We start from the raw sequence: 131,721 nt of genomic DNA, 5'->3' as shown, positions 1-131,721 counted from the left end.
GTCATTATCTTTTAGGAGGATGGGAGGGGAATCTGATTGAAACATATACAATTCCAACAGGGCTGACAGACTGGATGCAGGGAGGATATTTTCCCTGGCTGGGGAGTCTACAACTAGGGACATAATCTCAGCATACTGAGTAGACCATTTAGGACTGAGGTGAAGAAAGGTTCTTCACTCAAAGTACAGTAATTCAATAGCACAGAAGACTGTAGAGTCCAAAACACTGAATATATTTAGGAAAGAGATTTGTTTTTGATGTTAAAGGCATCAGGTGTTTCAGGAGAAAGTGGGAATATGGCATTGAGATAGAGAATCAACCATGATCATATTGAATGGTGCAGCAGGCTCCAGAGGCTGGATTTTAACTTGGATGCTAAGAATCACATGGTCTACTCCTGCTCCTATTTCCTTGTTTCCATGTTTACCCTATTGATAACTTTTTGTAGTTTCCTTTTGGCCTCTTCACAACTCACTTTCCCAGCATCATCAACAACCGCGCTTTCCGCTCCTTCTTGCAATTCATTTATATATATTGTAATCAGTTAAGGTTCCAGCAATAATTCCTGTGGTACACCACCCATTACATTTTGGCCAACCTGCAAATGACTGGTTTATTCACAGACCCTGCTTCCTGTTAGCCAGCCAATCTTCTATCCATGCCCAAATGCTACCTCCTACACCATGAACTTTTACTTCCCCCAGTAATCTTTTATGTGGCCTTCTGGAAATCTAAGTACCATACATTCACCAATTCCCCTTTGTCCCCAGCATCCTCAAAGAATTCCAACACATGAAATGCTCAGCATCCCCAATGGCTACAAATTCATTAAAAATCCTTTGTGTATCTGGATGAGCAATGTCATTTTGAATGTGCCCTCCTTGGTCAAGGACAGAGTATGAAGATATCAGAGAAAGGGAGGATGGCACTGTGATTCTTTGATGGGATCTGGAAATGCTGGTGGATGGGATGTCCAGAAGAGAACTGTCTGCTTTTCAGGGGTTCAACAGAAGAAGCCACACCATCAGACCCTGCAATACTTGGTCAAATATGATTTAGTGGACAGCGAAGAAGGTTACCTCAGATTACAACAGGATCTTGATCAGATGGACAATGGGCTGAGAAGTGGCAGATAGAGTTTAATTTAGAGAAATATGAGGTGCTGCATTTTGGGAAAGTAAATCTTAGCAGGACTTATACATTTAATGGTAAGGTCCAAGGGAGTGTTGATGAACAAACAGACCTTGGAGTGCAGGCTCATAGCTCCTTGAAAGTGGAGTCGCAGGTAGATAGGATAGTGAAGAAGGCGTTTGGTATGTTTCCTTTATTGGTCAGAGTATTGAGTAGAGGAGTTATTGCGGCTGTACAGGACATTGGTTAGGCCACTGTTGGAATATTGCGTGCAATTCTGGTCTCCTTCCTATCGGAAAGATGTTATGAAACTTGAAAGGGTTCAGAAAAGATTTACAAGGACGTTGCCAGGGTTGGAGAATTGAGTAGGATAGGGCTATTTTCCCTGGAGCATTGGAGGTTGAGGGGTGACTTTATAGAGGTTTACAAAATCATGAGGGGCATGGGTAGGATAAGTAGACAAAGTCTTCCCTGGGGTGGGGAAGTCCAGAACTAGAGGACATAGGTTTAGGGTGAGAAGGGAAAGATATAAAAGAAACATAAGAGGCAACTTTTTCACTCAAAGGGTGGTACGGGTATGGACTGAGCTGCCTGAGAAAATCATGGAGGCTAGTACAATTGCAACATTTAAAAGGTATCTGGATGGGTATGTGAATAGGAAGGGTTTGGACGGATATGGGCCGTGTGCTGGCAGGTGGGACTAGATTGAGTTGGGATATCTGGTTGGCATGGAGGGGTTGGACCAAAGGGTCCATTTCCGTGCTGTACATCTCTATAACTCAATGACTCTGTGATAAAACCATGTTAATTCTGTCTGCTTACCTTGAATGTATCAGTTGGCCTAATATTTCTTCTAACATTTTAAGTATGTCAGATGGTAAATTAGCTGGCCTGCAGTTTTCTACTTTATGTCTCCTTCCCTTTTTGAATAAAGGACAACATTCACGCTCTTTCAGTTTAATGATACTGATCAGGAATCAAGAGATATTTAGAAAATTGATCATCAATTATCAATTGAGTGCATTAAGTATCTCAGTAGCCATTTTTATTAAGACTCTAGGATGAAGATCATCAGGACATGGACGTTTGTCAGCCCAAAGCTTCAATTTTCTGAGTTCCTTCCCACCCTTCCATTTCTTGTCTTATCACTGTAATCTGGGATATTACTTCTCTTTTCTGTAGTGGAGACTGAATGCAAAATACTTGTTTAATCCATTTCCAATTTCCTTATTTTCCATTATTATTTCTCCAATCTCACTTGCTCTAGAAAAACATTCTATTCACTCTTTCAATAAAAGCAAAATACTGTAGATGCTGGAAATCTGAAGCAAACACAGAGAATGTTGGAGAAAATCAGCAGGTCTTGCAGCATTTGTGGAGAGGGAGAATCTGAGGTAACATTTCAAGTCTGATATGGATCTTCTTTGGAATTGACATGGAGCTGGACAGGTACTCGCATGATTTGCTACAATGTTGCAGCTCCTGAATGATGAGGGCCACTGTGTCCCTGATACCTGTTTATTGCTGTTGCTCCTCCCATGCATTTGGATGATGTTCCTGATTGTCAATACTACAGGGTCATGTCCTGTCTGGAGCTGAGCCGGTGCCTGATCTCCGTCATTCCTCCATGTGCCAGCAGCTTGGGCTGTTTCTTTGCTCCTTCACTGATGGCCATTCCTTTAGACTCTTGGCTTGACACCGACCCAGGTGGTGACCTCAAACAATGCTCTTATGGTAGACTCTCATGGTGTGGCCTCTTCTGCCAATCCTCCGGGAAACGGATCACCTCACCCACCGGGACCTCCAGGTCCCTGCCAAAGGATCATGGTACCATCCTCTGCTTCCCTGACATCTTCAGACTCTGTCCTTGACCTAGCAGGTAGCTTCAGAATAACAGTGCTCATCCAGGTACACTGCAGCCTTTTAAATATGGTGTAGCCAAAGGGGATGCTGGAATTTTGGCACATGTCTGCTGAATGGTGAATTGTTTTGGAAATGGCATGTGCTGAGATGGTATTAAAATTGGATGTAAGAGATAGCAGGGGAGGTGTATACAATTGAAGTGGAAGTTTAATAAGATAAGGCAAGAAAGCTCTCTAGCCCACATGAAAATAATCTTCCAAGAACTTTGATGGTATTCGGACTTAGCCAAAAACACATTGGATTCATTCCATAGCACTGATTGTCCGTGGGAGAGCTGTGCAAACATTTTGGAAGTTAATATTTGACAAGGATGGCAAAAGTACACAATTGAATGAAGGAACAATAGTTGCAGTGTTTTGTGGGAATATGACTTTGATATTGACTAAAGGCAACAGAGAGGGAAAGCTGGACATAGAGGGAAGAAAAGGAGAAAGACTTTCAATAAAATCTAGAACCACTTTCTTTATTTAGGGAGCACATCCCCCTGCTCCTCACTTACTCAGCCATTGTGCTCAATGCATGCATTTTACCAAGGACGTGTTGACTAAACTGTGCCATCATCTGCTATAGCACAGAATAAGAATACAGTGTGACCAGTGGCTGTCACCGTGTCCAGGCCCTAAATTTCAATGATCCCACCAAGTGGCAGCAAATTACATTAACAACATCCAACATCTTGCCTTCCATCTCTATTTCAGGGTGGTGAGAACGGTTTTGTGCATGAGAACGGTCTTCATAATCATCTCACAGGCTGGAAGACTAATCACATGGATCTCCACATTAATAGGGAGATGTTTTACGCTGCAAGAACGGGCATTGCATTGTGCTCAGTTGATGTGCAGCCATGATTAGAAGATTATGATTGGAAATTTACGCTGACAACAACCTCTCTAAATTTTGTCCTGTCTCAGATGGTCATCCCTGCTAAAGATCTCCACAAATATTCATAGATTGGATATTATGTGAGAAGGCTTATTCCAAACATGGGTCATGATTCCCGTCTGCTGCCCAGCCACACAATTTGCCTGTCGTGAAAGATACAAAGCAGAAGATGATGGTGTAGTAGTAATGTCACTTGACTAGTAATCCAAAGACCCTGACTAATTTTGTGGGAGCATGTGTCCAAATCTCACCAGAGCTGCTGGTGAAATTTAAATTCAATTAATAAATTCAGAGTATAGGGTTTGTCTTAGCAATGATGACCATAAAACTTCCATCAATTGTTGTAAAACCTCATCTGGTTTCTTAATACCCCTTAGGGAAGATACCCTCCCACAGCTTAACCTCCTCAGTCTCCTTTAAAGACGGTTTTTAACATTTATGATTGCGGACTGAAATTGATAAATGACTGCCTTAAAAGCCAAGGCTTGCTGCACTTGTTAAAAGCAAGTAACTTGATACTGCAAGTGTTGTTTGATGGTGAGCTTCCTGAATGTTGCTGGGGCTGCATTCATCCAGATAAGAACATTGCAATACACTCCTGAAATGTGCTTTGAAAATGGTATACCGGCAAAGAACAGTCAGGGAGTGAGTTACTTGCTTCAGGATTCCTAGCCTCCGATTGTCATTGCAGCTTGATTCTATTAACCTCTAAGTTTCTTTCATTGGCAATACCTGATTTTGTAACTGCGGCCATCAGATTGAGTGACAGACTGGCTGACTAGGCAGAAAATCATGCGTAACTGAAAACAGACATACAAAAGTAGAAGGTTAGCATGAGGGACTAGGGTGGGGTGGGAATTAACTCAGCACATTGTTTCCAATGGTGGATGAGGCTGAAGAGGAACTTAAGAAGGGAGAGGTGATCCTGAGCGTTTTCAATGTCACTGGATGCAATAGCCTCAGTCACAACTGCTCCACAACATAGCAAACCATCTCCTCCAGAAAGCTCAGGTAATGTGGGGAATGCCTGCTCCCTGCTGGTTCTCTAGTGCCTCTTAAAGTTATGGGCCAATCTATCATGCAAGAGAGAAGAAAAAGTATCAGTGATTATGTTGCAGTGTGTTTGGTTGATGTATCTGCTATGGCTGAATAGCTGAATGAATGCAGAAGCATCAATAGGTAGGTATGTGGGGCTGGCAGCAATCTATGAAGAGTTTAAGTGTCTGCATATCAGGCATGCATTCTGATTGCTAATGGACAAGTGATTGAGATGTGATCCTTTGACCAGCTGGTATGAGATATTGTTTGGTGATGCATCTCCCGACCCTGACCACCTCTATGAGGTCATTGAGCTTTTTCATGGAGTACAGTGAAGTCTGCAAGATCAGACTTGGAATGGAATCACTTAGCTACCTGCTCCCATTTCAATCTCAGGCTGTGCCTTGACAGCCTCCGGGATCACAGTGGAAATTTGATGTTTCTCCTCCCTTCCATCTCCAGCCCTGAGGCCTGGAGTTCTGCATCCTAACACATGTCCCTTGCCTGTTATTCCACTTTCCTTTGTCTGAAACCCTCCTGAGACTACGGCAGCACTTAACATTCGGCGTAATTCTTTACCATTGCTTGTTGTCTTGGCTATACAATTCCACATGCTACTAGCTTTTTAATTGCTGCACTGCTTTGGTTGTGTTTGTTGAGATCCTAGCCAAATGAGACTCCTAGATCTCTTGATCAAGATCTTTGATGTAGGCTCACACCCACACTACTAACCTGTCATTTATTCTTTTAGGTGTTGATCAGACTGTTGTGTTCTTCAAACAGTTTTTCTTAAGTCTTAAATTGCATGCAACTACAAATTAGAGCTAGTAATAATAGTGGATGAATTGTTAGTGTATTTGAATAACGTTGTTGCATGGTGTTAACCATTTAAGACAAACCAATTATTATCTACATAAAACTGCAGACAGGAAGGCTATGTGAACATATTAATTATTCAACTATCATTAACATCAACATTAACTTTTAGTCAATGTTGCTCTTCAGGGCCTGTCAAAAGGGTCGTTTCCATGTTCTGAAAATAGAGGTCATTACAGAGGTCATTAAGGAAAAGAACCAAAAAAACTGGTTTGTAGGAACATGTTATAGGGAGACAAATTTCATGCTCAGGTGAATGTGACGGATTGCCTGCAGTAGGTAGTTGTGATCTGTTATATATTTTATGGTACAGTGCACAACATTTACAACACATTTACAACATTTCATCATTACCTCTCAGTGGGCTCACAATGGATGGGAACAAATTTGCATTGGAGGAAGGCCTAATCTAATATTTTGGGAGGTCATTACTTTGCAGCTCAGCCTCAAATAGAGTCATAGATGTAATCAGGAAAGGGACCAACAATAAGTTTCTCTTTATATAGTGCCTTTAAATGTAATGAAACACCTCAATGTAAAATACTACAAGCGATAATCTAAAACAAAATCTGACCCCAGTCTGCATAAAGAGAAATTAATGCAACAATTTTAACAAATGTTCTTTAAGAGCATTTTAAAGGAGGAAAGAGAGCTAGAGAGATGAAGAGGTTTAAGTCAAGAGCTCTCGTGATTTGGATCGAGGCAGTTGATGGACTTACTATCAATAGTGAAACAACTCCAATCAAGTATGCTGAAAAATATAGATTAGATGACCACAGATATTTTGGGAGGTTCTGGGATCAGAGCAGATGACAGAGAGAAGAGTGGGGAAGCCCATGAATAGATTGGAAGGCAATGCTGAAAATGTTAAAATTGTCTGACTGCGGGTTGTTTTTTTTTAAAAACTTTTTTTCTTTTTTTTGTACTGTTTTGAATCGTATTGTTTTGTATTTGTTGTAATATTTAAAAATCTATGTTTTTCAATAAAAGTACATTTTTAAAAAATTGTCTAACCGGGAATCAGTGAGCACACAAGTGTTGGGAGAATGGCTCTTGGTAGGGATAAGAGCAAAGGCACACCACACCATTACACATACTGAAAAGTTTGAATGACCTCAAATTTATGGAAGCTTGAGGACTGAAGCCCTTTCATGAGTATATTGGAATAATCAAATGCAAAGGTAAAATGGGTGAAGGTAAATCTTCAGTAAAGTAACTAAGCTTCTCTTCATTCTGTCCTTCACTTCCTATTTGCTCACTTAGTTATTTGCTAGCACTGAAGCATAATAGTATGCCACATGGTATTGACCCCTGAGTATGTTATCTGAAAGGGGGTCTTGCGAGCACGCAACTTCCTTTTCATTATTACTGTGGGGATGTTATCAGTTTCAGGAGTGTCTGTGACAAAACCCTACATTAATCAGTCATTGTTTCTGAAGCCTAGTTTGGTGATTTAGATTGTCCACTTGGGAAGGATGCATCAGGTAAAATATGAAATAGACCGGGAAGAAGCAAGTAAGGATGCAGAAACTTTCTATTGAGAGGCTCAGCTTGTGGCTTTTTGCAGCTCTGCACCCCTCAGGATGTGGAATACACAGAAACTGCTTATAAAAGGCAGGACGACTTATCACAAATAATTTGAGGCAACACATAAGTCCCTACAAGATCTGATTGCAAATGATCAGCAATGTATTAGGTGGATGTACATAGAGGGACAACAAAAGTTCTTAGTCCTGCTCTTCACTGTGGTTCACAAAACAGGTCTGGGGTATCTACTCACAACCTCCAGTGAGCCAAGTACCAGGGCCAGTTGGAAAATCAATGCTTTAGCTGCTGCTATATTTCTTTAGGCTCCAATCTACGACATCCAATATCAAGAACAAAGAATGAATTTGAAAGAACTTTATTTTCACTAATAACATTGGTGACCAGATTTTCTCTCACACCACACCATTATATATACTGAAAAGTCCACAGCTATGACACCCTAGCCAGAAGTGGCTTTTCTGAGGCAACTGCCTCTAAAGGTGACAATAGGTATAAAATACATAAAACTATCACATTTAATACTAAATAAATGACAGTAGATGTGTCAGAAATCGGGTAAGACCATTCAAATATTTCATGAATGTGGCAGATGTCCATCTTATGGTATAGCAGATGTCAAGGACACCTGAATCCCACATAACATATTTACAATTTTTGCTAAGGAATGATCTCAGTACTGTCACTGATTAAGAATTTGAAGTTTATTACTTCTGGCAACATCAGAGGTTCTATAGGAACTTTGACTGATGGTAATCTGCATCCTTGATTTGAGGTTGCCTCCCTTCTCTCCTATGGATGTCTTGTTTCTGTGCTTGATGCAAGTTATCATGCCTGAAGAGGGTAATTTGTGGTCTCTGAGGAGCTGTCTTGTCATTTATCTTCACATAATGGTGACAGATGAGAAGCGTTAACTGCAAGTATTGAACTAGATAATCGCAGACTAATAGAGTCAATGGAAATCAACACTTTTTTCTCTAGTTAGAAGATTTACATGGAGGGCCCAAGACAGCTGTTTGGATCTCATCAATAATTGTTATTGAATCCAACAATGTAACAAATTAAAATATATTCACTAGTCTGCATGCTATTAATCAATTCAGGTGGGAAAATGTTAAACAAGTTTGTCCTGTTGGACAATGCTTCAGTGATTTGTTTGATCTATCTGTGCAAAAAACTTGGCTTAGACTGCAGATGGCTCCTGTGGAGACCAGAAAACACCAGGCAATATTGACCTTACATGTTACTAATAGTGCTTTCACTGTAATTGAGGATAAATGCAGGTCTGTTTGTATTAGATGGCACACCTCTACATAGCTACCTCTCAACTAAACCTTAGTCTCCAAGTACAGTTCTCCTCAAACATTCCAGGTAGCTCTGCCATTTCTGCTAAGATGAGCATGAGGTCATGAAAGATGTAAGCATGCATTTATGTTCCATCGTGACTTTCCTATCTGTTTCATCTAGCAAATCAAGAAATGGATTATACACAAATGCAATTCTTTTAAAAAATGCAAACAATTGCAAATTAACAATTTGTAAGAATCCAGGATTAAGAAATCTTTTGCCTTAGGTTCCCTACAGTGTGGAAACAGGCCCTTTGGCCCAACCAGTCCACACCGACTTTCCGAAGAGTAACCCACCCAGACCCATTTCCCCTCTGATTAATGCACCTAACACTATGGACAATTTAGCATGACCAATTCACCTGACTTGCACATCTTTGGACTGTGGGAGAAAACCAGAGCACCCAGAAGGAACCCACACAGATACGGGGAGAACATGCAAACTCCACACAGTCAGTCACTTGAATCTGGAATTGAACCTGGGACCCTGGTGCTGTGAGGCAGCAGTGCTAATCACTGAACCACTGTGCTTCCCCCAAAGCTGCCATATAGCTGTTGTTTCATTAGAAATGCTGTGATCACCTCAATGGTTAAGATCACAAATACTGCAATCTTGCACATTGGTTAACAATCTAACGAATCTTATGATTTCACAGTAACAGCAAGAATATTTAATGGACAACAGGTACCATTATACAATGGGTGCACTGCTGGAGCAAAGACCTGGTTTCATTCATATCCCAAATTCACCATCTTGCTCATCTATTTTACTTGATTAAATTCATTTTAATCAACTGGAATTTTTACACTTGTGACTTTAACAACTCATCCAATTTGTTTCATTATTAAGTATGAATTAATTAGCAAATTGTTAACCTCAGCCAAGAAACCATTAGGCACACACATCAAGTTAATGGATAATGTAGTATCTAAGAAAAGTAATGGGGTCTACATTTTATTACTGCAGATCAAGGGGACATATTTAAACACAGAAGCTAATGTTTAGAAGCTGAAAATATTAAACTTGTAGTACTCATTAAAATTTAGTTTAAGGATATGTTTTATGTGATTAATCATAATTCTGCTCAGAACAACCAGAATAAAGGGGCTACTTTAACACAAAATATCAATGCAGTAAATATGCATTTAGTGCCTTTGTGTCAGAAAATCGACCGGCTTTCCTTGAATGTAAAAAGCCTAAAGATATTTTGCTGAATTTAATCACACTGCTGTGTAGAGGACAGTTTCATGGACTTTAGCACAGCAGTGTCATTGTAAGCAGCAAGCCCAACAATCTGTGTTTTTGAAACAGCTTTTTTTTTAAGGTGCTTGCAATGAAACCACCCTGTTTTCACACATAGAATTTCATCATCAAACTACATAGGCTGGCAATAGACAATACAGAACAGAATAATGGCAAGAGTGCAACTGAAAGAGCCTAACTTGCTCAAGATTATTTTCCTTTCAGAACCTAAAAGATATAACTTGAAGATAAGGTGGGTAATACATTTGTTGCCACCCAGATACATAACTTTTAAACACTGAAACTGAACATTCTTCCTTTTAGATGAAAGTTAGTGCAACTTGAATAGCTTAATGTGTTCAACACACAAGCATTTAACATTAGAGAATAAACATAGCTTTATGCTTATGCAATATGGAAAAGGTTATATATTGAGAATTTCATTTTTTTATATATATGCATCTAAAAACACTCTAGAATTTGGAAGTGTAAATGTTCAGCAGGAAGACACTCCCCAATACAGACCTAAAATGAGTGGAGTTCACAAAAGAAGTTGCCTGACTGAAACTGCAGCTGATTAATTCCAGCTGTTGTATCGTGTCTGACAAGAGGCATCACTAAACATCAGCCCTCCAGCATATTGAATGTCCAAATAAAACATATCCTCAATATCAAAAAGTGGTTTATGTTCATTGCCATTGCTGAAACAGAAGGTCTTAATACATTTTGTCAATCAGTATTTCCCAAACTGCTTTCTGGTTAAAACATTTTGCGCAAAACACAACTGTCTTCAAATGCTTTTAATTCATCCACAGGGATGTTGATGTTGTTGATAATACCAGCATATATTGCTCACCTCCAATTACCCTTGAGAAGATAGTGATGATCTGCCTTCTTTAATATAATTGAATGCCGTTGCAGAGAGCAGTTAAGAGTCAACCACATAGCTGTGGGTCTGGAGTTATATATAGACCAGAGCAGGTGAGTGAAGCAAATGAGGTTTTAACAACAGCCTGTTAGTTTCACATTCTCTGTTACTAATAGTAGATATTCAATCCATATATATTTAATTAACTGGACTCAAATTCCCAAAATGCTATGGCAGATTTAAACTGCCTCCAGCCTGGTCCTCTTCTGGTCCTCTCCTGGACTAGTCTAGTAACCAATATGCAGTTATACCCACTTGCAAGAGACAGAAATTATAATCAATTATATGTTGCATAGGCAAATGCAAGAAATTTTGCACACAATATGATCTCCCAAATTACAATAAGAGAATGAATGAACATTTCATTAGCACTTAGTGGTCTCAGCTGAGGAAGGAATGTTGTCTCGGACACTAAGAAAATTCCTTGTTGTTTTTTCAAATGACACCATGAGATTTTAAACATTTACATGAATACTCTATAGTGAGCTTGGTATGAAGGATAGCACCTTCAAAAGTGCAGCAGTCCTTTCATTATGGTGCTGGAGAGCACTGAACCTGCAAAATGCTGATTCAGAGGTGTTAACAGCTGAGTGACGCTGACTCTTCATAAGTATTGTCTTCTCTTTCAAAAAGGGTCAGGCTGGATTTTAACACCATGCGGGTGGATGTGCTTTGAATATGTAAACATCTTGACTGCAATTCTGTAGACCAATGCACACCTCCCCCACTAAATCAGTAAAGCAGAAACAGAAAATGGTAAAGAATTATATGATTATATGGCCTTAGATGGTCGGGAGTTTTGAAAAAGGATCCAGCACTGCTAAAACTGACTGAACTAGGAAGATGGGTTCAGAAAAAGCTCCCATAATGATGAAATGTATTGCACTTTTTACCTTTGCCAATGCAGGTACTAGGTGATGCAGTAATACTGTCATCACAGAAATGTAATTTTTTTTGTTCACAGATAATAGCATTTTGCATCTTCAGAAAATAAGAAAGAATAATTAGGTGGCGCCACTTTTGCAGATGCTGACAATGAAGTGTCATTTGGATGGTGTTACAGTTCACTCAGGGAGTCCCATTTGCTGTGGCAACATATACTTTCCTATGTGTTTGTATTCTATGGATGTGTTTGAAGAAACTGAAAATATCTTTCCATCTCTTTCCAGAGATTTCTTCCAATCTCACTGCTTGTCATTAGTGTTTCTTGGAAGGATTTGCAAGTTGGTATGTAATCTGTTGTGTTATGAATGCATCTTCCTTGACCATCAAGTCCTGGAATGAGTCTTGAATCTAGAACTTCTGGACACTACCCATTTATATAGAGACAAATGTTTGATCCAATGGGATCTAGAATTAGCTTTTGGTCAGTGTGCCCTACTTATAAGAGTTTGGAGCAAGTGGCATTAGGATGAAGTATTTAAAAGAAGGTGAAGATGAGATCTGCATAAATTGAAGGAGGCTGAAGTAAAATGGAACAATTTGGAATAAGCAGCTTAAAACAAAATGGGAGTGAAGTAATACAGCGAGGGGAGTTAAGCAGAAGAAAAAGCGTTAACAAGGGAAGGGTAGGAAAATAAATTAGGGAGGGAGAGGGAAAAGAGAAATTAAGGCTGAAAATTAGAGAGCATGGAGAAACGACAGCGAGAAAGAACCAAGAAAGAGTGTCAGAGATGACAGCCAGAAACTGCAACACATCATGAGGACAGGGAGAAAGATTGAAGAGCTTATGCTGAAAACGTCCACTCTCCTGCTCCTCAGGTGCTGCGCGACTGACTGTGCTTTTCCAGCACACACTTTTTGTCTCAGGAGGACAGGGGACACCAAATTGGCGGACACAAAGCAGAGGCCAATGTGAAATTCTGCAGGTGCTGGAAATCTGAAATAAAACAGAAGGTGCTGGAGAAGCTCAGCACGTCCTGCAGCATCAGTGGAGAGAGAAACAGAGTCAACGTTCCCTGTCCAATGTGGGTTCTTGAGTTAAAGTCCGCAAAGGAGACAGATGCCGGAAGAAAAGTAAAACTTATTCCTGCTCCACAAACTTGGGGACGCAGCAACCAAACGGATCAATCAGGTGAAGGGGGCAATGAAGGAGAAAACAGGAGGAAAACAGTTTACTGGATGAAAAAATCAAACGATTTTAAAAGAAGCAGATTGGACCCTGAAACTATTAGACTCTGAAATTAAAAAGGTCGAGGAAAGAATAAGGCAGGATGGGGGGGCGGGAGGGGGCTTGCAACCAGCATAAACTCCAGAGACGAATCATTCCTCCCGGTTTACAAAAGGAAGAGGCCAACACCGCTCCCGCCTTCTGGAAATCTGAGAAGTTTGAAAGATGAAATCAGCAGTGAGTTTTTCTTCCTGCGGCTGAGTGAGTGTCTGTGTGCGCGCACAGCGCTCCCCTCGCTGAAACACCACCAAATCCGAGCAGAATATTACAGCGCCGCATCTGTTCCCGCAGCAATCAGGGAACCGAGAGTTGGCAGAGGAGGTGGAGGGGGGAAAGTCTCCTTTTTTTGGATTAACTCCCTCCCCCCCCCCCCCCGGAGCCGAGTGGACAGGACCCAGACAACCATTGCTGACATCGAACGGAGGCCCGAAGAAGCTGAAGAGGAGGGAGAGGGATATCTGTCGTTGGAAAAGAAAATATGTAAAAAGTTGCAGTTGGGTTGATTGAATGGAAAGTTCACACAGCCCCGGCTCACAGGAAATACTGACGGACTGGAGATTTGCTTTTGACATGAGCTGAGAAACAACCGCTTCGGATGCAAACATTGTGGGAAAATAAAACAAAGAAAGAAAGGAATTCGGTTGACGGAATAGCATTTTTTTTTCCTGGATTTTTTGTCAGTGACTGGATTGGAAAGTTGCCTCGAAGGTTATATTGTTCATTGCAATGCTGTATTAGTGAGTGGCCGGAGGGAGCTCATTGACTTGGGGGTCTGTCAGTGCGGACCGAGCTCCCGGGAGAGGTAGCCCTCTGAGCAGCAGCAGCAGCAGCCCGAAGCAATGCCAGCCCCTGCGGGGGAGAGCTTGGACAATCCCTCCCTGGGAGATCTGCACATTTCCACCTCGGCCCTTCACCTTCCACTTCCCGTCGCCCGCGTCTCCCGAGAGGCGATCCGGAATTTCCACCACACCAAGCGGGTTGGAAGTTACCTGATTGGGAGGAAGTTAGGCGAGGGATCTTTCGCCAAAGTTCGGGAAGGGTTACATGTCCTGACCGGGGAGAAGGTAAGTTCCCTCCGGCTCGCTTCTGGTTTTGAATTTTACCTTCACGCGTGTCAGTTGGCTGGAATACTGCAACGTTTATATTCCCCCCCCAAAATTGTGAATGTTTTTACACATAATAAGCAGGATCGCCGGTGTTTTCAGATGCATCACAATGATGGTACATTTTGATAATTCCCCCGCTCCACATTGCGTTGGGGATGCACACCAGGCATCCGGGAAGAAGGCGGTAAATTCAACCTCTGGTGTGCACCACTGCTCAAATGCTTCCTAATCCTTGATGGATACCCTTGGCCCAAAGTTATGTGATGGACACTGATCAGAGACGTGTTGCCATGTCAGAAAGAACTATTCTCAGTGGGGTTACACCTTTGGTCAGCAGTGTATTAAGCAGTGATGAGGACCCTCGGTCTGCGACCTGTAAATGGATTAGATAAACGTAACTAAAGTGAAAGGGCAGTTGACACTTTCAATAGGTTTTCTGTTGTTTTTTTTAGCAGAATCTGCACTGAATGAAACTCAAAACAATGTTTGTACTTGAGTTTGTATTCCAAGATGTGGTGATTGTCATTGCACACATCTTTTTATGAATTCTGTTTGTTTAACTTAAAACAAAGAATGCCAATGATTATATGGGGTTGCAGATAATCTCTTCACGCATCCACTTAATTCAATGCCATTCAATCTCGTCCTTTCATTTGGGATATATATAGTTCTGTATATTTTTAGTTGAAGTCTAGATGAGCTAGAGTTATAATAAGTGTTCAATTCAAAATATGCATTTTGTGCAAAATCCAAAGAATTATTCAACTTAACTAAAAACTTCAACTCAGCTAACATCATCCTGATTATCCTGGTGAACTTCACCAGATTTTTTTAGTCAGCTTGGCGCTGGAAATGGAGAAGCGCAACAGGTCAGGCAGCATCCAAGGAACAGGAGAATCGACGTTTCGGGCATCAGCCCTTCTTCAGGCTGATCCACGAAACGTCGATTCTCCTGTTCCTTGGATGCTGCCTGACCTGCTGCGCTTTTCCAGCAACACATTTTCAGCTCTGATCTCCAGCATCTGCAGTCCTCACTTTCTGCTGGAAATGGAGAATCAAACCAACGTGGGAAATGATCCCTGCAGTCTAAATACATGTCTCTGACATATCAGACAATGGGTATTCACAAGAATGCACAATCACACAACTGCAAAATGGCCTAATCTACTCTTCTGATGAACAAGGATGGCAAAGTATACAATTGATTATAGAGGAAAGAAAACAGGGACACTTTTCTATTAAAATAGAAAACATGCAGCAGCTTTTGTTACAGTTATTTTTTAAATTCATTCAGGGATGTGGACATTGCTGGATGGGTAAACACTTATTGCCCTTCTCTAATTGCCCCTGAGAGGGTGGTAGTGAACTGCCTTCTGGAACTGCTGCAGTCATTTGGTGTATGTGCTCACACAATGCTGTTAGGAAGGGAGGTCAAGGACTTTAATGTAGTAACAGTGAACGAGCAGCAGTAGATTTCCAAGTCAGGTTGCTAAGTATCTTGGAAGAGAGCTTGCAGCTGGAAAGTGCTGTTATAGGTGTTTTGGTGAATTTCTGCAGTGCATCTGGTAGATGACACACAGTGCTGCCACTAAATATTGGTGATGGGGGAGTGAATATTTCAGAGTGTGGTGCCAAATGACCAGGCTGCATTTTCCTGGATGATGTCAAGTTTCTTGAATGTTGTTAAAGCTGCACTCATCCACACAAGTGGGAAATATTCCATCACACTCCTGACCTGAGCTTTATAGGTGATGACCAGGCTTTGGGGAATTAGAAGGTGAGTTACTCATGGTGGGTTTCCTAGTCCCTGACTTGCTTTTGTATCCAGAATATTTATATAGTTAGTCAGTTCAGTTTCTAGTCAATGAATGGAGTCTGTTGAAGACTCTCCATTGTTATTCCTCTTCTCCACCTCTCTAACCTTCTGTCCTAATTCATTTGTGAAGGATGAAGCAGCAGGTGAATCCCAAACAATCTTTCTTACCTGTGGCACTGACATGTGAGTATCTGAGTTAGTGTATGGTCCTAATGAGCTCCGATACAGTGCACCCTTGAGGAAGAGTAGATGTTGCCCTCTAGCATCATCCCTTGTCACACTCTTGAAGGGCCTGTGAGAGAGTAAGGACAGGAATTAGATTGATCACAGTAAGAAGAAGCTTGTTTTAATAATATTTCCCTCTTTGCTGACATCAGGTCAACATGAGTGAGAGCTGAATGCCATGTGATTGTGTGATATTTAATTCTGTTTACATGTAGCTGAGAGACTTCATGTTCCAGCTCCAATGACTAAGCACATCACCACCTGCCAATGTCCAGGACTTTCTCTGTAGTTATCAGTTGGACGATTGACATAGGATCATCTCTGCACCTTCCTGGTGTTTTCTACACCACGGTAAGGACAGAAGGAAGAGATCAGGAAACTATAGGTCAGTTTGTTTATCTCTGTCATTTGAAAATACTGGGATCAATTATTAAGGAAGTAGTAGTTGGAAATTTCAAAAAATAATAATATAATCAACCAGAGTCAACACTGTATTATGAAAGGGAGTTCATGTTTTACCATCTTCTTTTGAGAATGTAACAAGCAGCATGGGGTACCAGTGGATGTATTGTCCAGTAGATGTAGCTTGTTCACTTAGGCAGGAATAATAGTAAAGTAGAATATTGTTTAAATGGAGAGAAACTGTAGAATGCTGGGTTTCAAAGGATTTGAATGCTCCACACATGAATTGAAACAAAATCACCATCAAATAAATCAGAAGACAAATGGAACAATGACCTTTCTTGCAAGAGGATGGAATATAACAGTAAGGACTTCGTCCTACACTGGGCAGGGAGTTGTTGAGGTTGTACTTCTTATTTAAGCAGGGAGATTCTTGTATGGGAGGCAAATCAGAGAATGTTCACCACATTGATTCCGAGGATGTCTAGTTTAATTTGTTCAGAAGAATGAGAGGTGATCTTATTAATGTATTAGATATTGAAGGGGCTTGACAGGGTAGACACTGAGAAGACATTTCCTTTCATGGGGGAAACTAGAACTAGGGAGTCGAGTATCAGAATAAACAAATTTTCATATAAGACTGAGATGAGGAAGAATTTCTCCTCTTATTAAGTCATTAATCTTTGCAATTCTGTTTCACAAGGAACTGATATGGAATCATGGAATATATTCATGCCTGAGTTAGACAGATTTTCGATCTACAAGGGAGTCAAGGGGCAGGCAGGAAAGTGGAGTTAAAGGCACAATCAGATCAGCAATGATCTTCCTGAATGGTAGAGCAAAGAGGCCAAGTGGCCTACTGCTATTCCTATTTCTCTTGTTCTTATTTCCTTATTAAATTAATGACGTGCATTATTTGAAAGACGGGAAAGCATTTGTTGAAAGTGGTTATGAGGGGGAAACATAACATTGGTTAAAGATGAGGCTGAAACTTTTTGATGGTTGGATAGGGAGGATGTGAGGAGATGATTAGAGAAGAGTGGTTGAATCTGAAGAGGGTTCTGGAGTTGGCATGAAAAACCGGAGGTGAAAGGGTTGGCATGATACACATATCAAGAAATAGCTGAATGGGCCACAGTTGTCACATTTTCTGATTAATCATTAGACGACTCTTGGCACTGAATCCAATAGTGTAGCAACACTGTTCTGCTGTTAACCAACTTTCAGCCAACACTTGGTTTCACTCACAACCATCAATCACCGATCAATCATAAGCATTTCCATAAGACGACCAGCTTGTTTGACCAAAGTGGCGTGTTCAAACGTGCAAGTTACTTAGAAGATAGAACTGTATAGCACAGGAATGGGCCCTTCAACCCACGATGCTGTGCCGAACGTTACACTTTGAAATTATCACAATACTGCACTTCTAAGGGTACTTGAGTCACTCGGATTACTGCATTTTCAAAGTCAGCAGATTCTCCTTTGAACAGTATCATTGTGTGGGGTTTCTAATGCCTGTAGTCAAGGTATAATTTGTTGCATGTTGACAACTAGGTACAGGTTACTTTTATAGCATAGATATTGTTACCAAGACTTTGAGGACATGAAATGACTCTTTTGTGATCCTAAGCTGTTCTGCTCATAGGTCTGTATGATACTATTGTAGTGGGTTGTGCTTATGGCAATCTGCAGTATTAACTCTTTCAGACATATACATTGTTCCTGTTGGTTCATCCATTATTGATATTGTAAGATAGTGTATATATTTACATTTACTACAGCCCCATCTCTCATAAGCTTTTGACTGTACAAATTCAAGTGATCTGGAGATTTGGCTGTTCTCCCAGAATGTGTACTCCACAGACTAGAAAACTGGTAGTTTTGCTACGTGAAGGACTGTTGTTTTTGATTTTCATCAGACGTCTGTAATTTCTAGCTTTTTAAGCCAACCCAGTTTAGTTACAGGTTCCCATCTTGTTACAAAATGAAATAAGTTTCTTATGTCAACATAACCAATCTGTTTTTTGATTCAGTACAATCATGAATTTAGGGACCCATCTGAAATCCTCTATCAGCTGTCTTCTGGCCAGTTGTTTCTTGACCAGTAGTTCATTAACACACATTTGAAGAAGACTGAGGTCAAGACATGACTTCTCACATGAGTGAGAGTTCCTGATCGTGACGTTGGCATACATTTTTGTATCATTTGGCATCCTCTATATTGGAGGGTTGCTTGTAACATACCTTGAACCCAATAGTTGCACTGTTTGCAATTGTAGGTAGTGTTTAACAATCGTATAATATAGTGACACATCCCCTCCCTCCCAACCTCATTTTTAATTTACAATATATCAGCTTGCCAAAATTTAAGATCTGGATCACCTGTTTCCTCCAGGAACACTTTTGTTCTTTCTTCTATCACAGACTACTCTACATCATTAACCTCTCTGTATAAGTCACTATTTTTTCTTGCTTTTCTGAAACAATGTTCCACTTATGCATGTTTTCTAAAATTAATCTATCATGTGACAGATAAAGCATTCACTTTTAATAATTAGGCACTATCTGCGCTTTTGAGTTTTCTTTGCTCCGTGTTTTAGTATCTGGTGTCTGTCTTACTTGCTGTGCTGATTTCTCATGTATGTTATGTGTGCTTTTGTGTCTTAAAAATTAAATGGACTCAACTCATCTCCTGTATTAAAATTGATAATCTTCTCATAGGACTGATCAGTGTTGTTTCTGGAGTTCTGCTTCACTTATCATCTGAATGGCTTTCTCTGGAGTCAGGTCTTCCTTTGGCTGCAATAAATCTGACAAAGCTTCATCAGCAATTCCCACATCAATTATCTCTAATGAATTCTGATTTGAAGTCACTTTTCTGTATGAATCCACATAAGTCATAATTGAACCATCTATGGTTTACCCAGATACTGAATTTATCTAGTAAATCTTCTTATTTCAAGACTTTTATTAGTCTGAGGTTTAATTGTCAAAGACGTTCAGCAACTCTTCATAGTATCTTAAGCTACTTTTACCCCTTGGAAAGCTATAACATTAGCAGCTATGTTCCCAATTGTGTGTTGAAGTATATTTGGTCACAGAGTTTTACAGCTTGAAGGGAGAATTTCTGCCCATCATATCCACACTGGTCATAAAATACCTCTCTACTCCACTGTTATTTTCCAGGTCTTGGCCCACGGTCTTGTTTGCTACAGCATTTCAAGATTTTATATAAATAGCTAAATGTTGCGATGGTTCCTGTTTCTTCCCCTTTCAGTCAGTGAGTTCCAGATAGCCCCACCCTATGGGTGAAAATAAAATTCCTCAGATTTCCTTAATGCCCCTTACCTTAAACCTATGTGCCCTGGTTATTGACTCTTTACTAGGGGGAAATTGTCCTACACTGTATATCCTATCTATGGCCCTCATAATTTTGCACACCTTGAACAGTTTCCCCCTCAGCCTTGTCCACTCTAAAGCAAATAAGCCCAACTTATCTAGTCTGTCTTCGTAGCTGAAACAGTGCATCCTAGATGTCATTCCAGTGAATTTCCTCTGCGCCATTTCTAGTGCAATCACATCCTTCTCATAGCAAGGTGACCAGAACTGTATGAAGTGCTTCAGCATGGCCTAACTAAAGTTTTATATGACTCCATCCTAACCTTCCTCTTCTTGAATCCAGTGCCTTGACTAATAAAGGCAAATATCCCAGATGCCTTTTTAGCCCCCTTATCAATCTGTCCTGCTGCCTTTAAGGATTGAAGGACATGTACACCAAGGTTCGTCTGATCACACTTCCTAGCATCCTGCAACATATTAGATATTTACTAACACTGTTAATCTTCCTAAAATGCCACACCTTACACTTCTCCAGATTAAATTCCATTTGTCATGGTTATGCCCACCTGACCAGCCATCTATATCATTCTCTAGCCTAAGGCATTCCTTTTTGCTATTTAACACACCACCATTTTCCAAGTTATTTGCAATGGTACTGATCATACCTCCACTGTTCATGTCTCAATCATTACTTTATACTCCAATCAGCAAAAGATCCAGCAATGAATCCTGTGGAACACCACTTGACACAGGCACCCATTCATAAAAACAACATTCAGCCAATTTTGGATCAATTTGCAAGTTAACCTTGGGCTCTTTCTTCTTGACCAGTCTCCCATGTGAGACCTTGTCAAATGCCTTACTGACGTTCATGTCAACTATATCAACCACACTCCCCAAAAAATTTAACCAGATTTGTTCGATACGATCTGCCCCTGCCAGAGGCATGCTAACTTATCATTCTGTAAGTGGAGTTTAATTCTTTCTGACCATTTCCCTACCACTGATGTTAGACTCATTGTCGCATTGTTTCCTGGTTTATCCCTACCTTTTCTGAACAATAGTACCACCTTTCCTGTGACCAGTGAGGACTTGAAAATTAATGTAAGAGTCTGTGTTATCTCCTCCCTTGTATCCTTACAACAGCCTGGGGATATACCTCATCTGGCCTTGGGGATTTATCCATTTTTAAGCCTCATAAAACCTTTAATACCTCATCCCTCTTGATGCTAACTTGTTCAAGTATAGCACTGCACCTTGCCCAGATTTCCGTGCCAATGTCATCCTTGTTTATTCTGGATGTAGATGCAAAGTAATGCAAAACGATTATTAGTGACTGATTCCATGATCATGAGCTTTAGTAAATTGCTGTCAGCCCTTCCACAAGTGTACAGACTTGGAATGTTGGAACACCATTCTGACAGTTTCTTCTTTTATCCTCCCATCTTCAGAATCCATCAAATGTGAATATTTTAGTAACTCTTTAAATTAAAGTTAGAATGGACTCATGCAGGTATAATCATGGCCGCATAAATAATTCATTGAAAAATAATAAAGCCGTGAAAATTCAATTCAGAACTGTTCTGAAGAAAGGTCACTGGATCCGAAACATTAACTCTGATTTCTCTCCACTGATGCTACCAGACCTGCTGAGTTTTTCCAGCAATTTATGTTAAATGTGGGACCCTTTTGGAATTGATTCTAACTTATTTTCAAATTAAGACATGATGAGATAAACCAAAGTCAACGATAGCAACACACACTCATGTATCTTCTCAGTGAGCATAGAATTATGCAAATACATGGATTTCCAGGAGGCAATTGACAAGGTCCTTCATATGAGACTGTTGGCTAAAGTTGAAATTCATGGAAATGAAGGCAAATAAATGGCTTAGTTGGGAAATTGGCTGAGTGACAGGAGGCAGAGAGTAGGGACAATAGGATGTGATGAATGATATCACGCAAGGATTTGAGTTGAAGTCATTATCATTTATTGTAATCATTTATGACTTAGATAACAGATAGAATGCTTTCTATGCAAATTTGTCAATGACTCAAAGATAGATGACATTGTAAGCAGTGTAGATGGAAGCATAAACCTACAAAGCATTTTCAATAAATGGAAGAGGAATGGGCAAAGCTATAACATTAATGCAGGCATTTACAAGGTCATCCACTTTAGACCTAAAAAGACTCAGCTTTTTAAATGGTGAAAAGTTAGAAAGTGGCCGTTCAATGTTAGTTGAAGACCCATAGATTAAAATATTATGAACTGACACAGAAAAGCATTAAAAAGCTTACGGAATGTAAGTCTTCATATGGAATAGTAGAATACATGGCGATAGAAATCATACTTGAGCTATATTGAGCCTCAGTCAGTGCACAATTTGGAATACTGTGATCAAAACAGCTCTGCAGTGATATCATAGAGCTGAGATGACTGACCTCCAACAAACACAACTACTTTTCTTTGTGCAACTAGGAGAGAGTTTTTCCCTGATTCCCATTGACTCCCATTGTATCAGTGCTCCTTAACACCACAATCAGTCTGATGTGGTCTTGATGTTAAGGGCAGTCACTCTCTTTTCACATGTGCAAGACAGCTTTTTAGTCTGTGCTTGAACCAAGGCTGTAATGAGAAGCCCTGGCATTATATATACAAATTTCTCATGACACCAAGTTAAAGCAGCATTGTCGATGGTATAGATGATAGCATAAAATTACAAAGGGATAGTGAATAGTCAAAACTGTGGCATATGGATTTCAATGAAAGCAAGTGTGAGGTTATCCATCTTGGACTGAGAAAGGATGGATCACGGTACTGTTTAGATGGTATGGTGTTAAATACAGTGGATGTCCAAAGAGACTTGGAGTTCAGGTGCATGGTTTTTGGAAATGTAACAAACTGGTGCAGAAAATAATCAAGAAAGTTAGTGGAATGCTGGCCTTTATAACTAGAGAACTGGAGTTTAAGGAAGTAGAAGTTATGCTGCAGTTACAAAATCCCAGTTAGACCTACTTGGAGTAATGTAAGCAGGTCTGGACACACTTTAAAAAAGATATATTGGCCTGGGAAGGAGTAAAACATAGATTTAAGAGTGATACCTGGACTTTAGGGATTAAGTTATAGAGGGAGATTATACAAATTAGGCCTGTATTGTCTAGAATGTAGATAGCCAAGGAGTGATCTGATTGAAGTCTTCAAGGTATTAATAGGGTAGATAAAGGTAAATCATTTCCACTGGTGATTCTGGAACTAGGAGGCATAATCTGAGAATTAGGGCTAGACTGTTCAGAAGAGATGTTAGGAAGCTCTTTGACATACAAAGGGTGGAAGAAGTTAACTCAGTAGATGTGTCTCCACATAAGTACCCTTTGCACACATTATTTTAGTTCCTGGCAGTCAGTCTCTCTGAGCGGGGAATTTGGTACTCTTCCACAAATAGTAGTTAAAGCTAGATCAGTTGTTAATTTTAAATCTGCTAAATTTTTGTTAAGCAAAGGTATTAAAGGATATTGGTAGAGCCGTCTTGTGGCGCAATGGTAGTGTTCCTATCCCTGGACTGGTAGGCCCAAGTGAACCAGTCCCACCTGCTTCAGAGGTGTGCAATAACATATTTAAACAGGTTGATTAAGAAAAATAGGTAAGAGGTATGGGTAAAAGGCAAGTATATCAAGTTAGTCATGAGTCATGATCTCATTGAATGATGAAACAGACTCAAGGAGCTGAATAGCCTACTTCTGTTTCTGTGTTCCCAACTGAGAGTCAGCGGGAAGGTTATTGCTGAGTAAGTGCTGCTTCATAGCATTGTTAATGACCCCCTTCCAGCATTTTACTGATAATTGAGTGTAGATTAGGGGCAGTAATTAGCTGGGTTGGGTTTATCCTGCTTTTTGTGTATAGCATACACCTGGGCATTTTTCCATGTTGCCAGGTAGATGTCACTATTTCAGAGAGCTGTTAATAGTCAACAACATTGCTGTGGGTCTGAGGTCATGTGTAGGCCAGCCAATTTCCTTCTTAGTGGGCATTAGTGAACCTGATACATTTTTAAGACAATTATTTGACATCATCATTAGACTTTTAATTTCATATTTTGTTAAAATTCAAATTGCACAATCTGCCGTATTGGATTCAAACCTAGATCCTCAAGTGTTTAATGTGTGTTGCTGGAGTGGTAGCCCAGTGACAATACCACTGTGCCATGGCCTCCCCTACATGGTTAATTGGGGAAAGTTACAGGAATTATAACCATCTCTAACTCCTGGCTAACCTTCTCCATAGGTAAATGTGTATTTTTTTTGTCTGCCCAGGGTCAGAAATTGGATTTCCAATTTTGATCAGAAATTCTGAGCCATTATCTTTCTAAAATAACTTAACTAGTCAGTTATCTACATAGATAGACTGCAGTGCTATCCATGTTGAACATTAATCATAGCTTCTGTAAATTGTTAGGTGGCTGTAAAAGTCATTGATAAGAAGAAAGCCAAGAAAGACTCCTACGTAACAAAGAATCTACGGCGAGAAGGTCAGATTCACCAAATGATTAGGCATCCAAATATTACACAGCTTTTGGACATATTAGAAACAGAGAACAGTTACTATTTGGTGATGGAGCTATGCACGGGAGGCAACTTGATGCACAAAATATATGACAGAAAAATACTGGAAGAAGCAGAGGTATGTCGATACATCAAGCAGCTTACTCTAGCAGTGGAACATCTACACCGGGCAGGAGTGGTCCACAGGTATGTGAATGTGTGTGCGTGTGTTGTACTCTTAACAGTTCCATAATCTTCTGTTGCTGTCAACAATTATATACAATGTTGTGAAACAGTCCATTGAGAAGTTATTATAGGGCCTAGCAACCACTACAATGCCTACCTTGAATGTAATTGGCTGAGTGGTTCTGTATTTAACATCAAAAAGACATGCCAGTACATGCAAATATGTCAGTAGACATACCTCAAAAATGCAGGTGGGATAATGGAAAAGTTTTATGTGTATTTATCTGTCAACCCAATTAAAACTGTTTCAAGAAAGTGGTGTACAAGTGCAAATGAGACAAAGTAAATGTTGAATGAGGAGCATAATGAACACAATTTCTCAAGTGGTAATTGGATTTGGAATTATACACCAATAAGGTAATGGAAGCAAAAACATTCATGCTGTTCACAATTAATGTTGATGGTGTGATGTTGATGTGTTAGGAAAATCAATCTGAGAGACTTGAGTTTCAATGGGCCTTGTCTTCTGACATATATTTTTAGATTAGATTACTTACAGTGTGGAAACAGGCCCTTCGGCCCAACAAGTCCACACCGCCCCACCAAAGCGCAACCCACCCATACCCCTACATCTACCCCTAACCTAACACTACGGGCAATTTAGTATGGCCAATTCACCTGACCTGCACATCTTTGGAGTGTGGGAGGAACCGGAGCACCCGGAGGAAACCCACGCAGACACGGGGAGAATGTGCAAACTCCACACAGAGAGTCGCCTGAGGTGGGAATTGAACCCGGATCTCTGGCGCTGTGAGGCAGCAGTGCTAACTACTGTGCCACCGTGCCGCCCACGGTAGATATTTGTTATTGATTTAGTAAATAATTATCATTTGCTTTACCTACAACAGCAATATGGTACAAAAATAACTTGTCAGATGTTGAAAGATGTATATTTACTTAAAATATCTTAAATAGTTTTGTATTTTGAATGAATAACTTGCATTTCAGAATTCTTGATTTTGTAACATTGAAATTCCAACTGTACGTTATTTTCTGATGATAGTAACTCACATTGTTCCATGTGATCATTCAATGCAATTACCAATTCCAAGAGATGTGGAGAAGTTGTTTAATGTGTTTTGAAATATGGATATTGACTTTTGCTTTCAAGAAATGAAAGTTAATTCGGCAGACGGGTCTCCACGTAAATACCTCCTGCACTCATTATTTTAGTTCCTGGCAGACAGCTTCCCTGAGTGGCGAGAAATCAACAGAAACATATGGCTAGATATCTGTTTCTTCAGGTGGCCTATGAATGAATACTTGACTGTCTTCCAAGGCTTCCTACTGGGAACAACTCAGCAGGGGTCTGTCTACACAGCCTGAAATGATATGTTAGTTTTGTTTGATGGACACCTTTATGAGGTTATAGAACATTTTTCTTTTGTCTGTTTCTCCAATATATGTTTATCTTGAACATTATGAGTAATCAAGTTGGGTAAAGCTTCTCTTATTGACATTATGAAGTACGATGTCTGATTGATGTCTGATTATAAAGTTGCAAACTGGTAGGGTATTTTTTTCCTGAGTATTTCAGGACTTGCCGTTGTTATTATTAGCTCATTGTTTCTGCAATTAGTACATATATGTGAATGAGCTTGAAGGACACAGGTGACAAGGAAAATACATAGAGATATGAAGGTACATAGAGGTCTCATGGGGCGTAGGCATATAAGGATACCTGAGTAAGAATTTTTAAACTTACAGTATGTTTTCAAATCCATATATGAATAGGTTTGCAGATGTCACAACAATAGATTGTGGGCCATCTAGTATTGAAGTGTGGAGTCTACAGAAGGATTTGGACAGTTTAGGAGAGTGGGTAAAGAAGTGATAGATGCAGTATAATGTGGGAAAGTGTGAGATTGTTTACTTTGGTAGCAAGAATAGAGACATATTCTATTTTCTCAAGGGAGAAGGACTTTAGACGTCTGAAGCACAAAGGGACTTGGGAGTGCTAGTTCAAGATTCTCTTCAGGTTAACATTTGGCAGTTGGGAAGACAAATGTAACATGAACATTAATTTCAAGAGGGTTGGAATACAAGAGCAGAGATGTACTGCTGAGGCTGTATAAGCTCTGGTCAGACCACATTTGGAATATTATGAGTGGTTTTGGGCCCTGTATCTAAGAAAGGATGTGCTGGTATTAGAGGGGTCCAGAGGAGGTGTACTAGAATGATGCTGGGGCTGAAGGGCTTATCATATGAAGAATGGTTGAGGACTCTGTGTCTGTACTCAGTGGAGTTTAGAAACATGAATGAGGATCTGATTGAAACTTACAGAATACTGAGATGCTTGGACAGAGTGACATGGAGAAACTATTTCTAATAGTAGAAGAGACGAGGTCCCAAAGGCACATTCTCAGAATGAAGGGATGGTCCTTTAGAACTGAGATGAGGAGAAATTTCTTCAACTAGAGAGTGGTGAATCTGTGGGGCTCATTGCCTCAGAAGGCTGTGGAAGCCAAGTCATTGAGTGTACTTAAGTCAGCAATAGATAATTTCTTGATTGGTCAGTAGATCAAGGGTTATAGGGAGACGGTAGGAAAATGGGATTGAGAAACATATTAGCCACAATCAACTGGTGGAGCAGACTCAGTGGGCCCAATGGCCTAATTCTGCTCCTGTGTCTTATGGTCCTATTAGCGACTCCAGTGGAGTTGTGAACCATGAGTCCTTAAGAAGTTGGCTGGATCCCGTGAAAATTGAGGGGGTGGGGAGATGGCACCCCCTCACAATTGAGATGTCCAGGGCAGAAATGTGGACTGTTGGCTCACTACCTGCACCCTCATTCAGTGCAGTGAAAATTGCATTTGACCCTGTCTTGTCTCCCCTATGTTTCTTCTACCAAAATGCATTTCTCTCCATTGAAATTCATCTACCAGGTGTTTGTCTATTTTTGTTAATGTCCCTCAGGATCAAGTAAGGGTCTGCTGCCAGGGTAACCTCCAGAATTGAAAGGCAAATCAAGGGGACATCACCTCAGTAGTGTTTATCGCTGAGGTTGTAACACCAGTTAGCCACAAGACTGTGCTTCTGGAAGAGCACAGCAGTTCAGGCAGCATCCGAGGAGCAGTAAAATCGACGTTTCGGGCAAAAGCCCTTCATCAGGAATACAGGCAGAGAGCCTGAGGGTGGAGAGATAAGTGAGAGGAGGGTGGGGATGGGGAGAAAGTAGCATAGAGTACAATAGGTGAGTGGGGGAGGGGATGAAAGTGATAGTTCGGGGGGGGGGTAGAGTGGATAGGTGGAAAAGAAGATAGGCAGGTAGGACAAGTCAAGGGAACAGTGCTGAGCTGGAAGTTTGGAACTGGGGTGAGGTGGGGGAAGGGGAAATGAGGAAACTATTGAAGTCCACATTGATGCCCTGGGGTTGAAGTATTCCAAGGCGGAAGATGAGGCGTTCTTCCTCCAGGCGTCTGGTGGTGAGGGAGCGGCGGTGAAGGAGGCCCAGGACCTCCATGTCTTTGGCAGAGTGGGAGGGGGAGTTGAAATGTTGGGCCACAGGACAGTGTGGTTGATTGGTGCGGGTGTCCCAGAGATGTTCCCTAGGAGTTAGCTTTGCTAGGAGGTGCCCAGTCTCCCCAATGTAGAGGAGACCGCATCAGGAGCAACGGATACAATAAATGATATTGTTGGATGTGCAGGTAAAACTTTGATGGATGTGGAAGGCTCCTTTAGGGCTTTGGATGGAGGTGAGGGAGGAGGTGTGGGCGCAGGTTTTGTAATTCCTGTGGTGGCAGGGGAAGGTGCCAGGATGGGAGGGTGGGTTGTAGGGGGGCATGGACCTGACCAGGTAGTCATGGAGGGTACGGTCTTTGCGGAAGGCGGAAAGGGGTGGGGAGGGAAATATATCCTGGTGGTGGGGTCTTTTTGGAGGTGGTGGAAATGTCGACAGATGATTTGGTTTATGCGAAAGTTGGTAGGGTGGAAGGTGAGCACCGGGGCGTTCTGTCCTTGTTATGGTTGGAGGGGTGGGGTGTGGACGAGATGCTTTGGAGGGCATCTTTAACCACGTGGGAAGGGAAATTGCGGTCTCTAAAGAAGGAGGCCATCTGGTGTGTTCTGTAGTGGAACTGGTCCTCCTGGGAGCAGATCCGGCAGAGGCGGAGGAATTGGGAAAACGGGATGGCATTTTTGCAAGAGGTAGGGTGGGAAGAGGTGTAATCCAGGTAGCTGTGGGAGTCGGTGGGTTTGTAAAAAATGTCAGTGTCAAGTCAGTCGTCATTAATGGAGATGGAGAGGTCCAGGAAGGGGAAGGAGGTGTCAGAGATGGTTCAGGTAAATTTAAGGTCTGGGTGGAATGTGTTGGTGAAGTTGATGAATTGCTCAACCTCCTCATGGGAGCACGAGGTGGCGACAATGCAGTCATCAATGTAGTGGAGGAAGAGGTGGGGAGTGGTGCCGGTGTAATTACGGAAGATCGACTGTTCTACGTAGCCAACAAAGAGACAGGCATAGCTGGGGCCCATACGGGTGCCCATGGCTACCCCTATGATCTGGAGGAAGTGGGAGGATTCGAAGGAGAAATTGTTAAGGGTGAGGACCAGTTCGGCCAAACGAACCGCCACTCCCTCACCACCAGACGCCTGGAGGAAGAACGCCTCATCCTCTGCCTCAGAACACTCAACCCCAGGGCATCAATGTGGACTTCAACAGTTTCCTCATTTCCCCTTCCCCCACCTCACCCCATTTCCAAACTTCCAGCTAAGCACTGTCCCCTTGACTTGTCCTACCTGCCTATCTTCTTTTCCACCTATCCACTCCACCCTACCCCCCCCCCCGAACTATCACCTTCATCCCCTCCCCCACTCACCTATTGTACTCTATGCTACTTTCTCCCCACCCCCACCCTCCTCTCACTTATCTCTCCATCCTTCAGGCTCTCTGCCTGTATTCCTGATGAAGGGCTTTTGCCCGAAACGTCGATTTTACTGCTCCTCGGATGCTGCCTGAACTGCTGTGCTCTTCCAGCACCACTGATCCAGAATCTGGTTTCCAGCATCTGCAGTCATTGTTTTTACCTACAAGACTGTGCTCCTTGTATTCTACATGCACCATCCAGGGAAACAACCTTTTGGTGTCTGTCTAACCCCTTCAAATTCTTGTAGGTTTCAATGAGATCGTCTCTCATTCTTCAGTCCAGAGAACATAAATCCAAAATCAGCTTCTCCTTGTAGGGCATTACTTTCATCCCTGAGACCAATCTAGTGCACATTTACTGAATTACTTCCAATGCAAGTGTATTCATCCTTAAATACAGAGATCAAAACTGCACTCAATACTCTAGGTGTGTTGTTACAGAAGACCTGTGTACGTGTGGCAAAGATTTCTTCAAACCAGTTCTCTAAATCCCTTGCAATAAAGCCTAACAAGCTGTTGCCTCGTTAGTTACTGGTGATACCAACATGCTAACCTTTGGAGTTATTTGTATTGGTAGTGTAAGCATCATAACTTGTCCCAAAATGAAGAGTGAAGAAAAGAATCACTAATGATACCCACGGCTGGCTGCATCCCAGCGATTTCTTTTGAAAAGTGCATTGCACAGATGAGACAAAGAGGCAGAGAGCAATGTTTCTAAGTTTGCTGACAAAGCTAGGTGGAAATGTAATTTCTGGGAAGGACACAAACAGTCTCTTGGAAGATAAACATTTACAAGTTTCAAGTCTTTCTAAAAAAAAATCCTGCTTTTCTGTTCTTACAACCGAAGTAAATAACTTCATACTTACCTACATTGTACTCCATCTGGGATCTTGCTGTCAAAATAGTTTGTTTGTATCCCTTTACAGACTCTTTGTTTCTGTCCTTCAAGTTTCGTTTCCATCTAGTGTTGTCAGCAAACTTAGAGACATTACTGTCTGCATCTTTGTCTAATACATATAGTGCACTTTTCAGTGGGAGTCACTGGCTTGCAACCAGTCGTGGGTACCACTGGTGATTTTTCTTTGTTGGGCAGCATCTTGGCTCAGCAGTTAGCACAGCTGCCTGTCAGTGCCAGGGGCCCGGGTTAGAACATAGAACATAGAACAATACAGCACAGAACAGGCCCTTCGGCCCACGATGTTGTGCCGAACTTCTAACCTAGATTAAGCACCCATCCATGTACCTATCCAAATGCCGCTTAAAGGTCGCCAATGATTCTGACTCTACCACTCCCACGGGCAGCGCATTCCATGCCCCCACCACTCTCTGGGTAAAGAACCTACCCCTGACATCTCCCCTATACCTTCCACCCTTCACCTTAAATTTATGTCCCCTTGTAACACTCTGTTGTACCCGGGGAAAAAGTTTCTGACTGTCTACTCTATCTATTCCTCTGATCATCTTATAAACCTTTATCAAGTCACCCCTCATCCTTCACCGTTCCAACGAGAAAAGGCCGAGAACTCTCAACCTATCCTCGTACGACCTATTCTCCATTCCAGGCAACAACCTGGTAAATCTTCTCTGCACCCTCTCCAAAGCTTCCACATCTTTCCTAAAATGAGGCGACCAGAACTGCACACAGTACTCCAACTGTGGCCTAACCAAAGTCCTGTACAGCTGCAACATCACTTCACGACTCTTGAATTCAATCCCTCTGCTAATGAACGATAATACTCCATAGGCCTTCTTACAAACTCTATCAGTTCTTTTGTCCTGATTGTTAATGTTCATTTGCAGAATTGAGTGATAGTCCATGTGGAGTTCGCATTTTCTTCCAGTTCTGTGTGGATTCCTCCAGGTGCTTTGGTTTCCTCCCACAGTCCAGAAGTGTGCATGTTAGGTGACTTGGTCATGGGAAATTATCTAGGGATGTGCAGGCTAGGTCGATGAGGCATGGGAAATGCAGGGTTATAGGGATGGGGTGAATGGGGTGATATCTGGGTGGGATACTGTTCAGAGGGTCGGTGTGAACTGAATGGGCCAAATGGCCTGCTTCCACATTGTAGGGATTCTGTGATTCGTTTGGAGACAATCTATGGTGCCTGTACTCTCTTAGATTAATGTTTTCATGATATACGTACTCCAGATTATAAAATCAAGAAGTAGGAGGATTGAAACCCATCATCCACAATGAAAGTGCAGAAAATGTGCATGTGCTTATTGACCTAACCACCATTACACTGGCTGTTGAACTGAATGATAAATGGAACACATCAAGTAGCTATTATTATTGTATTTCAATAGATCACATTCAGTCAGATTCTGTACCATTGTACATACAGTTCTGAGAAGTTACCTCGCAGGCCAAAACAATGTCAAATTATTTGCTGGAAACTAATCATTTTAAAACCTGAAATGACCTCAGTTTAACCTATTTCTAGATTGCAATCAGAGTTTGGTGGTGACACTGGCAGAACTTATTAATGAAATTAACATCAGAAGCAGGTGTGATGATGATTTAATGGGCTGTCAGATTCACATGGTTAAGAGAAGCTGTAAGTTTGCTCTGTGAAGAGAATAGGGTAAAAACAATGACTGCAGATGCTGAAAACCAAATACTGGATTAGTGGTGCTGGAAGAGCACAGCAGTTCAGGCAGCATCCAACGAGCAGCGAAATCGACGTTTCGGGCAAAAGCCCTTCAATTTCGTTGCTCGTTGGATGCTGCCTGAACTGCTGTACTCTTCCAGCACCACTAATCCAGTATGTGAAGAGAATGTCTGTTTGTAGATCAAGCTGTAAATCGAGAACTGTTGCAGAACATTTCATGTACTCCAGTGGCAATACTTTGGATGACTAACTGGATTTAGACCCCCAATGCACAAAAAAACAGAGCTATTTATTGCAGAGCTATTTATTGCAGTCATAAATTATACATACTTATGTTGGTCTGAAGTTGTGATGCTGCCACAGTAAGAATAGAAAATTTCAGTGCACCTACAAGAGAAGTTTCCTCTTTGCACCAATTAGTTGATGCATTTTGATTGGTTCCTTGTACATTTTGTAAAATAATTGATAAACTTTGTTAATTAATATGCCCAAACGTTGAAGCAATTGCATTAACTTGTATAGTAAAACCAGCATTTTGTGGGAATTTTAACCCCAGATCTGCTGAAATTTCTCTGGGCATATACTGAGTAATGCATCAATTATGGTTTATTAAGAGTTGCCATGAAGTAATATTTCAAAGGTAGAGAACAAAGATATCTTTCATTTCTTTGTAACCAGTAATGACTAACTTACCAAAAACAAACTTGACAGTTCCCCAGAGAAACTCTACACATTTAACAGGCAATAAACACCTCACCCAGTGTTCAACAGCTTTACTCACATTTTGTAAAAGCACTGACCTTGGATAATTACATATTTTTAGAAAAAACTTCAACACTTTGATGACAGCTTTCCTTTGCTTCCTGAACTATGATAACTTTCTTCTAAAAATCTCAGTACTAATTATTTCTCTGTACTGCAGTAAAAAGCTTTCTAAATTAATTTTTGAGTTTCATTTTTGTTTTCTGCAGGGATCTGAAGATTGAAAATCTTTTACTGGATGAAAAGAACAACATAAAATTAATAGGTACAGTCTGTCAGCAAATATTCAGAGCCGGGAGGATGTAGATCTTATTTTCTGTTTTATGTAGTAATTGTGTTTACTTAAAGGAAAACTTTAATGGTAGTATTGTCTTTTGAAATTACAAAGATTGAGAACAAAAATCAGAACATTGTTCTCAGAAAGGATGGAGGCAGAAGTTGAAACTAGACTGTAATATTTGGATGATATTTGGGAGAAAAAGCATAAGTGTGAGAAAAGTGATGAATGGACTAAAGTACTAAAACCAAGCAGAGGACAGGTCAGTCAGTGTTTGACAAAGGAAAGGTACATTTGGCTGGGAAAATTGTCTTGAGATGAGGATCAGATATAAATTGTTACTCATTTCCCTCTTTCAACTTATTACCAATCAACTGTGTTTTTCTTAAATGGAGTTGTTAAACAGTAAACTGTGAAGTTAATATTCTGCTCAGGAAGATTGATCAGTATTCTGAGATTTATGAATAGTGAATTGGGTGTAAATAATCAAAGGTGAACTGTTGGTTATAGATATAATTTCTATCAACATATTCAACTACACTTGAAATGCCATTCATTGTGGGAGGGCAGTGACTTTGAATAAGTACAAATAGATTGTAGGTTAAAATAGAAATTGTGTTGAATATGGAATTTAACCACTCTTTAATTTTAGTAGTAAGATTCGAATAATTGATGCTAATATAAGAGACTGTAAATTGATAAGATTAAGAAAATGAAATATTTTATATGCATTTTATCTGCACATTTGCAAAAGTCTGAATATTATTCAGGAAATGAAAATTTTTCCATCATAAATTATGTTGTGAGACTGATTATGATTGTAAACATTCACCCTTATCTTGATACTCCATCCCTTGAATTCACCAGATTTTGGACTGAGTAACTGTGCTGGTATCTTGGGTTATTCTGACCCCTTCAGCACTCAGTGTGGGAGTCCAGCATATGCAGCTCCAGAGTTATTAGCACGCAAGAAATACGGTCCCAAAGTGGATATATGGTCAATGTAAGTGGTTTAACCATTTTTTAAATTGGATTTAAATGGTACTCATTCAATGAAAGCAAACATCTACAATGTTATTGCCTCAAAAATATTTGTTGAATAATATTTTAAAATATTGCATCTTTATTTTGATTAAGGTTTGAACTCTTGTTTTGCGTTCAGTGCATTTGTGAGTCATTATGAATATTATGATTGCACTTAGTTTTCTGATGCATGGATAATTCCCAAATCATATTTTACAGTTAAAACTCTCCCAGCTCTTCCTAATGATCAAAATCTTCCTGTTACAGACCCTAAACCAATGTCAATGGCCAAATTGGAGTTTTGTTTTTCTTTTAAACTAATTCCAAGGCCAGAAGATAGTGGAGCATGAGTAGACCACACTACTCCTTGAGTATGCTCTGCCATTTAATATGGCTGACCTAGAGCTTTAACAACACATTCCTGCCTACTTCCCTTATCCCTTAATTCCATGAAAGACTAAATATCTGTCCATCCCAGCCTTAAATGTAATCGACAATAGAGTGTTCACAATTTTGAGAATTCCAAACGTTTGCAATCCTTTGAATGAACAAAAGTTCTCCTCTTCTCAATCCTAAATGATTACCCTCTTATCCTACTTTCTAGACTCTCCTGCCCATGGAAACAATGTCTTGGTGCCTGCCTTGGCAAACTCCTTCAGAATCATTTACACTTCAATGAAATCTCTGTTATTCTTTTTGTGTTCTTTCTAATCAGTCAGTTTAGAGATGTTATCACACACCTCTGGAACAGGTGGGGTTTGAACCCAGATCTCCAAGTTCAAAAAATAGGGACACTACTATTGCACCACAAGATCCCTTTTCTCCTAGTTTTTTTTTTCATTTTTACAATGTGATCAAGTGGTCAGTATAACCCTCAATAACAGAGGGAAAGTGATTGTTAGTTTGTTGATGCACAGAAAAGATATTTTTCTAGTCAACCTGTTTAATGATATTATTGCACACCTCTGCAGTAGGTGTGACTTGAACCCAGGGCTCCTGGTTCAGAGTACAGACATTATCACTGCACCTCAAGAGCCCCTATTCTCTCCGATATTTCCCAAAATTAATAAGTCTTGGCTGTGTTTGTGTGGATAGCTGTTGTAGCGAAGTGGTGGATTGGCAATGACTATGAGTTCACAATTGCAACATGGATCAGGGAAGATAGTGGTTTTTTATATATCAGAGATATGTTAGGGTGGTGGGTGTGGTCAGGGAAGTCAAGGAAATAACAATTCTATCCAGTTTATGATCGTACATGTGATAAAAACTTGAATTTTGCTTTTCAGTGGTGTGAATGCTTATGCGATGCTGACTGGCACTTTGCCTTTCACAGTGGAGCCATTCAGCTTGAGAGCTTTGCATCAGAAAATGGTGGATAAAGATCTCAATCCCCTACCTCCTCATCTCTCATCAGGTAATAACAGTTCAATGATTCTATTACTTAAGAGTTGATCTATTCAGGTATTAAATACACAATGCTAAGGGATCTGTTATCGCAGAACTGTTCAAGCAAAATCTCAACAAGAAATCCAATTTCTTTTACTTCCACTCTTTTGGTTTTAACGTATATTCTTGATCCCAATTCAAATGTAATTTATTATTTGAAACTTCCTGCATTTGCTAATACATATCTTATCAAAATAGTGTATGCATTAATCAGATTAATTGTAATTCGTTCAAGTTGAGTTTTATTGGAGATATTTCTGGGAGCGATCTATTTAGGTAGTAGGCAACCTGAGCAGTCAACTTAATACCAGGCCCCTCTCCTGTGGCTCTTAAACTGGCATGGAGGGAAGGAGACTGTATCAAGATTTCATAAGGTGAATCAAATAATAATAATCTGGAATAATAACGATGCATTTGTTTATTTAAAATTAAATGAGAAAATACAACTATTTTCTTCCCTGCCCTCTCCCTTCCTCACCCATGATCCCTTGCAGGGATATGATATGCAGGCACCAGTATCTGCTTCAGTGACCATTAAGCCTCAAATGTGTGTGTTGATGGCCAGCTTAATTGTTGTCCAGTTCTGAGGAAGGGTTACTGGACCTGAAATGTTAACTCTGATTTCTCTCCACAGATGGTGCCAGACCTGCTGAGCTTTGTCAGCAATTTCTGCTTTTGTTTCTGATTTTCAGCATCCATACTTCTTTCATTTATAGTTGGATTGTAGCTCAGCTCAGTTTTATCTTTGCCTTATTTTCACACACACACACTTTCAGATAGTGACCATGAGCAGATCACCTGATTGATTTTCTTCTCAGGAAGGGGTTGAAGCTAATTTTAGAACTCCCACCTACAGTGTGACCAAAGGTCAGGTAACTAAGCATAGACTAGAAATGAATTAGTCCCGTTAATAGTCTGAGTAACTCAGCTAGTCACTACATATGCTGGTTGAACCATTGGGGGAGCTGAAATGGTATTTTTAATCGGAAATAAGCTAACTCACTGATTGAGTCATGATTAAACTGTGCAATCTTTTTAATTTGTTCATGGGATACAGATATTGCTGGCAAGGCCAGCATTTATTGCACATCTTAATTGCCTCTGTGGAAGTGGTCAATAGCACAACATTTGAGATTAATTATGGGCTAACCATAGTAGCAATTATGATAGCAATTATGCAACAGGCTGACGTGAATCAATTGAACAGCTTATAAAGAATAGGTATGTTGACACTCTTTTGTTGACTGCTTTGAGCATGTTGTCTGAGGAACAAAAGTACCACAGGTCAGAAGTTGAAACTCACTTGAATTTCAGTGACTTTCAGCACATGGAACTCCGATACCAAGTGCTTAACAATTCAAAATAATTTAATAACATCTGAGGGTGATGTAAGAGCAGCTTTTCCATGATAGATTGAATCCAGACACAAGTAAACACAAAAAAGAAACAGAACCTAGAGAAATCCTAGGAGTACTTTAGTTCAGCTGTGGAGGGATCCCACTCACTTCCACTTTTTGAATATTTTGGTCAAGAGTAGTCACGAACAGATAAAAACAATGAACTGCAGATGCTGGAAACCAGATTTTGGATTAGTGGTGCTGGAGGAGCACAGCAGTTCAGGCAGCATCCAAGGAGCAGCAAAATCGACGTTTCGGGCAAAAGCCCTTCATCAGGAAACGAACATTTCACTGAGGCCCACCATCTAAGCAGACTGATTATAAATTAGCTCTGTGAACATATTTTACTCCAGTTTGTTTTCCAACACATTTAGGGGCCTGATTTTAACTCTGTGTAGCTGGATAGGTTTTGATCGGATTAAAATCACCATCAGTTTCTATCTCCTGACCTTTCCTTTACTTATGGCTGGAAAAAATGGCTGTTTCTGGAGATCTGCACAGTGTCCCAAACCTTTAAGCTAGACATTCTGGATTCAGGTCCCATCCAGGACTGGATGACAAAGGAAGTAGAAATGCAGTCAAAGAAGAAGAACTGAGCTTATGTCAGGTGTCGGGTAGTGAATACAGTTGAAAAAATAAGTTAAATGCAGAGGTTCAGAAAGGACATGAAAAAGTGACTATGAAAAGCAAAGAGGGTTGACGAAAGAAAGAAGTCCAGATAACATGAAGGAAAATCCCAACTCTTCTCAAAGAACACCAATAGTAAAAGGGTGTTAAAAGGCGATTAGGGCCATTAGAACCAGAAGGAGGATATGATATCAAGACATGAGGCAATAGCAGAGGTGCTTAATGAATAATCTGCATCTGTTTTTATCTATGAGGCAAATGCTGCCCAGGCCCTGATGACAAATGAGGAAAGTCGGTCAGAGTTTAAAATTGATAGGGAAGAGATATTGGATGAGCTGTTCATATTTAAAAGTTGAGAAGGCACCAGGGCTGGGTGAGTTCTATCCAAGGATATTGAAGAAAGAGGAAGTGGAAGTTGAAGAGGAATGGGCAATGGTCTTTCAATCTTTCTTAGACTCAAGGGTGGTGTCATAGGAGTGGAGAATTACAAACACTACGCCAAGTACCTTAAAGAGTTATTACTGACCAGTCAGTTTAACTTGGGTGGTGTAAATCATCTTGAAGTAGTTGTTTAGGATAGGGTTAATAGCCACATGGAAAAATATTTATTGATTTTTGCACTTGATAAGGGGAAGTCATGCCAACAGCCTTCTGGAGCTCTTTGAATAAATTACAAAGAGAATTGATGAGGGTAAGGTTGGTGATGTGCACATTTATTTCCAGAAGGTGTTTGACACAATGCCACACATTAGACATGTTGGACAAATTCTAGCTCATGGAATAAAAAGGACAGTAGCAACTTGAATGAAAAAATAGCTGAGGGATACGAAACAGAGTATTAGAGTCGTAGAACTGCACAACATGAACTTTCAATGATCCAACTCGTTCATGCCAACCAATGGATGGTAAGTTTTTTGGGTCGGAGTAGTTGTGTAATTGAGGGGTTTGTACTGGGTCTCTTCCTTTTGTTGATATATCTAAGTGAGCTAAATCTTAGTGTGAAGGGAACAGTCCCTAAGTTTGTGGATGGCACATAAGTTGAGAGAAATGTAAATTGTGAGGAGCATCATGTAGAACTTCAATAGGACATTGAAATGTTGGTGGAGTTGGAAGATAGGTGGTGGATGAAGGTTAATATAGAGAAGTGTGAGGTTTGGTACAAGAGCAGGAAGGCTTTGGTGAACTTATATAGGTCACTGGTTAGATCTCAGCTGGAGATTTTAATACTTCCCCTCCTTTTCAATATCCGTTTCAAAATAGGTTTTATCCAATGGATTGTGCAGCTCACTCGTAATAACTGAGCTGACCTCCATTGAAGTATTGTGTCCAGCTCATGATAATCAGATGCTGCCATTGAATTGTCTATGATAAAATGTATGATTTTGAGATAAGCCTTTCCTTTCTTAGCATTAAAATACAGCAAACTCAGGTGTAGAATTGCTACTAGCTCTGAGACAATCTCAATGAAGTTGTGAAGCCACCATAGGGAGATACTTTTCCAATCTGCAAAGAAAAAAAAGTTGAAGGTGTAGTGGATAGCGAAGAAGGTTACCTCAGATTATAATAGGATCTTGATCAGATTGGCCAATGGGCTGAGGAGTGTCAGATGGAGTTTAATTTAGATAAATGTGAGTTACTGCATTTTGGGAAAGCAAATCTTAGCAGGACTTATACACTTAATGGTAAGGTCCTAGGGAGTGTTGCTGAACAAAGACACCTTGGAATACAAGTTCATAGCTCCTTGAAAGTGGAGTCGCAGGTAAATAGGATAGTGAAGAAGGTATTTGGTATGCTTTCCTTTATTGGTCAGAGTATTGAGTACAGGAGTTGGGAGGTCATGTTGCGGCTGTACAGGACATTGGTTAGGCCACTTTTGGAATATTGTGTGCAAGTCTGGTCTCCTTTCTATCAGAAGGATGTTATGAAACTTGAAAGGGTTCAGAAACGATTTACATGGATGTTGCCAGGATTGGAGGATTTGAGCTAAAGGGAGAGGGTGAACAGGCTGGGGCTGTTTTCCCTGGAGTGTTGGAGGCTGAGGTGTGACCTTATTGAGGTTTATAAAATCATGAGGGGCATGGATAGGGTAAATAGACACGGTCTTTTCCCTGTGTTGGGGGGAGTCCAGAACTAGAGGACATAGGTTTAGGCTGAGAGGGGAAAGATATAAAAGAGACCTAAGGGGCAACTTTTTCATGCAGAGGGTGATACATGCATGGAATGAGCTCCCAGAGCAAGTGGTGGAGGCTAGTGTAATTGCAACATTTAAAAAGCATCTGGATGCATATATGAATAGGAAGGGTTTGAAGGGATGTGGGCTGGGTGCTGGCAGATGGGACGAGATTGGGTTGGGATATCTAGTCGGCATGGATGGGTTGGACTGAAGGGTCTGTTTCTGTGCTGTACATCTCTATGACTCTAATTCCCAATATTTAGTATTTCCACTAAAATTGTAAATTTGTTTGCCTTTTCACAGTTCCATTGGTTATGGTAAACAAAGAACATGTTTTCGCCGTGTTCATTATTTCACCAAAACTTGGTTATTAGGTGAGATAATTCCCTAATGTGAGAAACCTTGCGTCCAACCTATGTTGGTTTATTAACCAACAGTTATAAACATTAATCATTAAAACTTTTATGCTCCATAGCACAAAGATGCCAGAACAATTCCAAATTTAAATATTGAAAGAGCACAACAGAATTATATTCAAAACTATGAAATTCACTCCAACTAATCGGCTTTATTTTATGCTAAGTGAGGTATGTCAGATTCTGTCAGTTTCAACAACATGATACAGTGAGGAACCTACTGGAGCACTGTCATAATGAGTCACGTCAAGGCTGACTGCAAATAATATGATCCCACTGTGTCTGAGGTCTGTTTTAAATTTATGTCACTTTAGTTTCTCATTGTGTTAAACAGAGCAGATTGGATCCAGACATGGAGTAATAGTCTTTGTCAAAGCCCCTTTTTGAACAAAAAGAGGCCATAATGTATGACATATGTTATGGATTTTTCCATTTTATCTTTGAGGAATGTTGTTTTATTTTAGAAATGTGACTGCAAACAAGGAACAGTGTGCAGTTGTAAGAGAAAATTTTGAAAGCTGATATTTTTAATGATTCACTTCAGCTGCAGCTGTAATTTTAACTAAAGTGACAATAGATTTAGTACGCCTCGTTTCTTTCCACTCTTTCTAGGAGGTTTAGGAGGATGGGGTTGCATTTAATCAGTTGGATGGTGCCAGATATTGGTCCCACCACTTTTCACCCTTTAGCCTGTGTAAGTCTGAGTGGGAAGACTAATGGATGGATTTACCACCACACTTTTAACTGAGGCATTTAATTGAACAACCAATGCATACTTGGAGACTTCATCCTGCTGACACTGATGTTAAACCGAGAAAGGTTGGGACTGTCATCATGTGGAAACCTAAAACCACATTTTTTATGTTTGCTTGTAGGCCCCAAGGCTGAGTCTGTGATTGTCAGGACCAAGCACCGGGAGGAGAGAACAATAGGGGTACAAACTCTCCATAACCATCATCATACTGTTGGTGCCATCCCCAACCCGCAGCCACCATTCTGCCCTTACTTAGTTATGGCCTGAGTCCTTCACTGATCCTGACTGGTGATGGCAACCATCACCATTCCTCAGATAGTGCTGGTTCCAACCAGTCCATGCCGAACATAATCCCAACCTAAACCACTCCCACCTGCCCTCTCCTAGTTCATATCCCTCCAACCCTTTCCTATTCGTGTACTTATCTAAATGTCTTTTGAACATTGTAATTATATCCACATTCACCACTTCCTCAGGAAATTCATTCCACGCGCAAACCACCCATTGTGTAAAATATTTGCCCTTCATGAATTTCCGACTTCTCAAATCCTGGGAAAGGTTCACCATTAGAGAGCTAGGTTCCTGATTCCCAAGGGAGGTGATTGGGGCACTCAGTAGCATTTCAGATGGACCTCAGCACCTGGATTAACTTCAGTCCCATTGACTTCACTTGTTTGTGAGGGGGGCACATACACATAAGGCATTGCATACGTCTCCCATCTGAAACATCTCACTGGAGCAGGAACATTGGCAGACACAGACCTAACTGTAAAATGGCTTTCTGTTTTCATAAAGCAGTTTCTTTTTGTCTCCCTTAGTCTTCAAGTTAAAGGAAATGGAGTGAAGACAGAAAGTCAACAGAATTAGAGTTAAAAGGAGAGAAATATGTGAAAGGTTTCTCCTATACAGTTCCACAATGACTGCATAATGTTCAGCACCATTCACAACTCCACAGGTACTAAACCAATGTCCAAATGCAACAAGACCTGGTCAGTATTCAGGTGTAGCCTGACAAATGACAAATAACATTTGTGCCACACAAGGGCAAGGCAATAACCAAATCCAACAAGAGAGAATCTAACCATCCCCCGTGACATTCAATGACATTAATGTCACTGAATCCCCCACCATTAACATTCTGGGGATTAGCATTGACCAGAAACAAAAATGGACTGGTTGTATAAATACCGTGGGTCAAAGCGCAGGTCAGAGGCTAGGAATACTGTGATGAATAACTCACCTCCTTGCTCCCCAAAGCATATCCAACATCTACAAGGCCCAAGTCTGGAATCTGTTGGAATATTCTCCCACCTGTCTGGATGGGTGCAGTTGCAACAACACTCAAGAAACTTGACAGCATCCCAGGACAAAGCAGCTCACTTGACAGCACATCCATGAACATTCAATCTCTCGCCCAATGATGACTAGTGGCAGCAGTGTGTACCATCTACAAGTTATACTGCAGAATTTCACCAATATTCCTGAGACAGCACCTTCTCAACCCCACAACTGCTTGCATCTAGAAAGACATTGGTAGCAGATACATGGGAATGCCAACACCTGCGAGCCACTCAACATCCTGACCTTGAAATGTGTCATTGTTCCTTCAGTGTCATTGGATCAATATTCTGAAACTCCCTTCCTAATGGAATTAAGGGTCTACTTATAGCACATTCACTGCAGCAGTTCAAGAAGGCAGCTTATCATAATTTCTCAACAGTAACTAAGGATAGGCTATAAATGGTGGGCCAGCCAGCATCACCCATGAATGAATAGAAAAAAATATAAATTTCCCCTTTTACAAAATAGTTCTCTTAAGATTTGGTGACTTTGCTCTCGGAAGGATGTTGTCAAAGTTGAAAAGGCTGAAAAAAGATTTACAAGGATGTTGCCAAGGTTGAAGGGTTTGAGCTATAGGGAGAGGCTATTTCCCTAGAGTTTCGGAGGCTGAGGGAGTGACCTTATAGAGGTTTATAAAATCACAAGGGGCATGGATAGGGTAAATAGAAAAAGTCTTTCCCCCGGGTAGGGGAATCCAAAACTAGAGGGCATAGGTTTAAGTTAAAAGGGTATGATTTAACAGGGCCCTGCGAGGCAAATGGAATGAGCTGCCAGAGGAAGTGATGGAGGCTGGTACAATTAAAAGGCAATTTAAAGGCATCTGGTTTGGTATATGAACAGGAAGGATTTAAAGGGATATGGGCCAAATACTGGCAAATGGGGCTAGATTAAGTTCATGTATCTGGTTGGCATGGACAAGTTAGACCAAAGGGTCTGTCTCCTTGCTGTACAGCTTTATGAGTCTATGTCATGCATTGGAGTAACAGCGTGTGTTTGATGGTGAGGTCAGATTGAGTCACCAAAGCATCAAAGCTGTTGTGGAGGTGGGCAATTCTGAACAAGTTAGACATTTCCCTAAACATCAAGCAGGAGGAGGTTTCAGAGTGTGGAGTTGTCTCTGGGCTACTATCATGCTCCTTTTCATCTTCTCAGAGCAGCTTCAAGAGTGAGTTGAGAAAGGTTTGTTATTGTCATTTCTACCCTGAATGATAAGTGTAAGAAAGAAAGAACTTGCATTTACATAGCACCATTCATCACCTCAGGATGGATTGAAGTCCTTTACAACATGTGTGAATAGATTCAACATGAAATTACTATCGTAATGTAGGAAACGTAGTAGTCTTTTTCTTAATTGCACAGCAAGATCCCCAAAAAAAGTGCAGCGTGGTGATGACCAGATCATTTATTACAATGATGCTCATTGAGGAATAAATATTGGCTGGGGTATTCAGGAAAAACTTAATTTTCTTCAAAATTGTGCATGTGATCATTTATATTCATCTTAGGCAGTAGATAAGATCAATATATTTGACATCTGATCCAAATGCCAACACATCTGACAGTGCATCATTCTCACAATACTGTGATATCAGCCCAGATTTCCCATTCATGTCTCTGGAATTGGACAAACCTCTGACTCAGAGATAATAGTGCTGAGACACAGTCAATGGAAATGCCATCAGACTGACTTCAGATAAGTTCACTGGGGTACAGATGGACCTCCTAGTTGTACTCTATCATCAATCACGTTGAAGGTGATTATGTTGTTTTGTGAAGAAGGAATGTTGAATGGTGCCTCTATCCAATGCCAACAAAGTAATTTTCAGCAAGGGTCAGTGCATAAAGCCCTCTCTTACAAAGTACACTGTGCCTAATAACCCCAATTCTGTTATAACACTAATCAGGTTGTATCATGATCCCTTCAGGCCTACACTCACAAATGCCACAGTCAATATGAGAAGTCATTAGGAGCATAAACAAGAGGTTTAAAGATGGTACAAATAAACAATCATTTAGCTTATGGTCTTTGCTGTATGGTTGTTGATATCCTTCCATCTCTATAAGGCAATGGCATGGAACAGAGTAAATCCATTGGATGTGGGATAGATTTACATGGAACAGAGCAAATCCGTTGGGTGTGGGATAGATTTACATGGAACAGAGCAAATCCATTGGGTGTGGGATAGATTCACATGGAACAGAGCAAATCCGTTGGGTGTGGGATAGATTTACATGGAACAGAGCAAATCCGTTGGGTGTGGGATAGATTTAAATGGAACAGAGTAAATCCATTGGATGTGGGATAGATTTACATGGAACAGAGCAAATCCGTTGGGTGTGGGATAGATTCACATGGAACAGAGCAAATCCGTTGGGTGTGGGATCGATCCACATGGAACAGAGCAAATCTGTTGGATGTGGGATAGATTTACATGGAACAGAGCAAATCCGTTGGGTGTGGGATAGATTTAAATGGAACAGAGTAAATCCATTGAATGTGGGATAGATTTACATGGAACAGAGCAAATCCGTTGGGTGTGGGATAGATTCACATGGAACAGAGCAAATCCGTTGGGTGTGGGATCGATCCACATGGAACAGAGCAAATCCATTGGGTGTGGGATAGATTCACAAGTTGCATTTTTGTTGGTTAAAGAGATCAGTCTGAGAGGCAGGTGCTGCCACATGTATGTCATGGTTATTAGATGTCATTGTGGTTTGTTTTAGTGTTGACATCTGATGCCAAGTTGCTGTAGCCACCTATTTTCAAAGCAGCTTATGTTGGCTCTAAAATGTTACAGGTTTCCTCTGTTTCCATTGAGTGCCTTGCAAGTGTGAGAATTGATGTTTTGGGCCTTCATGTCATATTTGTATGTCTCCTTGAAGCAGTTCTTTGGATATCCTACTGAATCTGGTTATGTGACCATACAGAAAGTCTTTAAGATTTGCAATATGGTGAAATTCCACTGAAGAACATCTTGCAATATTTAGTAAGATTGGCAAGACATTTCCTGTGCATTCCCAGTAGCAGAATTGAAAATACATTTATAAAGAATGTATTCACAGTTTTAGTGCTGTCAGTGTTCAGGAAATCTAGCTACAATATTGCAAATGGCTTATGAAATCAAGCGTAAAAGTGTTGGGATATAAGGCTATTTCGTGGAATAAATAACTGAAGTGGGCATTAATTAGAGCACAGACAGTGCTAATTCAATGTTGTTCCAACTACACATCTCTCTCTTGAGGCTTTTTCTTGCATGGTTGTTGCACTGTGTCTACGAAGTTGGAAAAAAAGTCATTTTATTAGGAGCTTACATCTCACAGAGGAACCTTCAGGCCAATCCTTATCTAGCAATCTGCTGTCAGAACACTGCTTATATTTTGATAGCTGTGACAAATTCCACCAATGTACCTGAGACAGTCAATAACATTGTAAAACAGTCATCAACATTCTAAATAAATGTCCTTCCATTGATTCCGTCTATACATTCTGCTGCCATGGAAAACAGCCAACAAATTCAAAGATAATACAGAGTGGAGAGTATTTTATTCGGATAATTGAATGCTGGATAACACAGATTAGCCAAGCATCGTTACATTGCGATCTTGTTCGGATAATCTGAAATTCAGACAATTGAATGCCAGGTAATCGAGGTTCCTCTGTACTTTCTTCCACCCACTTCCATCAGGCAGAAGATATAAAAGTTTGAAAATACATGGCAACAGATTTAAGAATACCTTCTTCCCTGCTGTTATCAGAATTATGAATGGATCTCTCATATATTAGAGTTGATCTTTTCCTGCATCTTCTCTGTAGCTTCATCAATATTCTGCATTCTGTTCCATGACCCTGATGTACTTATGTAAGATATGATTGGTTTGATTAGCACGTAATACAATACTTTTCACTAAATTTTGGTACGTGTGACAATAATCAGGGTTTATATCAATATACAGGACTACCATTTGGGGTATCATCAACCTGTGCCATTTTTCAACAGATGATGGAGAACATTTTACAACGTCTACCCCAAGTTGCCATTTTCCTGGATTACATATTAATAACAGGGATGAGCAATAAAGAGCACTTAGAGCACTTGAACATAGTGCTTAGATTTTCTCCTAGGCAGGCTTACACCTAAGAGGGAAACATATGTGTTCCAGGCACCCCAAGCGACATATCGGGACTACAGAGTCAAAAGGTCCGGATCACACTCTTAGAAGATAAAGTGAGGGTGATCAAAGGTGCGTGGCTTCCAAGTCTGTACTGGAGCTTAGGTGTTCCCTTGGATTGGTGAATTATTACAGAAAGTTCAGACATAACCTGGCCTCCATCTTGGCATCTTTAAATCTGCTATTGAAAAAGTTGCAGTCTTGTAGCCAAGACGTAGCCTTTAGGGAAGTGAGGAAGCAACTATTATCATTTAAGGTGTTGGCACAATATAATCCCAAGCGAGATCTGGTGCTGACATGTGATACCTCCCTGTACAGTATCAGGATGGTGTTGGCATACAGATGGCCCAGTGGAGAGGAACGCCCAACATATGCTTCTCGGACTTTGACTGATGCAGAGTGCATATATGCCCAGATAGAAAAGGAAGGTTTGGCAGTCATCTTTGCTGTGAGAAAGTTCCACCAATGCCTTTATGAATGTAAATTTGTAATAGTAATGGACCACAAGCCCCAGCTATGGCTACTCATAGAGGACAAGGCCATGTCACCCAAAGTCTCAGGTCGAATTCAGTGGTGGGCTCTCATTTTAAGTGCATAAAATTATGAGTTAGAATACCATCAGGGCTGCCTTCAGCCACCACCCACTGGCAGATACCACGAGTGCTGCCACTGGAAGTGTCCATTCGGGTTTTAAACTTCCTGGACACCCTTCTGATCACTGCTGGCAATATCAGCCTGTGGACACAAGATGATCTGAACCTGGCAAAACTAAAAAATGGCTGGTAGTGATGGGGAAGCAAAAAGGCCAGTAATGATGGGGAAGCAAAAAGGCCATCACCCATTGAGACCAGGTCATTATAGAGGATGGCATTTTGGGGTGCAAGGCTGGTTGTCCTGAACAAAAGTTACCACCAGTTATTGGTTGAACTCCACCAGGGTCATCCAGGGATGTCAAAAACCAAGATGTTGGCAAGAAATTTTGTCTTGTTGCCAGGATTGGATGCAGGCATAGCTGCATTGGTGGGGCAGTGTCCTGGGTGCCAACAAGGTCATAAATTACTGCCAGCAGCTCCCCTACGTTTGTGGGACTAGCCAGATAAATCCTGGGCTCAATTACATGTTAACTATGATGAATCTTTCTTGGGCACAAATTCTTAGTCATTGTGGATACGCACTCACAGTGGCGGGACATGCATAGAGTCCATTCGTCAAACACGGGGACGACAGAAAAGCTGTGAGCACCTTTTGCAATACACAGGCTCCTATGTGTGTTGGTCACAGACAATGGGCTATCATTTGCCAGCAGAGAATTGAATATTTCCTAAAGTCAGCCTATAAAGACAGCTCCATACCATCCATCATTCAATAGTCTCGTGGAAGGAACAGAATGAACTTTGAAAGCAGGCTTAAAGAGACAGCTTACAATGTCATATGATACCAAACTGTCCCAGTCCATTTTGCAACTGCAGATATAGCACCAGGTGAGTTGCTAATGGGGAGAAGACTCCCCACCAGATTAAACCTGATGTTTCCAGACCAGGGGTAGGGATGGTACAATGGCTTCAGGGATGCCATTGCCAGACCCAAGTCTCCTCAGAGTGAGAGAGACAGTTTACTTCCAGGTTTGGAGCTGAAACCTTCCATGGATTAGAGGCATGGTTGGTGTGAGGTTCATGTTCCATGACACATAAACTTTGGATAGATGAAGCATCCCTGAACAAGCATGTGGACCACATGAAAGTTGCAAATTCACAAACTGGGCAGGAGCAAAACATACCCAGCCCCTCAGAACAGCCAGAAAGACTGTCAGAAACCGTGGGTTCTCCCTCTCTGTCTAGCATCGAAGAAACCTCAGAGTCTGAGATGGGCATGGCAGATGTCACAGCCTTGACCCCTTTAACACCTGAAGAGAAGCATGAATTTATTCCAAGATGCTCCAGGCGCAAGAGGCAGGCTACGGTCCAGTACACACTGCCCTTATCTGAGGCCAAGTCAGAGGAACTGGATCCAGTGCGGAAATGCCCCAGGAAAGGCTACAAGGAGAAGAATAGGCCTATGCCCCTTGACATAGAGGAGGAGGGATGTAGTGACTGCAACAAGGTCAGTCAAATGGACCTCATAGAATATGAGTTCTCTGATTGGGGCTGTTAATCTGCTCCAATCAGGGAACCGTGGCTGACAAGTATAAACAGGAATGACAAGAGTTTTTGTTCACTCTGAGAGCTGCCTCTGAGGGAGCTGGATCAATACTGTGTACTTGCAATAAAGGGCAACTGAGTGACGGGATACAGCTGTCTGTAGAGTTATTTCAAGTTTGAATGAAAACAAAATCCTTTCTATTTAGTGCTGCAGAAACAATGGTCACCTGCAATTAAAAATGGTGACATATCTTAGAATAACATTGGAAGGTTGAAATAGCACCAGCGTTTTGAAAGATATGCCTGCATTGTTACCAATATGGTGAAAATCAGCTCATATTAACAGCAGAAGAATTTAAGACAAGGATAAACTAATTAAAGGCTATTTGTTTATTATAGTAATATTTAGAACACTTTCAGCACTGGTTATCTATATTGTTTCAATTTCCATTGTGTCAGAAGGCCAAATTCCTTTGTTTCCTGTTGACTTGAGAATCACCATTTGTTAAAATAATGAAAATGCTCCTGTTTTATCATTCCCTAAGTTTTCACAGTAATAGATGATGGATTGGTGTATATTAAAGCACAATTGCTACAAATTATGAATTGTAGCAACCTGACCTGGGCTGCAATAGTGTTCGAGGCTACCTGAAGACCACTTGTTTCTTGCAGACAAACAGATGTGATCATAGGCATGCATTTCCCAATGTCTGAGTCAGCATTGTATTAGTGGAAGCTATTAACCTGTCTTACTGCTGAATTTAGTGAATTGTTGCTAAAAGTGGGAGAGGAAAACATGAGAAAGGGAAGAAATTCATATTGCAAACGCCTACTGTAATACTCATTTGATTGATTTGACTTATTGTTGTCACATGTACCTAAGTACATTGAAAAGCTTTGTTTTCTGAGCAGTACAGGCAATTCATAACAAATGAAGACATACAGATCATAGAGTGTTTAGACAGAGTGAGGCATCCAAGATTAAGACTGCACAGGAGGTGCACAAAACCTACAGAAGACAATCACAAAGACAAAAATTGCTGGAAAAAACTCAGCAGGTCTGTCAGCACCTGTGGAGAGAAAGCAGAGTTAACGTTTCAAATCCAGTGACATGTCTTCAGAACTGAAGAAACATTAACTCTGCTTTCAGGTCTGCTCAGCTTTTTCAGCAATTTATTGTTTTGTTTCTGATTCTCAGCATCTGCAGTTCTTTGGTAATTTTTGTCTCCTGAAGGCAATGTTGTAAGTTGGAAAAGGTAAACATACACTGTTTTTAAAATTAAGACTAATAATGTTCAAATCTAATATTTGGGCTGTAGGACGGTTCCTTTGTTAACTGTTAATATTTTTTGTTTCTCCTGCGGATGTTCAGATGGAAATTGATAATGTTTATAATTAGTGCATTGCAGGAGTAAAAGCATAGTCTTAATTGAAGTTTCATTTGCATATTTTAGGCTGCAAAACTGTTTAATAATAGCCAGGAGTTCAAACCATCGCTTTGTAACATTGTATTAAAGTGAATCAGTTGGTTGCTTTAAAACTTTTGAAAAACAAAGTGAGGCATAAATTGGCACAATTTGAAATCACTAACTTAAAATATGAAAATGCAGGTTTTGGTGTGCTTTTTTGTGTAGATTGTACAATGTCTAACCCTTCAGCATTTCCATCCGCACAATGATCAGTAATTACTGCATGATAATATTCAATATCCTTTTTCCAGCTGCCGTTAACTTTCTACGATCCTTACTTGAACCTGACCCTATTAAACGGCCCAATGTCCAGCAGGTACTGTCTGATCTCTGGCTGAATGACGACCATCCCGGGACACCAATCTGCAGCAGTGTTTACCCAGACTGGTAAGGTGTAATGAGCTGCTGCTGAGTAGCTCTTTATGTTTCAGTTGGTCATATTAGGCCTTGTGTCTCATAGCAGCAGGCATTCTGCCAGGTGATAATGGTGAAGTAATAGAGGCTGGTCCTGAAAAATCCCAGCTCTTTCTTGACAGGAGGACAATGCGGAACAAGGGAGAGGGCAATGTCAGATATGGATTCCTAAAATGGCCTTCAGCTACATTGAAGGTAAACATTATGATCTAAGTGATCTGCCATTATCATCTTTGAACAAAACCACACCATTACTAAGGCCACTTGTTTCCATTTAGATACTATCCCCTGACTCTGCCCCCTGCCCTTGCTTGACTATTGTTGAAACCCTAATGCATAGTTTTCTTATCTCAAGGTTTGACTAATGCACACCTGGTCTGTAAATTCAAAACAATTTCACAATTCTGCTGCCCGTGCCCTAACTCACCAAGTTTCATTCACCTTACTCGGTGCCACGCATCAGTTACTGCATTCGCAGGTTGATTTTAAAACTCTCATTCCTGTTTTCAAACCCCACCTCAATGCATGACCTTGCTACTCCGCATTGCTACAATCTCCTTGTGTCTCATATGCTTTGAGATATTGACAATTCTTGAATTCAGGCTTCTTGTGAATTCCATTTGTGCCACCATTGTGGTAGATCCTTCAGCTGCCTGGAAGCTCTGGAATTCTGTTCCTAAGCTTCTCTCTACCTTGTTTTTCTTTTTTACAGCTGTCTATAAAACTTAACTCAGAATTAAGCTTTTTATTGTGTACCCTAGTATCTGCTCATGTACCTGGATATCTGTTTTGCTTTATAATTTCCTTTCAGTACCTCAGAAGGTTTGTTGGTATGGGTGCTGCTTTTGTTGATAAGTATGCAGAGCACTTTTGAGAAAACTCTTTCTCTTCAAAATACCTTTCTCCATAATAACTTACAACTACCTCAGAGGGGAGACAGGGGCTTTACTTACATGTCCAATTGTAAATAAGACATTTCTAATAGTGTGGCTCTCCTGCTGTATATATAATATCTCAGATATTACCCTCAAGCTTCAGGAGTGAGTCGTAAACCCCCCCAGCTTCTAAATTTGATCTGGCTATGTGACAGCTGAGCTATGGGTTTGACTCCCTGTTGAGAGGGACAGACTGGAAAATAGTTTCAGTGCTATCTAGGTCAGGTAACTGTCTATAATTTGTGTCCATTATCCTTCCCCATGGTCAGTAGATGATCTGTGAAAAATCTTCAAAGACCCTAACCAACAACCAGGCCATCCGGCAGTGCTGGTTCTCTCTCATCTGCAGCACTGCATTCAGTGGTTACAATCCAAATAGAGTATCTGAGTGTGTGCTTAACATATTTTAATTAAAGACAAATAGATGAATTCAAGAAGGACACCTATATGTAACTGAATTACAAGCTCAGCTCTGGTGCTCTTAAGAATTGCAGCACAGAAGGTGTGTGGGTGTTAGATCAGAGAATTCAAATCAAGCCGCTCTGGAGGTGGGAGTATTCACTTTAAATTAAGATCAGAGAGGATTAACGGGAGACTGTGTGATGGATCAATGAGCTAGACGTCCAATACACTGTGGCAGGATACAAAGCCACAGGGAAATTGGATTCTGAGTCATATATGTGGACTCAGGAATGGATTTTGGAAGAAGTCTGGAAGTAGTCATTATTACCACATGATCCTCTCAGTCAGGGAATGATGCACAGTGCAAAAAAAAACTTCCAGAAGGGGAAGCATAACATTTATAAAAACTGAACAACACATATTGACAGTTTGGAGGTGATCATTTAAACTAACTCAGGTTTAGGCACATCAGATTGTGAGGAAGACATAGAGCGACATTAGCTTTCCATTGGCAACAGAGACAGAGTAAACTCACTTCTTTGTGACTCAAGAAGCTACTGACTTATAAAAGCAACCTGCTGCAGACTACTTTGTATCGTTTTGGACACAGCTGCATTATTTTCTGTCCTTAAAAGTGGACAATGATAAACTGTATTTACCAGATTTAAGAGCCTGAAACCTCACAATCAGCAAAGATGTCATTTCAAGAATGTTGTGGCTATTTAGCAGACAATAAAAAGTTGTCACACAAATCTGGTTCATTTAAAAAATCAGCTAGTGTTTAGATTTCATCTCTGTGATGTACAACAATATATTCTTCACTGCTCAAAGATTAAATAATAGACAATGGCAGTGAATGAATGCTTAATGTATTAATTTGATGTTGCCCGTCAGTGATATTAGCCACTGTAATGCAATGGGTTAATACTATAACATGACAAAACAATGAAAAACCGACAGTAAATTCTGACCAAATAAAGAAAATAATTGATGCACATGTTATATTCTAAATGTGACCTGTTTCCCTGTGCATTAATGTCCAGTTTGTCTAAAACAAGTGGGGCAAGTAGTTTCTCTTGCCAGATAACTGGGTTGAGGTTTTGCAATCTCTGGGGACTTTGAAACACCATTTTCATACCCAGGCAACAAATAGCGTTAGACCTGTCAAAAGGTATTGCGATGTAACATTTGTTTTAATATTGAGCAGTGTCTGCCCACAACCCCAGTCCCCTAATTAATTCACAGTTTAGCTCTAGTTTTAACACCTGAACCCACTGGCATTGTGGAATGCTAAGGTGTAAGTTTTCACACTTGTTGTTTACATTGTCAGTTTCTGGTTTCCACTGAGGTTTCAGCGGGGAGCTAAAAGTACAGGGATGGGTAAATCAAATTTTGCACAGCTCATGAGCACTAAAGGCAGAAATCTCAATCACTCACACACCCTCTCAGTTGGGGATTCAGGTTGAAAGGAGCAACAGTTATACTGGGGGAATTAGGAAAAGCTCTTTTCAAGAAGGTGTGAGATATGCCGAAGACCTTCTTACTTCTGTACTTGAGTACTTGTGACAATGAAATCTAAAACCTAAATCTAATTGAAAATTATTCCATTATTCATGATTCATTCCTTTCAATATTATTTGGGTGTTACATATTGATATTTTTGAACTGTGAGCATTCTACTTTTCTGTGCATCCTTCCTGGTTCAAAAGTATTCATCACATCATTATGAGCTAGATTTCCCACTCTCCCACATGGAGAAAAGAATGGTGGTCGGTGAATCTAATTGGCTGAGGGTCAAAGATCCTCAGAAAACCTTTCGCGATAAAGTTCTCCTGCTTCAGGTAATGGGTCAGGAATGTCACCAGCAAAAGGCATGGAGCCTCTTTGCATGTATTTAACCTACATCTCATTAATACCACACCTCATCACCTTCCCAACTAACCTGTACCCAACTGACAGGCTTGATGCTTCAGAAACTGACAGCAAAAATCAGGCATGTGTCTGATGAGTTACACCTTGTTATTTTCTAGAAAACTCACTACAGCTTCGTCCTTCTAATGATTCAGCTTTAAATGATACTCACTGTCACTTGCATTGTCACTTCTCCAAATACAGGTGACCAGTCCAAATGAAGCAAGGCCAGCAGTCTCTCCTGGGCCATTTTCTAAGCACAAATCAGGCCTACCCATCTTGGTCAGTAGAACAGGAGATTTAATTTTGAGGTGGTGCGTTTGAGCCCCATCCTAGGTGCCTTTAGTTTAGGGCAGTACAGTGGCTGAGTGATTAGCACTGCTGCCTCACAGCACCAGGGACCCAGGAATCAATGCCACCCTGTGTAAAACTTGTAAATTCTTCCTGTGTCTGCATGAGTTTCCTCTGGGTACTCCAGTTTTCTCCCACATCCAAAGATGTGCAGGTTAGGTGGATTGGCCATGGGAGATGCAGGGTTTCAGGCACAGGGTTGGTGAGTGGGTCTAGTGAGATGCTCTTCAGAGGGTCAGTGTCGACTTGATGGGCCAAACGGCCTGCTTCCACACTGGAGGGATTTGATTCAATAAACTGGCCCACAGCAAACAAAGGGCTAATTACGGCAGACCAGGAGACTTTAGTGCACATTTCAAACAGCTGCAGGTGTTGAGCTGCATCGACAGACAAAAGTGAGAAATGGGGAGTGGCAGTGTCTGAATCACAGAGAACCGTGAAAGGGAGGGAGGAGATTTCAGGCCAGGCTTTGCTCCAATCAGTCTGAACTGGTGTGGAGGCGAGAGGAGTGTGTGTGTACTGCAGTCAGTCTGAAGTTAAAAATCACACAACACCAGGTTATAGTCCCAACAGGTTTACAGGTATTTGGAAACACTAGCTTTCAGAACACTGCTCCTTCATCAGGTTGACAACCACACGATTGAAGGAGCCGCTCTTTGAAAGCTAGTGCTTCCAAATAAATCTGTTGGACTGTAACCAGGGGTTGTGTGATTTTTAATTTTGTAAACCCCAGTCCAACACTGGCTTCTCCAAATCAGTCAGACTGAGGGTTGAGGCCATTGGGAAACATCGGGAGGAGTCCAATTTCTCGTGAGACAGATGGGACAGGCTGGCAGCGCAAATATCCCAAGGGGAGCATGATGCTTCTGTCTCTGCAACTCTGTAGAAAGCAACGGCAACATAGCACAGATGGTCTCCCTGGCCATCTTCCCCCTCAGAATAAACCCGATTGCAGCATCACCCAATCGGGTGACAGCAGTAAGAGCAAGTGTTCCAGCAGCAGTAGGAACTGGCACTGGCTGTGGATAGCTTTAGAGGCTCAGTCTGCCTGAAAGGGCCCACATAGACGGTGAGCATTGGCCCAGGATTGAAACTATGGCCAACAAGAGAGCTGTATGTCTAATGGACTGTCATTGGCAATGAGGCCTCAAGATGTCCTGAAACATTGGACCCAACATTTGCCAATTATTGAATGAGCACCTCTATTTTCAGGGATGAATAAGGAATCCTTTCTCAGTTGTCTTGAAGATGATGCTAGCTGTCAGTTTCTCTGTCAGCTCATCATGTCAGGGAGCCACTGGGACCTCTGCAAGATCTCCAGAGGATCTACTACCAGCTATATCCATATGGTCTCTGAGGCTTCCAACCTCACCCACAGCTTCCAACCTCATAGTCCGGGAACCCCGCACTGCCCGGTTCTACCTATTTCCCAAGAACCACAAGCCTGACCACCCTGGCCGACCCATTGTCTCAGCATGCTCCTGCCCCACTGAACTCATCTCTACCTACCTCGACACTGTCCTATCCCCCCAGTCCAGGAACTCCCCACATATGTTTGAGACACCACCCACGCCCTCCACCTCCTCCAAGACTTCCGTTTCTCCGGCCCCAACGCCTCGTCTTCACCATGGATATCCAATCCCTCTACACCTCCATCTGCCAGGACCAGGGCCTCTAAGCCCTCCTTTTGTTCCTCTCCAGATGTCCCCAACAGTACCCTTCCACCGACACTCTCATTCGTTTGGCCGAACTGGTCCTCACCCTTAACAATTTCTCCTTTGAATCCTCCCACTTCCTCCAGACCAAAGGGGTAGCTATGGGCACACGTATGGGCCCCAGCTATGCCTGTCTCTTTGTTGGCTACGTAGAGCAGTTGATCTTCCGTAATTACACCGGCACCACTCCCCACCTCTTCCTCTGCTACATTGACTGCATTGGTGCCACCTCATGCTCCCGCGAGGAGGTTGAGCAATTCATCAACTTCACCGACACATTCCACCCTGACCTTAAATTTACCTGGACCATCTCTGACACTTCCCTCCCCTTCCTGGACCTCTCCATCTCCATTAATGACGACCGACTTGACACTGACATTTTTTACAAACCCACTGACTCCCACAGCTACCTGGATTACACCTCTTCCCACCCTACCTCTTGCAAAAATGCCATCCCATATTCCCAATTCCTCTGCCTCCGCCGTATCTGCTCCCAGGAGGACCAGTTTCACCACAGAACACACCAGATGACCTCCTTCTTTAGAGACCACAATTTCCCTTCCCACGTGGTTAAAGATGCCCTCCAACGCATCTCGTCCACATCCCGCACCTCCACCCTCAGACCCCACCCCTCCAACCGTAACAAGGACAGAACGCCACTGGTGTTCACCTTCCACCCTACCAACCTTCGCATAAACCAAATCATCCGCCGACATTTCCGCCACATCCAAAAAGACCCCACCACCAGGGATATATTTCCCTCCCCACCCCTTTCTACCTTCCGCAAAGACCGTTCCCTCCGTGACTACCTGGTCAGGTCCATGCCCCCCTACAACCCACCCTCCTGTCCTGGCACCGTCCCCTGCCACTGCAGGAACTGTAAAACCTGCGCCCACACCTCTTTCCTCACCTTTATCCAAGGCCCTAAAGGAGCCTTCCACATCCATCAAAGTTTTACTTGCACATCCACTAATATCATTTATTGTATCCGTTGCTCCCGATGCAATCTCCTCTACATTGGGGAGACTGGGCGCCTCCTAGCAGAGCGCTTTAGGGAACATCTCCGGGACACCCGCACCAATCAACCACACCGCCCCGTGGCCCAACATTTCAACTCCCCCTCCCACTCTGCCGAGGACATGGAGGTCCTGGGCCTCCTTCACCGCCGCTCCCTCACCACCAGACGCCTGGAGGAAGAACGCCTCATCTTCCGCCTCGGAACACTTCAACCCCAGGGCATCAATGTGGACTTCAACAGTTTCCTCATTTCCCCTTCCCCCACCTCACCCTAGTTCCAAACTTCCAGCTCAGCACTGTCCCCATGACTTGTCCTACCTGCCTATCTCCTTTTCCACCTATCCACTCCACCCTCTCCTCCCTGACCTATCACCTTCATCCCCTCCCCCACTCACCCATTGTACTCTATGCTACTTTCTCCCCACCTCCACCCTCCTCTAGCTTATCTCTCCAAGCTTCAGGCTCACTGCCTTTATTCCTGATGAAGGGCTTTTGCCCGAAACGTCGATTTCGCTGCTCCTTGGATCCTGCCTGAACTGCTGTGCTCTTCCAGCACCACTAATCCAGAATCTGAGGCTGTGTTTGTCAAGGCTGACCTATTTATTCATTTCCTGCTGCGGGTCAGGCACTCAGGGCAGTCAGCTTTGCTGCCAGGGCAGAATTTCCGCAGGGCAATGGGGTTATTTGTATGTACCCATGCAGATATGAGGGCATCCCATCAGCAGACAGCAGTCAGCAGGGGCAAGCAGTGTGGCTCAGTGGTTAAAACTCCTGTCTCACAGCACCAGGGACATGGGTTCGATTCCAGCACTTCAGTGAGTGTCTGGAGTTTGCATATTCTCCCCATGTCTGCGTGGGTTTCCTCTGGGTGTTCCAGTTTCCTCCCACTGTCAAAAGGATATGCAGGTTAGGTGGATTGTGAGGTTATGGGGATAGCATGGGGGAGGGAATGGGACTGGGTGGGATGCACTTTGGAGGGTGGTGCAGACTCAATGGGCCAAATTGCTTCTGTCTGTATTGTAAGGATTCTATGATTCCATGGGCAGTCTTCATAAATGGGAAAAGCTTCCACTTTGTGAATATGCAGGTCATTGGGCTGGCACGGTGGCTCAGTGGTTAGCACTGCTGCCTTACAGCACCAGGGACCCGGGTTCGATTCCCACCTTGGGTGGCTGTCTGTGTGGAGTTTGCACATTCTCCGTGTCTGCATGGGTTTCCTCTGGGTGCTCTGGTTTACTCCTGCAATCCAAAGATGTGAATTGGCCATGCTAGATTGCCCATAATGTTATGTGCATTAATCAGGGGTAAATATAGGGTAGGGTAATGGGTCTGGGTGAGTTACTCTTCGGAGGGTCGGTGTTGACAAGGGAGTCTAATCTAATGTGCGACCACAGCAACTGGATCTTGGAGGTCTGTGCGTGTTACCCAGAGGGCATCTCACTTCGATGCTCACATCCTGGAACACTCACAGGCGCCTACATCTTTCAGAACCCACCCCTCTCCCTGTGTCCTTCCAGTGATAGTCAGTGGGCAACCCCTCAAACTCAAGCACATGACATAAAAGAAAGAACTGCAGATGGGAAATCTGAAATAAAAACAGAGTGCTGGAGAAACTCAACAGTAGAGAGAAAAGCAGAGTTAACATTTTGTGTCCCTTTGTGAGAATGAAAATAGCTGGGAAATTTATACTGATTTTGGGGTGTGGGATGACATTAGTGAATAGAGTACATGGAGATGGTGCTGCAAGAGAAAGAGAAAAAGAGAATCCACAAACTGGTGCCAAAGAGTTGTAAAGACTTCCACAAGGGCCATTGTGGAGCAGACCATACAGCCCCTGAAAATGAGATTCAGATGCTTGGTCAGGCATCTGGTCAATGGACACCTCAGACAGTGTCTCGCAATTTAAATTGTTTGCTGCAACCTTTACAATGTAACTTAATGAGAGGAGAATGTCCTGGGACAGGTTCTGATGGAAAAGCAGGAGGTCTGCACTGAGGAGGAAGCTGAGGAAGTGGCATGGCCCAGGAGGGTATTCACAGATACCATAAAGATTGAGTTATGGCATATGAGCGAGAAAGGCATACATGAAAATCTCATAGCCACCTACTTTTAGAGGGCCTGAGCTACATAGATACAGGCACTTTTTTTGACTTGTGACGAAGAGTCATTGGAGTCTCCACAGGTGTTACCAGGTATGCTGAGTTTCACAGCCAGCTGGGAGACCACTGTGTGCTCTATTCAATGTAACCTCACTGACTGAGGAGCAGGTCTGAGAACCATTCCACTGTGTTTCATTGTTTGGTATAAAAGCAGAGTTCTGTTTCTACCTCGTGTCTTTTTGAAGTTCAATACTGTATTCCTCACAGTTTATAATGCTTCCATTTTGAAAAAGCAAATCAGGGCAGAACTTATAAAATTAATGGTAAAGTCCTCAGGAATGTTGCTGAGAACGAGACCTTGGAGTGCAGGTTCATAGTTCCTTGAAATTGGATTTGCAGGTAGATAGGATAGTGAAGGCGGCATTTGGTATTCTTGCCTTTATTGGTCAGTGCATCGAGTATAGGAATTGGGAGGTCATGTTGTGGCTGTACAGGACATTGATTCGGCCATTTTGGAATTTTGTGTGCAATTCTGGTCTCCTCACTATAGGAAGGATATTGTGACATTTGAAAGAGTTCAGAAAAGATTTACAAGAACATTGAACATTGCCAGGATTGGAGGATTTGAGCTATAGACAAAGGCTGTATAGGTTTGGGTTATTTTCCCTGGAGCATCGGGGGCTGAGAGGTGACCTTATATAGGTTTACAAAATCAGGAAGAGCATGGATAGGGTAAGTAGACAAGGTCTTTACCCTGGGGTGGGGGAGTCCAGAACTAGAGGGCATAGGTTTAAGGTGTGCGAGGGAAACATTTAAAAGGGACCTAAGGAGCAATCTATTCATGCAGACGGTGGTGTATGTATGGAGTGAGCTGCCAGAGGAAGTGGTGCAGGCTGATGCAATTGCCACATTTAAAAGGCATCTGGATGGGCATATGAATAGGAAGGGTTTGGAGGGATATGGGTTAAATGCTGATAAATGGGACTAGATTTATTTAGAATATCTGGCCAACGTAGATGAATTGTACCAAAGGGTCTGTTTCCATCCTGTACATCTCTATGATTTTACACACCAAGCTGTAAATCATTATTATATATAAACTGTACGTTGTCCTTCATAGCAAGAAGATTCAAGTACAGGACCTTACAACAGCCTTAGTGAGACCACACCTGGAGTATTGTGTGTAGTTTTGAACTCTGTATCTGAGGAATGAGCACAGGCTTTGGAAGGAGTGCAACAAAGATTTGCTAGACTGATTTCTGGGATGACAGGACTAACGTATGAAGAAAGACTGGATTAGTTTGGATGGCATTTACTGGAGTTCAGAAGAATGAGGCGGGATCTCAGCGAAACCGATAATATGCTAGCAGGACTGGTCTGGGTAAGCATAAGGACGTTCCTGATGACCAGGGAGTCTAGAATCAAAGCTAACAGTTTAAGAATGTTGGGTAGTCCATTTACAACTGAGATATGAAAACGTTTCTTCCCCAGAGAGTGGAGAGCATGTGGAAATTTTTGCCACAGAAAGTGGCTGAGGCCAAAACATTAAGTGTTTTCAAGAAGGAGTTAGATACAGTTCTTAGGGCTTGAAGTATCAAAGGGTAGTAGGAAAAAGTGGGAACAGGTTTCTGAGTTGGAAGATCAGCCATGATCATACTGAATGTCAGGGCAGGATCAAAGGACTGAATACCTCCTCCTCCTATTTTCTACATTTCTATCTATCAGGAGGAGCACGGGTCCCAATACTGAGCCCCTTGAGATCTCCACCATAAAACATCCTCCACCCTGAAAAATATCCATTTGACAATTATCCTGTCTTTCCAATCACACAGACAATTTGTATTCATGTTGTTAAGTCCCTTTTATTCAGTAAGTTGGAAGTTTCACCACAGGTCTGTTGTGCAGCACTGCATCAAACACCTCCACATCATGACCTCTTGGAAGTCCATGTACATCACATCATCAGCATTATCATCATTAACCCTCTCTGTTAGCTCTTCACAAAACTTAGTTAACACAATTTTCAATTAAGAAATTTAGGTTGGCTGTGTTTAATTAACCCAGCTTTGTCCAGATCACTGTCAATTTTATCCCAGGATATTATTCCTAGACGTTTTCCCACCACCAAACTTAAACGTACTGATCCATCATTGCTGGGCTTATTCTTAGATCCTTTTTAGAACTAGGGTGTAATGTTTATAATTGTCCAGTCCTATAGCACCACCTCAAAATCAAGGAAGACTGAAAGATTATGACCAGTGCTTCTGCAATTCCCATTCTCACTTCCTTCAGTATATTTGGATTCATCTCATTTGGTCTTGGGGCAGACGGTCTATCTGATTTCTCTGCTTTATTAATTTTGAATCCCTCCAGGGACAGGATTTCTCCATGGCCTGAGTACCATCTGCTTCCTTGGTATAGACAGATGCAAGATATTGATTTAATGCCTTAGCTGTATCTTCTGCTTCCATGTATAAAACTCCTTTTCACTCCCAAAAAGCTCAATTTTATTTTACCAGCTATTAATGTGTCCATAGGATGTGAAGATCTGGAAGGCCGCTGGCAGTCTCAGTCTTCTCCTTTCATGTGTCAGTTTGATTTGGAGGGAAAAAGAGACGGCTGAGTGTAATGGGAATGTGTCCACAAGCACTTGGGAAGCATTCATAGTCCTGTCGGCTGGTGTGCCCTCCCAGGGAGAAAGTAGGGAGCCCAGTACCCAAAAAGCATTAGAAAATTATCCGCATAATATTAACAGCCCTTTAGTGCCCATCATATATGTGATTGTGAGGTGGACATGGCTGTACTGTAGCAGAGTTAGAGTCAATGATGGCCCTTTGAGTGTGTGGTTGCTTTGAGAAGATGGTGGCAATCCCCTTGTGGGGTGAAGGAGACCATTCCTCTAATTCCTATGCTGGATCCCATCGTGCTGGTACCTTCTAGAGGTGCCGACCTCCTGCACACCCTCAGCTCAGGCAGCCCATATCTGAAGGGCTCGTTTCACCCCTGAGAGGGAAGAAGGACTCCTTTTCTGGCCCAAATAGGCTAGAGCCTCATTGAGGCAATATGTAAGCATGCAGCTATCTGATGATACTTGATAGACATCTCCAGGAAGTGGTAGGAACGATGTTCACTGTCTGTTCTGGAGCTCTTGGCTTGCAGCGAGGAGACAGCAGGGGCAATAGCACAAAAGATTTACCCTTGAGCTCATGCTGGAATCTGCTGACCATATGAAATTAGCTGAAGAGCAAGAGATTGCCTGAGAATCACAGACTGTGGCAGATGTGATGCCTGCAGCTAAACTTTAACTCCAGAATGAAAAATCCCAGCTGAAGTTTATGTTGCACGTTTGTGTGAATATGTCTATTGTGAACTCCTCTATCCATCTTTATAAAGAAAGCTGACAGTGTAATCCTGATCATTTCAGTCAGGGAATGGGTATTTTTAATTACACATTTGTGTGCTATTCCACAAGACATAGAGATTGAAAGGCATTCATTGTCTTGGATAGGAAACATTTTTATCAACAATTACACAGATTTAATGATAATAATAATTCGATGTGTGCTCAGGATTAGACACAGGATAGAAGGTAACTGTGGCCCAGATTGTTGGTTCAAGGGTATTTGCAAAGCAAAGCCTTTCGGCGTCCTAACACCCCTCTTTATTACTATTTTTACCTCAGCTAAGTGACAATCCATGTTTGAAAGTCAGACCTCATACAATCAATTGCTAAAACACGAGTTCCAAAAGAGCTCAGAGCCTGCACTCTATCCTGATGTCCTTGGAGGGGTTAATCCACAGGAAGACAGCTGTATTATATCTATATGAGACTGGGATAAAGGAAACTTGTAGCTGAATACTTATCAACCAAATTCTCTGTCTGGCTGCTCTTACTTCCTGCTAAGAAGTTCACTGGAACTAAAACTGACATTTACAATTTTCTAACATAAACTCATTTAAAAACTGAAGTTAACAAAAAAAATGTAATTGTTGCTTTGTAGTTATAATTTTTAAGTGTGCTGAGTTCTGATAATATGGGGATGAATTTTACATGGAATCAGATGATTAGGTGCTCACTTGACCCAGCAGTAAAATTGGGTGTAATGGGTCCCCAGGCAATGCCTAAAGGGGAGACGCCATTAACTTGGGCTTACATTAGGGTTGGGGTCTTAGGTTGGCAGATCCATGTGATGGAATGAGAGTTCAGGATTGACAGGGTGGTGGTTGGAGAGGGCAAACATATGATTGGGGGAAGCTGTTAGATGGCTGCCTTTAAAGGTGAAAATATGGCCCACCAACAGGGACCCTCTTATCCTTAGCAGCATGCTCATGTTTGCCTTCTCTGTCATGGGTAAAATACCTGCAGTGGCAGGGGAAGATAGGCATACTACACCATTACTGCAGAGAAAACTGCCATGGAGGGGACAGGGCAGTCGAGTTGAGAAGTATTCCAATCTGACAGACCTCCCTCCTTTAAAATGGTCCTTTCCCTCCATATATTGTTTCCTGGAGGCGTGAGCCTCTAATTATAAGCCTGAGGTGATAACAAAGACGGCAGGTCCTCAGGTTTGTTTTATTCACTCACAAGATGTAGGCGTTGCTTCTTGGCCTAGCAATTATTGCACATCCCTAGTTGCACTTAAGAAAGTGTTAGTCCCTTTGCTTCAGCTTGACCTACAATAGGGAATTCCAGGATTTTGACCGAGTGACTGTGAAAGAACAGCGATATATTTCCAAGTCAGGGTGGTGAGTGGCTTAGAGGGGAATGTGTAGGTGGTGGTGTTCCCATGTATCTCCTGCCCTTGTCCTTCGAGGTGGAGAGAGTGGATGTCGGTGTGGTGCCGATCAAGTGGGCTGCTTTGGATGGTGTCAAGTTTCTTGAGTGTTGTTGGAGCTGCACTCATCCAAGCAAGTGGGAAGTATTCCATCACACTCCTGACTTGTGCCTTGTAGATGGTGAATAGATGTTGAGGAGTCAGGAGATGAAATGCATGCTGCAGTATTCCGAGCCTCTGACCTGCTGTTGTAACCACTGTATTTATCTTGTGAGTCCAATTGAGTTGCTGGTTAATGGTAACCCCAGGGATGTTAATAGTTGAGGATGGGTAAGTTGCAGTTGTAAGTTGTCAGGTTGGAACACCACAGGGTTTAATGACCCTGTTTTGCTCTTGAAAACCGTCAATCCTCACTCCTCCAACCACTCAAATGCTACATCCATGCAGCCTATTCCCTTGTGCACTCTCATATTCCCCCACGTACCCATTTCCAGCTTCTGCAGTCTCTCCACATAACTAACCATGTTAAATCCTACCCTCTCCAAACTGTCTCTGATTTCTAAATTGCACTAGCCTGCAGTACTTAGCACTACTTAATAAACCAAAATGACAGCGTAATATAAACCCAGGCCTAAAATGTAAAATATTAAACAGGGTTCTGGATTCTGAGATGAGACTATATTCCAATAGAAGACTGCATTAGGACTTGCATCCTTATGCATAGTGCTATTGAAGAGCAATCCATACGTAGTACATTTAATAGTTAGCACTCCCAGCACCCAACCTTGCTGATTGGGAGAGAGAAATTAAATGAATGTGGAAGCCAGAATGCTCAGTTTATAGCTCATATCTTTGTTCCTAGCTCTCTGATATGTCTTTCCGCAAAGTGAACTCTCCATTGCTAATGCTGTTGTGTAGAATGTACCTGATAAAGGATGTAGTTTAGCCATTAGCACATCAAAACAATTCTGATCTCAATGATTTCTAATTCACTACAGTTCCTCAATGTACAGCAAGAGTCTTAAAGGAAAAAGCCAAGTGAATGACTATATGTCACATCTGTGGTCTGTGAACAATTCCACGGGAGATCCACCAATGAAACATTTAAAATCGAAATCTAAAATTACTAAATTAGAAAAGTAAAATTCTTTAAAACTTGAATTTGGTTCAGAAACTGGAATTCAGAATCAGAATCTAAAACTTAGAATTCTGAATCCATAGAACCATGGAAAATTTATGGCACAGAAAGAGACCATTCAGAACATTGTGTTTGCGTCAGCTGAAGAGAAACGAGCTGCCTTTTTGAATCCCACCTTCCAGCACCTTCCCTGTAGCCTGACAGGTTACAGCCGTTCAGGTGCATATCCAACTTCCTTTTAAATGAGTTGTGCATTTCTGCCTCTAGCACCAGGCAGTGAATCCCAGGCACCCACCACTCTATGTCCGCTCTAATCCTTCCAGCATTCACCTTAAATCCATGCACCCTGGTAATGGAGCTGTCCTCTGGGGGAGACAGATCTTTGCTGTCTACTTTATCCAAGCCCATCTTAATTTTTTACATGTCAACTAAATCATTCTCAACCTCCTCTTTTAGGGAAAGCAATCCCAACCTATTCAATCTTTCCTCACAGCTTCAATTTTTTATTCCTGGCAACATTCTTATAAATCTCCTGTTTACTCTCTCCAAAGCAGTTATGACCTTGCTGTAATGCAATGACCAGAACTATACACAATTTCCAACAATGGCCTAATCTTCATTTTATACCATTCCTACATTACATCCCATCTATTCTATAGCTTCTCCAATCAAGGAAAGCATTCCATAAGTTTTCTTTAACAACTTGTCTACCAGTCTGAACTTCTTCAAGGACAGATGGATATGCTGTCTAAGGTCTCTCAACTGCTGTCAATATTCTCCTATTTACTGTGTTTTCTGTAGCTTTATTTGCCTTCCTGAAACGCATTAATCACACTAGTCCAGATTGAATTCCATTTGTCACTTTTCCACCCATTCATCTCATTCTGGAGTTGATAGCTATCCTTTTCACTATCAACCACACAGCTAATTTTTGTATCATCTGCAAATTCTTAAAACTGTATTCAAGTCCAAGTCATTATTATAACAATGACAAACAAGCAAGGAGCCAACACTGACACCACTGGAAATCTCTTTCCGTTCATTTAAACCATTCATCAATCACTATCCTCTGTTTCCTATTACTGAGCCAATTTTGGATCCAATTTGCCACAATCCCTTTGTATCCCACGTACTTTTAATTTCTTTGACCAGTTTGCTGTGTGGAACCTTGGTAAATGCCATGCTAAGATCCATGTAGACATCATCCACTGCACTACTTATCACTTCTTATCACTTCCTCAAAAAATTCAACTGAGTTACTAAAACATGACCTTCCCTTAACAAAACCATGCTGACAATCCCAGATTATTCCATGCCTTTCAGAGTGATAGTTTATCCTATCCCTCAGAATAGATTTTAATCACTTGCACCATTGAAGTCATACTGAGCAGCCTAAAATTATTTCGCCTATCCATCGCACCCTTTTAAGACAATGAAATACCATTGTAATGAGAAACTATTCAATTTCATAACAATAAGATAACCAGGAACACATTGCTGGCACAGCCTGATGCTTCCATTAAAACGTAGGAATAATATGTTGTGGTAACGATCCATTCTTCGTTATAGATATCTATCTAAACTATTGACCATTAATGACTGTTTACTATTGCTGGGACTCATACATTGTTAGTCAAAAACATTTGGCAGTTAGTTCAATAATATGATTACTCTGCCATTCTGCTGTGTCGTAACAATAGTTAGTAATTACCTGATTATTTCTACTTACTCAGGCTTCACCCTGGAGACTTGAATCAGAATGTGCTGCTTCACATGACTGAGAAGCTGGGATATAAACGTACTGAGGTGGTAAACACTGTGCTGGCAAACCGAGCTTCACACATCCTTTCCATTTATTTTCTGCTGAACAAGAAGTTGGATTACTATTTTAAAAGTATCCAAGTAAGTAATGATTCGGTGGGTCAGTGTGGACTTGTTGGGCTGAAGGGCCTGTTTCCACACTGTGGGGAATCTAATCTAAATCTAATCTGAGCAGTGAGTTGTCTTTTCAGAAAGAATATTTAAGGTAAGAAGTATTAACTGGCCAGAAATATCTTGCAAATTATTTTAGCGTAAGACATAGCATAGCTAGTTAATACAGTAGTTAATTGAATCACAGACTACACAATCTAACTTTTGAACCACATTCTGCGCTGCGCAATCTCAGATAGTCCTTTGCATTTAACATCAACACTTAAAGGTGGGAAGGCTTACAATAGAATAGGTAGCACTGCCTCAAACACATCCCGGTTCCAGTCCCAGTCTAGAACTTGATAACCAACGAAGGTGTATTCCTAATGCAGTCAAACAGCTGAGTATCCCCTTGTAAATTCCTTCAAAATTTCCCAATGGTGGGTGGGAAGAGCATCTGTCAGCACTGTACAGAGTTTCAAACTGCAACACATGTGAAAGAATATGAAGCCCAGATTCAGATTCCCTGAGTGGAGCTGTAACCCACTCCAACCACTTCAGGGGTAAAGGAAAATTAGCCAAGGCTCCTGCTGTTGTCAGTTATTTTAGTTACCTCTGTGTGTTTGGAGTCTAAAAGTGTGACACTGGAAAAGCACAGCAGGTCAGGCAGCATCTGAGTAGCAGGAGAGTCAATGTTCCTGATGAAGGGCTTCTGCCCGAAATGTCAACTCTCCTCTCCTCGAATGCTGCCTGACCTGCTGTGCTTTTCCAGCACCACACTTTTCAACTCTGATCTCCAGCATTAGTAATCCTCACTTTCTCTGTGTGTTTGGATACTGGTTAAATAAGGTTGAATCATGATACCTCAGCAATACTTTTGTCTGATTATGTGTGAAGTAGGTAGAAAGAAAAATTTGCATTATATATAGCACCTAGCATGACCTCAGTATGTCTTAAAGAGCCTTACACTGGTGAAGTAGTTTCAAAATGTAATCACAATCGTAATATAGAAGATGGAGCAGGCAAATTGTGCACTGAAACACCCCATAAATTACATAATGATATTGCCAGATATTCTGAGGGAGTTCTGAGGAAGGGTCACTGGGCCCAAAACATTAACTCTGGTTTCTCTCCATAGAAGCTGCCAGACCTGCTGAGCGGTCCCAGCAATTTCTGTTTTTGTTTCTGATTTCCAGCATTGACAGTTCTTTCAGTTTTTATTTTGCCAGATATTCTGTTTTACTGATGTTGAGTTGAGGGATAGTGAATTCTTTATATCATATTCTCAAATTATCATTCTAGAGTATGACATTTTAATTCGATTATTCCTTAAATTCATTCATCAAAAGAGGAAACTCCAGGGTTCAAGATTGTAAACATGACCAACAAAACACTGACCATGTAAACTTTTCCCTCTTCCCCTCCAGTTATGTTTGTATTAAAGTAATGACAATTTGACCGCTCCTCCTATGTGTGTTTGTTGAGTCATGCAGACACACATCAATGAAAACATCTGTAGTATCTTGTTTGTGCTTTTGCACTTGCAATTATTAATGTCAGTATTTACTGGCTGTTTTCAGATTAGTTGTGAGTGCCCTTTTTTTATAAGCATGCCTTTCCTCATAACAGAGCTGAAAATGTGTTGCTGGAAAAGCGCAGCAGGTCAGGCAGCATCCAAGGAGCAGGAGAATCGACGTTTCGAGCATGAGCCCTTCCTCAGGCTCATGCCCGAAACGTCGATTCTCCTGCTTCTTGGATACTGCCTGACCTGCTGCGCTTTTCCAGCAACACATTTTCAGCTCTGATCTCCAGCATCTGCAGTCCTCACTTTCTCCTTTCCTCATAACAGACTTTTGCAATACATTATACTCTAGTGTTATTGTTAATAAACCTTCAGAAAATATAAAATGTTAGTGAATATGAGACTGATAAACATCTGCATAATCTCTTGTTCAGACAGCATGTATCGGCCATAGCTTTAAGAGGCGTGGTTGGAAGTATAGTCAGGTTCATAGTCAGACAGTACAAATGTTAATTTAACTCATATTCTGATGAGGTTCTAAAACTAGAGAGGTGCTCTGTATCACTAATCACATCCTTACTTGTTGTTCTCAGTCACTCTTTCCTCAGCAGTTACTGCTAAAGCCAAGAAACAACTAAAAGACTGAGTAAAGGAAACCATTGAAATCATTCCAAGTTCTTCGCAACTGTTTTTTAAACAAGACCCTGAGAGTGATTCATAGTTAATGACACACAATTACTTTGTTGATCTTCAGTAGAAAATGTTTGAATACACGTTTTAAAAACAACATTAATTCAATACAACAAAATATTCTCAACTACTCATAAGAAAGGAAAGGGATGTTTTCCTGGGTCTTGGTCCAGTTGATCAGAACGTCCTGGCACAGATCCAAGGAGATTGCTTCTGCAAAGTACATTTTTAAGTAAATAGGTATTAGAGGAAGATGGATTGTGTTGAAGAACTTAATGCCTTTTTCACAGACACGCTCATTGCTTTACTTTGCCAAACAAATGGAGGAAATCTTCTCCCAATATTCTTATATTAACCCTATTTTTCTTTCATTATAGAAACGAGACTTTGCAAATGGTATTTGCTACAAGAATCTGCTGCATCAGTCTGATAAGTACAGGCTCAAGGGAATACAGGAGGTAAAACGTCTACAGGTTTATCTGTTCATTTTCTTTGTCTGTGTTTATTTCTATAGGCATTCACAATTTCCATTTACATCTACATTACTACTTTTGACTAAAGGTGTTAGTCTGGACTGATCTACCTTGAACAGAAAATACCTAATTTTGTTTTGATTTCAGTAATCTACTATCTGAAAGTTATTACATTTGGAATTCCTTAAACAGTTGTTTTCAGTTTTAGGAAATGTAATGTTTTAGTTATATTGGGAAACCTCTTCTCAGTATTGCTGAGGCTGCCAGTGCTGTGAATCACTGCAGGGAATAGAAAGCACTCAAGCTGCGTGGAGTCAGAGGAATGAGTGCCCCTTATTGTCAATCACTGACAAATTTGGTAGCCTCCTGAAGTGCCCGTCAATGCTACAAATGCAGCGTAGACAACAACTGCAATTCCATCAAATGTAACATAATTTTTTTTCCCAGAGACAGTCTAATGTTCAACCACTTTTGTAACCAAATTAGCAAAACAAAAATCATTTAATGTAATTTTTGGAGAACTTGCATTATGTTGTCCATTTGGACAGAGTCCACTTCACAGATCTGACAAGTGTGACGAGGAAACAGAGTATTAGTTCACATGTTTTTTAAGATTCCTTTTATAATGAATAACATTATATCATAAAAATAAATAGAGATAAAGTAAAAAAATTAATAGTAAGGGGCTGGTAGCAATAAAAATTAGAATAGAATGGATCAGTCAAATAACTGTACCCACAAAGCATGATACTTAGTGTACATACAGATGAATATAGTGTTATATCTAATAAACATACTGGCAATTGTTAAAAATGTGCAGTATGTACAAAAGGCTACAAATGCGCTGAATTTGAGTCAAATCTACCATGCCTGAAATAGGTGGAGATTCAGTGATTTTGTTGTAAGTTGTAATACCCCTTCCTATTGTGTATGACTGATGGCGTAGCTGCCTTGATGAAAGGCCTTTACAATCAAACTGTAAGCAGTACTGTATAACTTTCCAATCTGACTTGTAAGTATGATTTTATTAAAAATGTTTGCATGTCTAAGATTGTACTTACTAAAACCCTTGCTTTTCTCAGAATACAAGTGTTTCAATTGCCAAAGCCCTTGAATTTGGTCTCCCAAACACTCTGTCAAGGGGTGGCACAGTGGCTCAGTGGTTAGCACTGCTGCCTCGCAGCACCAGGGACACGGGTTCAATTCCTGTATTGGTTGACTGTCTGTGTGGAGTTTGCATGTTCTCTGTGTGGCTTTCCTCCAGGTGCTTCAGTTTCCTCCAAAGATGTGCTGGTCAGGTGAATTGGCCATGCTAAATTGTTTGTTGTGTTAGCCAAGGGTAAATATAGGGTAGGGGAATGGAGCTGGGTGGGTTACTCTTCAGAGGGTCAGTGTGGACTTGTTGGGCCAAAGGGCCTGTTTCCATACTGTAAGTAATCTAAAAAAGATTGATTATTTGCGTTTTACTTGTCAGTCATATTTTAGAAATCATGAATTGGACTCATTAGTACCTGGTAGCATGTTGCGCTCTGACCATTGTGATTACAAGGATGAGTTGGGTCTTACATATATCTGATTAATATTTACAAATCTGTTGCAAGGTTACACCACATGATCACCAGCAATTTCGCTCCTATGTTCTCACCACTGGTCACCCAGCATGTCCATTCTTGTAGTCGATCCCCTTCCCACGGCAACAGGAACTTGAACAAATTCTTCTTTTCCTAATCAGATGATCCATGACTGTAAGTCAAACTGCCTTTCTCATGCTACAAGAGTACTGTAACCAACAAATTAAACCAAAGCAGAATTTTTTTCTGCTCCCTTTTTTTTGTTCCCTGAGTTGTTTACAGTAATGTGCCCAGGAGAGAATTCCATTCTTGTATTCTATTCGATTCTTAGATATTCTAGCACAACCCAGATTGGTCGGGAAAGCTGATTGCTCTCTGCAAGAGTTGGCAGTTTTCTCTCAATTTTGAGGCAACACCAAAATTATGACAGGCATGTATAGCTGCACTTTCCAGGATATTAATGCCAAGAGGGTGTAGTAGAAAGGACTGAGTGCCATAAAGAGACTTTTTGAAGACTCCTGCATAGCTCATAATTAATTGTTTTTTGTTGTTTTTGGAAACAATTCAACCCTTATTGTTTTGCTATGCTATTTGCTCCATCTGTTGAGATGAAAACTGTCCCCTATCAGCTTTAGGTAGAATTTATAGGTGCTTACAAAAAGCTGTCTTTTACTTGCTTCGCTGAGTAGACTGCTCCTTTTGTCCAGTCACCATCGAGTTTGCCTGAAGCAGTGCAGCAAACAGTTTGCAGCTGCTCTTCAGTCGGGGTATTTCTGTTTTTAAGCATTTGGCCTGAAGAGTCAACTCTTTCGTTTGCTCTGCAGTCTCCTCAAATATTTATGGGATTTCTATAAAGAGCAGCTGTACTGTAGTTTCATGTTCCTGTGCTTTAAATCCCATCTCCAGTGCTTTAGATAAATATCCTAAAAGGAACTGTTTCGTCTCTTCGGCTGGATTGTCTGGAGCCTCTGAAAGCAAACCCGGCTTTTCCTAATAGCTAAATCCACACTAAAATCAGGCACAAGTGGGGGTGTGCTGAGACTGATGTGCTGTAATTACGAACACACATGCTAATCTAGATAACTAGTACAACCAGACCAACAGCTTTCAAAGAAAAGCTGACAGAGGCCACAGAAAACTGGCAATTCGAGAATGGCCCTGATAACAAGCCTGTGACATTTGAAAACAAGTAGTTATGCAGGATTGTAACTTAACACTGGGTGTGTCCAGCATTCTTTCAGTTGTATGGGAGAAGAATAAAACAAATTAAATTAAGACTTGAAAGGGAATTACAGATGTTGAAATAGGTCCAGGGACATGTTCCTGTGGAAAGTATTGAATTTTGCATTGAAAATAATGCATTTGAATTCATTTTATACTTTGCAATTGATTAATTGATGGTCTTAAAAGAAAGAAATAACATAATGACATTCAAACTTTTAATCAAGAGCTAAACTAGCATTTCACCAAAATTAAACAGCCATTTGTCAAAATTAATGTCTCTTTCAGAGAAGTATTGTTATCTTCTGGTCTGAATTTAGAGAGACACTGCACCAATTCTCTAGCGCTTCCTCTTTATAAATGTCATCTTCTCTCAAACCTTCCATTAATTCATCACAATGCTTATCTCCCTAAAATTACTAAAATGCTACATCTGCTCAACATTACTATATCAATGTGAAAGTTGGAATATCAGCAAGACACTGAAAACTAAACTAAATACTGCAGAGCAATAAAATCGACGTTTCGGGCAAAAGCCCTTCATCAGGAGTAAAGGCAGAGAGCCTGAAGTGTGAAGAGATAAGCTAGGGGAGGGTGGGGGTGGGGAGAAAGGCAGCCTGCCTTGAAGAAGTTTTCCTCCTCTCTCTACAAGAATCTCAGGGAGTCCCTCTCCCACTGCAAATCTATGCTACTTTCTCCCCACCCTCACCCTCCTCTAGCTTATCTCTCCACACTTCAGGCTCTGCCTTTATTCCTGATGAAGGGCTTTTGCCCGAAACATCGATTTTACTGCTCCTCGGATGCTGCCTGAACTGCTGTGCTCTTCCAGCACCACTAATCCAGAATCTGGTTTCCAGCATCTGCAGTCATTGTTTTTACCTAAATACTGCAGAGGCATACTTTCTGAGACATATGATGGACATTCGTCAGATAACATCCATAACTAATGACATTTTGAGGGCAGTAAATCCATGGGATTAGTTTGAGCAGATGTTCACTTAGAAATATAGAAGGTAGGAGCAGGAGCAGGCCATTTAACCCCTTGAGCCTGCTGCACTTTTCAATATGATCATGACTGATCAATGCATTCAATACCCTAATCTTGTCCTCCCCCAATATCGCTTTATCCCTTTAGCTACAAGAGCTATATCTACCTCCTTTTTGAAAACACATGTTATGGCCTCAACCACTTTCTATGCTAGTGAGCTCCACAGACTCACCACTCTTTTGGCGAAGAAATTTCTCCTTATCTCAGTCCTAAACTATTTACCCCTTATCCCTAAAATATGACCTCTGGTTCAAACTCCCCCACCATTGGGAACATCCTCTCTGCATATAACCTGTCTAGTCCTGCTGGAATCTTTCAGGTTTCTATGAGATTTTCCCTTCTTCTAAACTCGAGTGAATATATTTGAATTTGAATTGAATTTATTGTCATGTGTACTGAGGCACAGTGAAAACCTTTGTCTTGCGAGCAATACAGGCAGATCACAGAGTTAAATAGCATAGATAAGTAAATAATAGGTAAACAGTGACAAAAACAAAAACACAAGTATAGGTGAATGTTAAGAGTTTGTGAGTCCATTCAGTATCCTAACAACAGTAGGGTAGAAACTGTTATGAAACCGGCTGGTGCGTGTGTTCAGGCTTCTGTACCTTCTCCCCGATGGTAGAGGTTGTCGAGAAGCGTTGCCAGGGTGGAATGGATCTTTGAGAATGCTGTTGGCCTTTCCTGGACAGCGGGCCTGGTAGATGGATTCCTTTAGAAGGGAGGTTGGCCTTTGTGATTGTCCAGGCTGAGTTCACCACTCTCTGTAACCGCCTCCGATCTTGAATGGTACAGTTGCCATACCAGGTAGTGATACATCCAGACAAAATGCTCTCGATGGTGCACCTATAAATATTGGCAAGGGTATTTGCTGTCATGCTGAATTTCCTCAGCTGCCTGAGGAAGAAGAGACATTGTTGGGCCTTTGTAATCAGTGCATCCACATGAAGAATCCAAGAAAGTTTGTTGTGGATGACCACTCCCAGGAGCTTGACACTCTCCACTCATTCCACCTCTGTGCTGTTAATGTGTAGGGGGGCATGAACAGCATCCTGCTGAAAGTCACTAATGGGTTCCGTAGTTTTGTCGGCATTGAGAGTGAGGTTGTTCTCAGTGCACCATTTTTCCAGGTGTTCCACATCCCGTCTGTAGTCTGTTTCGTCGCCATCTGAGATTCAATCGACTATGGTGGTGTCATCAGCGAACTTGTAAATGGCAATAGTCTGATATTTGATGACACAGTCATGGGTATACAGTGAGTAGATAATGGGGCTGAGTACACACCCCTGGGGGGCTCTGGTGTTGAATGTTAGTGAGGATGAAATATTGACCCCAATCTTCACCTGTGGGTCAGGAAACTGCGGATCCAGTTGCAGAGAGTGGGGCTTAGTCCGAGATCACTAAGTTTAGTAATCAGTCTCGCGGTGATAGTAGTGTTGAAGGCTGAACTGTAGTCAATTAATATAATCTTAAGCAATCCAATCTCTCCTCATGCATCAGTCCTGCCATCCCAGCAATCAATTTGCCTGCATTCCGTCTACAGCAAGAACTTAGATAAGGAGACTAAGACTGTACACAATATTTCAGGTGTAGCATCACCAATGCCATGCATAATCACAGCAAGACATCCTTGCTCCTGGACTTGAATTTTCTTTTCAAAGTCAATATACAGTTTGCTTTCTACACTGCCTCTGCACCTGCACATTTACATTCATCAACTGGTGCACTAGGACACCCAAGAATCGATGAAGACTCCCCCTTTTCAATTTACAGCTATTCAAATAATAATCTCCCTCCCTATTTTTGCGACCAAAGTGAATAACTTTGTGTTTGTCCACATTATACTGCATCTGCGTTGTATTTTTTTAAGTTACTCAGCCTGTCCATTATAACATCACTGCACCCTCCCCACAGCTCACCCTCCCACCCAGCTATGCGTCATCTACAAATTTAGAGATATTACATTTAGTTCCCTTATCTAAATCATTAACATATACTGTGAAGAGACAACTAAAGTCCTTTAGCTCACACTTATGAAAATTGGTAGTGAATGGTGAACTTGAACAGAGCAAGAGGAAGACAATGAGAAAATACACTGATTGTTTAAGAACCAATGTAAGTATAACATTTAAGAACAATATCATTGCTGGCTGCAGGGCCTGTGGAAGAAAAACTGGGCTTCCCATCCCACTCTTACTTATAATCCAGGTTAAAGTTGAGCTTCTTTGCTTGATGCTGGAGTTAGTCACCAGCAGTTCATGTTGATCTCTTCCTATATCACTCCCACCACCTGATATAATAATGTAGGAAAATACACAACTTCTTGTTTGATGGCTGCTGTAGTCAGGGCGATGCTGCTGTTCTTGACATTCTGGCACAACTTGCCCACAATGCAGCATTCCTGGGAGGAAGTTAAGACAGGTCTTAGTGCTTGAACTTGGATTGCCATTGTTGGTCTGAAGGTGGTGGCTACTAAGTAGCAATTGAGGCTTTCTACATGAAAACATTGGAAACATCTCCACAGTGCTTTTGATTTAGACTTGTCTTGAAACTCGTTCTGCCAAGCATTACCTGGATAAATTGTTTTGTAAATATTTCTCCTAATTTACCCATACATGCTTAATTAATATAATTGGACAGTGTGTGTATCTCTTTATACCAGTTACTCTTTTTTCACGCAATAATTTGAAAGCTAATATGCCCTTTTTAAATGACAACTCAACAACTTTATGACAGTGCTAGCATTAAAAATTGCTGTCTTTTGAGAAGTTCCCAAAGGACTGCCATCATACTTTCATGGTACAGCCATTCTGTTATCTCAAGACAGCTGCCAAATATCTGGACATTTTATCCTTGGCCAGCTCTTCCCCACTGTGTTGCCTCTCTGATCTTCATGTGACACAGACAGTGTAGCTTTCACTCCATCATCTGTGCTCCATTATCAGACCTCTCCTGTACATTACATTCTTTTATGTTCTCCTTGTTTTCTATGTATATTTTGCTCTGCACAGCCCTCAACTATGAAACAGAGCCTCTAATACTTCATGTAATTTTACTTGCATTGATAACTTTTTTAAGATAAGTGTTAAAATAATCTCACATTTGTGTCTCTTCTATTTTCTGTTTCTTTGCTACTTCTTTTACAAATCCCATGGGCAATCTTCAGGATGCCTTCAATTGTAAGATTCAGGAAAAGCTCGATGGGTAAAAACAACGCCTCTCAAGTTTAAGCATTGCTGCCATGCTGTTACATCCCAGAATAATGTTGCTCTGGTAACATCAACCATTAAACTGCTGCACAATCCTGAACAAAGGAAAATCTGCTGTGATCTTCAGAAATTCATGCTAGTTGCACTATTCCAAGATCTTAAAAATCTAAAACTCTTACTTGGGGATGAGGAATATGGGGACATGCCTTCCACAAATGTATAATGTCCTGCAAATTTCATTTTTATTTAAGGGATATTTTATATAACTTTCATCTCCATAGGAAAAGAAGCCCAAGAATCCAGAAAGAGGAGTGGAGTTTTTCCAAAAAACATCTGTGAGAAAAGCAGAGAGAGGCTCTAAAGCTTTAAATCCCAGTAAAACTGTGCTGAAGGAGAAAAAGGTTCCCGAATCTGAGAGAGGTAAGCCTATTGCAGTGAGATCATGATGTTCATGTTAAGTTATAAATCCAGTCTCTGATGATATGGAGACAGGAAGGTCTGGGTCCATAATCCAGCAGAAATTTAAAAGCTCATTGGACAAGCATGGACTAATAAAGGAAACTTTATCATGCTGACTAACTTGATCTCATTTTTTGATGAGGTAACAAAGAATGTGAATGAATGCACTGCATCTGTACATAAACTTTCAAAAGGTGTTTGATAAAATACCATGTATGAGGCTGTCAACATAACGGAAATCCAAATAAGGGGAATACAGATTGGATACAAAATTGCCTATGGGATAGCAATCAAAGAATGGTGGTGTATTTCAATCTTCAGAGTTTGAGTTCTAAGAGCACTGGTGGTCCTTGGTACATGCTGATTACCTAGACTTGTAGGTACAGAACACAGTTTTGAAAATTGAATCTGAAACAAAACTTAAGAATGTAACAAATGGTGAGTAAGTTATTAAGAGACTCGAAGAGCATGTAGGTTGGTGGAAAGGGAAAGCACAACAAATGAAGTTCAACATAGAAATATAAGAGATAATACATACTGGGAGGAAGACTGAGGAGGCACAATATGTCTTAGGAATACTCAAATGTGCGTGACTCATTGAAGGTGGGGATATGAGTTCTCAGACTTTTTAAATAAAAGCATGGCCTGGATTTTCACATTCAAAGTGAGTTTGGAAAATCAGGAAATGTCTTGGCTTGCATTACTCACCTTGGGAAAACTTCCCTGAGTGACAGGAACTTTGTTCTGGAGAGGGTTGCTGGGGTTGTGGTGGTGACTTGGTCATATAAAAACCTTCTGTTTTGGGAAAGCCCATTCAACACCATGTAAATCCCTTCAACTACTTCCTCCCTCATAAAAATAATCATTTTTATTGGTAACTCCACATTCAATCCTTCAACAAACTCTTCAATCTGTTAATCACAATTGAGTTTACAAGTGGCTTCTTTCCTTTCCCCACTGCCTACTGTGATTATGCTAAATTGTCAACATTTGTCAAGCAGTAATAATGGTATAATGATAGCAGCTAGAGTGATGCCAACAAACAGCAATTGAAATGGATGTAAGTTTGCTCGCTGAGCTGGAGGGTTCGTTTTCAGACATTTTGTCACCATACTAGGTAACATCATCAGTGAGCCTCTGTTACAGTTTAGATAAGATTAAACTAGATTACTTACAGTGTGGAAACAGGCCCTTCGGCCCAACATGTCCACACCGACCCGCCGAAGCGCAACCCACCCAGACCCATTCCCTTACATTTACCCCTTCACCTAAAACTATAGGCAATTTAGCATGGCCAATTCACCTAACCTGCACATTTTTGGATTGTGGGAGGAAATCGGAGCACGCGGAGGAAACCCACGCAGACACGAGGAGAATGTGCAAACTCCACACAGAGAGTTGCCTGAGGCAGGAATTGAACACGGGTCTCTGCTGCTGTGAGGCAGCAGTGCTAACCACTGTGTCTTGCAAGGTTTTTCTTATACAAATCTACTGTGCAAGAACTGTATAAACACCACATTGGACAAACAGGCAGAAAACTAGCCACCAGGATACGTGAACATCAACTAGCCACCAAAAGACATGACCCATTCTCACTAGTATCTTTACTAGATGAGGAAGAACACCACTTCGACTGGGACAACGCATCCATCCTCGGACAAGCCAAACAGAGACACCCGCGAGAATTCCTAGAAGCATGGTCCTCCAACTAGAACTCTGTCAACAAACACATTGACTTGGATCCCATTTACCCTGAGAAAAAGAACAGAAAATGACATCACCACAGGAAATGACATCACTGACCCAACGAACCCTAAATATATATATAAAAAGCAGGCCATACAACCAGTGCTTCACCGGAAGGTGAATAATGATGTTACCTAGTATGGTGATGAAACGTCTGAAAACGAACCCTCCAGCACAATGAGCAAACCTACATCCAGAACCTCAACCTGAGCTACAAATCTTCTCAACACCCGCTAGCAATTGAAATTGCAGCTACATATTCATTAATAAAAACCAAAAAAACTGCGGATGCTGTTAATCAGAAACAAAAACAGTAATTGCTGGAAAAGCTCAACAGGTCCAACAGCATCTGTGAAGAGAAATCAGAATTAATGTCACGAGTCCGGTAACCCTTCCTCAGTTCAAGGGAAGGGTTACTGGATCAGGAACGTTAAATCTGATTTTTCCTCACAGGTGCTGCCAGACCTGCTGAGCTTTTCTAGCAAATTCTATTTTTGTTTGTGCCATATGGATGAGAATGGAGTAGTGTTGGTTTAATTGTCTTCAGATTGGTTCCACAGGTCAGCGCAACATCGAGGGCCAAAGGGCCTGTACTGCACTGTAATGTTCTACGTTTTATATATTCTTTTCTACTCACAGACAAAAGAGGGCTTCTTAAGTTTTATTTCTAAAAAACTAGACTCCTCAACAATCCAAGAGAAACAGCCCAAGCATTCTATCTGGATGCATGGTGTGGTATGGGCATCTACTTTTCCCAAGAATGCAAGAAACTACAGACAATTACGAACACAGCCCGGTCCATCACGCAAACTAGCCTTACTCCGTGTGTAATTCCCACTGCCCTGGTAGAGCAACCAACCTAATAAGAGACCCCTCTCAACCCAGTTATACTCTCTTCCACCCTCTTCCATCAGGAGAAAATTTTCAAGTTTGAATACATTCAAGAACAGCTTCTTCCCTGCTATTATCAGACTTTTGGATGGACTTCTCAAATATTAATATTGAGCTCTCACTCTACATCTTCTCTGCAGCACTGTACTCTGCACTCTGCTATCTTGATGCACTTTGTATGGTACGAGCTGCCTGTATAGCATGCAAAACAACACGTTTCACTGTATCCTGTGGCAATGATAAATCAAACTCAAACTAAAGAAAAAGGGTGGGACCATCAATCCTGTGAGTGCTAGATATCGAGGGATGTACAGCTTTGGATTAAGAGAAAAAGAGAGGCTTATGAGGACTCAAGAAGAGGCCATAGAGAAGTATAGAATGTGCAAGAGCGAACTGAAAAAATAAATTACGAGAAGGGAAAGGGGAGATGAAAGGATACTGGCAGGAAAACTAGAGAAAAATCCTAAGTTGCAGGTAAGTTAAAGGCAAAAAGATAACAAGGAGGGTCCATGAACGACCACAGCAGTAATTTGTGCATGGAGCCAGAGGATATAAAGTAGGGTGCTCAATGAATACTTTGGGTCAGTATTCACTGGTGAGAGGGACGATATGCACATAGGATGTCTGTGATACAATTAGAGAAATTAGCATAGACAGAGGAGATTCTGAATAGTCTGGCAGGCTTAAAAGTAGGTAAGTCTACAAACCAGGTGAAATAATTTTCAGGTTTTTAAGTGAGGCATGCGAGGAAATAGGGGAACTGGCATTAATTTTCAATTTCCCACTGGCCACAGGAAAGGAGCCAGAGGACTGAGGACAGCCAATGTGGTACCATTATTCAAGAAGGGAGCAAGGGATAAACCATGAAACTATAGGTCAGTCAGTGTAACCTCAGTGGTGAGGAAGGGATTGGAAGCAATTCTGATGGACGTAATTAATCTGTATTCGGAGAGGCATGGTTTTGTTAAGGGGCGGTCATGTCTGACCAACTTGCTGGAATGTTTCAAAGAGATAATCAGGTGTGTAGATGAGAATAATGTTTTTGGTATATTCTAATTAGACTTCAGCAAGGCTTTTGATAAGGTTTCACATGGGAACAAAGGCAAGAGCCCATGGAATCCAAGGAAATTTAGCAAGTTGGATCCACAATTGGCTGAGTAGCAGGAAGCAGAGGATGTTTGAAGGGTATTTTTCTGATTGGAATTCTGTGTCCAGTTGGGTCCCATAGGGGTCCAGCTCTGTGAAGAGTCATCTAGACTTGAAATGTTAGCTTGCTGTCTCTCTATGATTCTGCCTGATGCGCTGTGATTTTCAGCAATTGATTGTTTTCAGGGTCCCATAGGGATGCTGTTTTGTGGTTTATATAAATAATTGATTTCCATTTCAGCAATGAATTTTAAAAATAAGTAGTGTCTATAAAAGTACTAAGCATTCAAACAATGATGAGAGTGTCATTACATCGTTGTGGGCGGCATGGTGGCCCAGTGGTTAGCACTGCTGCCTCACAGCGCCAGAGACCCGGGTTCAATTCCCGCCTCAGGCGACTGACTGTGTGGAGTTTGCACATTCTCCCTGTGTCTGCGTGGGTTTCCTCTGGGTGCTCTGGTTTCCTCCCACAGTCCAAAATTGTGCAGGTCAGGTGAATTGGCCATGCTAAATTGCCTGTAGTGTTAGGTGCAGGGCTAAATGTAGGGGAATGGGTCTGGGTGGGTTGTGCTTCGGCGGGTCGGTGTGGACTTGTTGGGCCGAAGGGCCTGTTTCCACACTGTCAGTAATCTAATCTTGAAATGAGGGAGTTATCACTGCAAAATATCTGAATTCTTTCACTGTATGTTGTATTTTGATTGCAAAATTATTGAGAGAAGAAGCTGTTTCAAGTGTCATTGCTGTGAGGAAGTCTCAAACTTTTATGTTAACCTTCTGTCTACAGGGCTGATTCTGGAACCTTACCTTCCTATAGCTACGCCAGCAGGTGAAGCTAGAGCCAGCAAGAATGGATGTGTCAGCTCACAATCCTTAGAGTATTTGGAAATGAATTGTCCTCTCCCCAGAACCCCTATGCCTATCAGACAACATGGCTGTCAGCCAGTAGAAACAGTGAGCACAAAACAAGGGGCAAAGGGCATATATCCCATTGTGAACAGTAAATATCCTACCTGCAAGGGGCAAGATCAAATTGAACTAATTTCTCAGCAGAAAGCCATGGGACCTTCTGGGATTTTGTCTTACTCATCCACTGAACAGACTGCAGCTTCAATTCAGCAGCATGGGTGTTTAAGGTCCATGAAAACACTGAGTCATCCTAGTCACACCATTCCAACGCATGAAGAAAAGAAAGACCTTATGGGATCCCAGATGGTGTCCCAAATTCCATCTGTTTCCAATAATGCAAGATCCATTGAAATGGGCAATCCTTATCTGGTTAAAAGCAGGGGCAAGTTTCCAATGATGGGCATTGGTCAGATGCTGAGAAAACGGAATCAAACGATACAATTAAAAATGGACAGACCCAAAGAAACATGTTGTCCTGAGTTTCCCACATCAGATATTATACAGAAGATGCTGTGTACTTCTGGTAGTCTGGAACCCCAGTGCTGATTTCATTTGTCAACCAGAATTAAATGTTGATGTAACTTATCTCAAAGAGACACACATCGAGTTTGCAGAATTGTTCACTATATTTTTCCATGAGTATTTCTTCGTAAAGTTTCTCAGGAACATATCTTGAAAATATTTAATCTAAATTTAGAATGCAAAGCTAGTTTGAATGGCGCAAGGCCAAATGTTTGTTCACGTATCTGTATAATTTGAAACAGCAAAAGTTAATTGATTCTGTGAATAATAACAGCATGAAAACCTTTGTAAAAAAAAATTGTTCGTTGGATCATTTTCATCTGAGAATTGTGAACTTTTCAACTGATGCTCAATTTTTTGACATTGTAGACAGCCACTCATCAAAGGGCTGAAGGTATTATACTTGAAAAACATTTAGATTGTGTTTTTATTCCATATATGTGCTATTAGAGTCATAGAGATGTACAGCATGGAAACAGACCCTTCGGTCCAACCCGTCCATGCCGACCAGATATTCCAACCCAATCTAGTCCCACCTGCCAGCACCCGGCCCATATCCCTCCAAACCCTTCCTATTCATATACCCATCCAAATGCCTCTTAAATGTTGCAATTGTACCAGCCTCCACCACATCCTCTGGCAGCTCATTCCATACACGTACCACCCTCTGCGTGAAAAAGTTGCCCCTTAGGTCTCTTTTATATCTTTCCCCTCTCACCCTAAACCTATGCCCTCTAGTTCTGGAGTCCCTGACCCCAGGGAAAAGTCTTTGCCTATTTATCCTATCCATGCCCCTCATAATTTTGTAAACCTCTATAAGGTCACCCCTCAGCCTCCGACGCTCCAAGGAAAACAGTCCCAGCCTGTTCAGCCTCTCCCTGTAGCTCAGATCCTCCAACCCTAGCAACATCCTTGTAAATCTTTTCTGAATCCTTTCAAGTTTCACAACATCTTTCCGATAAGAAGGAGACCAGAATTGCACGCAATATTCCACAGTGGCCTAACCAATGTCCTGTACAGCCGCAACATGACCTCCCAACTCCTGTACTCAATACTCTAACCAATAAAGGAAAGCATACCAAACGCCTTCTTCACTATGCTATCTACCTGCGACTCCACTTTCAAGGAGCTATGAACCTGCATTCTAAGGACTCTTTGTTCAGCAACACTCCGTAGGACCTTAGCATTAAGTGTATAAGTCCTGCTAAGATTTGTTTTCCCAAAATGCAGCACCTCGCATTTATCTGAATTAAACTCCATCTGCCAACTCTCAGCCTATTGGCCCATCTGGTCCAGATCCTGTTGTAATCTGAGGTAACCCTCTTCGCTGTCCATTACACCTTCAATTTTGGTGTCATCTGCAAACTTACTAACTGTACTTCTTATGCTCGCATCCAAATCATTTATGTAAATGACAAAAAGTAGAGGGCCCAGCACCGATCCTTGTGGCACTCCACTGGTCACAGGCCTCCAGTCTGAAAAACAACCCTCCACCACCACCCTCTGTCTTCTACCTTTGAGCCAGTTCTGTATCCAAATAGCTAGTTTTCCCTGTATTCCATGAGATCTAACCTTGCTAATCAGTCTCCCATGGTGAACCTTGTCGAACGCCTTACTGAAGTCCATATGGATCACATCTGCTGCTCTGCCCTCATCAATCTTCTTTGTTACTTCATCAAAAACTCAATCAAGTTTGTGAGACATGATTTCCCATGCACAAGGCCATGTTGACTATCCAGAATCAGTCCTTGCCTTTCCAAATACTGTCCCTCAGGATTCCCTCCAACAACGTGCCAACCATTGAGGTCAGGCTCACTGGGCTATAGTTCCCTGGCTTGTCCTTACCACCCTTCTATTCTTTTACTGAATCTAAATTGTCAGCATTCTTCTGAAGCAATTATGTATTCTAGGCATTCTTTTGTTAGAAGGTGAGACATTTAACAAAAAAACTGAAGAGATCATGAAATCTAGCAAATACCATGAGAAATTGGCATATACTATTTAATGCTGACTATTGTTTGCAATTTTATATATATATGTAATATATAAAAGCAATATCCTTGATTTAAAATTCTTTGCATTGTTTAAAAAATTTTTTCTTTTAACATCATACAAGGCATTTTATTAAAAAACAAATTAACCCCTTTTTTGCCGGAATTGTGTATAAATTTACATTTAGAGGTTGTAGAATGGAATATTACAAAGATATGTTCAAATGTTTAGTTGATTTTATTAGCTAGTATAGAACTATCTATGCATAGTTTGGCAATCACACTCTCAGTAATATTTCTCTGAGAAGCCAGTCGATATTTACTGGTCTAAGAACTTTTTTAAAAATCTTTTTTTATTAGAAATTTAACATTTTAACAAGTTTACAAAAATAAACAAACCTCTTAAGTACAAACATTAATATACAATTACATCAAATATACAATAGCCAAAATTTAACAACAGAAAAAAAATACCAAAAAAAAACAAAACTCAACTATCTACTAATCCAACCTACAACTAACCAGAGTGTACATTTAAGTCTCTTATATGCTCGGAATGTATTAACACAAAATGTAATAAAACCCGTATTCGTGCGGGATTCCTCTCCCAAGGGGCCCCAGACCAGCCAGGTTTGCAATCCCAATTAAATAAAAGCCCTCGTTAGGGTAGCCGAAATATCTGTATTTATGTAATTCAAGAAGGGCTGCCATATTTTATAAAATAATTCGGTCTTTTGGTGCACCATATTGGTAAGGAAGTCAAGGGGAATACATTCCATAATTAATCTGTGCCAATTTGAAAGTCCAGGGGTTCCCTCAGCCACCCAGTTCACCAAAATATTTTTCCTTGCACAGAAAGAGAGAATAGAAAATAGTTTCTTCCCGTGCATATCCAGGGAGGGAAGGTTCGAAAAGCCCAAAAGGAGAGATACAGGGTCCAGTTTAATTTCCGTTCCTGAAATTTCTGTCAGGGTACTTGCTACTTTAGTCCAATATCTACGGATCTTATGACAGGTCCATAGGCAATGTATAAGAGTGCCCACTTCTATCTTACATTTAGGACACATTGGAGATGATCCTGCCTTAAATTTTGCTAATCGAACCGGTGCTATATGGGCCCTATGAAGTATCTTCAGCTGGATAGCCTGGGTTCTGTTACAGATAGTAATTTTTCTAGTGTTTTCCCAAATATCATTCCACATTTCTATAGAGATTTCTAGTCCCAAATCCTGATCCCATGTTTTAAGCACATTATCCATATCTCTCGATACTTCATCATGTAGTAAATGATAGATAGTACTGACGGAAGATACCCCCACTGGTCGTAGGACTCTATATTCTCTATCTGATTTATAAAGACTATCTATTAACGTAGTCTTCTTCTGTATATAATCTCGAATTTGGAAATATCGAAAGAGGTCTCCATTAGGTAATCCGAATTTCTGACACAGCTGTTCAAAAGACATCAGGACCCCATCTTTAAATAGGTCCCCTAGACATGAGATACCCCTGGATCTCCAGAGTTTAAAAGTGGCAGCTGTAAACCCCGGTTGGAATCCCCATGCTCCCACTATCGGTGCATAGGGGGATGTTTTATGTGAATTACCCTCATTTTGCCGCATTATATTCCAAGCCTTAATTGTATTTAGTATTATAAGGTTTTTACAGTGATCTGTAATGATTTTCCTCTTGTCTGAAAATAAAAGGTTAATAAGTGGGTATTTTACTTGCATTAATCCTTTTATGATCATGGGTCAGAATACCTGTACTTTCCTTGATAGACGCAATAGTTTGAGGGGCCTTTTTCTCCTTTGCAAGAAATGCTAAGTATCTACCCGGTTTGTCGCCGTATTCGTATATCCTTTGTTTTGCAAATAGTATTTCCCTCTTAGCCGTTTGGGTAAGCGTAGTATTTAGAGCTGTCCTAAGAGCCGTAATCCTTTGCAATTTAATAATAGAAGATCTATCAGTGTATGCTGTTTCAGCTGCTTTTAAGCGAGCTTCAAGCAGATGCTGTTGTTCTCTCTTCAATTTTTTCTGGGTCGCTGAGTAGGAGATGATCAAACCTCGCGTGTAAGCTTTGATGGTCTCCCACATCATTGATGGGTTGCTAGCCGTACCTGAATTAATTTCTAAAAAAGTTTTAAATTCTTGAGAAAAGTACTTTACAAATTTACTGTCTTTCATTAGGAAGGGGTCCATACGCCAATGCCGAGGGGATGTCCCGTCGTTCCTCGCCTTAGTTTCCATGTATACAGCAGCATGGTCGGAAATTGCTATACTATCTATTTTACAGGATACCTATTTTATGGAATTTTTAAAAATCGAGGGAGCAAAAAACATATCAATTCTGGTATGACATTTGTGTGGATTGGAGTAGAAAGAAAAGTCTCTTCTCTGTGGATGAAAACATCTCCATACATCTACTAATCCTAATTCTTTGTTCAGATCCACCAATTGTCTAGATCTGGGAGATACTCCTGCAGTACTCTTGGGAATCCTGCCTATTTCTGGATCCATAATACAATTAAAGTCTCCCCCTATAATTATATGACGGGCACCAAAAGCCATTAATTTTGAAAAGGCTTCTGTTATAAATTTAAAGGGGTGTGCCGGGGGGCAGTACAAATTTAAAATCCCATATTCCTCTCCATTTATAAGGGCTTTAATCAAAATATATCGCCCAGATTCATCTTTTATCTGATTTAGGATTTTGAAAGGGAAATTCTTCCGAACAAGAATAACAACTCCCCTGCTTTTTGAGCTAAAAGAAGAAAAAAAGGCCTGATCAAATCCACCCTGTCGTAATTTCAGGTGCTCTTTATCCAACAGATGTGTCTCCTGTAGGAGAGCTATATCAACTCTTTCTTTCTTAAGATTTGATAATATTTTCTTCCTTTTGACTGGCGAATTACTCCCCTTGACATTCCAGGTGCACCACTTAACCGACTGATCAACCATAATCATCCAGGCCAATACGAGACCCCTCGGGAGGGGAAACCCTATCCAGAACATCCCGAGCATAGAACATATAAAATTTATAAAAATAAAGGCTCTCTAATACACTTACAACAGTGTAATAAAAAACTAATTCTAAATTTAAAAAAATATAAAATGCATCTAAGTGGAGATTTTCCCCCTTGTTCCCAGGGGGTGTCACTTCCTCTCCAAAAGTCTATCATATCCTTTCCCAACCAATGCCCCATCCTTAACCCAGGCCCTCCTCAACAAAATGAGGAGAATTCGGATATAATACAAAGCCAGAGTTAACAGTGAGTACCCTACCCCCACATACCCCAACACCTGGATATATATGGTAACGTTACTACCATACATAAACATATATAACTATAAAATTACAACCTCAATACATAATAATTAAATATAATAATACAAAATAGCAAGGGAAAAAAAACAACCCCGCTCCTAAAGACAGAAATAAAATAGAATAAGGTAACCACCTCCCCCCAAACATTAACCAAATCCCCCAACTTATATATATAACATATATATACACATACATACATACACATATATACACATATACATACATACATACCCATATATATACATAGGATAATAAAAGGAAACAGCCCCAAGGGGGGGGAGAAAATCAAATCCATCTCCCCACCTCCCATGATAATATTAAAGAGTAAGGTAAGAAAAAAAGAAGAAAAAAAAGGGGGGATATAAATCGAAGTAGGGGGAAAGGCAAACCAACATCCATTATCTCTTACAATTTATTTAAGAGAGTCCAAGAATTCCTTAGCCTTTTCTGGCGATCCGAAGTTATACACGGATCCTTCATGGTTAAAGCGTAGCGTCGCTGGGTAGCGTAAGGAGTACTGAATATTTAAGTCCCTTAAACGCTTCTTCGCCTCGTTGAATGCCTTCCTCTTTCGGACCAGAGCTGGGGAAAAGTCCTGGAATAACATGATCTTGGATCCTTTATAGATCATGGCTTGGGGGTCTTTTCCAAGATTTCTGGAAGCTTCTAGGAGTATCTGCCTCTCCCTATAGCTCTGCAGCCGGAACAGGACCGGGCGTGGACGCTGGTTCAAGCCCAGCCCGTGTATTGCGACCCGGTAGGCCCATTCTACCCTTACCTGGCCTGATCCATCTTCTAGATTTAAAAACTGTGGCAGCCACTGTTGGAGAAATACTGTAAGCTGGCCTTGCTCTTCCCGTTTGGGAAGGCCCAGCAAACGAATATTTTTTCGACGACCTCGATTATCGAGGTCATCAATGTGATTCTCTAAGGTCCGGACTAGCTATTCGAGAGTCCGGACCCGATCCACGGCCGATTGCGCTGTAGTTTCGGAGGTCGCAGCCTTTAGCTACGCCCCTCCAACTCGGCGCTCGATTTCTTTAATGTCTTGGTCGTGCTTTTGCAGCGCGGCTGAGAGTGAGTCCCATCGACCTCGGGATTCCTCAATGAAAGCGTCGATCTTCGAATCCAATTTGGAAATCATTTCCACGAGGCTTGCAACCGTAGGTAAGTCCCCCGGGGCGGCTGTGGACGCCTCTGCTGCAGCTGGAGAGGATGGGAGAGGGGTCCCTGCTTACTGAGAGCTGCGGGCTCCCTTCCCTTTATTCATTTTTACTAAGGATTAAATTATTTAACTTTAATACTAAGCAACTAATTAAATTAAACAACAGTTAAGTGATTTGGTGAGTGTGGTGGGGGTGGGTGACTCACTTTGCCCAAGTCTTGGGAAGAGCACTATAGACTCAGACTTGCTGGGTTGTCTCCATCTTGAATCCCCCCTAAAAACATTTTAAACAAGACTGCACAGCTACAGTAATCACTAAAATTGGAGTGTCAGGGGCAATGAAGACTAAAATGTGAATCAGAAAATACTTGTTTTTCCCAGTGCATCCCATTCCTAGTTTTGAGAGGATCCTGACTGATATCAAGAGTTCTTCTCTTGGGTGACATTTGTCAGAATCTGCTTTTTGTTTTATTGGTTCAGCCAAAGTGAGCTGCTTATATTGGCTTCAACAGTCATTAGCTGCAAGAAATCTATGATCCACACAAGAGGCTGGGATACATAATGTGATACAGAATTCGGTGACTGCAAGTCAATATCAACTTTGAATTCTATAGAAATAAAAATTGGGAGAGATGTAAATTTGGCAACTTGCTGTTGCCTCTTATTCACACTAACAGACAAGAATAGTATCTAGTCCAGTGATTGAGGGAGAGAGCATCAACAACAAAACTTAAATTCGCATGGTTTTTATTTCTTATTCTCTGAAGGAAAGGAATATTGTGAAATGAGTGAAGCAAATTCCAGCATTTTTCATTCAGTGGTCAGCTTACTCCCTACCAGATTCTGGATTAGTGGTGCTGGTAGAGCACAGCAGTTCAGGCAGTAAAATCGACCGAAACGTCGATTTTACTGCTCCTTGGATGCTGCCTGAACTGCTGTGCTCTTCCAGCACCACTAACCCAGAAGGGGTCCAGCATCTGCAGTCATTGTTTTTACCTTACTCCCTAACAGAGTCATAGAAATGTACAGCATGAAAACAGACCCTTCGGCCCAACTCGTCCATGCTGACCTGATATCTTAAACTAATTGAGTTCCATTTTCCAGCTCCCACTGAACCCTTCCTATTCATATACTCATCCAGATGCCTTTTAAATGTTGTAATTGTACCAGTCTTCATCACTTCTTTGGGCAGCTCATTCCATACATGCACCACCTTCTGCATGAAAATGCTGCCCCTTAGGACCCCCATGCCCTCTAGTCCTGGATTACCCCACCTCAGGGGAAAAAAAACTTGTCTGTTTACCCTAGCCATGCATTTATAAACCCCTGTAAGGTCACCCCTCAGCCTCTGATACAGCAAGGCCTAGATAAAAATGTGCATAACCCATCAATCAACTTATAACCGTCCTAATGTGTTTGACCTTAAGACCATAATAAAACTATAAGAAATAGGAACAGAAGTACACTATTTGGCCCCTCAAGCCTGTTCCATCTTTCAATAAAATCATGACTTCTCCAACGTTCCTCACGTCCACTTTCCTACCCTTTCACTGTCACACTTAATTCCCCTACTGATCAAGAATTTAAAATGTCTGCTGCTATAATTCATGGCTATTCTCCTGTAAAACTATTTTAATATTAAATCTTCCTTCATTGTGGACAAAGAATTTCTTGCACAGAATATAATCCTATACTGAAATACACAATAAAATTGATTAGCAATTTGGAGTTGCACAGGATTGGATATAATGTTGTAGGCACTGCAACAGAAACCATGTTGTCATCTGATTCGCAGCCTCCCATTGGCTTCACCCATGAGGAATTGTTTTTCCTCAGCCTCTTTCCTCTCACTGTGTATCCCTGATCTTGGATTCAGTGTTATGTACAGAGCTGCCTAAAAATGAAAGCTTTTTTTTTCCTTCTACAGATGGAAATGTTGCTTACACTCAATGGTTTAATGGCAGATTATTTTCTAAGTAAATTGCAAAGGAAATTCTAATCGGCAAATAACATAGAGTCACAGAGATATACATCACAGAAACAGACCCTTCAGTCCAACTCGTCCATACCGACCAGATATCCCAACCCAATCTGGTCCCACCTGCCAACACCCGACCCATATCCCTCCAAACCTTTCCTATTCATATACCCATCCAAGGCCTTTTAAATGTTGCAAATTGTACTAGCCTCCACCACTTCCTCTGGCAGCTCATTCCATACACATATCACCCTCTGCACCCCTTAGATCTCTTTTATATCTTTCCCCTCTCCCCTTAAATCTATGCCGTCTACTTCTGGACTCCCCCACTCCACAGAAAACACTTCGGCCATTTATCGTACTCATGCCCCTCATGATTTTATAAACCTCTACAAGGCCATCCCTCAGCCTCCAATGCTCCAAGGCAAACAGCCCCAGCCTGTTCAGCCTCTCCCTATATCTCAAATCCTCCAACCCTGGCAACATCCTTGTAACTCTTTTTTGAACTCTTTCAAGTTTCACAACAGCTTTCAGATAGGAAGAAGACCAGAATTGCACGCAATATTCCAACAGTGGCCTAACCAATGTCCTGTACAGCCGCAACATGACCTCCCAACTCCTGTAATCAATACTCTGACCGATAAAGGAAAGCATACTAAAAGCCTTCTTCACTATCCTATCTACCTGTGATTCTACTTGCAGGGCGCTATGAACCTGCACTCCAAGGTCTCTTTGTTCAGCAACACTCCTTAAGGCCTTACCATTAAGTGTATAAGTCCTGCTAAGATTTGCTTTTCCAAACTGCAGCACCTCGCATTTACCTAAATTAAACTCCATCTATCACTCCTCAGCCCATTGGTCCATCTGATCAATTTCCCATTGTAATCTAATGTAACTGTCTTCATTGTCCACTGCAGTGTTAGAATTTTTAAAAAAATTATCTACTGAATGTAAACAGTATAGTTGAATATTGCTGAAAAGGGAGGCATATTTCTAGTGTTCTTCATCTTGTTCTCATCATGTCAAAAGTGATAATACCAAACATCAAACTTTCACAGTAAGTTACACTACAGGATATTTGGCAAGTCACTTTGATTGGCATTTTCATGGAGAAGATAACAAAGAACAATGTGCTCCCAAAGCCTCTGGGCAATTCAGGAAAGGGGTAAGGCCTGAAGATATTCCTTCTCTTTACAGCGAATATGTCCCCATGTCGAATATATGTCACTTTTAGCAGGTGTAAATGAAACATCTTATGCGCTCAATTGATTACATTAAATTATTTGATAATGTAGCTATTAGCATGCTCAGGATTGTTCAACACTTCTCATCACCGTTGGTCCCTCAGATGAGGATGGCTCTCTTCCACTGTCAGGGTGGCTGTACAGATTGATACAACTACAGCAGGCTCTGTTACAGTTAGAGCAGGTGGTGGTCACGGGAAAGGGTGGGTGGGACATTGCTGTGGCAATGTGCTGTTTTTGCTGTTTCCTCCTGGCATCCATTGTTTCTTAATGGCAAGTCTCAAGGTGCCAAATGCCTTCCCGGATGCTCCTCCACTTTAGATGGTCTTGGGCCATTGATTCCCAGGTGTCTGTCAGAATGCTGACGTTTGCCAGTGAGGCCTTGAGGGTATCACTGAAATGCTTCCTCTGTCTCCTCACAAAGTCACATCTAACAACAAACATTTTAATTTCAGGTTTTCAAATGCGGGCAGGTTGAGTCATTTGTACTACCGCAAGTAACTGAAGGAACATAGAGTCATAGAGATGTACAGCATGGAAACAGACCCTTCGGTCCAACCCGTCTATGCCGACCAGATATCCCAACCCAATCTAGTCCCACCTGCCAGCACCCGGCCCATATCCCTCCAAACCCTTCCTATTCATATACCCATCCAAATGCCTCTTAAATGTTGCAATTGTACCTGCCTCCACCACATCCTCTGGCAGCTCATTCCATACACGTACCACCCTCTGCGTGAAAAAGTTGCCCCTTAGGTCTCTTTTATATCTTTCCCCTCTCACCCTAAACCTATGCCCTCTAGTTCTGGACTCCCTGACCCCAGGGAAAAGACTTTGTCTATTTATCCTATCCATGCCCCTCATAATTTTGTAAACCTCTATAAGGTCACCCCTCAGCCTCCGACGCTCCAGGGAAAACAGCCCCAGCCTGTTCAGTCTCTCCCTGTAGCTCATATCCTCTAACCCTGGCAACATCCTTGTAAATCTTCGTGTTCCTTCATTTCATCAGCAAATCATTCAGACATAGAACTTACCTAACTGACAATAATTCCAGCACTGAAATTCAGAGACAATCATCATTCAATTATGTGGTAGGCAGAAAATCTTTTTGTTTTGACAGAAACATCCTGTTAGTGGAAAATACCATCTAATTCGGCACTGAATAGTGAAACAGCTGCTCAACCAGGCGTTTAAATTTCTTGAGACTTTGTATTTCCAGTTTAATTTGAGGAAGACTAATGTACATTTTAAGATCGGAAAATGGTGGCCTTTGGCATATTTGGGAGTTTGCATGATAACCTGCAAATAACATTGTCCATGCTTCAGTTTGGTAACTTCTCATTCTTCTAAACTCTGGACCATAGATTCAATCACTCCTCATAGGAGAACTGCATCAATCTGTAATCAAATGGGTCTGTAAGTTGATAAGTCCCTGGTACATACACCCCAGAGTGTTAAGGATTAGCTCTAGACATAATGAATGTATTGTGATCTTCCAAACTTTTAGAGATGCTGGAATGATTCCTGCAGATTGGAAGCTGGAGAATGTCATCCCACTATTTAACAAAAATACAAAAGAGAAACAGAGAACTACAGACCTATCCGCCTTATTTCAGTTGTAGGGAAAATGATAGAATCTATCGTAAAGGATATGATAAATGGGCACTTTGATATAAGTAGTCTGATTATCTTAGCATGAATATCAGAATGGACAATCCTGTTTGACAAACTATTTGAAGTTACCTGGTAATGTTACTAACAAAATTAACAAAGTGGGATTGATGGACATTGTATCCGTGTTTTATCAGAACATGTTATTATGGTCTCCCACAGAAGGCTGGATAACAAGATTAGAAAACATGGGATAGGAGGTAATGTACTGGCATGGATTAATATTGGCTGACAGGCAGAGAGCAAAGAGTAGGAGTAACTGTATCATCCATAAGAAGCTTAACACCATCCAGGCCCAACGCAGCGAGGTCACTACAACCACAAATATTCACTCATTCCAACACCAACGCTCAATAGCAACAGTGTATATTATCTACAAGATGCACTGCAGAAATCCATCAAAGCTCCTAAGTCAGTATCTTCTAAACCCACATACAATACCATCTGGAAGGACATGGAAGCTGATAGATGGGCAAACCCCCATTTGTAAGATACTCCCAAGGCCACTCAGCATCCAAAGTTGGAAATATATCACCATTCCCTCAGTGTCACTGGGTGAAAATCCTGGAATTTCATTCATAATGGCTTTGTCAGTGTACCTACCCCAAATGGACTGTACCAGTTCAAGAAGACAATTCAACACCACCTTCTGAAGGACAGATAGGCAATAAACATCCAGTGAGAAAATAGAAAAGAAATCTTGCATTGGCAGACTATGTCAAGTGAGATATTAGAACGATCAGGACTTGGGGCTCTGGCTGTTCACAATACTTTTCAATGATTTGGACATAGTAACCACATGTAATAAATATTTCCACTTGTGCAGATAATGCAATGCTAAGCAAGAATGTACATTGTAAAGAAGATGTAAAGTGGTTTTAGGAGGATTTGAACAGCTTAATGAGTTGGCAAAAACTTGGCAGCTGGAATATAATGTGGAAAAATGTGAGTTTATTGATTTTGGTCAGAGAATCAATAGTACAGAGTATTTTTTTAAATACGAAGAGGTTGGAAAGTGTAGATGTGCAAAGGGAGCTGGGTATCCTTGTCAATAAGTGATTAAAGGATCATTAGGAAGGCCAGTGGAATATTAGTCTTTATCACAAGAGGGTTTGAGCATAAGAATATTGAAGTCTTGCTTTAGTTGCATAGCAGCTTGATTAGACTGCACCTGCAGTATTGTGTACAATTTTGGTCTCCTTATCTCAACAAAGATATTGTTGTCAGAGAGGGAGTGTAGCAAAGGTTCACCAGATTGTTCCCAGCATGGCAGAGACGTCTGAGAAGAGAGATTGGGAAAACTTGGCCTTTATTCTCGAGAGTTTCAAAGAATGAGAGATGATCATGTTGAAATCTATTCCATATCTAGAGGAATCCTAGAATCCCTACAGTGTGGAAGCAGGCCATTCAGCTCATCAAGTCCACATTTCCCTTCCAAAGAGCATCCCACCCAGAACCAGCTCCCCCACCGTATCCTTGGAACCCTGCATTTCCCATGGCTAATCCACTTAGCCTGCACATCCCTGGACACTATGGACAATTTAGCATGGACAATCCACCTAACTTGCATATCTTTGGACTGTGGGAGGAAACAGGAGCGTCTAGAGAAACACATGTAGACACAGGGAGCATGTGCAAACTCCACACAGACAGTCGCCCAGGCCTGGAATCGAGGATGGACAAGGTAGATGCAGGTAAGGTGTTTTTCCTTGTTGTGGAGGTCTAAAATTTAATAGTGAGGGGGAACCATTTAGGACCCCAAAGAGGAAATTTTATTTTAGTAAGTGAGTTATGAATCTTTGGAATTCGCTACCCTGAGTGAACTGTGGAAGCTCAGTCTTAGAGTGTATTTAAAATAACGATTGATAGAATTCTGATTACCAAGGCATTATGGGGATAGTGTGGATAAAAGGCATGAAGGCATTGATCTGCAAAGATTATATTAATGGCAGTGCAGGCTTGACAAGCTAAACAGTCTATTCCTGTTCCTGTGGGCTGAATTTTAACAGTTTTTTAGCTAAGTCCAAGCTGCATTGAGTTTTTTTAAGGAATTTCTGCAATGAGACATACTGAATTTCTTGCTGTATCTTACTTAGCTCCCCTCATTAACTATCTACCAAACTTCAATGGTATCCCTCACATACATTTCTAGTCACATCCTACCAGCCACCATTCCCAGAACAACTCACCATTCACTGGGCATCCCAGACTTAAGTGGCATTCCTTGTGTTCACATCATCTTTAAAAGCCCATTATGCACCCAGATAAGCACCAGCCATATGGAGCTGCACTGCACAGGTCATGAAGTTTGTCCCAAATTGCCAGTGGGAAATGGGAGCCGGACTTTGTGGGAAGTGACCTGGAGATTCTGCTGGAGGGAAAAGAGTGGGACATCCTGCTCCCCGAGCTTGGGGTGGAGACCACATCACTAGAACATGCCAGCCTTGTCTGTGGTTGCCATCCATGTCAGTGCAGACCCAGCCATCTGGAGGAATGCAATGTAGGACAATGACCTTCACTACTTGATCACTATATGTGCAGCCATCTTCTCTCTGATAACTCACACTGTATCTCTAGCACTGTACCCACCTTTCACCAAGGCAAATGCAATACCACGCTCACCCATTTCTGTAATATGTTCCCACACTTGCTGTCACTCACCCTAACCCTTCATGTCCTCTATGGTATCCATTCAATCATGCAGATATCTCTCCACCTGCACACTATAACACTCACTTTCATATCAGATGTTCATGTCTATGGTTGCTAAATGTGTATGGCTGCTGTTCATGGAGTGTGCTTTTGATGTTGGTGCCCAGTGTACAATATAGAGGTTCTTCAGAACAGTTGGCGAGCTGAATTCGCCAGGTACCTGTCCTTCTTTCCATGTCAAGTTTACTTGACATCCAGCTTGTTTGGTAAAATAGAAAGTTGGATGTTAATGAGGCAATTTGGGCCATCAAGAAGGCATTTGACAAGAAATAATCCCCTTTAATTAGCAATTCGCTGCTGCCTAGCAAGAAACTATGGAAAATATAAATCATGGATGAGATCCTCCTGATGTTGAGATCAGCCTTGCCAGACTTGGTGCCTGTTTTAGCCACAAATCTCACCATAGCCCATGTTGTTCAGACTCCTGTAAGAATTCTGTCCTGAGTCCTTGTCATGGGAATCAATTTAGTGAACCTTGGTTGAACTTATATGTATAACAGAACCAATCTCTAACAGCTAATGGTTGGGGTAGAGTGCTTCCAGAAATGGTCTTTTCTCAACACACAGTATGGATTTGGTTAACAGTGGTAGAGCATGAAGCACTGGTGCAAGTTGGATGGAATGGCAACTTGTTTTCCCAGCAATCTGTAGTTTATAGCATGATAGGTACAGTTGCAATAGGTACATTGGCTAATGAGAATTATTAAGATTATCAGGCGCCATACATATGACATGTCTGGCCACATATCGAGTTGAACTCCTCAATTCTGCACCCAGGACTGTATGATGTCACCATATCGAGTGGAGTATAATGCAATCACCAACCTTTTATCTTTCAGAACCTTGTACAACAGCATTCCTTCATGATTCCTCCATAAGTAAAGAGACCAAAACTTCATATTACAGCCTAATAAATGCCCTGTAGTAGTAGTAAAACTACTACATAATAGTAGGACAACAAAGAAAAACAAACAGAACCAACCTCAATACTGTCCAAGACATTTTTTCTGAAGCTCTCCAAGTGAATTTCTGCATTCCACAAATGTTGGTGTTTGATTTTATCTCATTCTCAATGGTGGATCACTCATTAATTACTTCTGAATAATAGGTACTGTAAATTAAACATTGATTTTTTAGAAATAATTTTTTTAAATGGCGAAGACACACCAAGGCTCCTTACCTGAATCTGAACAATCATGAACTTTATCTTATATCTTTATCATATATTTGTGTTTCTAGTATTTCCAAAAAGGATTTTTATTAACATTAATTCATGGGATGTGGGCGTTACTGGTTGGACCAGCAATTATTGCCCATCCCTAGTTGCTAAGAAGAGAATCCATACTGTGTGGAAGCAGGGACCTGATCAGGAACTCTGTGGGAAGCTAGGGAAGTGATTGCTGGGCGTCTTGCTGAGATATTTGTGTCATCGACAGTCACAGGTGAGGTACCAGAAGACTGGAGGTTGGCTAGCATGGTCCCACTGTTTAAAAAAGGTAGTAAGGACAAGCTAGGGAACTATAGACCAGTGAGCCGGATGTCTGGTGGGCAAGTTGTTGAGGGAATCCTGAGGGTCAGGATGTACATGTATTTGCAAAGGCGAGGACTGATTAGGGATAGTCAACATGGCTTTGTGCGTGGGATATCATGTTGCACTAACTTGATTGAGATTTTTGAAGAAGTAACAAAGTGGATTGATGAGGGCAGAGTGATAGATGTGATCTATATGGACTCAGTAAGGCGTTCGACAAGGTTCACCATGGGAGACTGATTAGCAAGGTTAGATCTCATGGAATACAGGGAGAACTAGCCATTTGGATACAGAACTGGCTCAAAGGTAGAAGACAGAGGGTGGTGGTGGAGGGTTGTTTTTCAGACTGGAGGCCTGTGACCAGTGGAGTGCCACAAGGATCGGTGTTGGGTCCTCTACATTTTGTCATTTACATAAGAGGTACAGTTTGTAAGTTTGCAGATGACATCAAAATTGGAGGTGTAGTGGACAGCGAAGAAGGTTACCTCAGATTACAACAGGATCTTGACCAGATGGGCCAATGGGCTAAGAGGTGGAAGATGGAATTTAATTCAGATAAATGCGAGGTGTTGCATTTTGGGAAAGCAAATCTTAGCAGGACTTATACACTTAATTAGATTAGATTACTTACAGTGTGGAAACAGGCCCTTCGGCCCAACAAGTCCACACCGCCCCGCCGAAGCGTAACCCACCCATACCCCTACATCTACATCTACCTCTTACGTAACACTACGGGCAATTTACCATGGCCAATTCACCTGACCTGCACATCTTTGGAGTATGGGAGGAAACCGGAGCACCCGGAGGAAACCCACGCAGACACAGGGAGAACGTGCAAACTCCACACAGTCAATCGCCTGAGGCGGGAATTGAACCCGGGTCTCTGGCGCTGTGAGGCAGCAGTGCTAACCACTGTGCCACCGTGCCGCCCACTAATGGTAAGGTCCTATGAAGTGTTGCTGAACAAAGAGACCTTGGAGTGCAGATTCATAGCTCCTTGAAAGAAGAGTCACAGGTAGATAGGATAGTGAGGAAGGCTTTTGGTATGGTTTCCTTTATTGGTCAGAGTATTGAGTAAAGGAGTTGGGAGGTCATGTTGCGGTTGTACAGGACATTGGTTGGGTCACTATTGGAATATTGCATGCAATTCTGGTCTCCTTCCTAACGGAAAGATGTTGTGAAACTTGAAAGTGTTCAGAAAAGATTTACAAGGATGTTGCCAGGATGGAGGATTTGAGTTATAGGGAGAGGCTGAATAGGTTAGGGCTGTTTTCATGGAGTGTTGGTGTTTGAGGGGTGACCTTATAGAGGTTTACAAAATTTTGCAGGGCATGGATAGGATAAATAGACAAAGTTTTTTCCCTGGGGTTGGAGAGTCCAGTACTAGAGGGCATAGGTTTAGGGTGAGAGGGGAAAAATATAGACAATAGACAATAGGTGCAGGAGTAGGCCATTCTGCCCTTCGAGCCAGCACCACCATTCATTAAGATCATGGCTGATCATCCTCAATCAGTATCCTGTTCCTGCCTTATCCCCATAACCCTTGATTCCACTCTATTTAAGACCTCTATCCAACTCTTTCTTGAAAGTATCCAGAGACTTGGCCTCCACAGCCTTCTGGGGCAAAGCATTCCATACATCCACCACTCTCTGGGTGAAGAAGTTTCTCCTCAACTCTGTTCTAAGTGGCCTACCCTTTATTTTTAAACTGTGTCCTCTGGTTCGGGACTCACCCATCAGCAGAAACATGCTTCCTGCCTCCAGAGTGTCCAATCCTTTAATAATCTTATATGTCTCAATCAGGTCCCCTCTCAACCTTCTAAACTCAAGGGTATACAAGCCCAGTCGCTCCAATCTTTCAACATAAGATAGTCCTGCCATTCTGGGAATTGACCTCGTGAACCTACGCTGCACTCCCTCAATAGCCAGAATGTCTTTCCTCAATTTGGAGACCAAAACTGCGCACAATATTCCAGGTGCAGTCTCACCAGGGCCCTGTACAGCTGCAGAAGGACCTCTTTGCTTCTATACTCAATTCCTCTTGTTATGAAGACCAGCATGCTATTAGCCTTCTTCACTGCTTGCTGTACCTGCATGCTTGCTTTCATTGACTGATGTACAAGAGCACCTAGATCTCGTTGTACTGCCCCTTTACCTAACTTGACTCCATTTAGGTAGTAATCTGCCTTCCTGTTCTTGCCACCAAAGTGGATAACCATACATTTATCCACATTAAACTGCATTTGCCATGCATCCGTCCACTCACCTAGCTTGTCCAGGTCACCCTGTATTCTCCTAACATCCTCCTCACATTTCATCCTGCCACCCAGCTTTGTGTCATCGGCAAATTTGCTAATATTACTTTTAATACCTTTATCTATATCATTAATGTACATTGTAAAAAGCTGCAGTCCCAGCACTGATCACTGCAGCACACCACTGGTCACTGCCTGCCATTCCGAAAAGGAGCCGTTTATCACTACTCTTTGTTTCCTGTCAGCCAACCAATTTTCAATCTATGTCAGTATTTTCCCCTTAATACCATGTGCCCTAATTTTGCTCACTAACCTCCAATGTGGGAATTTATCAAAAGAGACCTAAGGGGCTACTTTTTCACACAGAGTGTGGCACGTGTATGGAATGAGCTGCCAGAGGAAGTGGTGGAGGCTGGTACAATTGCAACATTTAAAAGGCATTTGGATGGGTATATGAATAGGAAGGGTTTGGAGGGATATGGGCTGGATGCTGGCAGATGGGACTAGATTGGGTTGGGATATCTGGTCGGCATGGACCAGCTGGACTGAAAGGTCTGTTTCCATGCTGTACATCTCTATGACTCTATAACAGACCCTTCAGCCCAACAAGTTCACACCGATCCTCCGAAGAGTAACCCATCCAGATCTGTTCCCCCCCCCCCCCCATGTTTTCCTGACTAATGCACCTAATCTACACATTCCCAAACAATTCACCTGTCCTGCCCATATTTAGTTTGGGGGAGGAAACCGGAGCAAACCTGTGCAAACATGGGGAGAACACAGACAGTTGCCCAAGGCTGGAACCAAACCCGGGTCCCTGGCACTGTGAGGAAGCAGTGCTAATCACTGAGCCACCATGCCATCCCGGTCGATCTTGAGAAAGTGATGGTGAACTGTCATCTTGTGGCTGCAGTCCATTTTGGTGTAGGTATCCCCATAATGTCCTTAGGGAGGAAATTCCAAGATTTTGACCCAGTGACACTAAAGGGACGGCGATGTATTTTCAAATCAGGATGGCGAGTGGTTGGAGGGGATCTTGCAGGTGGTGGTGCTCCCATGAATCTGCAGCCTTTGTCCTTCTAGAACGTGCTGCCTAGGGAGCCTTGAAACATTCTGCAGTGCATCTTGCAGATGGTTCAAACTGCTGCAACAGAGTGCCGACGGTAGAGGTCAGGAACATTTGTGGATGTGAGGCAAATCGAGTGGCTGCGTTGTGCTGGATGGTTTAAAGTTTCTTGAGCAGTGTTGGAGCTGCATCATCCAGGCTGTGATGATGCAGCCCCTTTAACAAGGTTATGTTGTCCTTCGTTTTTTTCAAGAGGGGTCATAAAGGCAGAGCTGCCGATTTGTTTGCTAATGGTCACTTTGAACAATGGCAGGGGAGTGGCCAGTTCTCTCAGTTCAGGACTTTTTTCTAGTTTGGTTTGTTTTAGCAGGCAGTCAGAAAACTGCTGGTAGCAGAGAAGCAGCTGCAGTAAAAAGAGGTTCCATGTTTCAACAGAGGTCTTGCCTGAAATTTCTGTCAGACACCTCTCCGACCTGTAAGAACCTGTGTTTGAATTTACCTTTTGCCAAAGGGTGTGTGTATGGGATGTTGCAGAGATTGGAACAGCTTCGTTAAGTTGCGATATCAGGTTGATTGGGTTATCAAATAAGTTGTTATTCTAAATTCTGTTCTCTTTTGTTTGTGTTTCATCTGAAATGTTTAAATAAATTCTGTTTTGTTTCAAGCTGAGTGGGTTTGACCACTTTACATCTGCCTAAAAAAAGGTTAGGGTCTGGGCTACCTTCTTAAAATGTTTTGAGGGTCTCTGGCCTGGTCCATAACAAAGCAAATGGGGAGTATTCATCAGAGAATCCCTACAGTGTGGAAACAGGCCATTTGGCTCAACAAGTTCACACCAATCCTCCAAATTTACCCAGACCCATTCCCCAACCCTATTATTTTACATTTCCCCCTGAATAATGTACCTAACTTACACATCCATGAACAGTATGGGCATTTTAGCATGGTCAATCCACCTAACCTGCACATTGAGAGTTACAAGTGAGCCAGGAAAGACCTAAAGAGAGAGCTAAGAAGAGCCAGGAGGGGACATGCAAAGTCGTTGGTAGATAGGATCAAGGAAAACCTTAAGGCTTGCCATAGGTATATCTAGAATAAAAGAATGACTAGAGTAAGAGTAGGGCCAATCAAGCATAGTAGTGGGAAAATTTGCATGGAGTTAAAGGAGTTAGCAGAAGTGCTAAATGAATACTTATTGTCAGTATTCACACTAGGAAAAGACAATGTGATCAAGGAGAATACTGAGATACAGGCTACTTCACTAGATGGGATTGAGGTGCATAAGGAGAAGGTGTTAGCAACTCTGGAAAGTGTAAAAAAGATAAGTCCCTTGGGCCGGATGGGATTTATCCTAGGATTCTCTGGGAAGCCAGGGAGGAGACTGGCGAGCCTTTGGCTTTGATCTTTATGTCATCATTGTCTAAGGAATAGTGCCAGAAGACTGGAGGATAGCAAATGTTGTTCCCTTGTTCAAGAAAGGGAGTAGAGACAACCCTGGAAATTATAGACCAGTGTGCCTTACTTCGGTTGTGAAAGGGTTTTAAGAGATAGGATTTATAATCATCTAGAAAGGAGTAAGTTGATTAGGGATAGTCAACATGGTTTTGTGAAGGGCAGGTCGTACCTCACAAACCTCATTGAGCTATTTGAGGTGACCAAACAGGTGGATAAGAGTAAAGCAGTTGATGTGGTGTATATGGATTTCAGTAAGGACTTTGATAAGGTTCCCCATTGTAGACTGCTGCATTAATTACTGGATTAGTGGTGCTGGAAGAGCACAGCAGTTCAGGCAGCATCCAACGAGCAGAGAAATCAACATTTCGGGCAAAAGCCCCTCATCAGGAATAAAGGCAGTGAGCCTGAAGCGTGGAGAGATAAGCTAGAGGAGGGTGGGGGTGGGGAGAGAGTAGCATAGAGTACAATGGGTGAGTGGGGGAGGAGATGAAGGTGATAGGTCAAGGAGGAGAGGGTGGAGTGGATAGGTGGAAAAAGAGATAGGCAGGTCGGACAAGTCAAGCCCAATGTAGAGGAGACCACATCGGAAGCAACGGATACTATAAATGATATTAGTGGATGTGCAGGTAAAACTTTGATGGATGTGGAAGGCTTCTTTAGGGCCTTGGATAGAGGTGAGGGACGAGGTGTGGGCACAGGTTTTACAGTTCCTGCGGTGGCAGGGGAAAGTGCCAGAATGGGAGGGTGGGGTCGTAGGGGGCGTGTGGACCTGACCAGGTAGTCACGGAGGGAACGGTCTTTGCGGAAGGCGGAAAGGGGTGGGGAGGGAAATATATCCCTGGTGGTGGGGTCTTTTTGGAGGTGGTGGAAATGTCGGCGGATGATTTGCCGAGGACATGGAGGTCCTGGGCCTCCTTCACCGCCACTCCCTCACCACCAGACGCCTGGAGGAAGAACGCCTCATCTTCCGCCTCGGAACACTTCAACCCCAGGGCATCAATGTGGACTTCAACAGTTTTCTCATTTCCCCTTCCCCCACCTCACCCTAGTTTCAAACTTCCAGCTCAGCACTGTCTCCTTGACTTGTCCGGACTTGTCCGACCTGCCTATCTCCTTTTCCACCTATCCACTCCACCCTCTCCTCCCTGACCTATCACCTTCATCTCCTCCCCACTCACCCATTGTTCTCTATGCTACTTTCTCCCCACCCCCACCCTCCTCTAGCTTATCTCTCCACGCTTCAGGCTCACTGCCTTTATTCCTGATGAAGGGCTTTTGCCCGAAACGTCGATTTCACTGCTCGTTGGATGCTGCCTGAACTGCTGTGCTCTTCCAGCACCACTAATCCAGTATTTGGTTTCCAGCATCTGCAGTTATTGTTTTTACCTTGCTGCATTAATTAGATTACTTACAGTGTGGAAACAGGCCCTTCAGCCCAACCAGTCCACGCTGACCCACCAAATCGTAACCCACCCAGACCCATTCCCCTACATTTACCCCTGCCCCTAACACTACGGGCAATTTAGCATGGCCAATTCACCTAACCTGCACATTTTTGGACTGTGGGAAGTAACCGGAGCACCTGGAGGAAACCCACGCAGACACAGGGAGAATGTGCAAACTCCACACAGGGAGTCACCTGAGGTGGGAATTGAACCCGGGTCTCTGGTGCTGTGAGGCAGCATTGCTAACCCTGTGCCACCAGCCCGTCCACGGAGCAGAGGCATGGGATTGAGGGTGATTTAGCAGTTTGGATCAGAATTTGGCTAGCTGAAAGAAGTCAGAGGGTGGTGGTTGATGGAAAATATTCATCCTGGAGTTCTGTTACTAGTGGGGTAATGCAAGGATCTGTTTTGGGTCCACTGTTCTTTGTCATTTTTATAAATGACCTGGATGAGGGCATAGAAGGATGGGTTAGTAAATTTGTGGATGATACTAAGGTCGGTAGAGTTGTGGATAGTGATGAAGGATGTTGTAGGTTACAGAGAGACAATAAGCTGCAGAGTTGGGCTGAGAGGTGACAAATGGAGTTTTATGCGGAAAAGTGTGAGGTAGTTCACTTTGGAAGGAGTAACAGGAATGCAGAGTACTGGACTAATGGTAAGATTCTTGGTAATGTAGATGAGCAGAGAGATCTCAGTGTCCAGGTACATAGATCCTTGAAAGTTGCCATTCAGGTTGACAGGGTTGTTAAGAAGGCATACGGTGTGTTAGCTTTTATTGGTAGAGGGATTGAGTTTTAGAATGATGAGGTCATGCTGCAGCTGTACAAAACTCTGGTGCAGCCACATTTGGAGTATTGTGTACAGTTCTGGTCACTGCATTATAGGAAGCATGTGGAACCTTTGGAAAGGGTTCAGAGGAGATTTACTAGGATGCTGCCTGGTATGGAGGGAAGGTCTTACGAGGAAAGGCTGAGAGACTTGAGACTGTTTTTGTTAGAGCGAAGAAGGTTCAGAGGTGACTTAATTGAGGCATACAAGATAATCAGAAGGTTAGATAGAGTGAACAGGGAGAGCTTTTTTCCTCATATGGCAATGACAAGCACAAGGGGGCATAGCTTTAAATTGAGGGGTGATAGATATAGGATAGATGTCAGAGGTAGTTTTTTTACTCAGAGAGTAGTAGGAGCCTGCAACAGTAGTAGACCTGCCTACTTTAAGGGCATTTAAGTGGTCATTGGATAGGCATATGGATGAGAATGGAATAGCATAGGTTAGATGAGCTTCAGATTGGCGCAACATCAAGGGCCAAAGGATCTGTACTGCTCTATGTTTGGTTTGTGGGAGGAAACTGGAACGGCCAAAGGAAACCCATGCAGACACGGGGAGAACATGCAAACTCAACATAGACAGCCGGCTGAGGCTGGAATCGAATCCGGTTCCCTGGTGCTGTGACTCAGCAGTGCTAGCCACTGAGCCACTGTGCTACCCTATAAATAGCAACTTTAACAATGATCTAGAAGGCCAATACACACTCCATTGCACCACAGAGCCTAGCACACCATAAGTTTTATCAACTGCTAGAAAGGGAACAATAATGAAACTGGATTGACTGTTGGCATTGACTCAAAATCCCAGAGCTCCCTTCCTTAGGGCATTGACTGTCCTGACTTGTTCCTTGTAAATGATGGACAGGCTATGGGAATCAGGGGTGAGTTACTAACTACAATATTCCTCCTGTCTGACTTACTGTTGTAGCTGACCTGCTATCATAGCAACAAATTTTATATAACTGGTCCATTATTGTTTATGATAGCCTCAGCATGTTAATTGTAGGGAATATAGCAATACGTATGCTGCTGAATGTCAATGGGTAATGGTTAACTTCTCCTTTGTTGAAGATGGTCATTGCTTGGTACTTGTGTAGCATAATGTGCCTTGCCACTTGGCAGCCGAAGCCTGGAAATTGTCCAGGTTTAGCTGCTGTCAGGCATGGACTGCTTCAGCATCTACAGAGTAATGGACGAATGCAGCTGAACAATGTGCAATCAACAGCGAACATCCGCCACATCTGGTCTGGAAGGACAGTCATTGTTGAAAAGGCTTAAGATAGCTGGGGCCCAGGATTCTATACTGAGAAGGTCCTGCAGTGATGTCCTGGGGCTGAGTTGGCTCTTTAACAACCATAATCATCTTCCTTTGTTCTAGGTATGACTCTAATCAGCAGAGAGTTTCCCCCCCAATTCCTGCTGACTCTAATTTTGCAAGAATTCCTTCATGCCGCACTTTATGTCAAATGTGGTCTTGATGTCAAGGGCAGTCACTCTCATGTTACCTCTGGAATTCAGCTTGTTTGTCTAAATTTGAACCAAGGCTGTAATAAGGTCAGGAGCTGAGGCCCTGAGACCTGTAAATTCAAGAAATCTGTTTATTTTCTATGGGGCATAGATAGTAATCTTCAAAGAAAGATCAGGAAACTGCTTGCCAGCTAACTAGGAAATGTCAGTGCATTTTTGGAGCCCCCACTTGAACTTTCAAACGCTATGCTGTATATGCATTACCTTGAATGCAGAAAGCAAGAAAGGTTCCAGCTGAAGTTAACAAAGCTATGATGAATACTGCAGCTGCCAATGATTTCTGAAGTCGCACAATTACCATTTTTTTTAAACTTGGAAAAATGGAAAACAGCATCTTAAAAAATCCTTTAGCAGCTAATAAGGGTAAAAGTAGGATTTGAATCCTTTTGCATTCTTAGAGTCATACAGCACAGAAACCTTTGGTCCAATTTGTCCACACTGACCACGTTTCCCAAACTAAGCTAGTCCCATTTGCTTGTGTTTGACCCATGTCCCTCTAAACCTGTCCTATTCATGTACCTGTCCAAATGTCTTTTAAATGTTGTAACTGTACCTGCATTGATGACTTCCTCTGGCAGTTCATTCCATGTACACAACACCCTCTGTGTGAAAAAGTTACCGTCAGTCCCTTTTAAATTTTCTCTCACCTTAAAAATATACATTCTAGTTTTGAACTCCCCTATCCTGGAGAAAAGAAAAGCTTTGTTATTCACCTTATCTGTGCCCTCATGATTTTATAAACCCTTAAAACATCACCCCTCAACCTCCTATGCTTCAGCGAAAAAAGTCCCAATCTATCCAGCCTTTCCTTAGACTTCAAATTCTCCAGTCCTGGTAACATGTTTATAATGTTTGTAAATCTTTTCTGCACCCTCTCCAATTTAATAATATCCTTCCAATAGTAGGGTGACCATAAATGTACACAGTACTCCAAACATGGCGTCATCAATGTCCTGTACAACCTTAACATGACGACCCAACTCCTGTATTCACTGGTCTGAGCAATGCAGGCAAGCTTGCCAAATATCTTGTTTACCACCCTATCTGCATGTGAAGCAACTTTCAAAGAACCATTTACTGGAACTCCTAAGTCTCTCTGTTCGGCAAAGCTACCCCGGGTCTTATTGTTAACCGTGTATGTTCTGTCATTGTTTCAATTACCAAAATGCAACACCTCACATTTATCCAAATTAAATTCTATCTGCCACTCCTTGGCCCATTGACTGAAATGATCAGGATCCCTTTTGTAATCTAAACTTTTTTCATTGTCCAATGTATCACTTCTTGTTTAAACTTCAAACTTCATTTCCCTTCACTTGCAGAAGAAGGGAGCAAGATTTATGAGAAAATCTTTTGGTGTTATCAATGGTGGGGGTTGGGGGGGTTGCAGCTTGATTTACTCTCCTCCAGGTAAAAGTGAAGATTTGCATAAACTTCTCTGTAGCAAGGTTCATGTCCATCTGTTAACTGAAATACAAGAAAACATTTTTAGTCATGGACAATTTAAGGATAAATTTAAGGGCTATAATATAGCTTCAGATAATGGTATAAGAGTAAGTCAAAACTAAGATTTGATCACATATTTAGACTAATTTCATTATGTTTTTTGGTTAATTTGATGTACTACAAACATAAGGCAAATGTTCAAATTTTTCTGGCCAAGAGACAGAGTGGGGTGGCATGGTGGCTAAATGGTTGGCACTGCTGCCTCACAAACCCAAGGACTTGGATTTGATTCCAGCCTTGGGCAACTATCTGTGTGAAGTTTTCACATTCTCCCTGTGCCTGCGTGAATTTCCTCCATGGCTCTGGTTTTGTCCCACATTCCAAAGATGTGCAGGTTAGAGTGGATTGGCCATGCTAAATTGCACATAGTGTCTGGATTAGTGGTGCTGGAAGAGCACAGCAGTTCAGGCAGCATCCAAGGAGCAGCGAAATCGACGTTTCGGGTGAAAGCCCTTCATCAGGAATAAAGGTAGTGAGCCTGAAGCGTGGAGAGATAAGCTAGAGGAAGGTGGGGGTGGGGAGAAAATAGCATAGAGTACAATGGGTGAGTGGGGGAGGGGATGAAGGTCATAGGTCAGGGAGGAGAGGGTGGAGTGGATAGGTGGAAAAGGAGATAGGCAAGTCGAACAAGTCTGGACAAGTCATGGGGACAGTGCTGAGCTGGAAGTTTAGAACTAGGGTGAGGTGGGGGAAGGGGAAATGAGGAAACTGTTGAAGTCCACATTGATGCCCTGGGGTTGAAGTGTTCCGAGGCGGAAGATGAGGCGTTCTTCCTCCAGGCATCTGGTGGTGAGGGAGCGGCGGTGAAGGAGGCCCAGGACCTCCATGTCCTCGGTAGAGTGGGAGGGGGAGTTGAAATATTGGGCCACGGGGCGGTGTGGTTGATTGGTGCGGGTGTCCCGGAGATGTTCCCTAAAGGGGTGTGGAGGCTAGATTGGTTACCTGTGGGAAATGCAGGGTTACAGGATGGGGTGAGTCGGGTGGGATGCTCTCCATAGGGTCGTTTTGGACCCAGTATGCTGAATGGCCTGTTTGCTTGCTGTAGGGATTGTATTTACCAGTCGCCCAACCACCAAGGTGACAATGAGGCTTCAACCATTTTGACCTCACTCCCTTGCAGCAAGTGGGTCCCTTAAACAGTCACCCATTTGTAGTTTGCACAGCTACTGTAGGCTGGAAATTGTGGATCAGATGGATGGAAAATTGTGATTGTGCAGCCAGAAATTTCCAAAAGTTCCCAGCTGCATGTGAAGTCCAGCTGGTGGTATGGAAGTGGAAGAGAGGGTGGAGAAGGGGATGAGAGAGAGGGGACATAAGGGAGGAAATAGAGAGAGAGGTAAGATTTCTAAGTATGCAGAACGAAACATCTGATCTGGAAATGAAGCTACATGATGAAGGTAGGGACAGAAAAATGGCTAAAGCCAGATGTTGCTCCATCTGAAAGATTCCCTGAAGGTGATACAGTTTATTTGGAAAATTGGGTGAACAGATGGCCATGTGAAGAATCCTCCCAGATGTAGGATTCAACTTGTCATGATAGAACAGAAATATCTGTAATAATAAGGGTATTGAAATGGCAACAGCTAGAAATCACAGGATACCATACAATTATTGTAGGATGAGTTTATAAATCTAAACATGATGATAAAATACTGGGTAGAACCTCAGGAAAGATGGGAAAATTGGGTCAGATATTCAGTGAGAGCAAGAATTCCTGTTTTTCACCCAAGTGTTGAATGATGAAACGAGGTTCGTGAAAGTGAGCAACAAGAGACCTATCTGTGAGATTTTTCATGTATGCCTGGACTCTCTTGCCGCTGCAAGCTGCCCTCGAAGGGAGGTGTGGTAGAGACTGTCACACATTTCTTTCTGAAGTGTGCCTTTCCAATAGAAGTCTGGAGAGAGATGCAGTGGTTTTTGTTGAGATTCGTCCCGAGTAGCTCTGTGACACAGGTCTCTGTGCTCTACGGTCAATACCCTGGGATGCATGCCAACGCAAACACTAACTTTACCTGGAGGACCATCAATGCAGTGGAAGACACTCTTTGGTCCGCCTAAAACTTGTTGGTCTTCCAGAACAAGGAGTTGACCTTGACCAAGTGTTGCAGACTGGCACATTCCAACATCCAGGACTCATGCTGAGGGATGCACGAAAACACAGGGCAGCTGCTGTCAAGGAACAATGGGGAAAGACCACACTTTCTCACCCAATTCCTCATCTGTCAACTCAACCCTTGGGCTGACTCCAGGCCTCAAGCCTTAACTGTGTTAACCATTGTGATGTACTGTAACCCTGTTGAAACCAAGTTGTTGGTGACCATCAGTGACACCCACCGACTCTCCTTCCCACTCCTGCACTAACCCATTTCTTTCAATGCATGACCATCTCCCAACCATAAATGTTGACTTGTCTCATTTCACAATTATTTTTCCCTTTGCAAGCTGCCTCCAATCCCCATAACTGAGTTCTCAGCATTAAGTTCTGAATGAGGCAAGACAAGGCAGAGACACTATGAGCATCCAAGCAGGTAGAAAGTGAGCAAGTGTCAAGAAAGCAAGCAAAGGCCCTGAGATCTAACAAACCCTCTCAGATTCCTTGTGGATCTGCAACACTGGCATCTTGTTTATCTCTGATTTTAATCGGTCTGTTATTTTGGCCGAGCCTTCAATTGTCGAAACCCTAAGCTCTGGATTTTTCCCCTAAATCTATCCATCCCTCTCTGTCTGTCCTGTCATTCTCCCATATAAACTGTGGCCAAGTTAGTAACCTTCTCAATTCTGACTCAAGATTCTGCTTTTAAGTCCAACCCAGGAACTGAGCAAATATCAAGGCAGTTATGCCAGTGCCATATTGAGAAAATTCCTTAGAGAGGTTTATTCACTTGTGGGATGTGGGTGACACTGGCTGGCCAACATTTATTGCCAACCTGTAGTTCCCTTGGAAAGATATTGGTGAGTTGGTGAGATATCAAACTGCAGCCCTAACTGTGCTCTCAACTAAATGTAAAAGCTTTCAATGGCATTATTTCAAGGAAGAATTTGCTTTGTTGTTGTGACTGATGTTTCTCTATCGCCCAGCACCTTTCCCTGCCATCGCAGGATGTATAAAACCTACGCACACACCTCCCCACTCATCTTTGTCCAAGGCCCCAGAGGATCCTTCCACATTCGACAGAAATTTACCTGTACTTCCACACACATCATCTACTACATCTGTTGCAACCGATGTGGTCTCCTCTACATTGGGGAGACATGACGCCAACTTGTGGATCATTTCAGAGAACATCTCTGGGATACCCGCACCAACCAACCCCACCACCCTTTAGCTGAACACTTTAACTCCTCCTCCCACTCCACCAAGGACATGCAGGTCCTGGGCCTCCTCCATCACCAAATCCTAACCACCTCATCTTCTGTCTTGGGATATTTCAACTACATGGGATCAATGTGGATTTCACCAGTTTCCCCATTTCACTAGTTTCCCCATTACGACACATCTGGATAGTAGTAACAAGATAGGTCAGAGTCAGCATGGATTTAGGAAGGGGAAATCATGCTTGACTAATCTTCTGGAATTTTTTGAGGATGTAATTGAGGATGGACGAGGGAGATCCAGTAGATGTAGTGTACCTGGACTTTCAGAAAGCTTTTGATAAAGTCCCACATAGGAGGTTAGTGAGCAAAATTAGGGCGCATGGTATTGGTGGCAAAGTGCTAACTTGGATTGAAAGTTGGTTGGCTGATAGGAAACAAAGAGTAGTGATAAAAGGCTCCATTTCGGAATGGCAGGCAGTGACCAGTGGGGTACCGCAGGGATCAGTACTGGGACTGCAACTGTTTACAATATATGTTAATGATATAGAAGGTGGTATTAGTAATAACATTAGCAAATTTGCTGATGATACTAAGCTGGGTGGCAGGGTGAAATGTGAGGAGGATGTTAGGAGATTACAGGGTGACCTGGACAGGTTAGGTGCGTGGTCAGATGCATGGCAGATGCAGTTTAATGTGGATAAATGCATGGTTATCCACTTTGGTGGCAAGAACAGGAAGACAGATTACTACCTAAATGGAATCAATTTAGGTAAAGGGGCAGTACCTAGAGATCTGGGTGTTCATGTACACCAGTCAATGAAGGTAAGCATGCAGGTACAGCAGGTAGTGAAGAAGGCAAATAGCATGCTGGCCTTCATAACAAGAGGAATTGAGTATAGAAGCAACAAGGTTCTTCTGCAGCTGTACAGGGCCCTGGTGAGACCACACCTGGAGTATTGTGTGCAGTTCTGGTCTCTAAATTTGAGGAAAGACATTCTGGCTATTGAGGGAATGCAGCGTAGGTTCACGAGGTCGATTCCTGGAATGGTGGGATTACCTTACACTGAAAGACTGGAGCGACTGGGCTTGTATACCCTTGAGTTTAGAAGACTGAGAGGGGATATGATTGAGACATATAAGATTGTTAATGGATTGGACACTCTGGAGGCAGGAAACATGTTTCCGCTGATGGGTGAGTGCCGAACCAGAGGACATAACTTAAAAATACGGGTCATGATTCAGAGATGCCGGTGTTGGACTAGGGTGTACAAAATTAAAATCACACAACACCAGGTTATAGTCCAACAGGTGTAATTGGAAGCACACTAGCTTTTGGAGCGATGCTCCTTCATCAGGTGATTGTGGAGGGCTTGATCGTAACACAGAATTTATAGCAAAAATTTGCAGTGTGATGTAACTGAAATTATACATTGAAAAATTGATTGTCTGTTAAGCCTTTCATCTGTTAGAATACAGTGATAGTTTCACTTCTTTCATGTGTAAATCATTACGCATGGGAACACCTCCCACCTTGTACATGGCAGGTACTCATGTGACTCAGCCAACGTTGTCTATCTTATATGTTGCAGGCAAGGATGCCCGGAGGCATGGTACATTGGGGAAACCGAGCAAAGGCTACGACAACGGATGAATGGGCACCACACAACAATCAACAGACAGGAGGGTTCCCTCCCAGTTGGGGAACACTTCAGTGGTCCAGGACATTCAGCCTCGGACCTTCGGGTGACCATCCTCCAAGGTGGACTTCGGGACAGGCAGCAGAGAAAAGTGGCTGAGCAGAGGCTGATAGCTAAGTTCGGTACCCACAGGGAGGGCCTCAAATGGGACCTTGGGTTCATGTCACATTACAGGTGATCACCATTGCACTACACACACACACACACACACACACACACACACACACACACACACACACACACACACACACACACACACACACACACACACACAGAGATATTCCTACACACACACACTCTCACATACACACGGACACAGGTACACACAGACGCACACACAGACACCCACACACACCCTTATAGACACACACACTCCCATACAAGCACCCCCTCACAGACTTAAGACATTCTGCACTCAATACACACACACACACACACACACACACGCACACACACACTTTCTCACACTCACAACCCCCTAGACAGACACACACACACACCGACAGACAAAGACCCACATGCACACATATATTTTGTGGGGTGAATTTGTACTTGCAGAGTTACATTGCACTTTGCTCAAAAACTGCATACATTCATGTAGAACTCTGAGCTCAAAAACTGCATGAATTTATGTAAAACTCCGTTATCTCACTTTTTAGATTAGAATCAATCTAAACATCAGGTCATAGACAGAGAACACAGGGGGCTAACACCTTCAATATATTGTCTAGCTATCACCATTGTTAACAGCTAACCCGAGAATGCAGCTTTTAAAAAAAGGGTTTTGTGATTTACACATGAAAGAAGTGAGACTATCACTGTATTCTAACAGATGAAAGGCTTAACAGACAATCAATTTTTCAATGTATAATTTCAGTTACATCACACTGCAAATTTTTTGCTATAAATTCTGTGTTAAGAACGAGCCCTCCACAATCACCTGATGAAGGAGCATCGCTCTGAAAGCTAGTGTGCTTCCAATTAAACCTGTTGGACTATAACCTGGTGTTGTGTGATTTTTAACTAAAAATACAGGGTAGACTATTTAGGACAGAGATGAGGAGAAACTTCTTCATCCAGAGAGTGGTGGCTGTGTGGAATGCTCTACCCCAGAGGACAGTGGAGTCCCAGTCTCTGGATTCATTTAAGAAAGAGTTGGATAGAGCTCTCAAGAATTATGGAATCAAGGGTTATGGAGATAAGAGAGGAACAGGATACCGATTAAGGATGATCAGCCATGATCACATTGAATGGTGGTGCAGGCTCGAAGGGCTGAATGGCCTACTCCTGCACCTATTGTCTATTCTCCTCCCATCACCTTATTCCAATCACAACCTCCCAGCTCAGCACCACCCTCTTGACCTGTCTACCTGTCCATCTTCCTTCCCATCCATCTGCTCCACCCTCCTCATTGACTTATCACTTTCAACCCCACCTTGATGTACCTACTGCATTCCCAGCTACCCTCCTTCTTGCCCCAGCCCACTCTCATTTATCTCCCAGTCCCCTTGGCCCACAAGCCTTATTCCTGATGGAGGACTTATGCCCGAAACATCAACTCTCTTGCTCCTCGGATGCTGCCTGATTGGCTGTGCTTTTCCCACACTACACTCTTCAACTCTGACCTCCAGCATCTGCAATCCTCATTTTCTCCTAAGTAACCCAAAAATGTCAGGATTGCTTGAGATCTCAAAATGCAATAATGGTAGAGGGAAACATTAGTGGGGTTTTTGTTTTCTTGGAGGCAGAATTACTGTCAGGAACAGGTCTTGGTGGGGTTACTGACATTATCTCTTGGTTTAGTGGAGCCAACCTCCTGGCGGAACTAGTAGATTAACTGACTAAAGTGTCCAGTTTTGTTTATTTTGTCCCTTATGTTTTCTCTTATCTGATTTCTCATAACAAAGGTACACAGAAGGAAGAAAGAGAAACTTGCTTTGATATGGCATTTGTTCATGGCCTCAGGGTGTTCTAAAGTGCTTTACAGCTAATGGGACATTTAAAATGTGCTCGTTGCTATAACTTAGTAAATTTAAAAGTGGGATATAATAATGTAATTAAATCACATGACTAAAACCAGTGTCCTTATATTGTATTATATAAGCTGTATGCATTATGTTAACCACTTCTTTCAAAGTACTTTGTGAAAATTTCGATATTTGATGAAAATGTAATCTAAATAGATATTCGGCATTTTCACATTAAAAGCATTTTATACATTCATCTGAAAGTATACATGAATAGTCCAAATACATCAATTTATACTTGTGACCTCACAATTGTTATGTAGCTTGCCTCATCTAAATCTGCTGTCGCCTATGTAATATCGAATAATGTAGATATACCGTGAGGAAGTCAGAATAATACTGACAAATCACCATCTGGCATTCTTTACTGTTCAGTTCAGTTGCTGGAAACATATGGAGACAATCAGAAAGCCATTCATGTGTCAGATTAGGTCCATATTTATTTTGCAGCCAGACTGTTATCACCCAGATTTAAAACATGGATCGGGGGCTACAAGTTCATGTTAACCATAAAGGGTGGGTTGTCCTTAACAAATTTATCCAATCTTGGAGTTGAATACAGATGTTACATTCTGAAAAGGTGTTCAATTTACATATTGATTTTGAAACAATTACTTTTAATGTTTATGATTTTTTTTCCCTCAAGTTTAGGATTAATCTGTCATTTTAATTCTGTAAGGTTCTTGGGATTTTTTATCCACTAGAAACCAATCCATCAATTTTAAGAATGTAAGAGTGGAATTTATTGAGTAGAAAGAAAATGTATCTTTATGAACAGAAAGGTATAAAGACTTTGATCCCTTGGAGTCAAATTATCTTTTATAAATCAAGTTTCAAAGTCTTTACAATAAAAGTAAACTTTGACAGATAGTGGAAAACTGAAATATTTCTAATACCTTCTGTTTTAACTTGAGTCTTTAGAAGTGCTTTCTGAGGATCTAATCACACTGAAACATGGTGGGTGTCATGGGTTTGGGGTGGGGGTGGTTTCAGTGTAGGTTTACACAAGATAAAGGGCTTGGTGGGCTTTCTGACAACATTTTTTACTATACGGAGTTGACCTCCTGCCATTTCTAAGTGAAAAGAGAGGGTTAAGTAGCCAAATTGTAAGTTTTATTTGTTTGTTTTTCCCATTTTCTCTCTAATCTCTGTTATGTCATTTCAAAGGTAAACACAAGGAAGTACACACAAAGGTACACACAAGGGAGCAATGAGATGCAAGGCAGTAAGTCAATCAAGAGATGTTATTAAACCAGAGTTGGTGTCTTTCAGTGTTACATCTCAGGGTCAAACCTCTGCTTAGCATATATGTTAGAGATAAAAAAAACTGCAGATGCTGGAATCCAAAGAAGACAGGCAGGAGGCTGGAAGAACACAGCAAGCCAGGCAACATCAGGAGGTGCAGAAGTCAAAGTTTCGGGTGTAACTCTTCTTCAGGACTTAGGGTGGGTGTGGGGGGAAAGCACACTCTCTGATAGCACAGTTCTGTTTAGCTTCTGGTGCAAAACCAAAATGTATTTTTGATCTATACTGAGGATACTTAAAAACAGTACAACAGCAAACATTGCTTACTTTTTCATTTTTATCAAATCATGTTAAGTGTGGTTTTAGATGAGATTAAAAAATACTCTGGATTTCAACTTGTAATCAACAACATTTTTTCTGGTATTTCATGTGGGTTAGTGTACCAAGTGAGAAGGGGATATGGTGTCAGGTGGGTAGGATGCCAAGTAGTTGGGGGTAAGGTCCCAAGAGACAGCATGCCAGGTTAGGGGATAGGCTGTCAGGAGGATGGGTGCCAGGTAGTTTGAATGTAAGTGAACAGAAGGATAGGGGTATAGAGTGAGGCAGTGTTTAGTGTTGGGGTAGTTGAAGTTATTGGTTGCAGCAAGGATTGGGGGAGAGTGGGTTTTGGCTCCCAAGGGTGTCAGGTACGATGTTTGAAATGTGGCAGAAACAGATTGCTGCCAGAGTGAGGAAAGAGGGGTCTTATAGGGAGGATCAGGGCAGATCAGATCTGTAATGGGAAGAGGGAGGACATGATGGCTCTACAGCAGAGGAAAAGGAGTGGCCAATCCAGAACTGAGGAAGGGGATCAGTGGATGTGGAGTGGGTGAAGGGGTATCTTGAGTCTGGAGCAAGATAAAGAGGGATCACTGGGAGCCGGGGAACAGGAGATACTGGGTCTAGATCATCATGGGATGGTCAGACACTGGGTCTGTTTTGAGGGGTAAGAAGGTCACTGCTAAATATATTTGTGGAATGGGCCCAAGTTGGTTTTGATGTTCCACAATCAAATACCCTGATGACAGAATTGCCTGGATTTTTTTTTTCTTTATTCATTTGTGGGAGTGTTACTGGCTGGCCAGCATTTATTGCCCATCTCTAGTTGCCCTTGAAAAGGTGAAGGTGAGCTGCCTTCTTGAACTGCTGCAGTCCACATGTTGTAGGTAGACCCACAATGCCATTTGGCAAGAAAGGCCAGGAGTTTGACCCAAAGGCAGTGAAGGAATGGAGATATATTTCCAAGTTAGGATGGTGAATGGCTCAGAGGAGAACTTACAGGTGGTGGTGTTTCCATGTATCTGCTGCCCTTGTCCTCCTAGATGGAAGTGGTCATGTGTTTGGAAGGTGCTGTCTGAGGACCTTTGGTGAATTTCTGCAGTGCATCTTATGGATAGTACATGCTGCTGCTACTGAGGGTCAGTGGTGGATTAACATATTAAGGTGGCCAAGGAGTTTTCTTGGCAAGAAATTAAAGAAAAAATTACTAAGATAAAAGGTTACGAATGTGCTTTGAGCTACAATTTGATTGGAATATCAAGGAAAGCCTGACCCTCTTAAAGATACCAAGCAGAATCCTCCCAGGCCATGAATGAGGTGGGCTATGGTAGAACACCTGGGAGAATCATGTGAGAAATTGAGCGAGGCCTTTCTTGACATCAGGAGCAAGTCGCATTTTCCAACAAAGTTCTGGACCTCTAGATGAGATTATTGCTTGTGAGCGACGAGAGACCTCTGATTTAGGATTATTGTTTGTGCTCTCCCTCATTGTTACTTAATCTCGTCTCAGTAATATGCACGTTCCCACTCTGCCACCTGCTAAATAGAAATCAGACACCAAAGATTCCTGACAAGAAAGTCAGAGCGGGAACCTGGTGACTTCAGTTTGCCATTTCCTCCTCTAAACCTCCATCTTGGATACTGGGCACCAACAAAACACCCTCTATGGGCAGTGGCTGCAGGCAGCCCATGTCCACCGATGTTGCTATAAGGGACGTGTCAGTCCCTCTGCATTATCATGTCACTTCCCCGATCCACTTACAGTGCATTCTGGAACTGCTATGTTATACTTTAGCGTGCACCACTACCTTACTTTGAAACAAAAACAGAAATTGCTGGAAGCCCTCAGCAGGTCTGACAGCATCTATGGAGAGAAATCAAAATTAACATTTCAGGTCCAGTGACCCTTTCTTTGGAAAGCTGTGCAAGGACACTTTGTGGGAGAGAACAGGCACCCAGCTCAGGGAATGGATGAGGTTGTGCCCCAGAGCGGCTCACTATCTCTCTTAGTTTTGACTCACCTAATGCTTAACTCACAGCATCGCTGCTTTGCTTCGCTCTCTTAGTCACACTTTAGATGCACACAGTGTTTCTGTCTTTAGTCAGACTCAAAAGAAGGCAGTTTGTCATGATGGGTAGCACTTGTCATCAGAAAACATGTTACTGAATGGCACTGTGCTACATGAATCAGAGACTCACATTTGACAGCCATGCCAAACATACTTCATATGTTGCAAGCCTTTAGGCAGGGAATCACAGCACAGAAGGTCAGGGGTAGCTGCTAGGATCAGTCCAGGAGCTTGTCACTGTCATCATGGTCAGGGGTCTGTACCTCCACAATTTGGGGACTGGGCCACATGAAGCCTATAGGTCACGTGTAACCAATCGTGGGAGTCATGGGAACAAGGTTATATGTAAGAGATTATAAATGCCAAGACATACAAGGTCACGCCCCATTGGAAAAAAGGATCAGAATAGTTAGATAGCTGTTTTTGACTGGTGCAGACTATGGTAGGCTGAAGGGCCTTTTTCTGTGCTGTAGACCTCCAGGACTCAAAGTTTGGGGAACTGAATAGGTATCAGAAAAGGATCTGGTCATGCATCATATGGGTTAAGTCACTCAAAGAATTGGGCCATGGTCAGTCCTGGGGATCTAGCCACTAAAGGTTATGGGGGACTTATCAGCTACTGTGGGAGGGAGGTTTGGTGACTTAAATGTGGGTATTTGAGTTACAATGCTGAGATGCAGAGGGGGTGATAATACTGAGGAGGGGGATCCTCCATACATATGTGGGGGAGACAATAGAGCATTGAGAGGAATGTGTACTACCAGACCAGGCATGCTTATTTGATCTGACCAGGGCAGTTTGGGAGTGGAGGGGTAGAGTGGGCAGATGAACACTCAAATATACGGTTTGGTGGGGACCTTAGAAAGTGCAAAACCAATACGTATGAGAGGGAGGGCTACCAGGAAGGGGATGGTAATGTTTGGGGGTTTCACTGAGATAGAGAGGCTGAGCCTGACACTTGCTGATGGGGGGTGGGGGAGTGACTGCTGCGGCTTTCCTTCATGCTGTAAATAACAAAAACAATAATGGAGCTGCAAATGGCTGTGACTACAGCCAGAGTGGGCAGGGTAAGTTCTTTATTTTGTGAGGGAGAGAACATTAATTTCAAGAGCAATGTGAGGCCCTTCAAAGGACAACAGCATTACACAGACACTGAAACTGAAACACACCTATGAGCACACCCTGCATCTTTTATAAACCTCCTGCTATTTACCTCAAACCTATACCCCATGTTCATTGATCCCTCCAACAGGGGAAACAGTTTATATCTGACTATCATGTCTATGACTTGGTTTTTTTCAATTATATTCTCCTTCAGTCTATTCTGCTCCAAGGCAGATAACACAGACTATCAAATCTTCCTTCACTTTCCCTTCCTGATGAAGGGCTTTTGCCCGAAATGTCGATTTCGAAGCTCCTTTGATGCTGCCTGAACTGCTGTGCTCTTCCAGCACCACTAATCCAGAACCTCCCTTGCACTCCCCCCACCACCCCCTCTCCAGTCCTGGCAACATTCAGGTAAATCTCCTCTGCACCTTCAGTGCAATCACATCCTTGCTGTAATGTGGATTCCAGAGTTGTGCACAATGCTCTAGCTGTGACTTAATCCATCATTTTCTGGTATTTGTAACTGTCACCTCAAACAACCCTGTATACCCTCTGTGTCACTTAACCACGCATTCGGAAAATCTCACCACCCTTTCCCCACCTGTACCAACACCAACAACTGCGCCATGCACTTTCACCTCACTCAATTTTGAAGCAAATTCCCCCACCCAGTGCAGAAAAATTAATAGAGAACTAAAAATTCATAACTAAGCTATATCAAGAAAATGGTGGCAATGCAGTAATTTTATGCCTCATCGTAGATACTGTCCATTTGTCACATTAAGTTGTCCCACATTTCAGCATCAATTTATCCACACCAATTCTACCCAGTCATTAGCACTGGGGAAATCAATATCGCACCATAACAAATGAGAGCAAATGGGGTGAAGAACAAGGAACTAAAATGATATATAATGAACAAACCACATAAAAGTAGTTGCGGACAATTAATTAATGCTTACAAAAATAACAACTTATCTGTATATTACAACTTTAACATGACAAGATGTTTCAAAAGCTTCGCAGGGTTTTAATCAAACAAAATTTGACACCAGGTCACAAAAAGAAGTATTAGGATAAGCGATTAAAAGCTCTGTCAAAGGTTTGAAGAAGCAACTTTATATCTTTATAACAGGTTTGGTGAGGCAGAATTGCAGAGATTTAAATTCCAGATGGAGGCATTCCCTGTAATAGATGGACAAAGAAAATCTTGTGCCAGAGGTCATCACTTGCAGAAACAAGGTTTTTGAAAGCTCATTAGTAAGGAGGAAGTTACAGAGAAAGTGAGGGTTGAACATAGGGATGAGAATCTTTAAACTAAAACATTTCTTGACTAATGTAGGCTAGTGAGAAGTAGAACGGGACCAAGCATAATCATTGCTGGACTTCGGAGATAATGTGAGGAAATGGGAAGAAAGTTCAGGAAGATGCAAGATAAATCACAATGTATTCTATTATTCAGTCATTTTCTTCTTCCTCTTTGGAGATATTTATTTCCTTGTTATCTGCTTGCACTAATAGACTGCTCCCTGCTCAAAAGGACATGCAGACAACATCATATTTTCATTAAATTCCATTTCATGTGCTACTGGTTGCAAATGACAAGCACATTGTTCCATCCTTAGAGAAAAATTATTTTATCATCAGTCGGCCTTTTCCTCCTCTTCCCCAGCACAGCAACAACTCGAAATTTATCATTTGAGGAATGAGCGTTGTACCAATCAATGATACAATGAAAAATAAAGTAGTCTGTAACCTACAGGCACTTTTCAGTTTAACTGATGTGTTATACATACAACGAACTGAGAATAAATATGGCAAATACTGTAGATGCTTCATTAATTAACATAGAATTAATGTGTGATTTTCTGTCTGGAATGATATTTTATCCTAAAGAATTTTGAAGCAGCCTGATCATCTTGCAGAATAAAATTTACAAGGCAGAAACTGATATTCTACTTGTTTATAGAGTTTACCCAATATTCAGAACTGTTTATGTGTGGGGCTTGCTTCAAAGTCTGGGTCTAATGTTTGTACACACCCATAGAGTTATAGCAGACTCTGAAGATTGTTTCTTAAAAAAGAAATATTTTTATAATGCTGAGTTCTATAGCATAGTACAATTGGTTCCATTTGCTGATGTGATGTGAGTGGTGTGCAGTTTTTGCTCAGGCAAATATATTTTTCTGAAAATGATTCAGAAATTCAAAAGGGGTAAATTACTTCCTGGTTTTGGAAAGCTACAAAAGTGGGTTCAAGTAGCAGGAATCTTGAACCAACTACTGAACAATTGGGCGTGTAAGATTTATTTTAAAAGGAAAATGAAAAATACATTTATATGATACCTAATTATATCCTTCAAAAAAATCTCAGAGCACTTCATGAACTGTAATTTGCTTTGAAATGGATAATTGATGTTCAGATAGCAAATGCAGCAAATACTTTCAGACAGAAAACTTGTAAAAATAGCAAGAGGTTACTAATTTCTGGTAATGGTGGTTGCTGGCCCAAGTGAATGTTAGTAATAATACCATAACTCCCTTCTCCATGATAGGTAGTCCCATGGAATCTTTAATGTACTCTCAAACAAGGAGAAGGCCTTCCATTTATCTTGTACAAAGGACAATTCCTCTGGCAATGCAACTCTCCCTCTGTGCAATATGATGTCCAGCTAAATATTTAAGCAAACCATAAACTCCTATAGCACAGGAAAAACCCATTTGGTGTGTGAGTGCAGCTCGGCTAAACATGAGTGCTCTGGAATTGGATGAAAACAAGGAGTTAGGTGAGACAGAGAGTGGGTGAAGCTGGAAAATGGAGTGTAATGCTCAGCATCAGTCTAGACAGTCCAACGGAAATAGCAATTGGTAAGTGACGCCTGCAGAGTACTTTTGTAGCTTTTAAAACCTAATATATTGCAGAAATAAAGGTAGGAACTTTTGATTATAATAGAAGTGTTTGAAATCAAGGAAGTTTAATTAAATTTTGTTATAGGCAGTAATTAGCTTAGGTTAGAAAGAAACTATGTCAGGAGAATTCAGACTTGTGGTGTGCTACTCTTCTGCAAAGTGGGAAATAAGGGATGCTTCCAGTGTCCCTGACGAATATTAGTGCAAGAATTGTGTCTATCCACAGCTACTGGCTAACTACTTTTCAGAGATCGAGCTGTGGGTGGACTCACTGTAGAGAATCCACAATGCTGAGCATGTCATAGACAGCATGTTTTGCAAGGTGGTCACACCACAGGGGAAGATTACACAGGCAGAAAGGGGAATGGGTGACCATCAGACAGAGTTGAAAGTTCAAGAAGAAAATGCAGGAGTTCCCTGTCATCAATCCCCTCTCACAAACAGATATACCACTTTGGATACTGTTGGAGGGGTGGGGTGGTGGTGTACTGATTTGACCTCTCAGGGGAAAGCAACATCAACCAAGTTCATGGCAGGGCAGTACAGGTGACCCTCCTGCACAGAAGGGTAAGTAAACAAGTGGCAGGGCCTATGGTGATAGGCGATTCAATATCAAGGGGTACAGACAGGCACTTCTGTGCCTGCAGACATGAATCCAGGATGGTATGTTACCTCCTTGGTGCTAGGATGTCATGGAATGGCCGCAGGATAGGGGCGGCATGGTGGCTCAGTGGTTAGCACTGCTGCCTCACAGCACCAGGGTCCAGGTTCAATTCCAGCCTCAGGCGACTGTCTGTATGGAGTTTGCACCTTCTCCCTGTGTCTGCATGGGTTTCCTCCAGGTGCTCCAATTTCCTCCCACAATCCAAAGATGTGCAGGTTAGGTGAATTGGCTGTGCTAAAATACCCATAGTGTTAGGTGATTAGTCAGAGGGAGATGGGTTGGGATGGGTTACTCTTCAGAGGGTCGGTGTGGACTGGTTGGGCCGAAGGGCCTGTTTCCACACTATAGGAAATCTAAATCTATTCTGGAGTGGGTGGGCGAACAGCCAGTAGTATGATATACATAGTTACCAACAACATAAGTTAACAAGTGGAGGAGGATCTGAAAGCTGAATATAGGAAGTGAAAAGGTAAATAAAAATGTTGAACCTTAAATGCAGTAACTTCAGGATTACTCCCAGTGCCACATGCTAACAAGAGCAGGAATAAAAGGATAGATCAGCTGAATGCATGGCTGAAGAAATGGTATACCAGGGTTTAGATTCTTGAGGCATTGGGACCATTACTGGGGAAGGTGGCACCTGTGCAAGCTGCTGGGTTGTACCAGGGCAGAGCTGGGACAAGTATCCTCATGGAGACTTTTGCTATTTCTATTGGTGAGATTCTATATTAATATGACAGGGGAATGGGAAACAAAGAAGAGGTTTACATGGAGTAAACTCAGATCGGGAAATGGGAGGTAAATATTAGTTGGTCGATGAACTAAGTGCACAGATGGTTACATGGCAGCACAATGTCATTGCTATAATGGAAACCTGGTTAAAGGAGGAGCAAAATTGGTAGCTCAATATCCTTGGGTATAGACTTTTCAGGCAGGATAGAGTGGGTGACAAAAAAGAAGGGAGGCTAGTAGTATGGGTTAGAGAATCAATTCCAGTTGTGAAAAAGGACGCTGTACTAAATGGGTTAATAAATGAGGTTTTATGGATTGAGTTTAGGAACAAAAAAGGGCAGTCACACTTCTGTATACTACAGACCCTCAAATAGTGGGAGGGAGATAGAAGAATATATATGTAGACAAATCTCTGCTTGTAAGAGTCAAAGGTTTATAATACGAGGAAACTTTAACTACCCAACATCATGGGGTTTCAAACAATATAAGGAGCATTTAGGGTGAAAAATTCATGTATTGTGTCCAGGATTTTTTTTTTAAACAATACATTACCAGCCCAACAAGAAGAGACACAACTCTGGATTTAGTTTTGGGAAATGAAGATCATCAAGTGACAGTGGGGTGAGCACAAAGATAAATCAGAATTTTTTTTAACAAGGGGCAAGCAAATTTTACAAAACTGAGAAGTGATTTGGCTGAGGTAGACTGGACAGGATGCTAAAGGATATAAACCAATGGGAGGCACTAAAATGTGAGATCCTTAGGGCACAAAGCAGACATGTCCCCTCCAAAAATAAGTACAGTACTGCCAAACCTAGACCCCTGTGGTTGTCTAGAAAAATATAAGACAGGAGTGTAGCAAGGAGAGGGATCAAGTAAGTAAAGAAATAAGAAAATCCAAAGCGAGGGCATGAAAAATTTTAGCAAGCAACATAAAGGAAAACTCAAAGATATTTTACCAGTGTATAAAGAACAAAAGGATAGTTAAGGAAAAAGTGGGACATATCAGAGGTGAAAAAGGAAACTTGTGTGACAATGCAGAGAATATGGGAAGAATTTTAAATGAATGTTTATCCCCATATTCACAAAGGAAATGGATGATGTGGATAAAGTATCACAAGAGGAACTATGTGAAGTATTGGATGAAGTAACCATCATGAGAGAGGAAGTGTTAGAGGAGTTGGAATTGTTGCAAGTGATTAAGGTCACAGGGCTGGATAGATTGTTTCCTAGGATGTTGATGGATGTCAAGGAAGACATAATAGATGATCTGACGATTATTTTTCAATCCGTAGTAGATACAGGCAAGATTCCAAAGGACTGGAAGAATGCAAATGTGGTTCCATTGTTTCAAAAACCCAAAAAAGGAAATGCCAAAAAATTATAGGCCTGTGAGCCAGGGCTAGAGAATTGTAGCTATGAGGCGAGTTTGCAGAGATTGGGGCTGTTTTCCTTGGAACAGAGAAAGCTGAGGAGTGACATGATTGAGGTATATAAAATTGTGAGGGGTAGAGATAGAATAGACAAGAGGAACCTATTCCCTAGGCAAAGAGTTCAAAAGCCAGGGATCATAGATTCAAGGTCAATGGCAGAAGGGTTAGAGGGAAGGTCAGGAAAAAGGTTTTTACACAGAGGGTGGCAAGTCTCTGGAATTCGCTGCCTGACTGGGTACGGAGGTAGAAACCATAAATTATTTTAAAAAGTACCTGGATCAGCAGCAAAAGTGCCATAAGCTGTAGAGCTATAGGCCATGTGTAGAACAATGGGATTAAAAAGGGCATCTGGGGGTCTTTGGGTTGACATGGACAAGATGGGCTGAATGGTCCCTTCTGTGCTGTTTTATTTCTATTGTTCTATGATCTATTGTGCAAGTGCTGGGATAGGATGCAAAATGAGGGATGTAAAAACAAAACACTTTTCTCTGTAGCCTAAAAGTACAATTACAAAGTACAGATAGGAAACTCGAATATATGTGGTCCCTTTTTAAAAACAGGGAGAGAGAGATGTGAAAGAATAATGGTTTCATGAACTCAGCTAAACTGCTGCATAACTTTCAAGTCTTTTCTTTTTCCCTCTTTTGAATCAAGATTACATACACTGAGGAAAAAAACTCCAATGAAAATAATATGTTCTAATGTTTGTCTTGGCTTTATCCCAAAATTCAAGTTATTTTGAATATCTGAAAGATTGTGGTTCTGCTGCATAATTTGTCTATCATTAGTCTCCAGATTGCTACTTGAGTATGCTCTTGTGCAGTGGTAAGACATGAAACAGCCATCTGGTCTGAAGTTTAGCCTTCTGCTTCACATTTCAGCTAAATGGCAGCTAATGAAAAGACATGCTTATCTGTGATGCTGACATTTCAGTAAAATGTTTACTTTCCACATTTGCCATTAACTTCCCTGTGACCATCTGTCCATTTTACAAACCTGAGTGGACTTTCCCACTTTGAGTGTTTCTGATTATTTGAGTAAAAACAACCAAATCAAAGACAATTTGTAAAACCCTGTAAACACAAAAAAGCTTAAAGCAGACCGATCCACGTGTCTTCTGGTAGGATCAGTACAGACAGGTACCATTTATTTACATCAACTAAGAAAGAAAATGGTTGTGAATACAGAAAAGGTCAGAAATAAACAGAAGATTGGCATCTGTAGAGAGAAAAGACAGGTTAGATTTGGCATCTTCATGTCATGTGTACAAAGTCTGTAATGCATCGTGATGACATTTACTGAAATTAAGGTCTTCATAATTCATTAATTGAAAATAAACACACACATGCAAAGTCTGGTGCCACTAGGCATGATTTGTTTGCAGATAACAATTTCCTGATGATAGATGACCCCTGCAATTTCAGAAAGCTCTTGGAAAATTTCATTTCAACATCACCATTTCCTCTCCTGCTTTCCTAAAATGCACTACAAGATCAATGTAGCGCTCCTTCCTCGAACAAATCAGACCCATGTTTCTCACATTTTCCACGTAGGATGCATTCTGATTTTGTAAAGAAATTGAAGTGGATGTTAATGTTACTATTGACAAAAGACCAGAGCATAAAATGTTCTGTGTTTTTCTTTTTGAGGTCCTACTAATTATCTTTGTGAATGTTAAAATATCCAGTTGGAGACTAGCTCATTCCGTGATTGGACTATTATCCTCATCCTGTTTCCATTAATGTCTTTATCAAGAGCGTGGCCTCTGCTTTGGACTAAAAAGACTGAAATCAAGCAATAATGGATACCATTTTTGGGCATAGAGGGAGCCACTGAGCAGCCCAACAAAGAGATGAAGGTTATGTCTATGGACTTGACCTTTTGAAAAATATATGAAAAAGCAGATCTTTAAAATTTGACATTTTTGTATGCTGTTAAATTGGCAGGATTGGATTGGTGCCTGCAAGATACACTGCCCATTTTTCCGGTTGGGTTGTGGTTGAACATGAATGAGCACAAATTATGCTGGGTAAGTTTCCTTACTAAAACAATGCAAGGTAATTATATAGCAGGTGTAGTTGCATACAATACAAAATCACATTTCTTGACAAACACAGATCTGACATTTGAAGGCAAAAGCAAGATTCTATTTAAAAAGTGTGGAATCTATGCTACAAGACTTAATAGAACATAGAACACAGAACATAGAAGAACATAGAAGAATACAGCGCAGTACAGGCCCTTTGGCCCTCGATGTTGCGCCAATCCAAGCCCACCTAACCTACACTAGCCCACTATCCTCCATATGCCTATCCAATGCCCGTTTAAATGCCCATAAAGAGGGAGAGTCCACCGCTGCTACTGGCAGGGCATTCCATGAACTCACGACTCGCTGAGTAAAGAATCTACCCCTAACATCTGTCCTATACCTACCACCCCTTAATTTAAAGCTATGCCCCCTCGTAATAGCTGACTCCATACGTGGAAAAAGGTTCTCATGGTCTCATTGTGTGCCTTTAGTTCTGAGCAGCTGTGCTTATTTTCACAGCTCAGAGAGATATGTCCCTAAATGAGAAAGTGCAGAGCTATTCCACAGGGAAACAGATGTCAGGGTTGAGAGGTTATCTCCAATCATCCACTGTCAGAGCTTTCCAATACTGCCAGCAACAGAGGATCAGGAATTCTGTGTATTTGGAAGGATGGGAGCACAGAATCCTCTTACTACAATGGGGATAAATAAAGAACATTAAGAGGAGAGAAATATATACTAATGATGAACAACAATAGTTAAAGGTAAAATGAATTCAGCAAATAAATACTTTGTAAATAAATGCATTATGGACCCTAAAACCTAGTATATTGAGCCCCAATAAAATGAGATCAGTACAATCATAAGTATACTGCTTTCAGGCCAATTGTATGTATTTAAATGTTATGACTTATAAATATTTACCTCAGAAGTTAGAGCAATACTGTACTGTAAAACACTTACCAAAAATAAGTAAATATAATTGATTATAGGGAACACATGTTAATTAATTCATTTAAAGTTTGGAATTTTAAAAAAAGATGTGAGTTTTTACTCCAGCACTGAACCTGTCTTTGGGCCTCTCCCTTTGCTATGCCAGGCATGAGGAATGCAATAAATATCACGGCAAGAGCTCAGGATAAAATCATGTTCAATGTGTACATGAAAGATAAGAACTATTCTACAGGAAACTTACTAAAATACACAATTTGAGGTCCAGTTTCCAAGTTCATGTTACTAGTGGGAAAACTGACTACTTGCTGCACTATTCATGAAATTGTGGGTGTGTTACTCACACAACCCTGTTACATACAGCCAAAGGGTGTGGGTCCCTCTGGCATGAATTGAGAAAATAAACCTTCTAGCAATACAGTAAATAATAAAAACTGAAAACATTTATATTTATTGCATTCAATATTTTGCACACACTTTGTTTTATTTTTGAGAATAGTGGGGAAGTGCTGGAAAGATCCCTGATTGATTACCTGCCCATTCACTTATAACAGAGACAATGCTTCTGGACCAATAAGTCCTGGAGCGTGACATGACATGAATTCACAGGTGGGGAGACTACCACCACCAGACAATCTCATACACTACACTCAAAACAACAACAATGATTGATTGTTTACTTTCTGGATAAGTCGTTTTGATCAGACTTCACAGAGGCTTTGGCACTGTGAGTTTGCTTGTGACACCTTACCAAACATGCTTCATTAACTATGGTGCCCCTTGTCTGATTCTAGCTTCATTCTACCATTCACTGTACTCAGTACAACTCACCACTGCGGGGATATCCTGGAATGAATTGGCATCCCTGGTGCCAGCCCTGTCTTTAAAATTCCATTGTGCATCCTGACAAATGCTGTCAATCTGGAGCTGCCAGTTATGGTTCCTGACATTTGCCTGGACATAGTAGACAAGGTAAAATTTCTACCTCACTTTGCAGGTGGGCACTTGGAGGGCCTGATGGAATGGGTAGTGCTTTGTCCAATCACTCACTTGGGATATCTCAACATCTTCACCAAGATTCATTGAAATACTACTTGGATTTAATGGGTTAAATTATGACAACAGGTCTCATAGGTTTGGCTTGTCTTCCCAAACCTTGAGAAGGTTGAGGGGTAATCTAATTGAGTTGCAAGGAATGGTAGTTCTTGAAATAGGAGTCGATGAAGTGTGGTGCTGGAGGAGCATGGAAGGTTGGTCAGGTAGGTAGGTAGGTCCCGCTCATTTGGGGAGTGGGAGAGTTGATGTTTCAGGCTAGACCCTTCATCAGGGTGAGGGGTTGGGCCTCTCTTGCTCCTAGGATGCTACCTGGTCTGCTGTGCTTTTTCGAACACCACACTTTATCGACTTTGAGTTCTCCAGCATCTGTCGTCCTCACTATCTTCTAGTTCTTGGAATACGGACAATGCATATAAGTTACACCCACTGGTGAAGAGTTTCCTAATTGAGAGAATGCAATTTTAAAATTTAAACCAACATTTAGGAATAAAATCAGGAAGCAATTTCTGATGATAAAGGCTAGTGGAAGTCTGAAACTTGTTCCCCTCTAAGAGATCTTGGATAGTGAGTCAATTGAAATCTTGAAGGCTGATATTGATAGGTATACTGAACATAAATCTTAATAACTCTTGACTCCGTGCAACTGAACTAGACCCTGCTGTTACTACTCAGTCAAAATCTCTCCCAAAAAATGGTCAGCACTGAAGATGGCACACAATCTTTCTAATCACTTTCCAAATCTGTCAATGATAATTCATCTTCTCGAGGGCCATCAATAAATGCTGGCCTTGCCAGTGATGCTCAGATTTCTTGAATGAATAAATAATTGAGTACATATGGTCTTTAAAAGATTCCTGTGGCAGATTCATTTGGATTTGGTAGATGCTTTTAGTCTCTGCCTTGTAATAGCCCTCTGTACAGATTGATGCTGAGTTATCAATATGACTTTGTATTTGTTTTTAATCAGCCTATTTGGACATCCTGTGATACGATTCCAGGGCAAGTGAGACTTGAACCCAGACCTACTAGCTCTGATGTAGGGACACCCTGGCACACAGTGAAGTCTGCAATTAAGTCTAATAAAAACCATGAAATCATTGTCAATTGTCAGAAAAAACCCACTGGGTTCACCAATGCCCTGAAGGAGGAGACTGCTATCCTTACCTGCTCTGGCATAGTTACGACTCCATACCCACAGCAATGTGGTTGACTTTTAACTGCCCTCTGGCAAATAGGGATGACAATAAATGTTGCCCTAGTCAATGGTGCCCACATCCCATAAATGAATAAAAAAAAGCTACAATTGTGTCATAAAACCCTGTGTACAACCTTGTAGAGTTGTGGCAAAAGTTGAGTTGGTTAAGAAAATAGATGAAAGGTAGGACAGATAGTACACAAACAGGCAGCAGCTCTAATTGGCAGGATGTAGGCTGTTTGGGGGCTTCAACTATTCAGTATGTTCATTGGTGACTTGGATGACAGGATAAAAGCAATATAATCAAATTTGCTAACAACAGCAAATAGTGGAAATTGTAAGCAACATCCACAAGCATGAAAATACAAAAGTGATATGAATTAAAGCTGAGTTCCTTTTTTTGGGTGGCACTGTGGCTCAGTGGTTAGCACTGCTGCCTCACAGCACCAATGTCTCAGGTTCAATTCCAACCTCAGATGACTGTGTGGAATTTGCATGTTCTCCCTGTGTCTATGTGGGTTTTCTCTGGGTGCTATGGTTTCCTCTCACAGTTCAATGATGTGCAGATTAGGTGAATTTGCCATGATAAATTGCTCATTGCGTTCAGGGATGTGTTGGTTAGGTGCATTAGTCATGGGAAATATAGAGTAAGGGTATGTGTCCAGATGGAATACTGTTCAGAGGGTGAGTGTGAACTTGTTGGGCCAAATGACCTGTTTCCACACTGTAGGTGTCATATGGTTTCATGGAAGGAGACATCTTTTCTGCCCCAATAGGGCAGGAGGAGAAAAGGTAGATGGTCAGCACCTGACATTCAATTCCTCTTCCCATATAAAGAGACAATCCTATCTCTGAACTCCCCAAGTGGCTAACTCTGATTCAAGACCCTAGATTGCTATCTCAGGTTGCTCTTGATTTACTGTGACTGAAGGCTACCTCCCTTGAGTTGATGAAGAACTACTGACAAC

General features: G+C 41.7%; 1 protein-coding gene across 2 annotated transcripts; it reads left to right on the top strand.

Annotated features, from left to right (window-relative positions):
* The first annotated feature begins 13,199 nt into the window (after nucleotides 1-13,199).
* Nucleotides 13,200-86,008, top strand: hunk (hormonally up-regulated Neu-associated kinase). Of its 2 annotated transcripts, XM_072585496.1 has the most exons (11): nucleotides 14,036-14,147; nucleotides 16,446-16,615; nucleotides 24,431-24,723; nucleotides 33,209-33,264; nucleotides 34,144-34,279; nucleotides 35,586-35,713; nucleotides 50,485-50,620; nucleotides 66,724-66,892; nucleotides 69,491-69,571; nucleotides 76,917-77,055; nucleotides 81,662-86,008. In XM_072585496.1, exons 3-11 carry the CDS (start codon nucleotides 24,518-24,520, stop codon nucleotides 82,327-82,329), a joined length of 1,719 nt encoding a protein of 572 aa, XP_072441597.1. In that variant the 5' UTR covers nucleotides 14,036-14,147; nucleotides 16,446-16,615; nucleotides 24,431-24,517; the 3' UTR covers nucleotides 82,330-86,008. The 2 variants fall into 2 exon arrangements, with proteins under 2 accessions (XP_072441596.1, XP_072441597.1); XM_072585495.1 differs by lacking the exon at nucleotides 16,446-16,615 and having other exon boundaries at nucleotides 13,200-14,147.
* Nucleotides 86,009-131,721: the final 45,713 nt, after the last annotated feature.

Source organism: Chiloscyllium punctatum, chromosome 15 (genome assembly GCF_047496795.1).
Source record: "Chiloscyllium punctatum isolate Juve2018m chromosome 15, sChiPun1.3, whole genome shotgun sequence".
Lineage (NCBI taxonomy): Eukaryota > Metazoa > Chordata > Chondrichthyes > Orectolobiformes > Hemiscylliidae > Chiloscyllium > Chiloscyllium punctatum.
The sequence above is the reverse complement of the archived record's forward strand: the minus strand, read 5'-3'. Positions and strand labels throughout refer to the sequence as shown.

What these genes read in the sequence shown, in the direction of transcription:
- hunk (XM_072585495.1), top strand. Translation starts at nt 13,923, where the DNA reads ATGCCAGCCCCTGCGGGGGAGAGCTTGGACAATCCCTCCCTGGGAGAT. An exon ending in ACTATTTTAAAAGTATCCAA is followed by an intron (nt 66,893 to 69,490) that starts GTAAGTAATGAT and finishes CTTTCATTATAG; the next exon opens with AAACGAGACTTTGCAAATGG. An exon ending in GGCTCAAGGGAATACAGGAG is followed by an intron (nt 69,572 to 76,916) that starts GTAAAACGTCTA and finishes TCATCTCCATAG; the next exon opens with GAAAAGAAGCCCAAGAATCC.